The sequence below is a fragment of the Gadus chalcogrammus genome, chromosome 16, assembly GCF_026213295.1.
Source record: "Gadus chalcogrammus isolate NIFS_2021 chromosome 16, NIFS_Gcha_1.0, whole genome shotgun sequence".
Taxonomy (NCBI): Eukaryota; Metazoa; Chordata; class Actinopteri; order Gadiformes; family Gadidae; genus Gadus; species Gadus chalcogrammus.
Window position 1 is genome coordinate 30,633,626 of NC_079427.1, and position 144,179 is coordinate 30,777,804.

Sequence of the window (144,179 nt, forward strand, 5' to 3'; positions counted from 1 at the left end):
GCCACTTCAAGAGTCCACGAACGAGCCTGCCACCCATGCACCCCTGAGCCCCGAGATGCGTCCGGACGGACAGTGCGGACAGAGACGGAACATGAACCAGTCGCCATGGAGGCGAGCTGCGCATGCCTCGGCCACCTGTGCACCCCTGACCCCTGAAATGTGTCCGGACAGACGGTACGGACAGACATGGAACAACCAGTCGCCACGGAGGCGGGCTGCGCATGTGTCTGCCACCGTCCAACAAGGGCCCATCTCAGAGGAAGCAGATGAACCAGACACTCTGATTATAGGAGACTCAACCATCAAGGATATAACCGGTAAGAAGATCAAAACATGCAACTTCCCATATGGAATGGTTAGTGATATCAACCATAAACTAGCCAAAATCATATTGGAAAACCCCAAAATCTCACAGATTATTGTGCATGCAGGATTTAATGATATTCAAAGAGAACAGTCAGAACTGTTGTCTATTGTACACTGATCTATTGGATACACTGGACAAAATACACATCAACTCATTCATCAGTGGACCCATACCAGCAGTTGACAGGGGAATAAACAGATTCAGTCGTCTACTTGCACTGAATACATGGCTTTCCAGAGTCTCCAATGAAAGAGGAAGGGGCTTTATTGACAATTTCAACTTATTCTGGGGGCGCAAATATCTTTTCAGAGCAGATGGCCTACACCCAAACAGGTTAGGCTCAAAACTGTTGAGGGACAATCTTCTCTTCTCGCTTTACGCACAGGCCACAATCTTGCCATGGTCTGACGCACAGGCCACAATCAGAGCACAGGTTGAGAAGAAGCGAGACTACAGCCCCCCCCACACATCTACTCTGCCACTATCTGACACACAGATAGCAGACAGCCCACAGACCTTGAAGAGAGACAACAGCCCGCCCGACGCCATCAACACTGTGCCTTCCCCAATCGCTGATGCTGGCTTGACGAGGAACGGCCACCCCCCTCCTCTGCATTCCAGACCAAAGACCTTGAAGAGAGACAACAGCCTTCCCGACACCATGGACACCGTGCCCTCCCCCATCGCTGATGCTGGCTTGGCGAGGAACGGCCACCCCCCTCCTCATCTCTCCCATAGCCACAACAACTCCAGCTCCACTGTCTCCTCCCTTTGCGATTTTCCAGCTGAATTTAAGAAACAGGAATATGTAGGCATCAAACTTGCATCTGTGTCAATGATAGCATCGCCAGGTCATTCCCACAGGCTGATAACACCAAAGCGGAGGGCACCCCAGCCCCGGGCCCCCTGTACTTATAGTAGTCCTGAGTATTACTGAGACAAAAAAGGGTTCAGCCGTAGACAAAGTATAATGGACGTTTCGCATAATCTGCTGAACCCAAGGTTGCCTATGTCAAAACATGGCAACTTTTGCATTCCTGCTGTAACCACTAAGAGAGTAAAGAAATGGAAACTTAGACACACTGCTAACCTCACAAATCTCATACATATTTCCTCCAAACCAAAAACAACCTTAAAGCCTATCAACAACACCATCAGGATGGGTCTACTTAATGTTAGGTCTCTTAAAGGCCCACTATGCAACTTTTTTAGCCCAAATTACATTAAGTATGCAGGTTGAGAGTTATGCTGATGGTTCTGCATCCATTTCTGGGTCGATTGGTGGGTGTGTCATTTTCCCATGTGGCCTCTACATTGAAAAAGCGCATATGCAACTTGATGTGTTCGGACCGAGCGCTTCCGGATGTGACGCGGCGGAAGTATCCTCGAAAATGTAGTCAGATTGTAGTTTCGAAAATGCTTTACGGCACAGACACACACCCAAACATGGCACCGGCTAGATATAAACAGCCAGTTGCGAGGCAATTTGGCTTGATTTACCTTAATATAACAGGCTAGGAGTCATTGCGATGGTTCCATTATACATTTTTGTTCGATTGTTCGTTGTTTCAACTCCCCCTTGCGCATCTGGGCGGAGAAAATTAATATGTTTCTGCCGGCGACCCGCCGCCCACTCTCGCAGGAGTCTCGGGTCTCGCAAAGTAACGAATTGCTTTGCGGCACAGACCCCCAAACACGGAACCGGCTCGATATAAACACAAGTGGGGTTGTTACATTCATCATAGATCAGCCGACTAAAAAGAGACAGAGAAACCCAATGTCGGAGGAACAGAAGAAGAGAAAGGGGAGACTGACCGACAGAGAGGCCAGACACGAGTAAACGTTGGGCAAGCTTTTCAGGAATAGCGTGAACTGAAAGAAAAAGAAGACTTCAAATCAGACTCCGACTTGGCCGTGTTGCTTTTGAAATTGAAAGTACCCTTGGGTGAACTTTGTCCTCGTGGTATTCTTGATGTTGATAGTCTCTGTACAAATGTGTTTGCTCAACCATTTTGTTGTGAGTCCTGTAAAAATTGTTTTCGACCGTTTTGTTGTGAGCCCTGTATGTTTCTAGCTTGCTTGGTTGCAGCCATATAAACACCTTTGTTTCCATTGGTGTTTTGCTGTTCGTCTGTCTCGTCCCCCAGATACAGACTGAATCCCCGAATCCAGGTTCTTGTTTATTTAGATTATTATGTTGGCCAACACTCTCACACTGATTGTTCTGTTCAACCTAAGATAAAACAATTATAATCTAGGATATAAATTCTCCCCGTCAACTATAAAAAGAATGGCTTTATGTTTATTGCAATACAAATACACCATTTTAAAAATGTATAACCTTGCCTACACTTTATGAACATTTACTTCGGACATGGCTCCACGCATTCGCCGGCTTCTTTGAAAACAAATGCACATGGCTCGCATAGAAGTGCATGGGGAAGGGTCGTCAACGAATTGTTACGACAGTGTTGTAAAATATCTACTACGAAGCTGTAGGGGGCGCTGTGTAGAGAAATGTGCGTGCCAAAACCAAGAAAACAGCGAAGAAATTCCCGAAGTTGCATAGTGGGCCTTTAATAACAAATCATTTTTAGTTAATGATTTTATTACCACCTCTAAACTGGATTTTATGTTTTTAACTGAAACATGGCTGGAACAAAATAACAGTGCAACCGTTCTGATAGAGACAGCTCCTCCCAACTATAACTTTTTTGATGCATGTAGATCTGGAAAAAGAGGTGGAGGGGTTGCTGTTATATTTACAAATGATTTTCAGGGGAAACGGATGTTATTTGGTGATTTTCCATCATTCGAATACCTTTGTGCTGTATTGAAATGCTCCCCCAGAGTTCTCCTATTAATTATTTACAGGCCACCCACATACTCTGCAAATTTTTTCGATGAATTCACAGAATTATTGTCTAGCATCTCCACAGACTTTGACTGTCTAGTTATAACTGGTGACTTCAATTTTCATACTGATGATTTGAATGACAAGTGTGCAAAAAAACTTTTTACCATTTTGGACACATTTGAACTGTCCCAACATGTGAAAGAGACTACTCATTGTAAGGGCCACACTCTAGACCTGGTTATCACAAAGGGCCTCAATGTTTCTGATCTCTCTGTGACTGATCCTTCCTTGTCTGACCACTTTTGTGTTTTCTTTAATATATCTTTTATTCCCGACATACAGACAAAATCAAATAGTCAAAAAACGGTATATCAATGAAGAATCGTATGTACTTTTTAGAAAGGCCATCTCCTTACTACCACCTCTCAACCCATGTTCTGCTGATGATCTTGTAGAAAACTTTAATTTTAAAATTTTGAAAGTCATGGATGTCATTGCACCTTATAAGGTTAAAACGATTTCTGGAAAGCAAAAGGCACCCTGGAGAAAAGCTGCTTCTGTAACAGCACAGAAAAAAGAATGCAGGAAGGTTGAACGCATCTGGCGTAAAACAAAACTTCATATTCACCATGATATCTACAAAGAGAGCCTCCGTGCCTACAATTCAGACTTAAAAAGTGCTAGAGAAACATTTTTCTCCAATATCATTAAATCCAATAATAATAATGCAAAAACCCTATTTGCAACTGTTGACAGACTGACCAACCCCCAACACAAATTCCACCTGATCTCCATTCCACGCAGAAATGCAATGAGTTTGCAGCTTTTTATACTGATAAAATTGAAGGCAACAGACGCGCCATCAATATCTCCACTTCAAACAAAAATGTTGGACTACCACCCTGTTCAGGCAAAAGTAACGTGGCAGGGATGGCATGCTTTAATGTTATTGACTCTAAAACTCTTGTGGAAACTGTTACACAACTAAAGCCATCGACCTGTTGCCTTGATTCTTTACCTACCAACCTCTTCAAGAATGTTTTTGACTGCCTAGCAATAGACATATTGCAGATAGTTAACAACTCTCTGCAGTCAGGCAACTTCCCAAAAGCCCTGAAAACTGCAGTTATTAAACCCCTTTTAAAAAAGCGGAGCCTAGATACCTCTATTATTAACAACTACAGACCAATATCAAATCTGCCCTTCATAAGTAAAATCATTGAGAAAGTTGTCCTCCAGCAACTTAATCACTTCCTGGCATCAACTGGTTGTTATGAAACCTTCCAATCAGGATTTCGACCCCTGCACAGCACTGAGACCGCCCTCATTAAAGTTGTAAACGACATCCGTCTTAACACAGACTCTGGCAAAACCTCAATACTAATGCTACTAGACCTCAGTGCTGCATTCGACACTGTAGACCATACAATACTTTTGGACAGGTTAGAAAACTGGGTGGGGCTTTCAGGCACAGTCTTAAATTGGTTCAGATCCTACCTACAAAATAGGAACTACTTTGTTTCCATCGGCGACTTTGTATCAGAATCAACCAACGTGATGTGTGGAGTCCCACAAGGTTCGATCTTAGGACCCTCTTTATTCAACATCTACATGCTCCCACTAGGGCAAATCATGCATAATAACAATATTGACCATCATTGCTATGTTGATGACACGCAAATCTATGTATCGCTATCACCAAATGACTATCGGCCCATAGATCTGCTGTGCCAGTGCATTGAGCAAGTGAAAGACTGGATGTGCCGAAATTTCCTTCAGCTAAATGAGGATAAACAGAGATAATTGTATTTGGTGCTAAAACGGAAAGGCTTAAAGTAACCCAACACCTTCACTCTTTGTCCCTGAAAACCTCAATCAAAGCCAGAAATCTAGGGGTTATCATGGATTCTGATTTACATTTCGAAAGTCACATCAAATCAGTTACAAAATCTGCATATTATCACCTTAAAAATGTAGCAAGACTTAGAGGGCTCATGTCCACCGAAGACTTACAAAAACTTGTACATGCCTTTATCACTAGTAAGCTTGATTACTGCAATGGTCTCCTTACAGGTCTCCCAAAACAAACTCTAAGGAAGCTTCAGCTTGTTCAGAATGCTGCTGCTAGAGTTTTAACAAAGACCAAAAAATGTGAACATATTACACCAATTCTTAAATCGTTACATTGGCTTCCTGTAGGTCAGAGAATTGATTTTAAAATCATGTTGCTAACCTATAAATCCCTACATGGTTTAGGCCCAAAATATTTAACTGATATGCTTCCACTACACAAGCCTTCTAGAACACTAAGATCTTCTGAGACCAATCTGTTAATTATCCCCAGAGTAAACACGAAACATGGGAAAGCAGGATTTAGTTACTATGCAACAAATAGCTGGAATAAACTCCCTGAGGATTTAAGACTTGCCCCAACTCTGAGCACCTTCAAAACAAGATTGAAGACTTTTATGTTTGCTTTAGCTTTCTGCTAAATCTTAAATACTTTACCTTTATTTTACTAAAATGCCTTTTTAACTTTCAATTTAATTTTCTCACTTTCTTAAATACATTGCACTTTAAATTTTACTTACTAAAAAGCCTTTTTAACTTTCAATTAATTTTTCTATTTTTACCAGAAAGATACATGATCTGATACCAGAGAGAAAGGATAAGGGTTACTAGAATCCGGGTTGGAGTCCCAGAGAAAGTACCAAGTTCCTTTTAGGTCGGGTTGGAGTCCCGACGCGGATACCAGAGAAACTGTTGATCTGATCTTAAATACATTGCACTTTCTATTTGACTAATTTCTTTGCATATGTTTTCTTTTACTTATCTATTATTTTATTTTATTGCATAACAATGTTTATATGTGAAGCACTTTGAGTCTGCCTTGTGTATGAAAAGTGCTATATAAATAAAGTTGCCTTGCCTTGCCTATCACAGCACCACCTAGCCGCCTGACTTGCATACTAGGGCTTTGACTTTTGCCCAAAAATCATATTCAAAGTTCGTTTGTTAATATTATTAATAATATTTTGACCATTAAATGCCTTCAGTAAGACCTGGGCTGAATCCGAATACTTAGTGCATACTATTTCTGTTCAGTGTCTACTACTTGACCGTACTACACTGTCAAGTGTAGTACGGGCTACAGCTATGCGTAGAACGCCTCTGAACGCTTCCGAACACCGCCAAAACGATGTTTGGAGATGACGTATCTCCCCTCAGATGCCGACAAAATTACCTTGATAAGTAACCTGTTTTCCGTCTTGTCATTGTTGCTATTAAATTAAAAATGTCTCTTTTTATTTAATTACTTTACTTTTTTACTCTTTTTAATGTCTCTTTTTTCGCCGCTTTCTACGACGTCTTTCTAAGCCGCTGTTGGTAGTGTCTGGTCAGCCATCTCTTCTTCGTTCATTACCAGACTATGGCTACGTTTACACGATGACGGTCTGAACAGAAGACGCAAAAGTGGAGATGCGTCTTCACTTTTTATTCCGCGTTTAGACGAGCGTTTTCGGGAGGAAATCTGCGTGCATACGGTGACGCAAAAGTGTGTGGAATTCGATTGGGTATGCATGCCAGGCGGCTGAGCGCATGCGTAGAACCTTACTTCTTCTCTTACCTATACGCCGCGACAAACAAATCATGGCTACCGACGGTAACAAGAAAATTTTCGTCTGGTCAGACGAAGAAGTGGAATTATTGCTTCAGGTTACACAGGACTACAAAGCAACGAAGACACAACAAGGTGTGGACTGGGAGTCCTGCCAGACCAAATACACCGATATATGGACCGCATTCATAGAGCAGTATCCTACTCCCCCAGACGGCCAACCGAGAGTACCTTCATATCCACATGCAACGGATGAGATCAATAAACCCCAAATTGCATCTAAACTTAAAGCCGTTAGGATGAAATATAGAGGGGCCGTGGAACGCAACGCAAGAGTGGCCATGGGCGAGTTATCACACTATTTTTTGATTTGTGTAACGACATATGGGGTGGGTCGCCAGCAACCACCTCTTTGGCGAGTGGTATTGAGACTGCCGAGGTGAACGGCGACACTGTGGACTCTTGCAGTGAATCGAGCATATCTGAGCAAACTGAAGAAAGTGTCAGCCCCCAGACCTCGAGTATCCAGACCCCACTCCATAGACGAAGAGGCCTACTTCAGGTATGGTTTTTTTTGGCTTGTTAGACCCATAGACTGTCTATGGTTAGACCTAAGACCCGTGGAGTACACTTAATTACTGTAATCAACTTTCTGTATCTTTACTTTGTTCCTTTTGGGGGAAAAATTCCTTGTCAAAATTCAAGGTTACTTGACATCAAACATGAAAGAGCATGTATTTGTTTTAATAAGCACGGCTTTAGAGAATGGTGTTGGGATGGGCGTGAGGAATCGATTACTCGAGTAGGCCTACTGCTCGTTGCAAATGAACTCGGTTGGTGGACAGGCAAACTCGAGTTTGCATATACACACACAAACAAGGTTTTCTGAAACAAATGTATCAATTTTCTGTGCTGTGCCACTAACGCATGCCGTGGGCACAAAGCAAATGAAATGTATCATTTCTGTGTGGCGCGTGCCTTGCCGGCACGCCAGAATTCAAAAAGTTAAGAGATGGCGGTTAAAGCAAAGCGCAGCGAAGAATTGAAATACTTTAAATAAATAGGAGATCATAAGGTGAAATATAAAATCTGCCAAGCGAAATCGAGCTACCAGAGTAGCCTACTCACCGTTGTGTTTCAGGAGCATATGTTGCCGCATAGTACATAAGTACTATGCGGCAACATGCTTTTCTACATAGTACATAAGTACTATGCGGCAACATATGCTCCTGAAACACAACGGTGAGTTCGGGAAAGCAGACCCGCAGCAACCAAGTGTGTCGGCTATTTTCACCGCCGCAAGACGTGCTTGTAATCCCGGCCGTGTAGAGAAGGTCACAACGCTGAGTATTTCCATAGTCCATTTGCTGCCGTTTTATTTGCAGCTTTAAATTATTTGCAATGGTTAGGCTACTTGTTTTTTTTTTTTTAAACCGTTACAGGTGTTTTGAAACATTGCAACGTTACATTCTAAACATTGATTCGATTGATTCTCGAGGAATTCCGTCGATCACTCGAGTTTGGAATTTACTACTCGTGCCCATCCCTTATATCCACGACTACTGTACCTTGTTGAGTTTTTTGCAAAACACTACCTTACATGTGAAGGCAATTAGGCCTGCTTTTCTACTTCCATAAGTGGAAATAGAAGTAGGACTTTTTACTTTTAGGAGTATTTAACCATGTGTATTTCTACTTTCACTGTCAATACCAACACTGTCATCAGCTAATGAATGTTACTTTCTCTCTGCTTTTTACAAGGCAAGGCTAGATTGCCATAGAGGCGAAAGGCTCCAGAAAAGACTGTGTGGATCCAGTGCAGACCGACCTCGACATGAAGAGGAAGATTGTCGATATAATGGAGAAGGCTGAGAGAAGCAACAGTGAGAGGCTGGACACAATTGCAGAGGCTCATGTTAGAATGAGCAACAGTTTTGATGTCCTTGTTAGACACTTGTGTCAACCTCAACCAAACCGTGCCCCACCTATGCAGTACTACACAGCCCCAGCACATTCATACACACCACCACCCATGGCCCCAGCACATTCATACACACCACCAACCATGGGCTCTGCACATTCATACACACCACCACCCATGGGCTCCGCACATTCATACACTATGGGCTCCGCACATTCACACACTATGTGCTCCGCACATTCACACACTACACCACCCATGGGCTCTGCACATTCACACAGCTCAGCAGATGGGCCCTGCACCTCAATCCTGCTACAGACAATTACTGGAGGGACACTCCGATGAGGAAGACCATGATCCTGTGTCTTGGTAGTAAAAAACTGAGTTTGACACAATTTGTTTACACTTTGTTGCACTGTTTTTGTTCAGTACCTGCCTAGTTTTACAGTTTTAAGCACTTTAAGTTCATTCTTTCTCACCACCAGGCAGAGGCCCACTTGTGGGCTACACAGTGATATGGTATAAGTATGATACATGTTAAATAAGTTTACAAAAGCATTTAATGTTTACATTATCATTTAGATGCATAACCTTTGTTAACCATATATTAGTTTAATTTAATTTGTATATTTATCTGTTCTGTAAGTATGTTTGCCCTGAAGTAAAAAAATATTTGAGACTGTTTGGTTAAAATGGCACTTTATTATTCATTGCCTTGTTTGGTTTTTGATTTGACTATTGCAATAAAAATCAAAGTAAATGACAAGTTTGCAGTCTGAACAAGTTGATGTTGCAACACACCTGAGCTTAAACATTTTGATCATGAGGATCAACTCCAAATTAACATATAAGGGAACATAGTGCTTGTTCGTTTAACTGAAAGTCCTAATGTAAATAATGCTATGCTGTATTTTAATATAAAGTAGGTATACTGATCTATACAATGTAAGTGCAACGTACACTGTGCACAGTCTAGTTCAAATGCCATTAGGGGTCAAGATATTTGGTGAGGATTCTCTTTCCTCTCAACTCATTAAGGTCAGTCAGATAGGTGTTTGTCTGGGTGGGAGGCTGCAGATCCCTGTCATACTGTATGGCCTCCTGCTCAACATGGGGATCTACAGTGTCGTTCCAGGCCTCACAGTAATTGTGGAGGACGAAGCAAGCGTAGATGACACTTGGCAGGTCGGCGAGATTTATGTCCATGGGCCGTCTCAGGGCTGAAAACCTGCCCTTGAGCCGACCAAATGAACATTCAATGACCATACGGGCCCTACACAAACAAAGTCCAAAGTACTGCTCTGATGGGGTAGAGCCGCCACCAGAATATTCTTTCATGAGGTAGGGGAGAAGGGGGTAGGCAGGGTCTCCTAAGAGAAAGACAGGTATGGGCTCCTCTTCATCCACTATCTGCTTTCCAGTGAAGGTATCTTCCCAGTCTTCAAGTAGGTGTTCACCTTGGAATTGGCAAAGACACGTGCATCATGGACACTTCCAGGCCATTGTATGGCCACATCCATGAATCTGTGAGGCAAACCAATAGCATATTTTAAATGTGTACAAATACAGAGTGCTTTACTTGTATACAATAACAATATAGTGAAACCTATATGGGCTATAGAAAAAGCAGAAAACCTTTAGCCTACCTATATTTGTGGTCGCAGACCGCTTGGACATTCAGGGAATACCTGCTCTTCCTGTTAATGTAGTCCATGGCATTGACGGCTGGCTGTTTAATTTCGATATGAGTCCCATCTACTGCCCCCAAACATTGGGGCATTCCACGGTCCTTCTGTAATCCGGAAACAAGCTTCTCTACTTCGGGCACAGTATATGGCATCCGGAGGTACTTTGGACCTAGGTAGTCAGTTATGGCCTTGCAAGTTTGTCGGATGAGAATTGACACAGTTGATCGGGATAAACCGAAAGCGTTGGCAGTTTTCCTTAGGCGCCCCTCGTCGCTCAAATAATATAATGTGCAAGCTACCTTCTTCAAGATTCCGACAGGTGCCCTCATGTTGGTGGTTTCACCCTCTATGTAAGGTCGAAGTTCTTCACTTAAAGCGATAAGAGATTCTTTGGACATGCAGAAGTTTTCACGCCAGGCATTTTCATCAGCTACTCCTTCCACAAAGTTATCCCACCATCGAATAGATCTCCCAGGTCTCGTCCAAAGCCGTCTGTCTCGCCTCCGACGATTTGGTGCATCCAAATGTTGACAGAGGTGATTACAGATCCTTCTCTGTTCACTGATACTATCCGTACACATCCTGTACATTATGCTGAAAGCCTCCTGTACGCTTGTTAGAGCTGCCAGAGCAGCTTGAAGGTCCGACGCATGGATATAATCGGACATGTCTGTTTATTTTTCTGTACTGGCACGTGTATGTGACGTAAACGCGTACGACGCGTGAGCAGGTCTGAACAGTGTTTTGCGTCTTGGCCGTTTAGACGGATACGCTACGGCGGAGCGTATTCAACTTTTCCACCCTGGAGGGTGGTTTCAGATTTATGCGTTTTCATGCCCCGAAAACGCAGTCACCGTCTAAACGAAAGGCACATCCGATAAAATATTTTGTCGTTTTCACCCGCAAGCGTCCTCGTGTAAACGGGGCCTATAAGTATGAGTATTCGGATTCAGCCCTGGATTGGGCTTTGCGAGGTTTGTTTACCGGCGTTGCTATGGTTACCGGTCTTGCGTGTTCCAACGGTTTATTAGGTTTCTAATAAATCGCTGTCTAATCAATACTTCATTCACTGCCTCTTCCGTGGTCATTACAATATTATGAATAGACTGCGTCAGGTTCTCCGACGTCTCTCCCTCTTGGCCTGCCCATAACAGGTTCGAATATTAAGGGCTGCCTAATATTCGTTCGAAATTGATTTATTTTTTGATATTCGAATTATATTCGAATCACGAAGTTCGGAGTCAAAGCCCTATTGCATACCCAATCGAAATCTATAGTTACGTATTGTAACTCTAGATTCTATGAGTATAGGCGCAGCCTTTTAAGGCTATCGCTATTGGGTTTTCCCTAGGGGCAAGCCATAGCACTGAAAAATTTGTAATCCCCGCCCACCAACAGCGTGGGCCTCAATCACGTCCGCAGTCCGCACATATAACCGTGCGCCGGCTGACGTTCTGCTCCCAATAAACAGCTTTTCTTCAGCTATTTAAAGGTTAATGAGGCCGACCACTTAAAAGGCTGCGCCTATACTCATAATCTAGAGTTACAATACGTAACTATCGTTCTATGTCGTATAGGCTTCGCCATTTAAGGCTATCGCTATTTGGTTAAAAGGGCGAAGCACGATATAGTCTATGCCTCATTGGTCCCGATCAGTACCGGAAACACAGCTATATACGCTGGTATCATGCGTCAGACGTAGCATAACATACGTCATGCGTCTAACTGCACGTCATCAACGAGCAGATCTTATGTGTCTGATAAGACACAAGAGCTCTCAGCATGAATATTTGACTCCACCTCACATTGTTTAATATGCAAGGGGAATAGTCACACAATCACACTCACTCTGACAAAGCACCTAGAACTGAATGTGTCATAGAGAGGCGTGACATGTCTCTTTGGTAAAACCTAATAAAAGAGCATGGGGAAGCCCAGGAGGCTGCTGTGCAGATATCCTCCATAGGCATCCCTCTTTGCTGAGCGACAGAGGACGACATTCCTCTGGTCGAGTGAGCTCTGATAGTCTCAGGCGGCTCTGCCCCCGCTGACACATAAGCCTGTGTGATAGCATCACACAGCCAATGTGACAGCCGTTGTTTCGTCAGGGGGAGGCCCTGGGAATGTTCTCGGTAATGCACAAATAACTGTTGAAATTTGCGCAGAGCCTCTGTGCGCTTCACATAACAGGCAAGCGCGCGTACGGGGCACAAGCGATGGGCTATTGCCTCCTCCTCAGATTGATGAGGAGGGAGAGAGAAACCATTGAGTGTTATTACTCTCGATCTGAACGAGCTTGTAATACCCTATGGTGTAAAAGCCGGGTTCTGGCGTAATATGGCCGAACTGCCCTCTCCATGTATTCTAAGACAAGAAGGGGCTACAGAGAGTGCAGACAGGTCGCTCACTCTCTTAGCTGACGTTGGGGCCAGCAGCGAAGCTGTCTTGGCTGACACAAACTTTAGGGGCACCCGGTCAAGAGGCTCAAATGGGGCTTTAACCAGTGCGCGCAGCACCAGTGTTAAATTCCATTGTGGAGTGAGAGAGTCTCTCCTCACACCTTTTAGGAAGCGCTTCATTAAGGGGTGACTAAAAACAGTTTTATCCCCGAAGCCTTCGTGGCATGATGAAACAGCAGCCGCGTACGTTTTAACCGTGCTAAAAGTCAGCCCTCTTGCCATCAGTGTCTGGAGGAAAGAGAGCACACGCGGCAAAGGGCAGGAGATGGGTTCACAACCCCTCTCCGTGCACCATTTCTGGAAAGCCGCCCATTTAGCCGAGTAACACGCTCTGTTGTGAGAGAGCATCTCTCCGCCAAGGGAGTCCCTTCGTCGGCCCCGAGAGCAGTCGCTGGAGGCAGGGAAAACCACGGTGCACTCGTGCGTTGCGGTGCTATGAGAATCATATACAGCCGCTCCTCTTGGACTCGGTCCATGACTTGGGGAATCAGAGGGACGGGTGGGAATGCGTACAGGAGTGTGTTCGGCCATGGTCTGTGAGCGAACACGTCCACCCCGAGTGGGGCATTGTCCCTCGCGCTGAGAGAACACCACAGCTCGCACTGTGTGTTCTCCCGCGTGGCGAATAGGTCGACCTCCGCCTTCCCAAACTCGCTCCATATCTGATTGATCACATCGTGGTGCAGAGTCCAGTCTCCTGGTTGGGGACCCCCCTTGGCATTTTGTCGGCCCCTTTGTTCAGGACACCGGGGATGTACGCTGCTCTGATGGAGAGCAAGTGTGTGCGCCCAGCATAACAGCTGTCTCGCTATGCTCAGCAGCTGTGCCGAGCGCACGCCCCCTTGGCGATTTATGCATGCTGCTGTCGCCTTGTTGTCCGTGCGAATCATTACGTGTTGATTCGTCAACATTGGGGTAAAGTGTTGGATCACTTTCTACACAGTGAGGAGCTCCAATGCGTTTATATACATGGTCACGGGGGGCGGCCAAACGCCGCCCACTACGTGAAACTCGCATGTTCCTCCCTAGCCCGAAAGAGAAGCATCTGTAAACACTGAGATGTGTGACTCAGCCCAACGGCACCCCTCTCGCGAGACTTCGGGGCTCGCCCCAGTGGGTCAAATCGGGGCCCACTGATAGGGGAATGGTCATTTTGCGCCGCTGTTGGCGCACCGGGTTGATGCGCAGGCGAGAAAACCATCTCTACAGCCGCCTCATGTGAAGCAGCCCCAGCGGCACCACCGTGTGAGCGGCTGACATCATGCCCAGCAGCCTCATGACAGAGAGGGCTGTCACGACCCTGCCCGGGGAACAGCGCTGGAGGAGAGACCACAGCGTCTCCATCCTCTGCTGTGAGAGCTGTGCTCTCATTACAGCTGAATCCAGCTCTACCCCCAAATACATCACTCTGTGAGGGGAGGGGGGAGCTTTTCTTCCAATTTATGGCGAAGCCTAAATTCAACAGGTGTATTACCAGATTTTTTGTTTGAATAGCTGCTTCCTCCTTGGAGCGAGCCATCAAAAGCAGATCGTCCAAGTAGAACAGTACTCTCATTCCTGTTGCGTGCAGCGGCCAGAGAGCCGTCTCCACGCAATTGGAAAACGTTTGTGGGGCTAGAGAACAGCCGAACGGGAGACGGTTATACTGGTAGTGTGACCCTTGGAATGAGAAACGCAGGAATTTCCTGTGTTTGGGGATCACTGTGACGTGGTAGGCGTCCTTCAAATCTATTGAGGTGAATCAGTCGCCCGGTTTTACACACTGCAACACTCGTCTGATTGTTAACATGTGAAACGGCCTCTCCGCGATGCATTTGTTGAATAGGGCTAGATCGAGAAATCAGTCTGAGCCCTCCTGTTTTCTTGGGTACCAGGAAATAACGGGAATAGAATCCCTGCATTTCCTCTCCCTCCGGGACTGTGGAAATCACTTTTTCCGCTAGAAGGAGCTGGAGCTACGCCAAAAGTGACAGCTGTTGACCCTTGGATGACAGCGTTGTTTCCACAATCCCGTTGAATCGTGGCGGAACGGAGGTGAACTGCAGGGTGTGACCCTTGCTGATCAGCCTGTCCATCCATTTGGCCAGGGTGCATGTGTTCAGTCATTCTGAGTAATGCTCTGAAAGCGGCTGTGCGGCCTCTTGTTTTGATGCGGCTGTCATGGAAACGAGCCACGCTTGAGTCCCTGCCGCCGTTGCGAGGGGAGGAGTCCTCCTCGCAGCGCATGGGGAGCCCTGCCCGAAAGGGCTGGGTGTGTGTGTCATTAGCAGAGGCATGCCTTGTCTGCTCAGCTTGTGACAAGAGTGTAGCTTCCTCTCTCCTGAGCGCCGGGACGCGAGGAGGAATAACACTGTGACTGGGCAGCAGACTGTTGACACTGAACGAGCTGCGTGTCATTCGTAGACAGAGAGCTTGTTTTAGCGGCCGTCTCGCCACATGTCATGCCAGGCATGATGTGGTGAAGGGAAAGTAATGTAGATCAATAACACAAGGTTTATTGACGGCCTGCTTATATGTGGTGGGAAATGCGTGTGAAACAGTTATGGCCGGGCCGATAGTCTCCGGCGTTAACTGTGTGAGGAGAAAACAGCCATCTTTAGTAAAGAGGTGTTTCTCGCTGTCACACGCTTCTCCCTCGCCCCGTAATAGCTGGCGCTTGTGGGGCAGGACATCGCTCCATGAGCCCGCTGCCCGAGGCCGTTGCTGGCCGCGCGCCGCAGCCTGCGATGGAGGCGGGCGGGGCTGGTAAGCCGGACGAGGTTGCCTTTTAAAAAGCAATGTAGGGCTGGCTCGATCCATAATACGAGGTTTATTGACGGCCTGCCTACGTGTAGCGGGAGATGCGTGTGAAACATTTAGGCCGAGCCGATAGGCTCCGGCGTTAACTGGGGTGTGGGGAGAAAACAGGCGTCTTTAGTAAAGAGGTGTTTCTCGCTGTCACACGTTTCTCCCTCGCCCCGTAATTGCCTTCGCCGGCGCTTTTGGGGTGGGACATAGCCCCATGAGCCCGCTGCCCGGGGCCTTTGCTGGACGCTCGCCGCAGCCTGCGATGGAGGCGGGCGGGGCTGGAAAGCCTGGGGGCCAGGAGGAGGAGCTGCCGGCGGCGTCGTGACAGTGGCCTATGGCGGCGACAGGAGCCTGGAGCGGAGCGCCGCTGCCCGGGTGGAGGCGGAGGGCGGGAGACGTGTCTCCGGAATTTCTCTGCCTCCTCGGAAGCAGCCTGCATGTCATCCACCCTAGATGACAGACGGGAACCGAACAGCCCGTCCGGGCTGATGGGGCACTCCAGTAACTGTTGCCTCATCGGCTCAGGGATGCCCGGGGTCTGCTGCAGCCACAGGTTCCTCTGTATGCCAACACCGCGCCGGTGGAGCAGAGGCAGAGGATGACACCGGCGGTTTTCGCCACGTCGACTGCCTGTTCGGCCAGACGATGAGGGTCAGCCGCCATGGTGGAGATGTTAGGTTTCAGCAGGGCGATGTTATTCATAACAGCCTCTTGCTGCATCTTACACTGATGCGCTATGTCTGTAAGCTTGGCCGTCAGCTGGTCTTTGGGAGTGGGGCAGCGGTCGCTGAGCCCCGGCTTCACTCCAAAGACAGCACAGCAGCGGGATCCAGCGGCGGTACCGCCCTGTAACCCCGGTCTGTCAGACCCTCCGTTTTCGTGACCTGGATAAACTTTTTCACCGGGGCCCCGAGCTTCCCGTGCTCCGCTCTAGCCCCACTGAGGTACAGTCTGATGGCGGGAAACATCGGCCAGATCGGGTCGAGACGGGCGGGGCGTGTCGCGGCCTCGAGCCCCCAGATGCCATGCAGCTGGTCCGGGCGTTGGGGGGCCTGAGGCATGGGCACCGCAAGGCAATGGTTTGCAGCTGCCCTGGCGATAATGGCCGGTAGCTCTGCCACCAAAGCTCCAACCACTGGAAGTGAGGTGGCGGCAGAGACGGGCAATGCTGCTGCCCCGGGCCTCCCCATTCGGAGAGGGGAAGCCGGGGGAGACGCCCCCTCCTCGTCGCGGTCGGAGTCATCCGACTCCGAGCTCACAAGGAGAGAGGGGGCATCGTCGAGTGGGACAGTAAAGTCATCGGCCCATTCAGCAATGGCGGCGGCAGTGTCGGCTCTGCGCTGTCTGTCGTCCGACGGCAATGTCGCACAATGCCGACACAGACGGCATGTTCATGCCCAAGGCAGCCCTCGCACACCTCATGGCCATCATACAGCAAGATGTAATTCGTGTTACATGTCTTGCAGATGCGGGTCGTCTTCGAGTCCATAGTATCTATTTATATGCTTGCTACAAGATCGTCCTGAAGAAAAATGGGAGCAGAACGTCCGCCGGCGCACTGTTATATGTGCGGACTGCAGACGTGATTGAGGCCCACGCTGTTGGTGGGCGGGGATTACACATTTTTCTGTGCTACGGCTCGCACCTAGGGAAAACATAATAGCGATAGCCTTAAAAGGCAAAGCCTATACGACATAGAACCACACACTTTCGCGTTACCTTATGCACGCAGATTTCCTCCCGAAAACTGACCGTCATCGTGTAAACGTAGCCTAAGTGCACTAATTTTCAGATGTCAGTGTTGTTCCTAATCTAATACTCCGTGGTGCACTAACCGGAAATACGATCCCGACTGCCGCTGCGGCTCCTCGCCATCAATAAACATCCCGCTTTGAACGGTGAACTCTTTACGCCTAGCAGCTATAAAATCTATAAAAGTTATAAAAACTACAAAATGACTATTAATGCAGGCTATGTGGAAAATGCGCCGACTTAGGCTCAGCCCTCTTCTCTACATAGCTAAGATGGCTGCCGTTGAGTACGAAAAGTCGATCCACACTTCGGTTTGTTTTCGCCCAATCTAAATTGGAACGCCCTACGTACTCAAAGTAGTACGAATAGAATGGATATTCATTGGAACACAGCAATTGACTTTGCATGGCTTGCTCGCAAAATGCATTGTGGGTCCGTCCGTCCGTGGCCTGCGTCAAAAAGTTGAGGAATGTTCACTTTTTCAGGCAGCGGCGGATCCGTCGGCTGTATGCGTCTAGAGATTAGTCCCCTATACGTCAGACACGCCCTCGGTCATCCGTTGACGGACTCATGTAGTGCGCCTTGTAGTGTGAACAAGACGTTGCGCCTTGTTCACACTACATGCGTCCGTCGGCGGATGGCCGAGGGCGTGTCGGACGTATAGGGGACTAGTCTTTGTAGATGCATACTGCCGCCAATAAAATCGTTTCCCGCTACAAAGCTGATGTGTGGATATAAAGAGCGGAGGACACAAACAACAGGTGACTAAAACCAATCCTATTATTCCACATTTCTTATTAAATATAGAACGGCCGGATTTTTCCTGCTTCTTCCTGCTTGTTATTGCAAAATGGATCCAGGAAACGCGTGGAGCGTATATGCATAACCACGATCTGATTGGCCGAAGCAAGGGCGAAAATTGGGTCCCCTCCAATTTTCGAGACAGGCGCATTTGTCCCACCCAAAAATTATACCGCAAAATATCTGATTTTTAAATATTTTAGACGTTGTATGCCCCCCACGGAGCCTTTAAGGCAGCGCGCAGGGTTGGGGGCGGTTGGGGGTTAAGGCCTTCAGGCTGGAAACGCATTTGAATCGCTGCCTAGAAGGCTAAGTTGGGGGCATAAAGCCTGATTTCCACCGGGGACGTAAGCGCCGCGGAACGGCTGCGCCGCGGTCACCGCTGCTGATCACTGCCACTCTAATCGCTTGATCTCGTGATCTCGCGTGAATACGGCTATCTCCTTTACTTTACAGTAAAGTAAAGGACAAAAGCCGATTTGATCTAAGTGACTGTAAAAATAACATAATTTTTCTATTAACTTAACCCATGTCATTTGAAAACGAGTAACGTCACACATCTCCCACATCTAGAAAGGAGTTATTCTGTCTGTATGTTTTTCCCTTGTTCTTCACAATCCCAGTATTTTTCTATGCCTTATTAATCTCCACTGCTTTCATATTAGAGATCAGATGAAGTCCAGCTGGACACTAGTGAGGTTGAATCAGGGAAAGCCAGCACTGCAGAGTTGCAGGTAGGTGCTACCTGCAGTCCCTCCAGTAAAATGCGGCATAATCAAGGCCAAAATTCCTTGATTATGCAGCATATTTATGCAATTTTTTGCGATGAAATTGTGGGAACTTGCAAAAATTGCGGGAACTTCTGAATTAATGCGGGAACTTGCAAAAAATGCAGCTTTTCAATGAAGTTCACGTCGCGTAATTCCGTCACTTCATAACGTTCCCATGGCAACAGGGGGAAATGGCTGCTCTTGTGTGAAGTAAACGCAACATTTTAACATTCTGCCAAGATATGTGTGACTTTTTTGCAACGAAAATGCAGGGATTATGAAAGCCTGCAAGCCCCCCATATTTTGCACGGAAATCGGCAATATATGCGGTGAAAGTGCGGCATATTCGGAAAAAATGCGGCCCCCTCATATTTATGCGGGCTTTGGCTGGTTAGACAATAAGTCAATTTGCAAGCAATTCGCGGCTGCAAATGACAGGAGGAGAAAACATTTTGGCTCTTTTGCCTAGGCCATTGTTTTTCAACCTTTTGTGTGCCACGGCACGTTTGACACTGTTGGATAACACTACAGTGCTATTTAGCTTTTATTTGTATCAGAATCAGAATTTATATTTATCAGTTCATTACATCCACTCTAATGTCGTTTTCGTTTACCTTCACACACACCAATTAGTTAGTGGAAATGTGGAATAATATCACATACTCAAGTAAAAACAAGTTGGTGTATATGTTAAAATTCTGGATGCTGTTTTTCCCTTTAACCTTTGCCTGTGTGTTCATTGAGGCATAAGATACAACTAAGAAAAGAAAAGGTATTCAGAAAATACGAATTCAAGTTTAGATCAATATTCCTCCCATGTTATTTATCAGTCTACAAACTGTATGATAAGGCCTGCAATTAAAGAATTGATTTGATATGTATCAGTTCAATGCTGCCATTCAAAATGTGTTTTCCTTTACAAATGTATATTTTTAGAAGAATAAAATACATTTGTGAATGTTTTGCAGTGTAGCTCATTTATGACATATTTCTCTTCGAACCATTAATGGACCTGTCAGGTTTCCGATATGTGTCCCCTCGTTAAACTCGTTCCTACCCCCCTGGGCCGAAGTATCCGGCGCTGCCTGAAAAGTTTAACATTCTCAACTTTTTGACGCAGGCCACGGAGCCGAATAGACGGACGGACCCAAAATGCATTTCGCGGGCGCCCCATGCAAAGTCAATGAGATCCGCCAACGGACGGAGGTAATGTGAACAAGCCCTGAACAAACAACACCGTCCGACAGCTCCGACTCCTCCGCTCAGTGACCGCGTTTCATATGCAAGAGTGATCGATATGTAAACGACCGATCACCAGAGAATGGTTCTTACCTGGAGATGACGTGTTCAGCGTGTCTTGAGCGAAAAGTTTCCCTTGTCGTGGATGGTTGGGAACGCAAATATGTAGAGCTTTAGGCTACTCTGGGTACAGAACGCATGCACACAGGGCTTTACTCTGGCTACTGAACGAACACACACATGCAGCGCTTCTCTAGGCGGACTGAACTCCGCCCTCTGGAAGACGCGCGAGGATCACCGGCCACATGATTACATCAACACAAACTGAGTCCCCCCCGTCTCTGAAAGGCAGATGTGGTGTCAAGTGGCCAGTGATCGCTAACGCAAGAAAAAAAGACTCACCCACTACTGCGGGGTATTCCACGAACGGAGGTTTAACAAACACAGAGTTAACGCTGAACTGTAGTTTGATTGACCCTGTGCCAACTAAACCAGAGCTGTAGGTTCCACCGCACGGGTTATGTATTAGTTCAATCAACACGGGGTTGGTTAACACAGGGTTGTGCGCGTCCACGCCAAACCTATAAAGACGTGATGTATGGATAATGGAAACCCTGATCGAAATGGCGAAACGGGCCGCTTATTTCAATTAAATGGAACTCCAGGTTCTCCTGGAGAGCTATGACGAGGAGAAGGACATTACCACAAGAAAAGGGACGCCAAAGCCTCTGCAACCCAGACAAGCCAAAGCCTGGCAGCGGATCACTGACCGCGTAAATGCGTAAGATGTCAAAAGCATGATTCTTAATATTTGAGCCATGAATCTAGGCCTATTAATATCCAAGTTAAGCATTCTTAATGTTCCTACCACATAACCCCTTTCTTCTAAAAAAATATGTATTCCGATGGCTCCCAATCGGTCAGCGGATCAAGTAAAAATGAAGTATAAAAGCATCATACAAACTGTTAAGCTTTTCCTACCATCGTGTAGGTATATTTTGTCAGTCCAGCATTTAAATTGTCATACCATAGGCCTATTTGTGACTCCGACAGTCGGAAGGCTGGATCGGGCCCTCAAATTGTCCCCGGTGGAGGAGCTGGCGATATACATAAATTCTGGGCGCCCTGGCATAGGACATGTACCTGGATGTACCTCCTAAGAGAGTCAAGGGCCATGTGAGGGTACCCCACTGGTTGAATGTAGGTTTTTCTGTTTTTCTTGTATTTTAGATTTTGTTTGTCTTCGAAGTAACACATGCAAACCATGTGCGGACCACAACGCAAATGTTCCTAATGTTATTTTTTTGGTAACTGGGTAGAAAACCTATAAGTGATTATTCATCAACTTCACAGATCAAGATGGATTAGTGGTTGTAATGGAGCCGCAGGCTACGATCGAACATTCTCCAGTGGATGTAAGTCCGTTCTGACTATTTTATACTTTCTGTTGTAAGCGCCTCTCGGCATACTCAGCCAATATTGCTCTTCGTATGATAGGAGGCCGATGGAAATCTTAGTCCGGACGACGTGGATGGGTCATCTGAAAGGACTGAGATGTGCTCAGCATCTCCAACATTATAGAGAGAAACCATTTGCAAAAAACGGAGGGCTACGCAAATAGTCTGGAGTGAACTGAGGCCAGGTCCTCGATGGGTAGTGTGGCTAATATGTAGGCCATCTGGCCGTGGCCGTTGGCCGTTTTCACACCTAACCGTGCTCAAATGCACTCACACTAGGCCATCTGGCCGTGGCCGTTGGGCGTCGCGACTGTGGCCTGGCCACGGTAGGCTCTTGTACATACGTCATCACGTCGTAAGTAACACGTCATCACCAAGCGTCCGCTGCATGGACCATAATAAAGTCTGCCGCCAGTCAGAGTTCTAACAACAATGGACAACAACACACAGAACACAGTTCGCACTTTGCTGAGTCTGTTGCTTATTTGGATATATGTTTACCGTTTAATGGGAAAGAAGGCTCGTCGCTTTTATTATGTCCGTGGTCGTCGCATGGACTATACGTCATCCAGCTCAGGTTGCGTAGCCATGCGTGTGTGCGTGTCGGCTCATTAGCATCTGTACCGTAGCGGCCCGTGCCGTAGCAGCACACCTCTCCCAAGTGGCCAAATTGGCCAGACTGGCCACACTCACACTGGCAGATTTGAGCACGGTTAGGTGCTAAAACGGCCACGGCCACGGCCAGATGGCCTAGTGTGAGTGCACCCTTAAGGCTGGAGAAGGCTATTTAAATATGTTAAAAGATTTGCGCGAGAATCTATATCTCCAGCAAAAAGTCATCCGGATATGCCAAGATGTCGAGCCGTGGTCTTATTAATCGCTCCCAGTGCCTTGCACGAATAACTTGCGCTCCGATATCGCCTCTCATCAAAAGGGCATGCCATTGTGAACACATGAAATCTGCGGTGAGCGCGGGTTTAAATACCCAAAGCCGGGTTATGTTCAAAACTTAACCTGCGCAAAACCTTCTCCGACCAGGTTTGTTACAGAGCATAAGTTATGGTTGTCATAGGGCAGGTTTGTTGTGATGAATAATATTTTAGAATTTGAGCGAAAAGTACTAATAGTAATAGCTGTATTGATATAGGAACTTTTCAGACAGGCTGTACGAAGTGCGTAACATAGCCTACATTAAAGGTCCCATGGCATGAAAATCTCACTTTGAGGTTTTCTAACATTAAAATTAGTTCCCCTAGCCTGCCTATCGTACCCAAGTGGATAAAACTTGCGTTCGGTTTGAAACAAGCAATAGGTAGGTATCCTGCTCGCCTTTGAAAAAATGGAAGCTCAGGCACACTGATTTGTAATGTGGCACCATATGTTGTCATAAGGGGCCAAGATACCTCCCCTTTCTCTGCCTTGCCCGCCCAGAGAATTTGGCCCGCCAATGAGACAATGAGCTACGACATTGCGAGCGTCACGTGTGTGAGTGTGATTACACAAACTGTAACGCAAGTGTTGTACACTTCTTTGTTATTTGGATAACCGTTCTGCTGTTGGTGTTATGGCGCATAACACGTCGGTTCTTTGACGTCTCTGGTATTTCCACAATATCTCAGCCATGGTTGAGATGGAATTGGGGGGGAGGGAACTTTGGCTTTGACTCCCTGAAGTACATGAACTGTGACATGGAGGAGAAAGGGAATGTTGCCCGCGATTGTCTCCCGGCGGAGCCCCGCTGCCTGCCGCCCGTTGCCACAAGGCACCACTACCGCGAAGCACCACCGCCCGGCAGCAGGCAGGGGGCAGCCGGCAGCGGGCAGCCGGCAGCGGGTAGTGTGCGGTGTAGTCTACTTCAGATAGATGTGAAAGTGGAAGAACCAGAGACGTCAGAGAAACTAACGCAGTCGTTTGTGATACATAATATCGTCTGGAGGCGCACACAGCTTTTGGCCGTGATAATATGTATTATATGATATAGTTATCTATGTATTATATGATATTATTTAGATATAGAGCTCAAGGACTCCCGCCGGAGCACCCGGAGTGTTCTAGAATATGTACAGAACAAAGACTGTGTGCGCCTCGCCATTGCGATACATCCACTGTAAACAGAACGCATGGTACTGTGGCCGCAAGCTGCTCAGGGCCAAACCCCCAACCTCCTCCTTGACCCGCTTCTCTCCTCCTTCATTTGCATCAAAGCTACAGACACCGAAACGGCGCGTTTGGGGGAAGCTCAATGTGCGACTAGCTCGTAGAGGATGTAATTCTGCACCACGTGGGGGCCCACTAATATCTATATTAAAGCATAAAGTAGCATGCCATGGGATATTTAAAGGGGACCTATTATGCTTTTTCGACTTTTATGACCTAAAAACGTTGTTATAATGATTGATAGTCATATTTAACCATACACAAAAAACGATGTAGATTTTCGGGAACCTCTTCCTCTCATCTGGGCGCTTTCAGAATTCTCTGTCAACGCTCGGTTTTGTCCTTCTCCGCCCCCTCGCCCCCTCGCCCCCGTCCTGCCAAACCAACTCCGTTGTGATTGGTTACCTTCCTTGAAGCGCACGCGCGGGCAGATTTGACCAGGCATATGGGGGCGCGGCAGGAGTGCATCTACGTAGATGATTTCCCGGAAATGTGAACAAGTGAATGCAAACGCTGTCCCGAGTGTTTAGCGCTCTGCACAGCCACTCCAGACTGTCAGCTGGGAATACGTTGAAATGCATGTACGTCATTATTTGACACTTTAGTATGGTTAAACATGACTATCAATCATTATAACAACGTTTATAGGTCATAAAAGTCGAAAAAGCATAATAGGTCCCCTTTAAAGCATTAATACAAGACTATAAAACGGGACCAAAAATCAAACAATTAAGTCAATAATGGCAGCCAAACTGAGGAAACCTTCAGCCAAGATGTTGTGCTTTCAATCCCCAATGTCTAAGAGCTACCCCCTGTAGTGTTCAAGAGCATGTCTCAGCCTTACCTTCTTGGCCTGTTTGGGCTAACATGATGAGTCACCTTGGATAGGAGGTCTACTTCATGATGATAGTTCATAGTGATCATGTGAGTAGCTATCTCACCACTCACTCTTACAATGGAGGAAGCCTGAGGACACATACAAAGTCCAATACAAAGAGCTCCAGGCTTGTGGAAGGTGCCTCTGGCGTTATGCTCTGGTGACGTATGCCAGCAGCACACCAAACCCTTGCCACAGAGGGTCTTTTTTTAAAAAAACACAGGTCCATGCTGTGTTATCTTCACTAGTTTAGTCTAATACCTGTGCCCTAATACACAGCCATGATTAGTTTTGAAATGAGTGAAGATGAGAGATGTACCCTCTGTGAAAGGGTCTATTGTAAATGCACACGTGAAGCCCAAACCCATGACACACTGTCTGTCAGGAAGAGCGCCTCCAGGCTTCCTGTGGCGATACCATCCTGTTTCCTGCCCAGCAGACCACTCTGCATGTGTTCATTCCCCAACACGGGCAGTATGACGCTGCATAGCACACCATCATCTGGCAGGTCATCCAGGGTTTCGGTCACTTGAGCCACACTAGACTTTGGTTTAATGAGACCGCGGCTGGGGAACCATTGGATAGAGTGACAACAAGCCAACTAGTGAAACTAAAAACAGTACCTTTTTATTAATTGAGAAACTCAACTGCTACTTGACTCTATAGAGATGCTTTAAGAAAGAGTCTGCTTTTTATCATCAACCTATCATGCAGCAGTCGTCGGGGTTTACAGAAGTATGCCCATGTGGACTGGATTGGTTTATACACCAGTGCAACACACAGCATCTTGATCCGTCCCTCTCCGCCATGTTCAGTGGCATAGATTTGTCTCCTGCATTATCCAATCGAATAGAGGGATTAACACATCCTATTATATCACCGTTTACATTTAGGGTATCTAGCAGAAGCTAAACACTTCATACACACATTCACACACTGAGGTCCCATCCACACGGTGCCGAAACGGGCGAAAACGACGGAGTCATTGCGAAACTGCATCGAGCTATGGAGTTAGATTCATGCCAAAACCCCGCACACACGCAAAACGTGTTTTGCTCACGCATAACGTGTTTTGCTCACGCATAACGATTCACACGCACACAAAACGTGTTTTACTCACGCAAAATGATTCACACACACGCTCAGTGTGGTTTGCAAATACAAAACATCATTCACAAACTAAAGCATTTTGCTTCAGAAACAAATACAGTATGTTTTACACAAAGTACAAAAAAAAATCCTTCAAGTACACAAAACAATTCTACAAGTACGGAACACGAAAGCTGCGCGTGGATCGGAATGCATTTGCGCACGGATCGGATTGCATTTGCGTACGGAACAGCAAGGCGGAAAATTAGTGCCAAAAGTCACGTGACAAATAAATGTCCTGTTATTCACACTACACAACAGCAGGTGGCGGTGTTGAGTCAGTTTAAGGCCGCCAGGACGATCTTTTTTCTCCCCAAAATCTTTATTTGATGCCAAAACAGAGTGGCGACACTTCCATTGGACTCACCTGTTGGCCGCTCATTTTGTTCTATTTAATCTCCCAAACTAGCTTTTCTCCGTGTCGTACGATTCCGTGACAAAGATTTTGGGGAGAAAAAAGATCGTCCTGGCGGCCTTAAACTGACTCAACACCGCCACCTGCTGTTGTGTAGTGTGAATAACAGGACATTTATTTGTCACGTGACTTTTGGCACTAATTTTCCGCCTTGCTGTTCCGTACGCAAATGCAATCCGATCCGTGCGCAAATGCATTCCGATCCACGCGCAGCTTTCAGTGTTCCGTACATGTAGAATTGTTTTGTGTACTTGAAGGATTTTTTTTTGTACTTTGTGTAAAACATACTGTATTTGTTTCTGAAGCAAAATGCTTTAGTTTGTGAATGATGTTTTGTATTTGCAAACCACACTGAGCGTGTGTGTGAATCATTTTGCGTGAGTAAAACACGTTTTGTGTGCGTGTGAATCGTTATGTGTGAGCAAAACACGTTTTGCGTGTGTGCGGGGTTTTGGCATGAATCTAACTCCATATCGAGCTGTAGAAACGCTGTAGTAAATATTCAAGGCGCTGGTTCTCCACAGAAAGAGGTGGAGCGCATCAAGCTTGCGCACATATAGCCTGCGCGAGGTCACGAGGAGATTCAACCTTTTAAATTGAGCAGAAATACTTTTTAATGTGCAGTTATTAATTCAATTTATCAAGGGGGGGGCTTTTCACCCTCCGAGGGTGGTTTCAAATCTATCCGGACCTATGCGGCTTCGTGTTAGGATTTGTGTGGACGCCTGAAACGCAGACGATGACGTCATTAGCCCCCCACCAGCTCGGGGACGTCAAATTTGCCTTGAATTTATTATTTTATTTGTACTGTTTTTGTAGCTTTAAATAAAGCCCCTTGATAAATGTAATTACTAACTGTGCATTAAAAAGTATTTCTGCTCAATTTAAAAGGTTGAATCTCCTCGAGACTGAATGTTTGTATACATACAGGCTGTATGCGCGCAGACTTGATGCGCTCCACTTTTTTCTGTGGAGAACCAGCGCCTTGAATATTTACTTCAGCGTTTCTACAGCTCTATGCGGTTTTGCAATGACTCCATCTTTACGGAGATATTACTCAACCGCATAAAACGATAATACGTGTGGACGGGGCCTGAGACAACCGACATGATCCCTTACAGTTCCTCAATTTGAATTGTTATCGTCACTGACAAGACATTTGGCCGTTTCCTAACTCTGGACATTCTCTCCAGAGCTACTTCTCCATTTGCTTCAGTGCAATAGAGAACCTTTATGGAAAACTCACATTGAGACGCAAAAGATGGACAAAAATAGAACTCAAGGATTAAACATTGAAATAAACTGACCCATTAAATCTGACACACTTAGAGTGCTTATTTTGCCAGGTACCATCAGCTCAGCAGTTTCAGGGTGAATGAAAATGTGATTTTCTCATGGTTTTCATGGTTGGTCGGGGGACCTGTGGGTCACTGCTTCAGCCAATGTTGGAGCAGCACACCGATATGATCCCGGGCCTGAGCCAGTTGGGGGAGGTCCTGGCATCTTGCTGGGTACATGTTGGCACAGTGGGCGGTCCCTGGTATCCAGTGTTTGAAACAGATTAGGGGGATAGAGAGGGGGGACAGAGAGAGGAGGGAGGAGAGAGGTAGAGAGGCACAAAGTGTAATTAAGTAGACGTGGAGAGATAGAGGGAGGGGAGAAGAGGGGAGAGATAGAGGGAGGGGAGAAGAGAGGGGAGAGATGGAGGGGGGGAGAGATAGAATGGGGGGAGAAGAGAGGGGATAGATAGAGAGGTACACAGTGTAATGAAGTAGAGGGGGGGAGGAGAGAGGGGAGAGGGGAGAGATAGAGACGGAGAGAGCGAATTTAACTTGAATTTAACTACACTTGTAACTGTTGGTTTACAATTGTACTAATTAACTGCCTGTTTACAATTACCAAATTTTTTCTGTTCCGTAAATGTAATATTCATCCCACACTGAGTGAGTGAATAAAACTAAAAAAAAAAGACAACTTGGTCTAGTTTCAGCTTATAAAGTACATTTTGTATGAATGATAATGTGTCATTCCATTTGATAATCTCATTTAATTCAATTGAAGTGGATTTTAAATAGAATGTTAAAAGTGTGATTAATCTTGAGTTAACTTGCCAATACAATGCGATTAATCTCAATTACAAAAAATCGTTTGACAGCCCTACTATTAATATACTTTTGGATATTTTTCAGACATTGATGGTTTGTATTCGGCAGGTATGTGATGGATCCACCCTCTGTGATATGTTCGTTATTTTAAATTTTTTAGATCCTGTAAAATCACTTTAATCATATTGATGATTGATGCAGGCCCTGATTGAGTATTATCCTGTTTCCTATGCTCAGCTACCGGTGTCTCTACCTTGGATGAGGATGGCTGGGAGCTCAGGGCTGATGTCCTGGGTGACCCCCAGGGCATGCCAGGGGTCGATGGCCCCATTGGGGAACACTATTCTGCTGGTGCGGATGTTGTAGCCTCCGTAGCACTCATTGGTCTGAGCCACGGCCTGGGCCAGGGTCTCTGCGCTGACATTGTAGAACTGGGCACACTGCTCCACGTGGTATCTGAGGAGGTCAGGGGCAGCTTTCAGGGCTCTGAGCACAGACAACTTTGTAGGAGTTAGGATTTGCAGCCCAAAGCTTTGAGGTCTGACCCCTTAATGGCCTTTCTTTTAGAGTTGTAGCTACAGAACTGATATCCTGGCCTACTGCCACCGTAGTGTTGTATTTTGATTATTGAGGGCTTCTTTAAGAAGAGCCTGAGCCTACCTACTTCTTAAGAACTGCAATCCTTCACCTTATTGTAAATGTTTTTTCGATGTTCAGCCAACTGGCCACGATGTCGTCAGAGAGTAGAAACAGTTTAGAATACCACCATATGATGCCGACACACTCACGTGAGGGGGAAGCCCCCAAAGGGCTGGTTAGGGGAGTCTGTGCTCTGGTAGAATCCAAACTCAGTACAGGTCTGGTAAACCCACTGTCGCCCTGAGAGCGAACACACACACACACACACACACACACACACACACACACACACACACACACACACACACACACACACACACACACACACACACACACACACACACACACACACACACACACACACACACACACACAAAATAAGACAGAACTTGAAGCCGTACCTAGCAGAGGTATGCATTGGAGAAGCCAGTACATATACTGGTCACGTTTGTAACTTTCTCTGGGAATGTTTTACCATCTGCTCTTCCCGTCGTGGTAAGATCTTTGTTGGATTTTATGTCTGCTCATAACTCAGAGACTTACGTCATTCAGGGCCGTGTCCCAGTAAGCAGTGAAAGCGGTAATTCAATAAGTGCCCGGTTTGACTTCTTAGTAAACAGGGTAAGTCTTCCTGGATACGAGGCCTGTAGAAAAGTGCTCAGTCATGTACACACACCGCAGGCTCAGCCACGCCTCTGCTTCCAGGATGTGGTGCTCTAGATTTATCCTTGGGGGAATTGAATCAACTGCTTAGTGAGAAGCGACTACATAGCTGTGCTAAATGGATTTCCCGCACAAAGGAAAGGTTTCAACAGGGTCTCAACCTTTTACACATCTATGGATTCAACTAGGTGAGAAGATGCAGCTGACCTCAATCACATCCTTGGGTAACCCGTTTCTTTGAGAAACCACTTTCTGTCTCAGACCCCTTGCAGACCCCAGCGCATTCTCATCACTTAGTTAAAACAATGCTGGGAACCGTAACCAAAGGAAATCATAATAAAGAGAGGCTACTGCTTTTCTTGGTTACTGAGGTTCAGTGCATAGTGAGTCACCACGTCACCCACCTCCCCCTGCAGCGGGACCGTCCCAGGAAGTGTTGCGCATGTCCCTCTGGTAGCTGGAGTAGGTGGCGTCCAGGCACTTAATGGAGAAGGTGTCCATCATGAGCCGGGCCACGCTGGCATAGCGGGAGTAAGGGTCCCCCAGAGAGGGGTCCGCCATCACGCTGCACAGCACCTTGATGGTGATGTTGGTGCCCACTACGCCCTGCAGAGCACAGCAAGAGACACGGATCACCAGGGGGCTTAGGGGCCACTCACGACTGTTCATGTCCACCTCTGGTGACACATATCGATAGCAAACCACACCATTGCGCTCATACCCTAACCTCATACCCGACTGGACCGCTCTCAATACACAACTTTTTCCCACAAGGGGTTTGCTGTAAATGCATTCTTGGAATGGGAGCATTTGGCAGTATTATGTGGTCGTTTTTTCTGTCAAGCAATTCAGGTTCATTCATGTTCAATTCATGTTCATACTCTCACCGTAATTATATATTTTTTTATATTATATATATATATTCCTTTCATATTTAACAACACACAATACTTTGCACTATTTATGTCCCTGCACTGTTTACTTTTGCACTATCACCACTGCACATATTCCTCCACCATAGCACCTTATCATCATGATCAATGTAGCAAAGAATCAGTCTTTATCATGCCATGTAATCACTCCACATGCTCTGTACTCTTTACCCTTTTAATTGTATGTACCTGTGAGTGTTTCAGATTCCTTTTATGTGTGTGAGATATGTGTGTGTATGCATAACTGGATGGCTAAAATGTCCCTATGGGATGAATAAAGTATGTATCTATCGATCTATCTATATATCTATCTACCATCACACCATCAACATTTCTGGATGGTTCCCAAAGTGGCACTGTTTTGGAATTGTTCGATTTGAATTTTTTCCTGAATTTTGGATCCTAGTGAGACGCTCTTGGTTCGTAAAGCCCCTCCCCCAAGCGCTGATGGTCCTATCATGTATTCTTGTTCATCTACTGAAAGCCCCTCCTCCAAGCGCTGATTGGTCCAATCATATATTATTTCTTGTTGTTAACTGAAAGCCCCTCCCCCAAGCGCTGATTGGTCCTATCATGGATTATTTCTTGTCGTTAACTGAAAGCCCCTCCCCAAGTGCTGATTGGTCCTATCATGTATTCCTTCTGAAAGGTTTTGGAACGAATCGAGACCAGACCAGGGGCCTCATGTACTAAGACTTGCGTGGATTTCATACTGAAACTTGGCGTACGCCAAAACCCAGAAACTGTCTTACGCACAAATAAATTCAGATGTATCAAAGTGTGCGAACGCATGGATCCAAGCACGTTTCTTTTGTACATCTCAATCAACGTGGAATTGAGCGCATATGCCGAGGTGCCAAACTCCTCCCTGTCCACGCCCTCATTTAAATATGCAATTTAATTTAAATAGGCCTCTGGACCTGAGATTCACCTCTTAATCCGATCACCTGGCACCATGAACAGAGGCAAAAAACGAAACTTCACGGAGTCTGAGCTCGAGATTTTGCTCCACGAGGTAGAAATGCGCAAGCATATGCTATTGGAACCCTGTCAACAGGGATAAATGCAAAACAAAAGAGAAGTGAGTGGGAGTGTGTTTGCGAGGCCGTCAATGCAGTGGGGTCTCAGCAGCGCACACACTCTGAAATTAAAAAAAAGTGGTCAGACCTCAAGGTGGAGGTGAAGCGGAGGGTTTCTGCCCACCGCCGAAGCGTGACCGCAACAGGTGGGGGGACGGGAGTGGGGGAACTCTCCCCCTTCGATTTGAGAGTGGCCGCTTTGATCGGTGACACAGCTCTCACCGGAGTGGTGGGAGCCCATGAAGGGGAAGCCGATCATCCCCAAGGTAAATATGCTGAAGTCATAAATGCTGTAATTATACTGGTCATACAATTGGCTGCTTGCAATACACATAAGTCGTGCGTAAAGATGCCCGGATATTAAAGACTTTGACTCGTGTTTATTAACTTAAATTTTTTATTTTTGAATAGACAAGCAAGGAGAGGGCACGGATTGCTCCGTCGGCCCCGGCGTCTCCAGCGCCCTTCGGATTTGACCATTTGCGATGTCCTCTAACAACGCTAACGCAGCCATTTTTAAAAAAAAAATCTTCATCCATTGCGCATGCTTTTATAGCCACCCATATAATTGCAAGGTGTGTTAATTGTTCATTAGTGTGTCTCTGATGTGCAAATCACTCTGAGTCATTGTTTTCACCTTTTTTCCCAGTTTCCCAGCGTCACCTCTAAGTGTCGCCAAAGGAACAATAGCTGTAGAAACGTGCGTACGACAGCTCTGGAGATGGCGTGGGGACCGCACATTTTTACAGTCATTTCACGTTTTGTACATCTGAACGTGAGCGTGGAAAAGGACGTACGCCACGTTTTTGTGCGTACGCAACCTTAGTACATGAGGCCCCAGGGCCGTGTTCCAATACCCGTACTGTCCGTACTGCGTACTCAAAATTTGAGTACGCAGTACGTTCCAATTCAGATCCGGCGAAAAGAAGTATACTTCAAGGACCCGCATGCCGTACTCAAAATGGGCTAATCGTGAAGTGTGGATCGAAGGACACTCTCCGTACTCAACGGCAGCCATCTTAGCTACGTAGCGGAAGAGGCGGAGCCAGGCTGAGCCAAAGTCGGCGCATTTTCCACATAGCCTGCATTAATAGAGTCATTTTGTAGTTTTTATAGCTTTTTATAGCTGCTAGGCGTAAAGAGTTCACCGTTCAAAGCGGGATGTTTATTGCGGGGGAGGAGCCGCGGCGGCAGTCGTGATCGTCATTTCCGGTAAGTGCACCACAGAGTACTCGATTTGGAACAGCACTCACATCTGAAAAATGAGCGTACTCAAGTGAGTACGGATAGTGCAGATAGTGTACTTCCTTTAAGTGTACTCATGGAAGTACGGGTATTGGAACACAGCCCAGGATCTGTGGACGGAAACACAATGAACTTGGGAGTCCGAGGACAGTGTCATGTGCCGTGTTCCAATACCCGTACTTCCATGAGTAAACTTAAAGGAAGTACACTATCTGCACTATCCGTACTCACTTGAGTACGCTAATTTTTCAGATGTGAGTGCTGTTCCAAATCGAGTACTCCGTGGTGCACTTACCGGAAATTACGATCACGACTGCCGCGGGAAGTAGGGGTGCTGGCTGGGGGTGCTGCAGCACCCCCTGTCTGAGGCCCTGTCTTATCACCAGGGATGCAAACACATGTATGACAAAAAAAGAGAGAGCTACCCGAAGTCTGAAAAAATATGATGGCATGATATCCTATTATCATGAGAAGGCCTATGCTATATGCTATATGCCTAGAAAGATAAAAAATATATTAGTTACTCAGTTAAAGTGACTTTTTAAACTAAGTTAATTTATTTTCACAAACACACACCTCTGCATTGGATATGTGATCACAGGTACAGGTACTGGCAGTGTAGGCCTGGCACTGTCCCTGATCTTATCTGCTGCTTAGGGGGTTTCTGGAAGAGGGTTTCGGAGAAGCTGTGCAACACTTTGTGTACTTATTGTTGTTGTCACTTTCCTCCGATGAATGTCTGCCTTACAGCGTGCATACAGGGCATGTACACCCCTGCTGGCATAATTAATTTCTTTAATGCAGTGTGCATTTAGCACATCCTTTTTTCTAAATTTTTTTGAAAAAGTCAAGACAGTGGAAAGTTATGCTTCACTGTATTCACCTTAATCGTGCCTTCTAATATTAGCCATGATGACCACTTCCAACTGCACTTGCACCCTGCGTCCTGCTGTACAATAAGTGCATCCTTCTCCGATATTTCCCACCACTATCCTCGGGGCGGGTCAGGCCGGGCCTTTGATCGAGCGTTTTTATTTTTATTTGTATCATTGGTTTATTGGCCTAATCTGAGGAGAAATCTATGCCATAAACAGAAATATTATAGGCCTTTATTACACAGGTCTTCTCAATGCCGTGGAACGCTCCGTTCACTTTGGAAGCTAGTCCGGTGACTTGTTAACCCCAGTGTCTTCCGTTGCTAAGTGACGTCACCATCTTTGCGGACAATTTATTATTGCTCTGCTGATCAACACTACGAATAATAATAATACATTTAATTTAGAGGCGCCTTTCAAGGCACCTTACAGAGCATAAAGTCATCATAAATCTTTTAAAAACAAGACATTGTGAAAAAATGATGAATGAATGCTGGTAACGAATAAATTGTAAAAAGGTGCACCATGTGAAGTTATTTTTTTAGTTTTGGCAAGTAGCCGTGTAATAAGCGGGATCATGTATAGAACGTCGCCGGTCATTATCGAAAATAAGCCCCTTCAGGGCGAAGCAAGACGCCTCCGCTGCGCGTCGGTGTACTGTTCGCCCTGTCGGGTCTTATTTTCCCGATAATGACCGGCGTTCTATACATTATCCCTTACATATATATTTAGCTGAGTAAGCCTAGTAACAAATGTGTACAAAGTTACATATATGTTAAAATAATTGTCGAGTTGAATCGGGCTAGGGCTCCTAATTACAGTTAATGTGTCGGGTCGGGCCGGGCTCGGACAGAACGTGCACGGGCTCGGGGTCGGGCTTGATTTTCTGAGCCCGATCCAAGCTCTACCGTGCGCATGCGCATCCAATATTTTGACGCGACGGCAAGGGCTGTGATTGGTCCCCTAACAAAATCATTTCCGGAATCACTTTTGTTTACCTCGAAGGCACGGGGGTCAGTCAATCAGAGCACCGATCGACGCACCGATCGACCCCCCCCCCCAAAAGGAAAACTCTTCGGATCTGCACGAACCACACAGGTCCCCAAAATGTATGATAAAAAAGCGACTCGCGCCAAAAAGCACGCCGTTTGCATGTCTGTATCACAGAAAACGATAATTTCTAAAAACTCGGGCCAAAGTGGAGATTTCTGAAAACGCCGGTTATGTGTTGTCGTGTCAACGGGGAGAAACGGGATTTTAGGTTCTGAAGCGTCACATTATGCACCAGGAAATGCTTAACGTCATGTGAGCGCCCGCTGTACCGTATTGGTCCGAATATAAACAAAAACCCCATTGTAGGACGACCTATATTTGGAAAAAAGATTTGAAGACCAGATCTTCTTTTTATAAATAAATAAATTGTATTCATTGAAATAATATACGAAAATAAAAAGGCATAGAATAAAACACTGCAACAGTAGTGCAAATAGGCCGTACTGATGTATACACCAAAGACTATTCCTGACACTCCTCTGCCCCGCTGTGTTCGCTCTGCCTAGTGTTCTATATTTCTGCATCCGGTACGTCACGGACTAGGCCACGTGTCTTGGCCCCATAACGCGGAAGCAAATCGCTCCTGTATGTTACCGTACCGGATTCCAATACCCGTACAGTTGGAACAGTACGGGTATTGGAACAGGAGCGATTTGCTTCCGCGTTATGGGGCCAAGACACGTGGCCTAGTCCGTGACGTACCGGATGCAGAAATATAGAACTGATACCGTAATGCACCGCTTCTTTGTCTTTGGATCTTTTGAATAAATGGATCAATACATGATGAATCACAATGATCGCAAGCAGAGGACCGTGAGAGTTATTGAGCAGCAGATGAACCAGTCCAAAAATCGGACACGTTAACGGAGCACTGAACTAGGCCCTCTCGGATGCCATTTGTTTCACTACGACTCCTTTCAGCTGCACACCCCTCTTCCCCAGCGAGATAACGGCTAATAAAACGCTTGAGGTGGCGTTTTGGAAAGAAAAAACTTACATTTTTTTAGGACATGGCATGAAGGTAATTATGAGCCTTTGATTGATATCCAGACATTTTTTGCGGAGACACAATCCTGTTCCCCACTTGTATTGGAGTGGACGGCGATATCTACTTCTGGGCCACATGAAATGACGGACCCCCGTCCACAGCCAGCTTAAACAGCTGCAATACCAGGCTTGGCCTCTGAGCACTGGTGGATTGCGGAAGGATGCGCCTATCCTGGGGGCCTTTTCGATCCCAGGCCCCCAGGACCTTCATGTCATGTCCTAAAAAAATGTAAGTTTTTTCTTTCCAAAACGCCACCTCAAGCGTTTTATTAGCCGTTATCTCGCTGGGGAAGAGGGGTGTGCAGCTGAAAGGAGTTGTAGTGAAACAAATGGCATCCGAGAGGGCCTAGTTCAGTGCTCCGTTAACGTGTCCGATTTTTGGACTGGTTCATCTGCTGCTCAATAACTCTCACGGTCCTCTGCTTGCGATCATTGTGATTCATCATGTATTCATCCATTTATTCAAAAGATCCAAAGACAAAGAAGCGGTGCATTACGGTATCAGTTCTATATTTCTGCATCCGGTACGTCACGGACTAGGCCACGTGTCTTGGCCCCATAACGCGGAAGCAAATCGCTCCTGTATGTTACCCTCATAGACACCTTATAGATAGACGGAGCATTGGCTGCTGGGAAGCGAGAAATACGGCCGCCATCTTGGAGTGGTCAACCGGGAGCCGCAACAGCAGCAGAAACAGGATGCCGGGCTGTTGTTCAGCGTATTCCTGCTCAAATCGGCGGACAATCCATAATAGGAATCGGGGGATTACTTTTCACAAGCAAGATTTAACATTACCGTACTATTGGTATAATTAGTATTGAATAATAAAACACGCCAAACCATGTGGCCTTTATCATAGCTACACGTATGACAAAAATCCGCATGAAAATCTGTGGTATTCAGTGAGGTATGATTAATTAAATGCGCTGACAGTTCATTGCTCCAGCCAAACGGATTACACTGAGTGGAGCGGATGACCACTCCAAGATGGCGGCCCCGCGTCTCGTCAGCGCCAGTAGGCGGTAGCAGTCGATGCTCCGTCTACCTATAAGATGTCTATGGTTACCCTGCGCCACTGAGCAGTTTGTATAGGAATGAATGGGCGGCCATTTTCCAGTCCGTGGTCCATCCTTTATTATGTCCATGTTCAATCCACACTTCACGATTAGCCCATTTTGAGTACGGCATCCGGGTCCTTGAAGTATACTTCTTTTCGCCGGATCTGAATTGGAACGTACTGCGTACTCAAATTTTGAGTACGCAGTACGGACAGTACGGGTATTGGAACACGGCCCGTGTGCCTATGGCCCTCGGGACTGAGCCCGCCGGCGTCTCCGGCTAGGACCATGCGTGATGAAGATATGTGAATCGCACGCACAATAGAAAACTACTTTCAGATGTGGTCCCTTCGATGAATGGGGATAAGAACAGGAAGACAAGTAGATGGAGTAAAACTGTCCAAAACATTCTCTATCAACCTAGCCTGCTCATCAATGATCCAATATCCCTAAACATACTATTTACCTAGAAGGCTACAGACCAGCAAAACTAGCCAGCGGACCACCCCTCTCCTCGCCTCTCATCAGAGTACAATGAGGGCTCTATCTATGGGGTCAGAACAGTATCATTAATAATGAATGCACAGAGAAGGATTCACAAATGTATTTTGTGATTTATACATAATTTACGGTGACGCTGAGCATTCACCAAATAAAAAAAAGTTTCACAGCTAATGTAGCCGTTAGCACACTCAGGATCTCGTAATTACGAGATAAGATATCATATTTACGACATAAGGATCTCATTTACGGGAAAAGGATCACGCCTCTCATTCATCAATAACGTGGCTGGCTAGCTGCAGGCCGGCAAAGATGACGCTATCCGACGCTATCGTATTTAATCTCCTGCTCGGGTTGAGGCATTGGGAAATATGGATGTTCCTTAAAAGTGAGGAGGGCATTAATATAAGTATGTCAACATTGCGCAGACATCTGAAGTCATTGGCCGGCAAAGATGACGCTATCGTATTTTATTTCCTGCTCGGGTTGAGGAATTGGGAAATATGGATGTTCCTTAAAAGTGAGGAGGGCATTAATATGAGTATGTCAACATTGCGCAGACATCTGAAGTCATTGGCCGGCAAAGATGACGCTTTCCGACGCTATCGTATTTTATTTCCTTCTCGGGTTGAGGCATTGGGAAATAGGGCTATGGATGTTCCTTAAAAGTGAGGAGGGCATTAATATAAGTATGTCAACATTGCGCATACATCTGAAGTCATTGGCCGGCAAAGATGACGCTATCCGACGCTATCGTATTTTATTTCCTGCTCGGGTTGAGGCATTGGGAAATATGGATGTTCCTTAAAAGTGATGAGGGCATTAATATAAGTAGGCCTATGTCAACATTGCGCAGACATCTGAAGTCATTGGGACTGTTCAGGAGAAAAGCCCAGTTGGACCTGCTACAAGTGGCTCTCTTCCTGCAGGAGCAGTTGAACCAGTACGGGATGCTTCACGGATACAAATTGATGCATCTGAAATGCATCAAGTCGCTTGGTAGTGACTCAAACAACTATACGGCACCTGCTCTTACTCCTAGACCCTCGAGGAGTACAACTGAGGAAACGTAATCGTCTAAGACGTCTTCTTTACATAAACCCAGGTCCAAACTTTTTGTGGCACGTCGATTCATACGACAAAAGTAAACCCTATGGCATATGTATTAATGGTGCTGTCGATGGATTTTCCCGTATAGTAATATGGCTACATGCTTACACCACAAGTAGCAATCCCCCGTGTTATTTCTACTTCCTTGATGAAGTGGAACCAGTTTTCTGAGAGATGCTACATTACCGGGGGTCATCCCTATGTTCCCCAGGTCCTATGTTCCCCGTTTTTCCCCCCTTTTAAAAAAAAAAGGTCCTATGTTCCCCGTTTTTCCCAAAAAGGGAAAGCCTTTTAAGTCTATCGCTATTGGGTTATCCCTAGGCGTGAGCCGTAGCACTGAAAATGTGTAATCCCCGACCACCAACAGCGTGGGCCTCAATTACGTCCGCGTGCGGCGTGCCTCAACGACGTCCGCATTTCGCAGATATAGTCGGGCGCCGGCGGACGTTCTGCTCCCAATAAACAGCTTTTCTTCAGCTATTTAAAGGACAATGAGGCCGACACTTAAAAGGCTGCGCCTATACTCATAGAATCTGGAGTTACAATACGTAACTATCGTTTCAGCCATTTACTGTACAATTCAGAATTGAATGAGAGGAGGGCTGAGGAGGGCTGCCAATCAAATATCGCGCTTCAGAAACGGCCAATCATAGGAAAGCCCGCCCTGCCTTGGTTCCCTCCCCCACAGTGCCAAAACTAAATTTGCGCGAGAGCAGAACATCATTCGCGAGAGGCTGTTATGCGCGAGAGGCTTTTTTGTGCGCGCAGAGGTAATTTGTGCGCGCAGAGGTAATTTGCGCGCGCGAGAGGCTGTTTTGCGAGCGCAGGGTACTTTGCGCTCGCGCAGAGATTATTTGCGCGCTCGCAGTTAATATCTACGCGTGTGGAATAATATAATACGCCCGAATGAATCTTTTATCACATTAGTGAATTATGGCCCTAATGTGTCGCCATACACCACCAGTGGGGCCACGGCTGCTCACATGTCTCTGACGCTGAAGGGCCAAAGAGGGAGGACTCTTTTGCATACAGTGATATTCTATTTTGGAATAGTTATTAAGGGGCTGATTTTGGGTATGATTGAAGTCGGTAAGGTTTTTCGGTAACACTTTGTAATTTTTTCACATTTGCATATAAGTTTCACATTCAGTTTGTGTGGGAGGAAAGCGTCATCAATCCGTCTTCTCTATTTCATCAATCCGTCAATTGGAATATAATAGTCAGAATATTTTTTTTAGTTTTGTCGAAAGGATTGTGAGTGCCTGGTGCCAGCGCCGTGCCAACCTCAAACTGGCGGTTGTCCTGGTTGTACTGCACCACGTCCATGAAGCTGCCCGCCAACGTCTCCAGGAAGTAGGCAGTGTCCATCTCTGTCAGCAGGCGCAGTGCAGAGCACAGGCTGGGGAGGAGGCAGAGCGGAGCGGGATCGATGGAAGAACACAGGAGGATGCGACAGGTAGCGGGGCACAAGGTATACATTGAGATAGGAGAAAACAAAATGGAGTACAGGGTCAGAGAATAGGCGTGCAGGGAGGGAGGGAGGAGGGAAAGGGAACAGAATTAGAAAAGGAGAAGAGGAAAGTTACATAATATATGAACAGGACACAGGAAGAAGGGATGAGTGATGCCAGAATGGTGAATAAACAAACACTTTAAATACCAGGGAGGTTTTATCCATGTCTTAAAATGTTCGATCCATTCACTTCTGCATAAAACAAGTTAGCCTTTCGAGGGTATTTTCCATTCTGTGTCATCTCTTAAAGTGGAAACAAAAAATAAACATTCATAAATATGATACCAACCTATGCACAATAAACCTCAAGACGATTAGAACAGTTAGACAAGTGGCCTGGGAAAAGAAGGAGTGTGTTTGCGCCTGCGCGCCTGCCTGCCCCCTGGTTATATAAAGTCATGTATTGATTTAAGAAGATACCCAACGTGTGTGTGTGTGTGTGTGTGTGTGTGTGTGTGTGTGTGTGTGTGTGTGTGTGTGTGTGTGTGTGTGTGTGTGTGTGTGTGTGTGTGTGTGTCCTGTCTGAGGCCCTGCGGTTTGGGGACTGGACTTCCAGGACATTGCCCGTCTGTCTGCATGATGACACTTCCTTGTGTGCTGCGAAGTGCAGAGTGAGAGGGCCAAATAAGGTTTGGTCGGCCCAGACCGAGAGCCTGGCCAGTATCTGGCCATGACATCATCAGCTCCTCGCTCAACCAGACCAAAATAATGACGGAGAATTTAGCGTCCTCACTCTATAATCTCACAGTTGACCTGGACGCCCCGAATAACAGCATGAATAAGTAGAAACCAACAAGGCCGAGTGTCTTATAACTGGACATTACTGATATATAACTGGCCATATTTACCGGAAGAAATTACCTACATGTTCGTAGCTTTTTGGAGAATGAGTCACATTGTCAATATTAATGAAATTCCAAAAAAACGAATGAGACTTATGAATGGATGAAGTGTGCTGCCATGTGTGTGTTGACTGTGGATCTCAAAGAGGGTGTGTGTGAGGGGTAAGTATTCCATGACTCCAGTAAGCTCTGGAGCTGGGCCTGGAAACACCTCAGCGGCCCCAAGGTGACAGAAGGAACTATGATGCCCGTTCGTAGAATGTCTGACCGTTTAATCAGACTTCAGCATTGTATCTCAAATTCTTTCGTACTTTGATTCCTTCTCAAGTTTGCTCAGTTTGGTCTTGAACGTCCTAGATCAATAAACTGTATGTTTACTGAACCAGCACCTCTTCCACATTAAGGTCCCCTTAATGCCCTGAGCTATCCACAAAGGGACTTTAAGGTCCCCTTAATGCCCTGAGCCATCAACAAAGGGACTTTAAGGTCCCCTTAATACCCTGAGCCATCCACAAAGGGACATTAAGGTATCCTTAATGCCCCACTTAGACCTTTAGGTCTTTAGGTCTTAGACGTTTAGGTCTTTGAAACATAGGGTCACAGTACTTGAAGTCTTTGGTGATGGCGTCGTGTGTCTTGGGGTCTTTGAGGCGCTCCATCAGGGTGTCTGATGCTTTCTTCACCAGCAGGGGGCACTCTGGGTCCTCAGAGGCCAGGGAACGCCACACCACTTCCAAATACTCTGCAATAGAAAAGTAAAGGGGATTAGACAAGACATGGGTTGATGAGCTGAGGAACCAAGGAAAGGTACAAATTCTTCCACCTGCTAAGGGTGTGTGACTGCAGCCTGGTTAGCTGCTGTAGACCGGTCGACCCGGCCAGACCTGGTCAGCTGCTGTAGACCGGTCTAGAGACCAGACCTGGTTAGCTGCTGTAGACCGGTCTAGAAACCAGACCTGGTTAGCTGCTGTAGACCGGTCTAGAGACCAGACCTGGTTAGCTGCTGTAGACCGGTCTAGAGTCCAGACCTGGTTAGCTGCTGTAGACCGGTCTAGAGACCAGACCTGGTTAGCTGCTGGAGACCGGTCTAGAGTCCAGACCTGGTTAGCTGCTGTAGACCGGTCTAGAGACCAGACCTGGTTAGCTGCTGTAGACCGGTCTAAAGACCAGGTTAGCTGCTGGAGACCGGTCTAGAGACTAGACCTGGTTAGCTGCTGGAGACCGGTCTAGACTACCAAGCAGGTCCAAGGCCTTGAAGGACCATCAAGGCCTTGTCCTCTGGATTGACAACATTGAGCCATCGTTCCATCGTTAAGCCATGTCTGAACCATTCATCTGCATTTACTAGCTAATTAAATCCTCAATGGGGATAATAATGATAAATGCTTTATTTTTCAAAAGGGACAGTGCCCATTAATGAACATTGATGTTTAAACATCTTTGTAAACATGCTGGATTATAGCAGAGCTTCTAATTTGCATCCGTAAATGCCCCTAGATACAACTTTGAGTGTGAGTGAGTGAGAAAAAGAGAGAGGGATGACTTCAAAGTAGCCCTAGGGAGGCAGCATAAGATAACATCAGTCATGATGAAGGGCTGTTTTTTCTCCATTCCAGTCTGCGCACTTCCTGGGAAAAACATTTTCTGAAGCCGAACAAAACATCGACCTGAAGCCCAACAAGCGAGCAGGAGGCTCATTAGAGGTTTGCATGGTCTGGAAGACCATGCTTGGGGAAGAAGAAGGCAAGGGATGTTTTTCACAACATCCTTAAACTAAACTAATCAGACCTGGTTGGATGTGACTGCATGTCAAGGATTTTTTGAGAAACATTAAATAAAAAAATCATGACTCTTACAGAGTGTAAAATATTGATAATGTTTCAATATGCTGTCGTACAAAAATAAATAATAAGCCCTGATTGACCCTCTATTTAGGTGGTAATGTTATCTCAGAAAATTAGTATTTTTCGGTTTAAATCTATCTATATATATATACATAAATATAGCTGCTGGAGACCGGTTTAATTAGCACAGAAATCATACCCTCATCATAGCCCTTCATCATACATATATATATATATATATATATATATACATATATATATAGATCACATCAGGAGGCACAACACAAGCACATCTTACGCAGCCCAAAATATATATTGTGTGGATACCACGTCAAATTTAAGCAAGACTTGTTTTGCACTCTGGGTCTTATTTGGTCATTGTTTGCCATAATAGGCTATAACACTTTTACAAGAACATTTTCTTGCACAAAAAAACATTTTTCATGGCTTTTCCGAAATTGCAAAGTTAACTTAATGTGGAAATTCTAACCAACATACCTTTCTGTAAAAACGTTTTTATATTATAAACTATATTACACATTAAAACAGTTTTCGCACGTGCATTGCGCATGCTCAACCTCTAGTTGTAATTTTATAAATTTCTGAGCGCATAACATAATATAATAACATTTTGCCTATAATTTTACAACGGATAACATTCGTTCACCACAAATTACTCTTAAAACCAGTGCCAACATTTAAATATTTTTTAACCATTCAGCGAGCAAAAGGCGAAACGCTGATTATCATTTTCAATGACATGCAGAAGCATCATCAACACGCCCACTGAAGTGGTGTGAGAAATACAGACTTTCTACTCCACATTCACATGTAAGGTTATTTACATTTCCTACGGAGAAAATAATACCTCAGGGGTAGTATTATTCAGGAGATTTTCAGGGTACAATTGTCAGGATATGTTGGTCACACATACGGCCCATTAGGAGAATATCAGGACTTACCCGCGTGTCTAAAAGCAGCTAGTGTTTGATTACATTATATAATTAGTCAATTTATGGTAACAGGGGTAATTGTTCAATGGAAAGTGTAGTATACTATGCATGCAAATCAATATTCAATAAAATCAATATAATAGCTTTTACTGTTATTCAGGGCTGAAAAGTGCATTGACATTTTAAAATGCAAGGTAACTACTATTGGTTAGTTGAAAATAATAATCATCATTGAGATTAAACATCTCTTCCAGTTTCCTGGCCAAGACAGGCAGCAGTAACCTACAGTCACACATAGCATACACACAAAACATAAGAAAAATAAAACAACTAAAACAGTCCGCAGGGGGGAGGGGGGGATATCAATAGTGCACAACATTTGGGGAAGCTCAAGGAGGAGGGTAATATAAATTTTGAGGAACAAAGTGTAAAGAGATTTCGGGAGGCTCAAGGAGGAGGGTAATAATACATTTGAGAAACAAATTGTAGTCTTGTGGTGGACTCTGTAGACATAATTCACCATACTGGGTTATTGACATGTTTTCGTTCTGTGTTATAGGGACACTGTCTCTTTAAGATCACGTGACTTATGTGTTGATATGCCGGTCAGTTTGAATTTAACGGTTTTTATATGACAAAATGAACGACCCGCCATTGCTTGTCGAGGTGAGAAATTGTCTCGTTCCTTCTTTTATCGCAATTTCTACCGTCAATAGAAAGAACGTGTCAGAGAGAACGTGGGAGAGTTTGTCGACGGCGGAGCAGTTATGTTTTAAAACATAACGTCTTACCTGGGCGAGTGTGGCTGCGGTGTGTGCGCGTGTGTGTTCTTACCTGCGTGTGTGTCGACGGCGGAGCCGTTATGTTTAAAAACATAACGTTTTACCTGGGCGAGTGTCACTGCGGTGTGTGCGTGTATGTTCTAACCTGCGCGTGCGTCGATGGCGGAGACGTTATGTTTAAGGGCGAGTGTCGCTGCGGTGTGTGCGCGTGCGGGTGTGTTCTGTGTATTATTAACTATATATTATATTATGACACGTTTGACACGTTTTTCTAATAGTATTATTAGGTATACATTATATTATTAACAATATATTATATTATTAACTCTAATACACATTAAAACCATATTATTAATTATATTTTATATTATCAACTCTATGACACGTTAAACAGTATTATTTACTATGTTGTGGAGTGCAATAAATGAGGAGACAAGAGACGGAGATGCGTTCGAGTCGGCTTATCTCTCCACTTCAATATAGCTTCACATCAAACCAGGTTAAAACCGCAACTCTGTTACGTAACCCTTTCCCTTAAAGGTACAGTACCTTGGTGAATGTCTCTTAATCGTACTTGTGGGTCACCACAATATATTATATTATTAAGTACACGTTAAACAGTATTATTAAATATATATTGTTAACTACACTTTAAAAAGTATTATTAACTATATTATATTATTAACTGTATGACATGTTAAACTGTATTATTAACGCTATATTATTAACTCTATGAAACGTTAAACAGTATTATTAACCTATATAATACAGTATACACACAGGTAAGACTCGAAAAATGTGAATATTGTGCCAAAGTTAATTTATTTCAGTACTTCAACTTAAAAGGTAAAACTAATACATGATATACACCCATTACATGGAAAGTGAGATATTTCAAGCCTTTATTTGTTATCATTTTGATGATTATGGCCTACAGCTTATGAAAACCCCAAATTCAAGATCTCAGAAAATGAGAATATTACATGAATTAAAAAAAGAAAGGATTTTAGATACAGAAATGTCGGCCCTCTGAAAAGTATAATCATGCATATGCATATGTAGTCAGTACTTGGTTTTGGCCCTTTTTGCATGAATTACTGCCTCGGCATTCGGCATGGCATGGATGCTATCAGCCTATGGAAGACCAGGATTCTTCAATAGCGGCCTTCAGCTCTTCTGCATTGTTCGGTCTCATGTCTCTCATCTTTCTCTTTCGGCAGTGTGGGCAGGTGCCAAGTCCTGCTGGAAAATAAAGCCAGCATTTCCATAAAGCTATTCTGCTGAAGGAAGCATAAAGTGCTCTAAAATGTCCTGGTAGATGGCTGCATTGACTCTGGACTTAATAAAGCACAGTGATGACATGGCTCAGCAGATGACATGGCTCCACAAATCGACACAGACTGTAGTACTGGACTTCAAGCATCTTGGATTGTGTACCTCTCCATTCTTCTTCCAGACTCTGGGACCTTGGTTTCCAAACGAGATGCAAAATTTGCTCCCATCAGAAAATTGGACGTTGGACCACAGAGCAAGCGACCAGTTACTTTTTTCCTTCAGCCAAGGTAAGACGATTCTGACATTGTTTGCTCTACAGGATCGGCCTCACAAGAGGAATACTACATTTGAAGCCCATTTCCTGAATCCGTCTGTGTGTGGTGGCTCTTGATGCAGTATATCCAACTTCAGTCCACTCCTTGTGAAGCTCCCACACACTTTTGAATGGGCTTTTCCTGACAATCCAGTCTGCGGTCACCCCTGCTGCTTTTGCCCCTTTTTTTTCCACACTTTTCCCTTAACTTTCTATAAATGTGTTCTGATACAGCACTTTGAGAACATCCAATTTCTATGACAATTACCTTTTGAGGCTCTCCCTACTTGTGGGGGTTGTCAATGATGGTAACGGTCAGGCCAGCAGTCTTCCACATGATTGTGAATTCCACTAAACCAGACTGAGAGACCATCAGGAACCCTTTCCAGGTTTTTTGGATTCTTTAGCTGATTAGAGTTTGACCCTCTGAGCCTACAATATTAAACCTTTTCACAATATTACAATTTTCTGAGATTCGGAATTTTGGATTTTCATAAGCTGTAAGGCACAATCATCAAAATCATAACAAATAAAGGCATGAATTATCTCACTTTGCATGTAACGAGTCTATATAATATTTTTGTTTCACCTTTTAAGTTGAATTACTGAAATAAAGGAACTTTTGCACAGTAATACATTTTATTTTTTGTTATCATCTCATCAGTCCCATGGGAGCGCTGTGCTGCAAGTCCTACCTGGGAAGTTAACGGTGGCGTGGACAGGTGCACTGGTGGCCACAGAGGCATGGACCAGGTGAGGGTACTTCAGCCGGAACCAGGCGGCAAGCGAGCCCGGGTACGAGCCCCCAAACGCCACCCACAGGCTCTTTGTTAGGCCCCGGGCGGTCCCCATGGCGGTGCGGAAGTGGGCCAGGTCGGCCAGGGCCTGGCGGCTGCTGAGGAAGGCCAGGTTCTCTGTGCTGAGGTCCCTGGTGGGAGATGAGCAGGAGGACAACGGTTACAACCCATTCATGCTTTGTGTCCCTCATGTAGTGGGTCCTTTTCTATTCTCCTCATCATTCCTTTTGACAGTGCAGTGGCGCTATCTAGTGGTGAGTGCAAAGTGAACGAGGAGCATACAATTATTGGTAATTTTCAAAAATTACACACAATCTTCATTCAAAGTAACAGACTGTTAAAATGTAAACAAGTTGGATTTTATCAAATATAACAAAGGCACAGTCGACCAGGCCGACCCACTTATGGTGCTCGGGTGACCCACTCATCCCCAGCACTCATCCCAAACTCATCCGGAGAAGGCGGAGGGTCCGAGGGGGATGGCCCTACACCACCGGGCACCCCAGCCCACTCGACAGGAGGACCCCACCGAGCGGACTCTACGGGGCCTCCCCTAGACACCGCGGACACCATGACGGCCACCGAACAGACCGGCCCACCAGGAGGATCCGAGAGCTCCCCTCTCACTCCGTTCTCGGATTTCTTCCAAACAAGGGGGGGAGGAACGGTCCGACCCGGACAGTTCGCCAGCAGCCAGCTACAGGACGATGACTTGAAGAAAGCCTGGGGCCACGTCCTCGCCCATGATGGCCAAGCGAGGGAATCAGTGAGTAGCTTACCTCACCCTCAGCACCAAGGGCGGGCCTGCTGTATCGGGTAGTAGAGGTGGGGGGGGGGGGGGTGACCGTACAACTGGTGGTACCCCACCCTTATGTTAGCAAAGTCCTGTTCAGGGTACACTCTGTTAGGGGCTCATCCAGGCATGGATAAAACCAGGGACAGGATTTTGGACCGTTTTTATCGGCCTGGGGTGAAGAGAGACGTCGTTCAGTACTGTCAGGTGTGCCCGGAATGCCAGCGCACTGCCCGAGACCCTCGGTCTGAAACCCATGCCTATTATGGAGGTAACATTCGACCGGTTAGCACTAGACATTGTCGGGCCTCTCACAAAGTCGAGCCGAGGTCATAGGTATATATTGGTATTGGTGGACTACGCCACCCGGTATCCTGAAGCCCTGCCCCTCCGCGCCGGCACCGCTTAGGCTGTAGCTAAGGAGCTCATGCTTCTGTTCATTCGGGTAGGGATAGCCAGGGAATTACTAACAGACAAGGGGTCCTGCTTCATGTCACGGGTATTGAAAGAGCTTCTTAGTCTTCTCCAGGTGAAACAGCATCGAACCTCGGTGTACCACCCCCAGACAGTCAGGCTCGTTGAACAGTTCATCAAGACACTCAAGCAAATGCTCAAGAAGGCCATGGAGACCGACGGGAGGAATTGGGACCAGCTCCTGCCCCGTTTTCTCTTCGCAGTCCGCAAAATACCCCAAGCCTCCACATGTTTTTTTTTTATTGTACGATGAGAGACCAAGGGGACTCCTCGACCTCGCCAAAGAGGCGTGGGAGAGTCAGCCCTCCCCATATCGCACCATGGTGGACCATGTAGAGCAGGTGCGGAGCCACATGGCGCAGGTCTGGCCCATCGTCCGGGACCATCTCTGACAGGCCCAACAGGCCAAGGCACGGGTCTACAACCGGCGAGCCCAGCTGCGCATATTTCAGCCCGGGGACTTGGTCCTGGTCCTGATACCAACCGCGGAATGCAAATTCCTGGCCAAGTGGCAGGGGCCATACGAGGTGGTCTAAAGGGTGGGAGAGGTGAACTACCAGGTACGGCAGCCCGGGAGAAGCAAACCCACCCAACTCTACAATATCAACCTGCTGAAGCAGTGGCGGACCGGAACTTCCCAACAGGTACCGGCTCCCTTGGTTCTAGCCACCCGGCACGGCATACCGGAGGTCCCCGTGGCATACCGGAGGTCCCCGCATACCGGAGGTCCCCCCCACGACCTCAGCCCTGCCCAGAAGCAGGACCTCGAGGAAGTCGTCCTACAACACCAGGATGCCTTCTCGGAGGTACCCGGGAGGACCACGGTCACCCAACATGACATTAAAACAACGCCAGGCGTCACAGTGTGCGTCCCACCCTAACGGTTCCCAGAAGCCCGTAGGAAAACTATCCGGGAGGAGGTCGCCAGAATGCTCCAGCTCCGTGTCATCAAGGAGTCGTCTAGCGCCTGGTCTAGCCCCGTCGTCCTGATCCCCAAACCAGACGCAGGGCTCCAGAGTGTGCCTAATTTGGGCGCACAAGCGCCTAGAATTCGGGGAAGTGTGACCAAATATTTTATTTGGGCGCACCGGTGCGACTAAAAAATTATCTGGTATAATTATTATTATTTATTTTTTTACAGAGCAGTCTATTCATAATATTGTAATAACAACGGAAGAGTCAGTGAATGAAGTATTGATTAGACAGCGATTTATTAGATACCTAATAAACCGTTGGAACACGCAAGACCGGAAACAATAGCAACGCCGGTAAACAAACCCTCGAAGCCCAATCCAGGGGCCTGTACTACTAAGCTCGATTAGAGGGTTAGCAAGGTATGTTGAGCTGAAAGCCTGGGTTAGCTGTACCATGGAAGTCGATCTCTTTAAGCGTCGCTGTATGACCATTGGTGACTTACGCTCGCAACCAAACCTGGTCGGGAGCAGCTTTTCAGCGAGTCTACCCGGAGATCGGCGTGCGCAGCTTCCTAGCCCCTCCTCCGATAATTGCGTCACCATTTGTGGGTGTTCCCATGGACCTCGGCGCACTTTTCGTACAGGCGTTTCTCCGGAGACAGAGGGTTTTTCGGGACAGAACCGATCCCTTGGCATTGTCTGACGATATTCTTTATGAGAGATACAGATTTGGCATTTATTTAAGGCATTTATGTAATGGTCAAAATATTATTAATCAATGGCGTAAATATCGACGGTGCAACCGGTGCAGCTGCCCCCCCCCCCCCCCGTCAACAACTCAGCGCAAGGCAGGCACGGTCCAACGCGTCCATGGCGCACCCGCCACATTCCAGCTGATGATGGACCAACTCCTGCGGCCACACCAGGCGTACGCAGCAGCATACATCGAAGACATCATAATCCACAGGGCCAGCTGGGATATCCACCTCCGACAGCTGCGGACGGTCCTGGGGGAGTTGAGGAAGGCTGGCCTCAAGGCCAACCCCGCCAAGTGCCGCCTGGGTCTGGAGGAAACGTCCATCTGGGTTACCAAGTCGAACATGGGAACGTCCGACCCCAGGAGACCAAGGTTGCGGCCATCCAGGACTGGCCCCACCCCACCTCAAAAAAACAGGTGAAATCGTACCTGGGTCTGGTAGGACACTACCTGAGTTTTATCCCCGGTTTTTGCCACTTTGGCCAGCCCCCTACATGATCTGACCCGGAAGCCCTTGCCAGACTGTGTAACCTGGTCGGAGGCAGCAGAGATGGCATTCGGACTCCTTCGGTGAGCCCTCTGCTCGGAACCCATCTTGATAACCCCTGATTTCTCTCTGCCCCTGATAGTACACACAGATGCGTCCAAAGTAGGACTGGGAGCGGTATTATCCCAGGTCCGGGCGGGAGAGAAACACCCCGTGACCTACATCAGTAGGAAACTCCTCTCCAATGAGAAGAATTACTCCACCGTGGAGAAGGAGGCCCTGGACAAGCTGAGGTACCACCTTCTGGGGCGGGAGTTCAGTCTTCTTCACACATGCAATACGCCGCTACTGAAGCTGCTGCTCGAAAAGGAACGATATATCGAAAAACTTGAAAAACTCGAAGCTGAAGAATCAGAGAGGAAGAGGGTTCTCGAAGTTGAAGAATCAGAGAGGAAGTTCTGGAGGGCAAGCGCAGGCAAATAGAGCGAATGGATACTTTAAGGAAGCTAAAGGCTGCCAAGGCACGACAGCAAGTATATGAGCAGAATGAATGCTCAGATGAAGAAGTGGAAGCGCTGCTACATCAACATTTCCCCTTGAAATAAGAGAAGAAAGAGGTCAAACAGGAAAGTAACATGTCAAAGCATCACCCTCCACCACAAGCTATGCCACTTTTTAACAAAGAAGATACAACTGCAGCCCTCGTGAAAGTGTTCGCAGACTCATCAGCGCAATCGTCTTCCTATACCTGAACCATCAACGTTCAACGGCGATCCACTCAGATTCAACGACTGGAACGATTCATTTAATATGCTGATTGATAGTTGGGCGGCGCGGCGCGGAACGCTGCCGCGCAGCTAGTTGGCGCCGGTGTGGGCTAGTACACCCGGAATAATGGGGGCAGAGTTTTTGACGCGTCGCTGCGGCGCCGGTGTGTGGAGGCCTTAAAGGGGTAGTTCGGAATTTTGGAAATAGGGCCTGATTCCGAAGTGAGCATTGGTATTCTATATCACTGGAGACAGTTTTCAACACATTTCATTCAGTCCTTCTAGTTGCAGAGTTCGCTCGTGCTAGGCTAGCGCAAGTCAACGGGCAATGCTAGCCTGCTATTAAAAACAGTCGTACCCACTCCACAGTACACCCGAGGTAAATCAATTATAACGACAGACTATACATCTAAATGTCTGTTTATAGAATATTGTTAGAAATAAAACCAACCTTGCATTGCATTGCATTTTGAGGGAATTGCGGGGTCTCAGCAGCAGTGTTTATATTCCTGTACGTAGGCTACGGCAGCGGCGGACTGATACCTAGGTTACCTGCCGCTGTCATTGATACAAACGCAGAGTACAGTGAACGAAGGAATTCTACAAGCGTATTAAATTAACAAGATATGGCCACGTTTGGAGGAGTTAGCGATGCATCTGCTTTTGAAGACGATTATGAGGAATTTGTTGTATCCAACGAACCGTACATGTACGAGCCGGTGTTTTGATGTCAAAGCCAGCAGCAACAAGCCACAGTTGAGTCCTTTCTGGATCTCGCACTGGAAATTGGAAATTGGTGGAAACTTTGTGGTGCCCATCTGTACCGTTTATTTCTACAATTTCTAAAAGCACACTGAACCATCATGTGGCCTAGTCGTTCAATTGCGCTTCTGTCCGACGCTTCTCTGTTTACGTTCTTCTGTCGTGATTCGGTTACAAACCTAACCAGCGCATAGTAGAATTCCGCTTCTGCTGAGAAAGTAGTCCCTCGATGATTCATGCGATGCATGGTTAGTTTTATTTCTAACATTATTCTATCAACACAGACATTTAAATCTATAGTCTGGCGTTATAAATGATTTACCTCGGGTGTACTGTGGAGTGGGTAAGACTGTTTTTAATAGCAGGCTAGCATTGCCCGTTGACTTGCACTAGCCTAGCACGAGCGAACTCTGCAACTAGAAGGACTGAATGAAATGTGTTGAAAACTGTTTCCAGTGATATAGAATACCAATGCTCACTTCGGAATCAGGCCCTATGTCCAAAATTCCGAACTACCCCTTTAACACCGGGATTCCACCGAACGCGTACGTGCCCCGGAACGGCTGCGCCGCGGAACGGCTGCGTCCTCCGATTATCCTAAACCTAATGTACTCACCTTCCACTCCCAAAACTATTGTAATTAAATGCCACGCTTTGTCCTTTCTGACATTTTCCTTATAAAAACGATGATTTGGTACATAAATGACTTCATGTTGCTGAACTTCGACAATGAGTCTCTCGTCGTCCATATTGCCGACCCTTTGATTGATTGACTGCTGACCTGGTGCCACCGGTCATGACGTTATAATGTTGATGTGAAGTTATATGAGCTGAGTATTGTGTTTTATTTTGAAAATTGACCGGATGCTCTATGGCTTTTACTTTTCACTTCCTGCCCGGCTCGACCTGCTCTGTCGAAATTGACGCAGTTTAGCAGCGGCTCGCGGCAAAAATAGAATTGGACGGAAAGATAGCGCCGCGGCGCAGCACGCCGCTCCTGGGACGCTACTGAAACGTTCCGCGGCGCGCCCGGTGGAAATGGTCTCATTGATTAGAGTGGAAGCGATCAGCAGCGGTGACCGCGGCGCGTACGCCTCCGGTGGAATCAGGCCTTGAGCTGTGCGCCTGCGACCTCACTCATTCAACAGACGCAACACTCAAAGGCCCAATCTCATTCCTTTGCTACATAGAAAATCTCAGCCCTAGCCCTCGCTGTTGCGCGTTCACGCGCCTTGGAGTCATGTCCCAATACTGTTTAAATGTAGCTTAAGGGGTAAGGGGGAGGGCTAACATCCCCTCAAAATTGAGATTTTCGATGGGCCCCCCTTAAAGCGCTTCAGTTCTGACTTGCTCCCACAATACCTTGCGAGAAAACGGAAAATCAAGAAATATCCTAAACAAGATGGAGGGCGAAAAGATGCGACAGGATTGGAAAAACACAAATGTAAGTGTTTTCTCAGTAATTAACTATTAATTATTTTATTGATTATACTCTGCAGCCCGGCCGCGGTCTTCGAAGCCCGGTCGCGGACTCTCGGTAGATCGCGAAAGTCCGATCACAGGCTCTGCAGCCCGGCCGTCGGACTTTCGCGGGCCGCCCGACCCCGGTTCTCGGCCGGGCTGCAGCCCGTGATCGTGCTCTGCAGCCCGGCCGAGAATCGGGGTCGGGCGGCCCACTCTGCAGCCCGGCCGTCGGACTTTCGCGGGCAGCCCGACCCCGGTTCTCGGCCGGGCTGCAGCCCGTGATCGTGCTCTGCAGCCCGGCCGAGAAACCGGGGTCGGGCGGCCCACTCTGCAGCCCGGCCGCGGTCTTCGAAGCCCGACCGCGGACTCTCGGAAGATCGCGAAAGTCCGATCACGGGATCTGCAGCCCGGCCGTCGGACTTTCACAGGCCGCCCGACCCCGGTTCTCGGCTGGGCTGCAGCCCGTGATCGTGCTCTGCAGCCCGGCCGAGAACCGGGGTCGGGCGGCCCGCGAAAGTCCGACGGCCGGGCTGCAAGACCGGGCTGGATATCATGTCGTATGATATCCAGATCTTCCATGTTCTAGTGACTCCAGGTTAAAAATAAGCTTTATACTAATATATTATATTATATTAGTAACATTCTATAAGTAATATTATAGCCTATATACTAATATATTATATTATATTAGTAATATTAATCAATGTAATTTTTGGCAGTACTATATTGTGTACATATTATATATTGTACGTAACATATGGCCATATCACCCAGTTCTGGCATATAATTCCTAATTCCTTCTTATTCGTTTTCTTTCAGGACATCGTTGAGTCCACTGCCAGCAGCCCCCCCACCTCTCCCTCATGCTCCTCCACCCCAGGCACCTCTTCCACCACCCCAGACACCCCTTCCAAGAGGAGAGTGCCAGGGAGCAGGCGAGGCATGAGGAGAGCGAGGCAAAGTTGGCGGAATGGTGGAGAAGATGTGATTCTCCACCATTCTCTCAAAAGCTGAGAGAGAGTGTGTGTGTGTGTGTGTGTATTTTTAGGTGTGCGTGTGTGTGTATTTTTAGATGCTTGTGTGTGTATTTTTAGATGTGTTGTTCAGTGTTTCTTATTTAAATAAAGTGTTTCTTCTAAAGTGTTCTTGTTCATAACCGATTATTATCTAAGGGTGCACTCACACTAGGCCAAAATATAAATACCATTTCAGGTTAAACATCTTTACAATGGGTCTTGCTCGTTGCCCGAGACGATGGCAGCCAGTCTGTCTCTTGTAACATTACCAGGGGTCTGGTTATCTGCTAGGGGGCACGGGAGGCCATGATGACGTCACAGGGTAGGGTTGTCCCATTTGGTAGGGGATCGGTTAGGGGTAGCAATGAGGGGTAGCAATGAGCATGAGCAATGAGGGTTAGGGTTGAGATGTAGGGTTGAGACAGTGAGCAAAGAAACAGGATTGGGCCAAACTGTCAAAGTCACAACCAAGTAACCGAGCGGCCTCTCCCGAAGTGGTACAGCCCTGGTGGCCCTTGAACTGCGATTGGTCAGAAAGACGTAACAGATAATGACAACAATGAACTCTCGTGCGGGCTTGAACAGAGCTGCGTTCGAGTATTCTCTGCGAACCGACTCGGATCTCGGATCTGACGTCACGGCCACACTTCAAGCGTTTTATTATTTCGCCGTTGGAGGAAAACATGGACGCCACCCGGAAAGCTGTTGTCGCGGTAGCATTGGCAGAGGACCAGGCGCTCCAAAATAAGTAGGCTATAGGCCATAGGCAGAGATACGGACGCAGTAAGGTATTGCAGTTATACGAGTGATTGAAATTGCCATTTAAACCACCAAAGTGGTCCAAGCACAATGAAAACAGTTTATACTTCAAGTCACACTGGGCGCAGCCATCTTGAATTCTGTCTTGGAATTTTGCTCGGTCACCACTGAGTTTAACCGAGATGGCGAGTTCGCCGTCCGAGGAAAATGGGTGTGTTTGTGCGTGTCGCTGGGCAACGTCCTCGGACCTCCGAGACGGATGCTTGCCCCAACAAGTTTGTGCGGCGTGCTTGTTGTTTTGTTTCCGGTGTAGCTAGATCCAGTATGGTGGTGTCGTTTTTCTAATGTGGCAAGTTGTTGCAGCAGGTGAAAAAACTACAACGTTTGCCAAGCCAAAAGAGCGTTAATCGTGCGATAAAAAAATTAACGCAGTTAAAATTGGTTTGCGTTAACTGACAGCACTATAAAATACAAAAAATAAAATACCAGCAGCATTGATCAGCCTAGATGCCGAAAAGGCATTCGATAGGGTCAACTGGGATTTACTATATTTAACTTTAGAAATGTTTTAATCTAATGAGAAAACAATTCAATGCATCAAATCACTCTATAGCAAACCAACAGCTAGAATTAAAGTAAACGGCTCACTATCGGATAGATTTACTTTGGAAAGAGGAACCAGACCTACCTTGTTTGCTCTCTATATAGAACCATTAGCCCAAATGATTAGACAAGAGGATATTAACAGGAATAGATATCAATGACCAAAACCATGCTATAAGTCTTTTCGCGGACGACGTTTTCATCATATTAAAAGATCTTCTTTATGGAACTTATGCAAATTTTAGAACATTTTGGGGTACACTCAGGTTACAAATTAAACTTATCTAAAACTCAAATTCTTACGTTTTACTGCTCTCCAAATTAAGAACTTAAAGAATTTAAATGGAATTGGAAAGCTAAATCAATTAAATATTCAAGCATTAGCATAACCAAAAACTTGTCACAGCTTTTCCGAAACAACTATGACCATATTGATGGCAACATACAGAAAGAAATTGAAAAGTAGTGAACTTATCCACTGAGCCTCACTGAAAGGATAAAGGCAGTGAAAATGAATATTTTGCCTGTATAACACATTTTGTTTGTATACCACATATCCAGTTTCACAATTGGGATACACTGATGTCTAGATTTATTTGGGGGGGGAAAAAACAGAATTCGATATTCCACTCTACAGCTGCCAAAAGACTGGCACTTCCTAACTTCAGGGAATACTTTAATACAGTAGTCCACTTATTTACTGGTGTAATGTCGATTATGTAGCTCGTTGGAGAGATAATGAAGTGCCTACATCTGGGCCCCTGGTTCAACCACTCATGGGGAAAGAGAAATTCCCACCCATACTAAAGAAGAGGAAGAATTAGACCCAATAACAACTTCTTTCTCAAATACATTGTATTCCGTTATCAAACAACTTAAAGTGGGAAGGGAACTTGGGATGAATCCGAATACTCATACTTGACTGCTATATAGTATGCATTTTGTAGTACGCCACAAATATAGTGCGTCCGAATGCTCAGTACGCATTGTGTAGTACGGAAAACGTTTCCAAATGCGTACTACCGCCACAGTAAACAACGGAGTTCACTACACTATCCCACAATGCAACCGGAGTCTGGTAACGATCAAAGAAGAGATGGCTGACCCGACCACCCGACACCACCAGAAAGACGTTGTAGAAAGCAGCGAAAAAAAGAGACATTAAAAAGATTCAAAAGGTAAAGTAAGTAATTAAGTAAAAAGATACATTTTTAATTTAATAGCAACGATGACAAGACGGAAAACAGGTAACTTATCAAGGTAATTTTGGCATCTGAGGGGGGATACGTCATCTCCAAACATCCGGTGGAGTTTCGGCGGTGTTCGGAAGCGTTCGGAGGCGTTCTACGCATAGCTGTAGACCGTACTACACAGTCAAGTACGGTCAAGTAGTAGACACTGAACAGATATAGTATGTACTAAGTATTCGGATTCAGCCTTGGTCTATTAAAATGGATAGCTTTTGATAAAGAATTCGGACCGGGAATTTCTGATACCAGAATCAAAAAGTGGACTGAGATGGGTATGACGCCTTGTTCACACTACATGCGTACGTCGGCGGATGGCCGAGGGCGTGTCTGACGTATAGGGGATAGCCTTTGTAGACGCATACTGCAGCCAATCAAATCGCCTCCCTCTACAAAGCCGATGTGTGGATATTAATACAAAAGAGGACACAAACAACAGGTGACAAAAAATATCCTATTATTCCACATTTCTTCAAAAATACATAGCGACCGGATTTTTCCCGCTTCTTCCTGCTTGTTATTGCAAAATGGATCCAGGAAACGCGTGGAGTGTTTTTGCGTAACCGCGATCTGATTGGCCGATGGATCCGGCGCTGCCTGAAAAGTTGAACATTTCTCAACTTTTTGACGCAGGCCACGGAGCCGAAAGGACGGACGGACCCAAAATGCAATTCGCAAGCGCCCCATGCAAAGTCAATGAGATCAGTAGTGTGTGAACAAGGCTTAACCGTGATGTGCAAGGTTATCCAAAAGGGTGAAATGAGAATCGTTCAAGATAAATAAAAGAAAATACTTATGGCCTAAAAAAAATCAGGACTTATTCAGATTCTTACAAATGAGGGATTACTATATAAAAATAATTAAGAAACACGCTGATGAGATACATCCTATGGTAAAAGTGATTGTTCAATCTTACAATGATGTCATTCCCAGAGCTGTGTCAATTCTGTATTCTTGTTTGATGGAAGCTAAGAATGATTCAACATTATATGTCAAAGCTAAATGGGAAAAATAACTGAGTGAAGAGATCCCGGACACCATGTGGTAGGATATGTGGACAATACACCAGACAACTACACAGTCGCATGGATGGAGAGAATTCACTTGGAAAAAAATAATTTGTTTCTTTATAACGCCCAAGATTACTAGCAAACAAATTTACACTCAACAAACCTGCTGGAGACTGTGCAACTATATGGATCCTAACCACACACACGTGTTTTGGAGCTGAAGTCCAATTCAACCTTTCTGGGAACATATCCATGTCGTGCTGTGCGAGGTTCTAGGATACAAAATCCCCCTTACTTGTCTTGTCCTATACCTGGGACATATGGAAGGAACTGTGCACAAAGGAGACCAATATTTGATCAAGATTCTTCTTGCTGCAGCAAAAAAGGCCATCACTAATGGCGCGTTTCCACTGCAGGGTGCGGAACGGATCGGTTCGCAAAGGTGCGGTAGGGAGGGGGCGGTATAGCCCAACTCAGTTCCGAGGTCGCGTTTCCACCGCTGACAGTACCCTTTAAGGTAGGCCGGATGTCGATCGCCGCGGCAGCTATGTAAACATCGTAAACAACGTCTTCCTCCCCAAGAATGCAGACGAACGTCTCCACCACCTTGTTCGCCCAGGCAAGCGTTTTACGCGACATGTTAATTGTAAAGAATAATACCTCGAGGCTACTGTTTGTTTGTTTTTATCACCACGTCGCCCGGAAGTGATGATTCTGTCGACCAATCAACGGAGGGGGTGTCTAGCTAGAATTTCCCGGGACCCTTTCAGGCGTCTCGTCTCGTTTTCAGTACCCCAACGGAGGAGTACTGAAAACGAGGCCAAAACGGGTACAGCTAAGTCCGGGTCACGCCCACTTTTGGCGGTGGAAACGCAACCTGTACCGCACCTTTGCGAACCGATCCGTTCCGCACCCTGCAGTGGAAACGCGGCATAAGAACTGGCTCCAGTCGGTTGCACCTGACTACAGACAATGGCTCAACATTATCGGTGATGTTCAAACAATGGAGAGACTCACATCTAGATTAAAAGCTAAGGAAGACTCATTTGCTAAAGGCTAGGATAAATGGTTACTGTACATTTAAAAAAATCAAGACATGTAAAATATTTTTGATATGTAATGTGGATTGTCCCCCAACAGGCACTGTTCCCCTTTAATTTCCCCACTTTATATCTTTCTCTCTAACTTTCTTTCTCTTTGACTAAACAAATTTAAAAAAGAAAATAAAAAAAAGAGAAAAACCCGACCACTCACGTGGTCGGGTCGCCACAATGCGTGTACCTCTAATTTTAAATTAATTTAAGAAATGACTTAATTTGTATTCTTATTATGATGGTGTAAGGGTCTGTCTGTGTATGTTGTTAAAACAAAAGAAATACAATAAATATATGTATATGAAAGAGTGATTTGAGTATAATCTGTTGTGCCATGACCAACCGACAGCTATAAGGGAGAGTAATGCTGTGAGGATATCTGTCCAGAGTTGACTGCACCTGCCTCTGGATAAGCGAATGTAGATTTCATTGTGCTCCCGGCAGTCTCAATGTGGCTCTCTTCCACTCTTTAGTGCCCTGCCTAACTGGTTCTGGTGTCAAGCAGTTTGACCTTGTTAAACCATGATGTTGAACAAATGACCCACACCACGCAGGAGGGTATGGTATGTACTCTATGGTTGGGACAAAATATTGATACGGCGATATATAATCACTCTTCATGCGATAAGAGAATCGATACACTAGCGCCAAATATCGCTATAATATATGTACATATCTTTTTAAGAATTTATTTTGCATTTTTATTAGAGCTGTCAGTTAAACGCGTTATTAACGGCGTTAACGCAAACCAATTTTAACGGCGTTAAAAAATGTATCGCGCGATTAACGCAATTATTTTATTTAAAAAAAAATATATATATATATATATTTTTTTTTTCTTTGGCTCAAAACAAAGAAGCAGTAGACTGACTGCTATGTTCAAATTACATTTGTTCAAAGCATTCGTTTAATTGCACTATAGGCTTTTTTTTGTATCGTCCTGTTTTGATCAGTATATGCCAATGTTGTTATCAATAAAAAATCATTTGCACAAGGCAAGCCGATGCACTTCACCATGTTGATAAGAGAATTATAATGAGAAGAATTATGGGACAAAAAAATCAAGGGATATTTAGCATATAAAAACAATTTGCGATTAATCGTTAATCGAGTTAACTATGACATTAATGCGATTAATCACGATTAAATATCTTAATCGCTTGACAGCTCTAATTTTTATGCTTTATTCCTGAAGAGTACGACAGGAAATAATGCCCCAAATATCAATATTCTTTATTAGTGCTGTCAGTTTAACGCGTTATTAACGGCGTTAACGTAAACCAAATTTAATGGTGTTAATTTTGTTATTGTGCTATTAACACTCTTTTGGTTTGACAAACGTTGTCGTTTTTTCACCTACTGTCTAGCAACAACCAGTCAATTAGAAAAACTACAACACCATACCGCATCTAGCTACACCGGAAACAAAACAACAAGCACGCCGCACAAACTTGTTGGGGCAAGCAAGGATAAGGAGAGGGTGAAAAACACTAAAAGTGTGTGTCACTGTGTTTGAGCCTGCAGAGATTTCAATGTTGCCATCAGCTGCTACGTCTTTCTGACCAATCGCAGTTCAAGGCCCACCAGGGCTGTACCATTTCAGGATGCAAGGAACTTTTATAAACGCAATATTGTTATCCCGCAGTAATCAGCCCGACAGCCCCGAAACGTTAGCGGCCCACCGGGAATTCTCCCGACACTCCCGATTACCACTCCGCCACCGTGTGTGTGTGTGTGCGCGTGTGCGCGTGTTGTGGCAACCCGGTCCTTGTTGTTGCCGGGTTCCACGGACAATATGCTTGGCAGTGAGGGTTTAGCCGATCACGGCATTTATTACAGACAACTTAAATCAAATAAGGTACTCGCGGTCTCTAGGGCCTCCGTGGGACTCTGTGGGCCTCTAGGGTAGGGCTGGCTCGGCCCTTGCTGTCTCGTCACTCGTCGGCCCTTTCCGTCTGCTCCCGAGTGCCTTTTAAAGCCTTTCCCTGGCTGTCCAGCCAGGTGTCTCCCATCCCGCTGATTGGGGTTTGGTTGATGCTCTCCGTCGCCGGCTGGTGGGTGACGGTGGTATCGGCCATCCCGGACCAACCCTCGGGCTGGTCCGGGCCGAGGTTTAAGTGGCGGGATGCCACAGTGTGTAGGCGTTATTTCGACAGCCTGGTATTGTGTATAGGCCTACGTACGGTAGGAATATTCATACTGGTTTAAATAATAAATGTTATAGTATTTCCCATCTTTGCTGAGCAAGAGTTTTGTTCGAAAGTTCAGTGATTGAAATAAATAATAGCCTGGGCTATTATTTATTACGGTAAGCCTACCACTGTTATGTACCTACCCGATGTCAAGTGGACTGGGTTGAATTCACTGCAGGTCTCTCTTCTTATATCCATTTTACCAAATATATTTTATTACTGTCCTTCTCAACACTCTCTGATCTCACTAAAAGGCTAGCATCGCAAAATCAAGGGATATTTAGAATAGAAAAAAATTTGTGATTAATCGTGAGTTAACTATGGCATTAATGTGATTAATCGCACTTAAATATTTTAATTGCTTGACAGCACTATTTTTTATTAATGAAATAAGGCGGTCAAAAATGGATCAATATGGCGCTCAACACATGAATAAAGGAAACTTGAAAAGAAGTTAACTAACCAAAGACGAGTCACTGAAAAACTCAGTTTGGACCATAAATGAAGAACAAAATCCAGCACTTTACCCTTTCACAGTCATTTTGAATTCATCACTAGACATATACGTATATCGATGTATCGTTAGAGGATTGTCTAATGCAGAATCGCTGTATGACGATATTATCGTTGTCGCGGGCCATGTATCGTGTATCTCATTGTATCGTGAGGTACCCTGTGATTCCCACCCCTTACATACACGGTGGGGTGACTCTGTCCGTAGAAGCGGTGCTCCAGCATCAAACACAAAGCGCCCATCTGCTTGGCGTAGAGCAGCCAGGTGCCATTCTCCATCCAGGCTGGGTTGGCGGGGCCTTCTCCACCTATCATCAGGAACACAGGCCCCCCGTCCCGGTAGAACTGCTCCTTCACAAAGTACCTCTAGGTGGAAACAACAAGGGGTTTGGGGAAGAAGACTGTGAGTTGAATCCATAAACTCTCACTTTTAAAATACTCGTCCAAATTGAAACTTCTTGAAGAGTGACCGTCGAGATGCATGCCTACTGGCTTGGAGGTATCACAGAAAAGTCACCACCAAATTTGTATTGTCATTGTCTTGTTACTCGTCTCTATATCTATACATGCGAACATGCTGCAAACTGAGGGCTCGGAGCACGTCATACATAAATATTAGAGCATTATACACCACACAACATTTGATCTGTTTAGAAGGGCTGAATAATTTGGGGAAATAATCGAAATGCGATTATTTCTACCAATATTGCGATTGCGATTTAAAATGCGATTTTTTCTTTCCAAAAGTTGACATATTATTGCATATAATTAGCTGTGTAATTAGCTATAGAGTGCAATTAGCTGTTACAAGCCGTTTTGAAAATCTGCTTCTTCCACCTTTAAAGTTCCTTATGTTCTGTATTATTCACTCAACAAGCAATAAATCATTCCATAGTATGACCAACACAACATTGGAAGCATAAAACATATAAACTTCTCTTTCCTTTAGGCCAGGCCTATGTGTTGAGATGAATTTAGGCATGAATTCATGTTAGAACATCTTTATTTAACTATTGAATTATTAAATGAAAAAATAAATATGAATACTAGAAAATGTATTTCCTGCAGAAAATGCGGTGAGGGCTGTAGTGCAAAATGCGGGTCGAAAATATATTTTAGTAAAGCCACATAGTTTAGGACGTTAAGAAATGTTAAATGGCTTAAATCAAGTGAAGGGATTTGAAAAGAGTCTAAATGGAGTAAACAATGTAAACATGCACACAATTTAAAACAGTTAAAATGTTTGGAAACAAATAAAGTGAAGAGTTAAACAAATAGCTAATGTGATCAAGTTTAAATACATTTGAGATCAAATATAGAATAGCTGAGCTGTTCTGTTGGCAATTTCCAGCTCAACTATAGACTAAAAACCGACAAATCAACCAAATACCTGTAATGTATTGTGTGTGTTTCCGTAGTTCAGGTTGTATGACGTCAGGACGTAATTGCATGTACTTGTATAATGGCGGACAACAAGTAAAGACGTGTTTTTGATTCTAAGCAGCGCATGTGTCCGAGTCACATCAATATACAACATGGTGTCAGAAGAAATCACGGAATGATAAAAGAGAAAAGAAAAAATGGCACAGTTACAGCCACCGTCAAGTTTGAGCCTACAAGGTAATCTTGCGGAAAACTGGAAATTATGGATCCAGAAGTTGGAGCTGTTTTGTACTGCTAGCGGAATAGCTGAAAAGTCTGAGGCGGTGCAGTGTGCTACTTTTCTGCACGTGGCGGGTGAAGAGGCGATAAAGGTTTACAACACGTTTGTCTTCAGTGAAGCTGAGAAAGACAAAATTCAAGTGTTGAAAGAAAAGTTCAAAGATTACTGTGAGCCTAGAAAGAACCTTCCATACACCCGACATATGTTCTTCACAAAGGCTCAAGGACCGACAGAGACCATAGACGCCTACGTGACGGAGTTGAAGAGCAAAGCCAAAGATTGTGAGTTTGGACTTTTACATGACTCTTTGATACGTTTTGAAGACTATTAAGAGAGGCGGATCTTACGTTAGAAAAAGCCATTGATGTCTGCCGAGCCAATGAGATCACGTCAAGTCAAGTTAAAATGCTCAATGAAGAAGTTGAAGTGCATAAAATAAGACCTGTGAATACAGCTAAGACAGAAAGAGCTGAAAAGGGCAGAACAAAGCCAGCGTCACAGGATGAGCAAAAGGGATTTGATTGCAATAGATGTGGATATAAACATGAATACAAGAAATGTCCAGCTTTTGGTCAGACATGTAAGTCATGCCAGAAAAAGAATCACTTTGCAAAGATGTGCAAGGCACAAGGCCACACAAGAAAAATGCATGCTGTGGAACAGAGTGACAGTGACCATAACATGTTCATTGGCACAATCAATGTGGAACAAGAAGTATGCATCAAAAAGATTGACAATGCAGAGATGGAGGATGGCGATGAGTGGACTGAAGAACAAAAGATAAACAGGAGAAAGGTGAAATTTAAGCTTGATACTGGTGCAGGTTGCAATGTGATGTCAGCAGACACGTTCAACTCACTCGACATCGGAGGAAAGCTGAAAAAATCCACCTGCAGGCTTGTTGCATATTTCGGCCACCAGTCGGCGCCATTGGGCAAGAGAGAACTCACTTGTGTGCACAAAGGACAGAAACACAAGATTGAGTTTGAGATCACGCAGCAAAATGTTCCAGCAATATTGGGGAAGAAAACATGCACTAAGTTAGGCTTGGTGAAGAGAGTGTATGATATAAAAAAGGACAATGACATTCCGAATGACTTTGATGACTTGTGTTCTGGTTTAGGATGTTTACCAGGGATACACCATATTCAGATTGATCCAACGATTTCACCAGTTGTGCATGCTCCAAGAAAGGTTCCAGTGGCTCTCAGGGACAAAGTAGTGGAAGAACTACACAGGATGGAACAGAATGGAGTGATAACAAGACAAATAGAACCGACAGACTGGGTGAGTAGCATGGTGACGGTGGGCACACCGAAAAAGATGAGGATATGCATGGATCCACAGGATCTTAATCAGGCAATAAAACGAGAGCACTATCCACTGCTAACCGTTGAAGAGGTTGTCTCCCGTATACCAAAAGCAAGTACTAGCAAGAAAAAGCAAGAAAGTACTTTTCTGTGCTAGACGCAAATCAAGGGTTTTGGCAAATTAAACTGGACGAAGAAAGTTCCAAGTTGTGCACATTCAACACTCCTATAGGGAGATATCGGTTCCTCCGTCTACCCTTTGGAATCTCTTCTGCATCTGAGGTGTTCCAGAGATCCGTGGCACAAATGATTGAAGGCCTGGAAGGAGTAGTCAACATTATCGATGATTTGCTTGTATGGGGTGACACAATCGAGGAACATGATCAGAGATTGATAAAGGTCTTGGAGAGAGCAAGGGAGTACAACTTGAAATTGAACAGAAACAAATGTAAAATCAGAACTACAGAGATCAAGTACATAGGTCATGTACTCAGCACTGATGGGCTGAAAGCAGATGATGAAAAAGTGAGAGCTGTGGTACAGCTACCACCACCACAAGACAAACAGGAGCTGATGAGATTCATGGGCATGATACAATATCTTGCAAAGTTCATTCCCAACCTGTCTGAGGTCAGCGCTCCACTGAGAAAGCTGCTAGAGAATGACACGGAATGGCATTGGGAAGAGGAGCAAAAGCAAAGCTATGAACAATTGAAGAAGTTGGTTACCAATGCACCAACACTCAAGTTCTATGATGTGAAAGCGCCTGTGACATTGTCTGTGGATGCCAGTTCAGAAGGCATAGGAGCTGTAATACTGCAAGATGGAAGGCCTGTAGCGTATGGATCACGAGTGCTTACTGACTGTCAGCGCAGATATGCGCAAATTGAAAAGGAATTACTTGCCATAGTTTATGGGTGTGAGAAATTCCACCAGTATTTATATGGCAGAGACATTAAAGTTGAGAGTGATCACAAACCGCTTGAGAGCATCCTCAAAAAGCCACTCCACCAAGCTCCCATGAGATTGCAAAGGATGCTTCTCAGACTACAGAGGTACACGCTCAAAGTTACCTATAAGCCAGGGAAAGAGCTGTACATCGCTGACACTCTGAGCCGTGCTTTCCTAAAAGAGCAAAAAGAAGATTTGCTCGGAGAGGAGTTGGAAGTCAACTGGGTTACACCACAACTACCCATCTCAGAAAAGAAATTAATCATGTTCAGAAAGGCAACAACGGATGATCCGGAAATGCAAATGCTACGAGACATCCCAATGACAGGATGGCCAAAAGAAAGAGATGATGTTCCAAAATAAATTAAAACATACTGGACATTCAAAGAGGAAATCAGCTATGCATCAGGACTGTTGTTCAAAGCTGCAAAACTCATTGTGCCAAACCAGATGAGACAGGAAATGCTGAACAAAATCCATGAGTCACATCTTGGCATAGTGAAATGTAAAGAGAGAGCTAGGGATATTCTCTACTGGCCAGGCATGTCAACTGAGATAGAGGGCGTTGTGTCTCAATGTGCTGTATGCAATGAAAACAAAAACAGCAATCCCAAAGAACCTCTACTTCCCCACACACTGCCAGGAAGACCATGGGAGAAGATTGGCACAGATCTCTTTCACTACAATGGTGCAGAGTATTTGCTCTGCGTAGATTACTATTCAAAATATCCAGAGATCACCAAGTTGTGTGACACAACCAGCCGAGGTGTCATCACTGCCATGAAGTCGACATTCGCTAGGCACGGAATCCCAGTTTCCGTAGTCTCTGACAATGGTCCACAATATGCCAGTGGTGAATTCAGAGGGTTTTCTGAGAGTTGGGAATTTGAACATGTTACTTCCAGTCCAGGACATGCTCAGTCTAATGGTCAGGCAGAAAGAACTGTACAAACAGTAAAAAACATGCTCAAAAAGGCACAGAGCGGCAATGGCGATCCATACATTGCTTTGCTCGAATACCGCAACACACCGCTGGAGGGTATAGGATTATCTCCTGCACAGCTGTTAATGGGACGTCGTCTAAAGTCCAAACTTCCAGCATCAACAACTATATAGCTTGTTTTCAATCACGTGACTTTTATGACGCGGGAATTTCAAGTGGAGGGCAGGAAGTGGAAATTCTAGGCCAGACTGATGGAGATGGAGGACACTGAGTACTTGAAGCACCTCGACGAACCTGCCCGCAGCAGGTATCGCGAAAAAATCGCTGCACACATTGGATATGACCCATACGAACTGAAGAAGAGTGATTTTTCTCGGGATTTAGCCGATTTGCCCCCCGTCGAAGCGATGGACATTACCAACTTCCTCGTCCTTCAGACCTCCTATTATACGGCAAACCAAATGAAGGCATACAAGAGTCTGGAGGCTTTTAATTACTTTGTATGTGGATGGGTCAATGACCTCGGCACCAAAGAGGCATTTAATAAATGTCGACTTGTTTTTGCCCGGGTGAGTAAATGTGTTTTCTTTATATATATAACGTTAGGCTACTGTTTGGCGAATCCACCGTGTTGCTATAGCAACATCGACTCATGTCAGGCAGCTACTAGGCTTGCTAACAGCTGAGTAAAAATAATGTATGAAGATGAACAGAAAGAAGCCCACAGTTAAATAATGTTGCAACCTGTGATTTTATAAAACGCTTCATTAAGAGCGTTAGAGAGTTTGCATGCCTGATGTATGCCTCAATGTTGTTAAGTGTATTTTGCTAGCTAGTTAACTGTAGTTAAAATGTTGTAGGTCAACCACTCCCAGAGGTCCGGAGAAACACCCTTGAAAACTTGGGTTGTAGCTAGAGAAGATGGAGAGGTTGTTACAGCACACTGTAACTGTATGGCTGGGTAAGTAATTTAATAAATATCACAACCCAAGGCATGTTTAACACAACACTTTAGCTCAAACAAAATAATGCTTGGTATAATATTCATGTTGTATAAATGTTTAGCTAATCCAATCAACCTGTATGTCTCTGTCTATACAGATTGTCAGAATCCTGCTCACATGTTGGAGCGGTTCTGTTCGCTATAGATGCAGGTGTGAAGATGAGAGAGACTGCATCCTGCACCACTGAAAAGTGCAAATGGCTCATGCCATCGCATGTCAAAAAGGTATTCAGATGCATGTTTTTCTGAGCTGAATCAGGGGTGGAAAATATGACAGTTGAGGACCTATACATTCACTTATCACGCAAACAACACATTTTGGATTGTTTTGGGATGCAGTTTAGTTTTGATTTTGGCAGTTTTATACTACATGTATGTAGGTGCACCTACATGTATGTTGTTCACACACACATGTTCTCTGTCTCTCACACAGATTCCTGCTGCTCGAGTTGCAATGATTGACTTTTCATCTGCAAAATCCAAAAAGAAAAAACTTGATAATGCCATTGCTGGGAGGACAGGTGAGCAACTCACACTACCTCGTCCCACAGTCCAGTGTCCAAGAGTGAAGCAAGGATCAGAGGCACATGTTCAGTTTTTTGAGTCTTTAAGCAGAAATGCCCCAAGGAGTGCTGCACTGATGTCCATTGCACCATATTACAAAGAATTTGTACCGAAGTCTGTGAGCAAGCTACCCAAAAGACTTATTCAGTATAGGAAACCAGAGATGGTACAGCTATCCCCAACAGAGTTGCAAAAAGCATGCCAGGACTTCAGACAGGAAGAGCTGACACAGTTACAGGTCCAGGCAGTAGAGGAGGAGACCAGAAACCAGAGCTCATCAACTCTATGGTTTAGCCAAAGAGCAGGAAGGATAACAGCCTCGAAATTGAAGCAGGTTCTACAAACTAGTCTTCTACAGCCGTCAAGGTCATTGATCAAGTCGATATGCTACCCAGAGGCACACAAGTTTTCTACAGCAGCAACAAGGTATTTATTAGGCAAAGATAAGGGTTAGGTTAGGACAGCACAGGTGTGAACATCTAAAATGTACTAATTATTATTGTACAATAATAAGTTATTTTCCTATTCCTATTTTTATACATTACAGGTATGGATGCAAATATGAGGCAACTGCCAGAAAGCAGTATGAAGGACTGCAAAGTCTGCACCACCAGAGCTTCTCCTGTAAGGATATCGGGCTGTCGCTGAATCCTAAATGGCCATACATGGGAGCATCACTGGATGGATGTGTCACGTGCACCTGTTATGGAACTGGCATCTGTGAGATAAAGGTAAATTGTGGTTTTATATTGCGTCTACAAATATGATCCTTACGGTGGCGCTGAGCATTCACCAAATAAAAAAAAAATTCACAGCTAATGTAGCCGTTAGCACACTCAGGATCTCTCACTGTCAAAACCTTTATATCCACCGTTTCACGGTAGCGTTTTGAACACATGCTTCGCATTGTGCCGGCGAAATGCACATTTCTTGGACCCCTGCATAACTGCTTGCAGTTCTAGTTTTTATTGTGAACTTTTAGTGCCCGCACAGCAAAGAAGAGGAGGCCAATCTACGCCTGTGTGCTGGGGACCAGGGCTTCTGTCTCATCAACGATGGGGGAACTGTGAAGCTGGACAGGAGCCATGCTTACTTCTATCAAGTACAGGCTCAGCTCCACATCGTTGACGTTGATTACTGCGACTTCGTTGTCTGGAGTAAAAAGGACCTCTTTGTAGAGAGAATTGTGCGTGATGTTGACCTGTGGGACAACATCATTCCCAGAGTTGAGACTTTCTTCCGTCTATTTGTTCTTCCTGAAGTGTTGGGACAGCAACTTACAAAGTGAAAGGTGCTAGTCAAAAAGATTTTGTGTTTAGTTTTTCCACAAGAACATTTTTGTTGAATGTATCATGTGACTAAATGCCTCCTCTCCCTGTCTTATGTTCCATTTTTGTGTTTCAGTTGCAAGTTGATCAGGTGGAGGGGAAGGTGTGATTACCAGAGGACACCTGTGGTCTGTCCTGGAAGTTTTGGATCTTTACTCGTTGCACGTTTGTTTGCATAGTGGCAGCTCTTGTCACATTTTGTGTTTATGTATTAATTCTATCAGTGATCATAATCGCATGTATTCCAGCACTTGCTGATGATTTATTTCAAGTTTGAAGCTACTTTTATTCAATCTTTATGGACTTGTACTTCTGTGTGTTATACCCATTAATTGTAAACGTAGAGTCATAAGTGTATGTGCCTTTGAAATGTTGACTATGGCACAGCAAATGCCAAAGTGTTAAAATCCTTTTTAACACTCATGACCAGAGTAGATTTTATACACTTTGGTGTTGAATAGGCGCAAGTACATTTTTTGGGGTGTACCAGAAACACTCTTGGGTGTTGTCTCTAAGTATAATGCTGGTGTAGAGTAATTTAAGTGTTTATTTTAGGATGATGGACTCCCTGAGTGTCCAACGGTTGATTCAACCAATGACTTCTCATTGGTTGAATCTAGAGACATGTGACCGTTTGTTCTCTTCCACACTACGCGGCAAACTGTTTCGGCAGAGACGGTTGACTATAGAGGATCGAATCAATATCGCCAAGGAATGTGGTATGAAAGTCTTAAATTTAACTTGTTCAAACCTGCAGAAACCCTGAATGCAGAATATTCAGCATTTCTTCGTCTTTTTGATCTGATAACCAACTTATAAATGCTAACGATTTTAGCTAATGTCAAACTTAATGGCCAATGCTAATAAGGCACATGTCTTCAATTTAGCTAACGCCTCTTTACCATTTTTTAGCTAATGCTAACAAGGCACGTGGCTTCAATTTAGTGGGAGCGTGTCTATGTTCCCCGGGTCCTATGTTCCCCGGGTCCTATGTTCCCCTCTTTGTATGAGACTGGGGAACATAGGACCCTTTTTTTTAAAAAAGGGTCCTATGATAATAACCTGTTTGTATTTGGCCACCTTTTTAGATGCTGACTATTTATTGACAAGAACTTTTTGAACCTTTGCTCTGGCATGCCGACACACAAGCTCTGGCGGCATGCTCTGGCATGCCGCCAGAGCTTGTGTGTTGCTGATGGATGTCACAATCTCTGTGATTGTCAATCTACTTATCGAGTCTTGAAAACAAAATGGCGTCGACGGGTGATCTACTGATGGTATTGTGTGTATAAAATGTACTTTTTAATAAACAATCTGTGCACTTACAAAGTTCTCAATGCCTCGTTTTATATGTTTATACCCTTATTGTACGTTTTTTGTGCTCCAAAACTAACGTTTCAACTCGTTATCATACAAAACATACACCGGAATTCCACTTTAATTGGTTGACAGGGACACATTTATTTTCAAGTTGTTGGTTCCATCATATAAATGTAAAACTAAATATGGTTCTTGATGTAAAATAATTTAAGTTTAATTATAATGTTAACTATATTATAAATGTATGCACTGTAACAACAGCAGCATCAATAAAAATATAATGTTTTCAAGAATCTAATGTGTAGACTATTCATTCATGAAGTGTTGATAATTCACCTCAAAGGTGTTGGTTGTACACCAGTCAGAGTACATTCTCACTCTAGAAGTATTAAATAATCAGCTCTGCGAAGTGCTACAAAACACTGACTTGGAGTACATCTTTTTTCTCTCTGGGGTTCTAGGTTTACACTGCAGGTGTAAGGAAGCACTGAATGAGTGCCCAAAAGTACCACTAATAGAGTACATTTGCACTCTCAAAGTGTTCAAATGTAACTCTAAATTTGGAGTACATATTTTGCTCTTCTAACAGTGTTCAGTCAACACTGAACTCTTGGACCTATATATACCCCGAAATGGGTGTTAAATGTACACCCATAGAGTACAATACAAACTGTTTTTTGCTGTATGCATTTCCGTATACTCATGGCTTGTTTCCCCGTCACTTCCAAAAAAACACACCATTACTGTATCTATGGGGGAGAAAAGTATATTTACAAAGATATATTGCATTAAATATTTATGGATTCTTGTTAGAGAAATATTCTGATTCGATAGTTCAGGAAAACTGATAACGTTTCAAATAATGAACCAGAGTCAGGAGTCCGATTTCAAAGCATGGTCTATTTTTACTTGCCAGCAGGGCAAAAACTTGTGAAGATGAACAAAATATTGGGTTTTAAGTTTACGGACACAAAAAAAGCAAACAGCATGGATGTTTAAGCAATGCATTTTATACAACCAATGAGGAAATATATTTCCTTGACAATTCTTTACACAATAGAATGAACAAGTATATATAAAAATGTATATTACATTTAGATATGGCATATTTACATTTCAGAATACAATAGAAGATATTTACTCCAGTGGGACAACAGAGTCACAAAGATTTGTTAATGCACAGCAAATTACACCAATCTTATCAATCAACGCTAGCTAAATACCTCTTTTTACTGACATGTTTTCAATGGGCATTGCCCTGCTCTGCAGAATTTGATATTTTCTTCGCACTAATCCTATGACCCTTTCTACATGAATACGAACATTAGCAAATGTTCTTGTTTCCTCTACCTCAAATGCAGATAGCTGGCTCTTCCCTTTTGTGAAAGCTGGCATCTTCAATGAAGCACAGTAAAATCCTACACTATCCCCTATATTAAAGCCACGGTCAGCAAGAACAATGTCTCCAGGCAACAGATTCTTTAGAATGCTGCTCTCTACAGTAATATGCTTGTCACTAACTCTTCCTCCCCACGCATGACTGATGTAGGTGATATATCCTTGAGGAGCAACACCAATGAGAAATTTAACTGTGTTGTGGTGTTTGTAGCTAGACCAGGTCTGTGCTCTCGCAAGTAAATTGGAAGGCCTTTCAATGAACACTTCAAAACAGTCAACTATCACGGCAACCTTGCATCCAAATGCTTGCCTAAATGACATTGGCATAGTCGCTTGCAGTACCTCTCGCTCTGGCAATTCTATTAGGAACTCCAGCCTTTCATGAAGGACGCAGATTAACTTGTGCCAAATTCTAGAAGCGGTGGAACAGGAAACCTTGAACCTGAAGGCCAAATCCTGGAGTGAAAGATTTAATCTCAATCTAAGTAAAGCCAAAATGAGCTGTTCAAATGTGGAGAGTGCAGACAAAGGGCTACAGGGGATGTATGGCTCACATAGTTGAAACACTTGCATCAAAACTAAGAAATTTGGCAGTCCTGTGTAAAACTTAGTCTTGTCTTGGTTGTTCTGAAAGGCCTCTTGGGTAAATTGTGTGTCCAGTGCCTTAATTCTGAGGTCGCTCAGCTCTGCTGATGCTTGGTTCATAGGGTCTTCCATCTTGTCAAGATCGTCCATGCTCAGGTCTGTCTGACATTCTGCATCTACATCAAATATTTGGCAAAGGGGATAAGATTAAAAGAGATAGTTTACTTTATTTCGGTCAGTTTAACATTTACAATTCATTACAGATATATGATGTAAGAATGCAATGTAAAAATAAAATTTGTATATATATGCTCTATATACACATACAATATGTAAAGACGAGTTATCAACCACACAACTAAATATATATATAGTTTTAGAGTTTGCAGTTCTACATTTACGTTCTACATCCCTGTGATATCCATATGGTAATATCACCCCCATGTTCTGCATTATTTACGGTTTAAGCTAAGGTTTGCAAGCTATGTCACTTACCTGTCACAAAGTGATCACCGCAAACACGAGCATTGCCAGACTCCACTCCACTAGACTTCAGCGAAGGTTTTTAATCCATGCCTGGCGGCGCTTCTTCGTGATATTTCTTAAATTATCACCCTTATGGTGCACAACTTTGGGGGTGCGAAAATAGCTTTTTTCTCTCTCTCTGTTGGATCGGTTAGAACAACGATACACCGAGCAAAACATAGGCATTGTTGCCGCTCTTTACACTGGCTCAGCACTTCCTGCCCTCCACTTGAAAGCGCGGGAAAGGTGTGACGTCATCTGAAAAAAACCTATTGACTCCTGAAAATAGAGCTCAAGTTCAAGACAATCTGAAGTGCAGACAAATGAAGCTAAAGAGCTACTTTGAAAGACAAACACAAAAGTTGCCAGATCTACGAACAGGTGAAAATGTCAGGGTACAGAAAGGAGATACATGGCAGCCAGCTGTGGTTGTGGAAATACATCAGCTACCAAGATCCTTCATAGTTCGCACACAAGATGGACGAGTCTACAGGAGGAACAGAAAGCATACTGAAGACAGGCGAGAGGGAATTTCCACCTACAGAGATGCAGGACATTCCCACATACACACACACTGAAACGGCACACACTGGATCTGACACAGAAGGCAACGACACAGAGGTCAATCAGGACACTGACTCACATGATGGACCAGCACAGTTACAATTACATCACACAAGGTCTGGGAGACAAGTCAAGATTCCAGCAAGATACAGAGACTAGACATACCTTCGAACTCAAGCAGATTGAGTATGTCACATAGGTTGTGTTACTGAGTGTTAATGGAAAAAAAAAAAAAAATAGAAGAAAAAAAAAAGAATGTTGTAGATTTATTAATGCATGAGTGTAACATAATGCATTTTGTTGTTGGTTTTGTTAGATATGCTGTAGAATACAATACAAGTTTATTTGAATGGTGTTAAACCGTGAAGAAAAAGTTTTACCTTAAGGCATTGTTTTATGTTACGTGTCATAACTACAACAAAGAAGTGAGGCATTATTTTGTGTCAGTTTAATTTAAAACGAAAGCAAAACAAAGCATCTTAAGAAAGGGGATGTAATGTATTATGTGTGTTTCCGTAGTTCAGGTTGTATGACGTCAGGACGTAATTGCATGTACTTGTATAATGGCGGACAACAAGTAAAGACGTGTTTTTGATTCTAAGCAGCGCATGTGTCCGAGTCACATCAATATACAACAATACCCACCCAAAACTTATATTGCCAGAAATCTGATAAATCATATACTTCTGCAATGGCAAATACACACCTAAACGCAACCTTATTATTACGTTATGTGGGGTTGGGTATACAAGGAACCTCTGTCTACCACACACACAAACCTCACAAGATCTGTGTAAAGAACACACTGACAGTCAATAAGTTGACATTAATAATACACAACACACAAAATAGGCATGTAAAAGACCAATAAACACCTGAATTGACTGTCACAACGGTTGTATGTCCATGTCCTGCTCCTGTTGTGTCTGCCACTCGGCCGCGTCAACCATCTGCATTCTGCGGCAGACTGGTCCGGCCCCCTCGTGCATGGGGCATTGACTTAATAACTTTTACGTCACACGCACACACACACGCACGCACGCACGCGCACACGCACACACACACACACACACACACCAACCTGGTATCACGCCAAATAGATACGTTGGTCCACCTCACAAGATGTGTTCAGTGTCACGCTTTGCCTGACCAAAGCGTGAGGAGCTTTCTTCCGCTATTCCTCCATTCATTTAGATTAGCGGCAGAAAGCGTACTCCTCACGCTTTGGGGAACACGCCTTGCGAGGAAAATTATCCTTCTCAACCCACTGTCACAACGGTTGTATGTCCATCTCCTGCTCCTGTTGTGTCTGCCACTCGGCCGCGTCAACCATCTGCATTCTGCGGCAGACTGGTCCGGCCCCCTCGTGCATGGGGCATGTCTCATCCTCGATACGGAGCTCTCTCTCACGCGCTTCTCTCCGCTCACAGTACTGGCACCCTCCCAGTGCGCAGGGGTGTCGGGACAAGGCATCGGCGTTGGCGTGGCTGGCTCCGGCCCTGTCTACCACCGTGAAGACGTAGGACTGCAGCGTTTTAATTAGGGGAGCGAATCTCTTGGCACCTCACGATTCGATTCCGATTATGAGGTCAACGATTAGATTCTGAAGCGATTATCGGTTCAACAATTTTTTTTATGTACATTTCCATGCGTGATTTTCAAAAATATATGTATACATCTGGGTTTGCTACTCAGAGTTTGCTAATCACTTCCTTCTTTTGTGATGATCATTAAAGACATCAACAGATAAATTAACTTATCTAATATTTCATAAGAGAGAATGCTTTTATCACAAAAATGAGTTTCTATGAACAATGCAATAATCAATGCAGCTTGCATTATAACACAATATGGAATCATGCAGAAAATAGGTTTCAGTTTTATTTTCTAATCTTTATTTTCTATGTCATTAAAGAGCCCATGCCATTAAAATCACATTTTTCCTATTGTTTGTTAAATAACATAGGTCTGAATAAGTTTGTGAGCTGTGGTAAGTTTGAAATCTATGCAGTTTGTCTGCTGAATGCAATAGGCAATGAAAGGAAAAAGGCAGAAGAAATGAGCCGATCTGGATAAGGTGACACTGTGACGTAGCGTTGTCAAACTATTATTCATGGCCCTGCCCACTTGGTTGGTTCGTAACCACCCACAAGAATTCTGAAAGAGTCGTGATTGAGCTAGTGCTAAATGCTAATACGTGTAGGTTAGTTGCTTAGTTCGTAGTAACAGGCTAGTAACAGAATTTTGAATGCAATGGCAGAACGACATCGAAGTACATGAACTGTGACATGCTGCCTGCCGCCGGTTGCCGCGAGGCACCACCGCCGCGAAGCACCACCGCCCGGCAGCGGGCAGCCGGGCGGTGGTGCCTCGCGCCGGCAGCAGGCAGCAGGCAGCAGGCAGCGCGCGGTTCTGTCTACTACAGATTGATGTGGAAGTGGAAGAACCAGAGACGTTGGAGAACCCGACGAAGTCCTTTGTGATTCATTATATCGTCTGGACGTGCACACAGCTTTTGGCCGTGATAATATGTATTATTTGATATAGATATCTATGTATTATATGATATTATTTAGATATAGAGCTCCAGGACTGTAACGCAATTGTTGTACACTTCCTTGTTATTTGGATAACCGTTCTGCTGTTGGTGTGATGGCGCATAACGCGTCGGACTCTCGTCTCTGGTATTTCTACAACGAGACTCGTAGTGGGGGTTATCTCAGCCATGGCCAAGGGATAGTTGACCGCGGTCGTCTCCCGCCGGAGTCTCGCTGCCGATGGACCACCGCCTCGGCTTCAGGAGGCGGTGATTAGCGCTGACCGCTGCCGAGGCGGTGGGAAGCAGGGCTCAAGCGGGATACATTCGCGGCCAACAATCCCCTTCTCCTCCATGTCGTGGTTCATGTACTTCAGGGAGTCAAAGCCAAAGTTCCTTTCCCCCAATTCATTATCAACCATGGCTGCGATAACCCCCACTACGAGTCTCGTTGTAGAAATACCGAGACGAGAGTCCGACGTCTTATGCGCCATCACACCAACAGCAGAACGGTTATCCAAATAACAAGGAAGTGTACAACACTTGCGTTAGAGTCCTGGGGCTCTACATCTAAATAATATCATATAATACATAGATATCTATATCAAATAATACATATTATCACGGCCAAAATCTGTGTGCACCTCCAGACGATATAATGAATCACAAAGGACTTCGTCGGGTTCTCCGACGTCTCTGGTTCTTCCACTTCCACATCAATCTGAAGAAGACGCGGTCGTTTGAGATTCATAATAGCCTATCGTCTGGAGGCTCACACAGCTTTTGGCCGTGATAATATATATTATATATTATATGATAAAGATATCTATGTATAATATGGGTTTCTAAGAGCCATTGCGATACATCCACCGTAAACAGAGCGCATGGTACCGTGGCTACAAGCTGCTCAGGGCCAGGTGATAATATATATTATATTATATAGATAGTGTTTGTGGCCCACTAATACCTATATTAAAGCATCCATAAAATAGCATGGCATGGGATCTTTAAAGGAAAAGCTGCTCTTGAATTAGAAGGAGTTCTTGTGTCTGGCTGTGAGTTTGCACGCATCCTATGCGTAGGCTGAATCGCAATCGTGTCAAGACAAATCAGATTGGCCGATACACACTGAAGATAAATTCAATAATTTTAAAATTACAAAAATTTCAAATTTCAAATTACAAAAAAAATATTTTTTTTTAATTCCGATTATTCATTTCTCTGCATCGAGACAGAATCGTTCTAGCGAGAATCGCGAAGCATCGAAGAATCGATTATTTTTCCCACCCCTAGTATCAATCCAGCACGCAACTTGGCCCTCTGGGTCTCTGAAGGACATCAGCCACTGCAGTGCCGAATGATCTGTCCTGACAGTGAAGGGCCGGCCACACAGGTAGTACTTGAAGTGCTTAATCGCCGCCACCATGGCGAGGAGCTCTCGGCGCGTGACGCAGTAGCGGCGCTCAGCCTTGTTGAAGGTTTTGCTGAAATACGCCACCACTCTCTCCCCCTCTGGCCCCGCCTGAGCCAGCACTGCACCCATGCCCAAGTCGCTGGCATCCGTGTCCAGAGTAAACTGCAACCCGGGGTCCGGGGGGGTGAGGACGGGGGCCTCAGTCAGTGCCTTCTGGAGGGAGCTGAAGGCTTGTTGGCACTGTGGCGTCCAGGTGAAGTCCCAGTCCTTCTGCAGCAGGTGGTGCAGGGGGGCAGCTATGCAGGAGAAACCTCGCACAAACTTCCTGTAATATGAGGCCAGGCCGAGGAAGCTCTTCATCTGTCGTTGGTCAGTTGGTGTCGGCCAGTCTCTCACTGCATGCACTTTCTCCTCCAGTGTGCTGATGCCTTCTCCCCCCGTCTGTGACCCAAAATCTCCACCTCCTTCCTCATGAAGCGGCACTTATTCGGGTGCAATTTCAGGCCCGCCGCCGCCACCGTCTGCAGCACCAGCCTCAGCGATTCCAGGGCCGTTTGGAAGGAGCTCCCATGGGCCAGGATGTCGTCCAAATACACCAGACATCTCTGACAGGGGATGCCAGCCAGCACCCTGTCCATGAGTCTCTCGAAGGTGGCTGGGGCGTTGCACAGGCCAAAACTGAGGACCCGGAACGGCCACAACCCCCTGTCCTTACAGAAGGCAGTCTTTGGTCTTGCTTCAGGGCTGAGGGGGCACCTGCCAGTATCCACTTCGCAGGTCGAGTAAAGAGAACCAGGAAGAGCCAGACACCAAGTCCAGTGACTCATCGATCCTGGGTAATGGATACGAGTCCTTTCTTGTCACACTGTTCAGCGGCCTGTAGTCTACACAGAATCTCATCTTGGTGCTCCTCTTCTTCGACACCATCACCACTCCCGAGGCCCAGGGGCTGTCCGACAGTTCAATAATGCCATCTCTTTGCATCTCTTCAACCGCTCTGTCTGCAGCCTCACGGTGAGCCATGGGGAGGCGCCGGGGACGCGTCTTGATCGGCCGTGCATCCTCAGTGTCTATTTCGTGTTGGACTAGGTGTGTCAGGCCCACTTCATTGTCTGTTAGTGCAAAAATGTCCATAAAGTCAGATAACACCTTCCACAGCTACTCCTGCTGCCATTGCTCCAATTGGCCACAATTCTGTCTCCATATCCCTCTCACCGCCGACAACCTGTCCGTTTCCCCCACCGTAGTTGACTGGGCTGGGGAAGATGAATCGGCATGTGCAGAAGGGGGCTGACCCTTGCTGGGGGCATGGGGCACTAGTGGCAGGAAGCTGCTAACAGGGGGTATTTCTCTCTACTGGGGTATTTGTGTCATGGCAGTGTGTTTCCATGGCTGTCCTGACCAGGGGGTGTGGCTTTGGGGGCTGGGTGAGCGGTATCAGTTTAACAGTGGGGCCCCCGGGAAATGTGTTTTTCCCCAGGTCCAGCAGACAGCGCGCAGCCCTCAAAAAGTCCTGCACCTGCGCCACCCATACAGTGAAATCCACCGACAGACCTCCCACATTCAACGTCACCCTCCCCTTACTAAGCATAGGGGCCAACTCACCAGTCACTGTCCTCAGCTGCACTGTAGTCTGCTCTAACTGTGTCCCCGCCGGAACTACATCTGGCCTCATCAGTGTTACTGTGGAGCCCGTGTCCACAAAGGCTGTACGTGGGGCCCTGTGTATGGTGATGGGAACATGGCAGAAATTCCCAGAATGAGTCCAACCCACCACCATCGTGGATTCTGTGTTATCGTCTGCTTCAGGGGGGAGTGGAGCCCCTCTCCCCCGTCTGTGCTGTTGGGCCCCTCCATCCTTTGCGTCAACAACACGGGACACCGTGCCCGGGGTCCGCACCGTCCCATCTATACGGGCCCCGGGCTGTTTCCCTGGTCTTTGGAATGCTTGGAGCACTGTCTGAGGAGATGGCCAGGTTGTCCGCATCCCCAGCAGACCAGGGGGCGATGGCGAGGCCGTGTGGCACTTTGCTGCGAATGCATGGAGACAGCCCGTATTAGTTCGGTAATTTCAGCCACCCATGCAGGCTTTACTTCGGCTGCATCAGTGCATGCAGCGGTTCTCAATGTAGGACCACTCCCCTCAGGGCTGCCTCCCAAGGTCCCGCCCCCCACAATCTCCCTCTCTAGAGCCAGTTCCAGAGCCTCTTGTATGGAGCGGGGATGGGCGAGCTGGGTCTGAATGCGCAGCTCCCTCTGGGTTATGACTTGGACAAACTGGTCCCTGGCGAGCTCCATCTGTATCGCCGGGGGCATGTGGGCATAAGCCCTCCTGGCTAGAGTTTCAATATCATTAGCTAACACACGGAGGGGCTCCCCAGGCCGCCTGCGTCTGATGGAAAGTTCAGAGCGTAGGAGACCGGGCTGTTCGCAAAGTCCAAAACGTCTCTGCAGAACCCAAACAAGAGCCTCATAATTATTTCGTTCTTCTGGGCTGAGCAGTAAGGCATGCCAGTGCGTCGTCCGTAAGGCATAACACTAGCTGTAGCGCTTTATCATCCTCCAACCAACCTGCAGCTTCGAACTGCGAACTGCAACAGTTCGAATTTGGCATGAAACGCCTGCCAGTCTGCCTTACCGGAGTACTTTGGTGTTTTACACGGGGCCCGGGAAGTATAGGCCCCGCCCCTTTGCCACGCAGGCTGTGCATTCAGTCTGTCATGCTTTTTTTTCCCACGTCGTATGCCAGGCGCCTCGCCGTCTCCCTCAAGCGGGCCTTGGTCTCCGCAGCGCGCTCAAACTCCGCCGCCAGACCCTCCGCAAGGGCATAACCGTAGCTCCCCTCCGCCTCCTTAACTTTCGGCCGCGCTCCGCTCCCGTGCGCCATGTCCGTTGGCAGTACAAACAGCAGCACCCCATGGTAGGTCCGCCAGACGGCTAGGATAACGGCGAACACCGGAGAAGCACCAGTCCGTCGTTTTCACTTCTGACACCAGTGTAACGTTCACCCCACGGTGGTGCAGCGTTGAATAAACAGGGGATGTCTGGCTTGCAATCCTGCTCTTTATTTAATAAATCCAAAGTTTATCTCCGATCACTGTTGGCCTTGAACACCCGTACATTAAAGGCCCACTATGCAACTTTTTTAGCCAAAATTACATTAATTATGCTGGTTGAGAGTTTTTCTGATGGTTCTGCAACCATTTCTGGGTCGTTTGGTGGGTGTGTCATTGCCCCATGTCACCTCTCCAAGGAAAAAGTGCATATGCAACTTGCTCTGTTCGGACCGACACAATCCGGATGTGACGCAGCAGAAGTATCCAATCGCGCCTCGAAAATGTAGTCAGATTGTAGTTTCGAAAATGCTTTACGGCACAGACACACACCCAAACATGGCACCGGCTAGATATAAACAGCCAGTTGCGAGGCAATTGTTGCATTCATCATGGATCAATCGACTGATAAGGGACCCAAGAGGCGACTGTCGGTGGAACAAAAGAAGAATGGACCAGAAAAGAGATCAGACACGAGTGTAAGGGGAACTATGCAACTTTTTTGGCTTGATTTACCTTAATATAACAGGCTAAGAGTCATTGCGATGGTTCTATTATACATTTTTCTTCGATTGTTCGTTGTTTCGACTCCCCCTTGCGCATCTTGGCGGAGAAAAGGAATATGTTTCTGCCGGCGACCCGCCGCCCACTCTCGCGGTCTCGGGTCTCGCGAAGTAACGAATTGCCTTGCGGCACAGACCCCCAAACACGGAACCAGCTCGATATAAACATAAGTAACTAAGGGATTGTTACATTCATCATAGATCAGCCGACTAAAAAGAGACAGAGAAACCCAATGTCGGAGGAACAGAAGAAGAGAAAAGGGAGACTGACCGACAGAGAGGCCAGACACGAGTAAACGTTGGGCAAGCTTTTCAGGAATAGCGTGAACTGAAAGAAAAAGAAGACTGCAAATCAGACGCCGACTTGGCCGTGTTGCTTTTGAAATTGAAAGTACCCTTGGGTGAACTTTGTCTTCGTGGTATTCTTGATGTTGATAGTCTCTGTACAAATGTGTTTGCTCAACCATTTTGTTGTGAGCCCTGTAAAAATTGTTTTCTCGACCGTTTTGTTGTGAGCCCTGTGTTCTATATATATCTATGTCCTCAACATTGGAACAGTGCTTGTCGGTGTTCTATGACGTAGCGTCCTTAAAAGGGCGGCCGTTGAGCATGCTTCCTTGACATTGGGAAACAGCCCCGGCTCGCGTAGAAGTGCATGGGGAAGGGTCGTCAACGAGTTGTTACGACAGTGTTGTAAAATATCTACTACGAAGCTGTAGGGGGCGCTGTGTAGAGAAATGTGCGTGCCAAAACCAATAAAACAGCGAAGAAATGCCCGAAGTTGCATAGTGGGCATTTAGCTTTAAGCCGTAACACAGTTCTAAATCAAAACAACCCGTTGCTTCCGGACCCTCCCTCACGTTGTCCCCCCATTAACCTCCACTAATAACATTAATGCATAACCCAACATATGAGAACATTTGTATTGCTGCTGAACGCATAATAACAGAACCACATTAACTCAGCTCGTTACAATAATATGCCCCAGCCAGGCCTTCTAATCTGTTTGTTTATAATTTGTCCATATCAATCTCTTAAAAATAATTATTTAAATATTTCTGATGTGGTTCCGTAGTTTGTATGTGGCTTTATTTTGTTTGAATCTTTGTAATATATGTTATAGTTTAGCCTAACCCAGCCACTGGCAAGCCAGCTCAACTAGATGCTTGTTGAGTTTTATCAGCAGAGTGGTGCTGCTGACGATGCGTAGGAAGGAGGCTTACGACTTCTCTCATTATAGGACATTTATTTCCGAACAATGAAATGTGGCCATCTGCCGGTTGGGTTGAGAGCGGACTGACTTTTGAATATAGAAAACGTTACGCATAAAAATGTCCATGTACGGGAAGTCCATTAGGTCACAATACAATACATGAACATTCATCACATTAATTATTGTGTGCTCTTGCGCCCTCTTGTGTCGCCAAGAGTAAATAATATTTACAGTCATGTAACCTGAGAACATAAAAAATAGGCTTACATTTTAACAATGCTGGTCCCAAATGCGGATCATATTAATGGGGAGGGTTGGCATCAGGAAAGTAAGCTATAGTAATGAGTATAGCCTATGTGTACCTGAAAGTGAGAAAGCATGCTTATGATGAGTTTAATGTAGGCCTACAGTGTTGCACTCCACTCTTCTCACTGGCATAGGCCGCAGACAGGCAGTGTGTGTGTGTGTGTGTGTGTGTGTGTGTGTGTGTGTGTGTGTGTGTGTGTGTGTGTGTGTGTGTGTGTGTGTGTGTGTGTGTGTGTGTGTGTGTGTGTGTGTGTGTGTGTGTGCAGACAGACATGGCACTCACCTGCTTCCACGTCCGGCTGTCAGCACCGTTGAAGTGATCTAGTTTCTGAATGAACCACTGATCCTCCACCACCGTCTCGTTGCGTGTATCTTGCCATCGAGTAGTAAACGATCCAAACCCTCTCAGGCGGTGCCCTTCACACACAGCAAAGATTAAGAGGATGGCTATGACTTTACTCATCGTCCCTATGTGCAACGCCATGTTGAACCTGTATGGGGAACTCAGAATAACCCGAAGCATGTGATTTCCCATAGTATCATGTGACTTTTGCCGAAATAATAATAACAAATACAAAATGCTGGCCGCTAGGTGGCGGTAGAAAGGAACTGAACACTCACGTCCTGGACCTGAAGAAGTCCCCCCTCGGTCCTCCATAGTCCCTCACCAGCCCACAGTTAACACAACAGCAGCCATGGAGGAGGCCAAAAACAAAGAGAAGAAACAGACCGAGAAGACTGAGGAGAAGGAGAAGGAGAAGGAGAAGGGGGAGAAGCCCACCGGGAAGGACAAGGAAAAAAAGGAGGAGAAGGAGCTGGTGAGTCGCGGAGGTCTCATCATGCTAGCGGTGTTTCTCCTGAGTCACTGCCGCCTGCCGACACGTTAGGCCGGGGTCCTCTCACCACGGTGTCACCTCATGGACTGTCTACCCCCCGTGGAGTGGTGGTATCTGTGAGGTCTTGGCGCAGTCCAATCTGACCTCTTAAATACTGCGTTTAGTGTCTTTAATGCCATCTCACTGGCTTAGTCCTCCCGTTAGCTCAGAGCTAGTTAGCCGTTAGCCGGCTAGCGGGGTGCTATCTGAAATGACACACACATACACATACACAGACAGACAGACTTTTGCATTCAATGATACTTATAATAATAATGATTATTAATCCATTGCCCCGTTTACAAGATTACAGCGTGTATGAGGCACGTATGAGCTACTATCTCAAATGTGTTGTTTAACCAGCTGATGAACCTCATTAAATTGGCGTGTTTTGTGTTGATCCTTTTCCTTAAATGCTCTTTTTACAGTCTGAGGAAGACAAGCAGCTGCAAGAGGATTTGGAGCTGCTGGTCGAAAGGTTGGGTGTACGTATACTCTGATCAGGATACACTCATCACATTAAATAATCAAATGCACCAACAGTGTCTCGCTCAAAAGTAAATGATGCACTCACCACATTCACCTGGTCTATGCCATGGAGCATGTGGTTGGTCATGTTGCATTTTAGTGTGTGGAAAATAAGTGCTTGTACTGTTCCTGTGACCTGAACAGGATGAGGACGCGACCCTACACCACGCAGCGCTGGAGGAGCTCCGCAGACAGATACGCTCCTCTACCACCTCCATGACCTCTGTGCCCAAGCCCCTGAAGTTCCTGCGCCCGCACTATGCCAAGCTCAAGGATATCTACGAGGCGATGGCCGATGGGGAAAACAAGGTAGGATCAGTAGAACACACCGTTCTAGTCAGAGTATTTATAATAGGGCAGAACGATTTGGGGAAATAATCGAATTGCGATTTTTTTATTTTTTCTACAAAGAGTGAGGTTGTATAGGAAAACAACATAGCATTATACTATGTCTGGAAGCCTAACCTTCACTCAAACATTAAATAAATCGCTGGGCTCCACACGTCCAAACCTAGCCACCGGTTTTCCTTGGTCGTGACGGAAAAGGCGTTCAGACGTATTGAAAACAACGCCGCCTGTGGAACCTTTGCAAATATTTAGGCAGAATGGCAAAGACGTAGGATTTGACTCCCCTTTCTTTAAATTAGGAGAAAAAAAAAGGTTGATGATCATATAAGAGAACAATTTCGACATTAAAAAAAAATAGAAAATGTTATCTCTAGCAGAATTGAACATGTGATTTTCTTAAGCCTTTTGCTGCTTCTGTGTTTCCAGCATTTTTGTGCTGATGTGTTGTCGGTGCTGGCCATGACCATGAGTGGCGAGAGGGAGTGTCTGAAGTACCGCCTGCTGGGCTCCCAAGAGGAGCTGGCCTCGTGGGGGCATGAATACGTCAGGTGGGTGGTTTAACCTGGCCCTGCAGGGCATGAAGCTACGGGTCAAAGCTCTGCTCGCAAGGAAAAGTAGAGTTTAACCAAATAACAGATTGTGGAATTGCAGATTTTGGAAATTTGAGGCTGTTCTATTTATTTTTGGTGCTTTAATCAGGTTCACATCGATTGTGCAAGCAAGGTATAAACTAAAAGTTTTTGATATCTATTTAAATAAATAAATGTAGTGATATAAGTCATTGTAGCATGAATGACATGTAGTATGTATAACAAAAAATGCCTACTTATTCTTTGATTTGTCTTGCTGGGTTTAAATACTTATGGCCTGTAGAATAATGAATTAAAAGGAAATAATTGCACCACTTCCACAGAGTCGGTCCAAATTAACAAAAAAAGTACTCGTTTGGCATACTCTTTTTTTTAAAGCCTGTAATGTACACGGAAACTCTCGTTTGACCTGCTTTTTACAGTCATGGACCTATAGGGAGTTAATGTTGTATCCATTGGCAACATTTGGAAACGTGGGTTGTATCTGGGTTAATTGTGTCTTAGTTTGGCTAATGTTCATGACAGGGTACTTTCTAAGTCACTTATTGTTTAGAAATATGGACCAAACAGTGGCTCTATAGATAGGAGTGCTGCTGCAATGGCTTCTTCTGGTTAGCTGTGTCTCCTGGCAGGTGTCTGCTAAACCCACCAGCTCAAACTGCTCATCGCCTCTTTAGTTCTCCGTGTCATATCAACATGTTGATCATGCAATATCTTTATAACTGAAATGTATACTTCCAAATTCAAACTCGGGACCTTGGTTTCCCAGGCACTTGGCCGGCGAGGTGGCCAAGGAGTGGCAGGAGGTGGAGGAGAGCGACAAGACCAAGCAGGAGACGCTGCTGAAGCTGGTGAAGGAGATCGTTCCCTACAACATGGCGCACAACGCTGAGCACGAGGCCTGCGACCTGCTCATGGAGGTTGAGAGGCTGGACATGCTGGAGAACTACATAGACGATAACGCCTACGCCAAGGTCTGCCTCTACCTCACCAGGTATGTCTAACTCAAGGGTTTCACTCTTTATACAGGGTTTATCAAAAATCTACCAATAATAAGGTCATATACTTATTTACAATGTTTGTGTTTAACTTTTCTGCTGATAAACAGAACAGTGCGTGTGTTCTTTCTTGGACTGTTCTTGAATAGTGCTGGTGTTGCGGTGCATTTTAAGTGACACATTTTCAGTGACACACTCAAAAAGATAAATATGATCGCCATTAGGCCGACCCTGGGCCATGGCAATGTGGTGGTACAATCCCCATGCGCACAGCTTTCCTGTAGGCATCCCTGAGCAAGACCCTTAACCCCAACCTTCCCCTTAATGACAATGAAATGTCTGAATTCATTGGGATAAACCTCATCTACTCAATAGCTACATGGTAATGCAAGTAGGTCCCCATAGTGGACTCTGATTGGTTTAATTATTGCATATAGCACCTCAGAGTACAGGGAAGAAATTCCAGTGCAATTATGTGTCGAGAAACAAGTTGTATTTGTCAAAGTCAGAGTTGAAATGATGAAAAGAAAGGACATCTACAACAAAGTACTACAAACCCGGGCTCTGGCTGAATTGGTGTCACTAACTCTCAATCTTGTGGTCCCCCATCAGCTGCGTGAGCTACGTCCCCGAGCCAGAGAACTCTGCGCTGCTCAAGTGCTCTCTCAACATTTTCCGCAAGTTCAACCGTTACCCCGAGGCCCTGCGCCTTGCCCTGATGCTCAACGATGTGGAGCTGGTGGAGAACATCTTCACCTCCTGCAAGGACATGTGCGTTTGCTCATCCAGGGCTTTCTGACAATCCTTTCCCCATAATAAAGGGAAGCCATATTGGCGCCATTAGCAGTCATGAATATCGCTCGGTGTATTATTTTACCCTGTACCTTGGTCAGAATGTAGTACATTTCCAATTGTTTAGGTGAGCACCTCTTCAGCCATATATTCCTCATTGAAAGGGTTGACCCTGTGCCTGTCTGCACCCCCTCCTACCACAGCGTCACGCAGAAGGAGATGGCCTTCATGCTCGGTCGCCACGGCATGTTCCTGGAGCTCAACGAGGACGTGGAGGACTACGAGGACCTGACTGAGATCATGTCCAACGTCCAGCTCAACAGCAACTTCCTGGCCCTGGCCCGAGAGGTGAGGGAGGCTGCGAGGAAGAAGAGGTCAGAGTTGGGTTTAAGGCCGTGTTGGAGGAGTGTAGGGGACGGCTGTGGTTTCTGTGCTGGGATTTACTGCAGGCCAATGGATAAGGGTGGAGGTGGATTGGAGACTGCTCTCCAACTGCTGGAAAGTAGTGACTCATTTCCGAGAACAGCTTGTCCTCAGACTGCGGATGGGTTTGGGGACGACAAAGAAAGAGACAGACGACACTTGAAGAATGAGGTCTATGAGTCAGGGCAGATGAGAGAGGGGATAGCGGCTTATCCTCGCAATGTGTTTCTAACACATTAATGAATGTTTTCTCTGGCCGTTTCCTCCTCCTCAGTTGGACATCATGGAGCCCAAAGTCCCAGACGACATCTACAAAACCCACCTTGAAAATAACCGTGAGTAGAGATGTTAGGTGTGAATGGTGTTGGTACGGCACACTTTGTCTATTGATGGGTATGGAGTAGACTCCCGGGAGAAATGGGAATCCACTAAAGGTGCTTTCACACTAAACGCAAAGGGGCGACAAGATCCCATACAAAGTGAATGTAGAGACGCGTATCGGGCGAATTATTCGCTAGAGTTTTGATTTGTCGCGCCACACTTTCGCCCTGCAAAGGCGAGCGCGTTCACGAGGATTTGTAGCGCCAAATTTGCTCAAGTTGAAATATTTCAACTTTGCCGCTTCATTTGTGAGATGACAGCCGATCAGCGTTTAACAGCGTGGCCACTGAGTGACATGTGAAACGAACAGCCAATCAGCGTTCAACCGGCCAACCGTTCCCTGCAGTGCAGTCCGGGGTGAACCGTAGCATGGAGGAGAAGTTGATTGTTGCCGTTTGCGACCACCAGCTCTATATATAATTTGTATATATATTTTCACTGCCAAAAGCTCTGTTCGCCTCCAGATGGCCGTAGCACGGGGAGCTCTCATAGGGATTGGGCATCTTGGGGTTTGTTTACCGGCGTTGCTATGGTTTCCGGTCTTGTGTGTTCAAACAGTTTATTAGGTAGGCCTATCTATTAAATCTGGCTAATCTATACTTCATTCACTGCCTCTTCCGTGGTCATTACGATATTATGAATTGACTGCGTCGGGTTCTCCGACGTCTCTTCCTCTTCCACCAAGGGTAAAGGCATGCAATGATGGTTATCTCGGCCATGGTTGAGAATGAATTGGCATGAAGCACCGTTTGCGGCCAAAAATTGTGGCGCGACAAATTCGCCTGACAAAACTTGCTCAAAACTTGCACAGCGACAGAATATGATTTGTGGTGCGACAAAACTTCGGCAACAACGCGAACGGGCGACAAATGTTGCGTTTGATGAACTTTAACTTAGAAACATGTGCAGGTGAACGTGTCTGATTTAGTTACGGTTATTACATTTTCCTCTACCTTGCAATGTAACGGGGGACCATCTGTAGTTTTACCGCAAGGCACCGCAGAGCCCAGAAGCCACGGCATAATTTCCTTCGCTTTCTGAAAGACCCACAAGGAATATGCCAAGGTTTTTTTTTTTTTGAGAACGATTCAAAGGGATTATATTTTGGAGCTAACCGGAGAACTGAACCCCTGTTCTGAGAGGAGTGTTTGTGTGTCCCCAGGGTTCGGCTGAACCCCTATTCGAGGTGTGTGTGTGTTTGTGTGTCCAGTAGGGCTTTAACGATACGCGTATCGAAACCGAAAGTGCGACACTCAAAGCCACGAACCTGTCTCGCGGTGTGAGAAGGCAGAAGCGTGATACGCCCTTTCTAACTCTCCGGTCAAATTGTCAGATTGAAATTTGCTAATAAATTGTCTAAATAATAGTCTGCTGACACCGCCCCATCTTATCGATGCAGTAAGTATGCGATGAGATGCCCTCTCTGTGATGACAGCTCTCCGTGGCTTCGGAGGATTGCATTTCTCCACAGCCGTCGAAGTCCTCATACGAGATATGAACGACATTTATCCAGAGTGGGCCAAGCGTGAAAAAAAATTGCCTGTGTGATCCCTGTCTCTATTGTATTGTTATTGACAGGATGGGTACTTTATTCTACCGGACTCGTTCGCTTCTTCACTAGACACACACGCTACCGCTTGCTCTCCTCGCTCGTCCACTCACTCGCTGACGTCACAATGTCTAATCAATACTTCATTCACTGCCTCTTCCGTGGTCATTACAATATTATGAATAGACAGCGGCGGGGTCTCCGACGTCTCTCCTTCTTGGCCTGCCCATAACAGGTTCGAATATTAAGGGCTGCCTTATATTTGTTCGAATTTTGATTTATTTTTTGATATTTGAATAACGAAGTTCGGAGTCAAATCCCTAGTGTGTGTGTCCCCAGGATTCGGCGGCAGCGGCTCCCAGGTGGACTCGGCCCGTATGAATCTGGCCTCCTCCTTCGTCAACGGCTTTGTCAACGCCGCCTTCGGCCAGGACAAGCTGCTCACGGACGATGGCAACAAGTGGCTGTATAAGAACAAGGACCACGGTGAGGCCCGCGGGGGGATGGGGAGGTCATGGTCTGTCTCGCTACAGAAGGGAACGCTGTGATGCTTCAGAGTAGGCCAACATGGCAGAGAACACTACTAACTGGATCAGATCCCCATGGTTATTGGAGGGCATCACAGAAAGAGAATGAAGAGTATTAAGAAGAGGTCACTTCTTCTTAATACTGGTCATCACCTGGTTTAACTTTCTGACCTGGTGACGACATTAACATTTGAATAGTAGATATTTGTTTTATTTTCTCCACAGCTGTATCATATGTTGTGCTGCCCATTGACAGTAGCAAGTTAATAATATATAACTGTTTTCTCAGGCATGTTGAGCGCTGCAGCCTCCCTGGGGATGATCCTGCTGTGGGACGTGGATGGCGGTCTCACCCAGATAGACAAGTACCTCTACTCCTCTGAGGACTACATCAAGGTGGGGACCCACAATATCAATATGGATATATTAATAAAACTAGGATTTATTAATTGCACAAAATGTTTTATATATTTACATAATGTTTGCGCATGCTTATAACCGTGTTGTACTAGGTCAAGCATTATTCCAAACGTTTTTCAAGTGTTTTTGGTGGATTATTTTCACAGAGAACTAAATTATTGCGTGGTTATGGCCAAATTATATTCCCATCTCTACAGGCTACTGGGACACGGTCGGCTTGTGCTCATTAGCGAGTGATGAGCTTTCCTCCTCACAGTCACCGCCTCTCACTCCCTGTTGTGTCCATTTACAGTCAGGGGCCCTGCTGGCCTGTGGCATTGTCAACTCTGGCGTGAGGAACGAGTGCGACCCGGCCCTGGCGCTGCTCTCAGATTATGTCCTCCACAACAGCAACGTCATGCGGATAGGAGCCATCTTCGGGTAAGCATTGATGCAGATCCATCATGAGGAGGAAACCCTCCAGACCTATAATGTGCAGTTTGACCGATCGGGGTGGGAATTGGCAAAAATGTGATGATTCGTTATTTAGGCCATGGTTCAATAATATTGAAATATTTGATTCTGCGCTATATATTACGATTCATGTTCCCCATATTATTCAAAGGCATTACAAAAAATTATGAAAATAAGACTAGTCAACTCGCTTCAAATGTCACATTTAATTCTGTGAACAATATTATCTTCTACACATTAACTGAAGTGCGAAAATGTAGGGTAGTGCAAAAACGTTGTCATTGAACATTCAGCACACAGGACCTTAGTATTTATTCTCTGAATAGACCTCTCACATGAATGCTGAGCTCCCAGCTCATAACTTAAAATGATTCGAGTAACATAAAGCAGACATAATAGAGTTACATAAACCTAAGAATAATCATATTAAGAGTTATTTAGAGCCTCAATAAAATTGAGAGAAACAAACAAATGTTCACTGCTACAGTCCTGTTCATTTGGGAATATTGGCATTTTTGTTCAACAAAAAAAGTTATTCAACATGCTCAGATTAAACTAAATAAAATAAATGTTGAAATACTTTGCACTACTGTATCGATACCGTACTGTATCAATACTGAATAGAATCAAGCAAGTTATTTTTCCCGTGTCAATAAAATAATGAAACATTCAGCTGAATGGGACTGCACACATGTCATTAAACATATTGCGAAATATTGATTGATTTGAATCGCAAAGGTCTATTTTTTAAGGTTATCCAATGACAATGAGGTAACATTTGTCGAGGCAACATGGTCACTGAAAACGTTGTAGGAAAATGGAGGAGTACGGTCAGATAATGGTCTAATTCTGTTTTTCAACACACTCCTCTTACTGCATCCATAGTTAACTAGGTTCTAACATTTGTCGAATCTGATTTGTCAGGCTGGGCTGATCATCAGATGATATAGTATATATTGTGTAATATTTGCGGTTCATGGTGCATTATAGACTTTTGTATGGTTTGATCTCAGAAATGAATGAGCTCATCAGGGTCCCCATGGCTGTGTACAGGCAAGGCATAGTGGCTATGCTCAATGACCGCCTCTACCAGCAAGTCATGTCATCTGCTTTCAGTTTGACTGAAAATGTAGGCTACCATTAGCCTTAATGAATCATGATATGGGCTGAAATATAGTGCAGTGTTAAAATTGGATCAAACGGTGGCCGGTCTCTATCCAGACCCTCAGTTCTGTCTGATTATTCACAGTACCAGATGAATCATTCAATATACCGAGAACGAACATAGAGAAATTTTCACCAGCACAAGTTCATTACACCTACTATTGTCAGGATGAATTTTACTTTTATTTTTATCATCTTTAATGGTTTCGTTATGCAAACTTTCTACGTTTTTTGCCTGATATTGTCTTGACTTCCAGACGGTCTAGAACAGGGGTGCCCACACTTTTTCGGCTTGCGAGCTACTTTCAAATGACCAGGTACAAAACATCTACCTACATTAAGAAATGCGCAGCGTATATTTATTTATATATACTGAGTACATAATCTGATGACTTGCAATGAATAGAGTTAGCCAGGGATGCATAGTCCGGGCCGTAGCTGCTGGTAGCTAGTCTCAAACCTAGTCTAGCTTCCAAATGACCATCAGTCATGGTGGAATGGTATTAGCACTTAATAATCTTCATTTGGGAAAAAGCTGATAAATGGCATAAATAAGTAAAGCCAAATAATTCAGTCAAGGAGGTAAGCACTTTTCCTCATGGTTGTATACTTTTTCTTTGAGATAATTTCCAAAATTGTCAATTACGACTTAAGCTCAATATCAGCTTGTACTATCAAAATCTCATCCTCCACTGTAGACTTGTTCATGTAGAACAGTGGTGCAATTTTGGATGCAAGTAAATCAACCTCAACATATTCCTGAAATGGATAGAAAATAAATTAGGCGATTGCCTCAAATAAAGAAGTCTTGAGGCAATCTTTTAAGTATTGAAACCGTTTTTTTCAAGTCTTGACAGACAATTTTCTTCAATTCAGTGGTAAATGTCATGCCTTGTTTTTTTTTTAATTATTTTTTTTCAATGTCACGCGATCTACCTGCACTACTTTTGCGATCGGCCGGTCGATCGTGATCGATGTATTGGGCCCCCCTGGTCTAGAATGTACTAAAGTTTGGATATTGCCATTACACAAAGGGGTAATCAAACATGCAGTAAGGACCATAAGCCATACATAGCATGGCAAATAGAAGACTTGGAACAAATCACCAGTTCAATGCTGTGGTATCACCCGTTTAGCACCCCCATCCTCCCAATGCTGTGGTATCACCTGTTTACCACCCCCATCCTCCCAATGCTGTGGTATAGGGATGGGCGATATGGCCTAAAATCCATATTGCGATATACATTGCAACCTATTGCGATAACGATATATATCACGATATATAAATCATAATATAACCATTTCAGAACAGGTTACAGACTCTAAGGAAAGCCAAACTGCTAAATGTATAAAACAAAAGAAAGAAACTTAGTATGTCGTTTTGAGAACATTTATTGTGCAAAAGTGTAATCATCCAACATAATGTTGTAGCTGCAGAGACTTTAACAAAGAAAAAAATCTTCTGTGTAATGACGTCTACTTCTCTTAATTAAATTAAAACTGGTGGTGTCTTGTTAATAAAGAAACGGATACTGTGAATTAGGGAAATACGTCCAGTATTAGGCATGGCTATTTTAAATAAAGAAAAATCTTCCAAGTGTGTGCACAGATACTTGATATTAAAACATAAAAGTGCAAAGTGAACGCATACAATTTTAAAATGAACATGAAATGAGCGCAATCACCAGCTCCTCCGTGTCGCTTTCAGCCATATTTGCTTAGATGACGATGATGCGTTGAAGCCGGTTGCAGCTCATGGCTCTTTAAATTTCGCGGGTCGCGGATGATGCGTTGCAGCCGGTTGCAGCTCGTGGCTCTTTAAATTTCGCGGGTCGCGGATGATGCGTTGCAGCCGGTTGCAGCTCGTGGCTCTTTAAATTTTGCGGGTCGCGAATGATGCAATGCAGCTGGTTGCAGGTCGTGGTTCTTTTTAAATTTCGCGGGTCGCGGACGATGCGTGGCAGACTGTTGCAGCTCGTAGCTCTATCCATGACCCGCTCTTTATATTTCGCGGGTCTTGGATAGATCGCGTCAAACATGCATTATCGCGATAGAGCAATCTAACTAAAATCTCTATCGTAGGCCATTTTTTATCGTATATCGTTTATATTGCGCATTCCTACTGTGGTATCACCCCGTTTACCACCCTCATCCTCCCAATGCTGTGGTATCACCCTGTTTAGCACCCCCATTTTCCCAATAGAATGTTCCACTGTTATAGCGCACAATTTTACAGACACAGCGATTTGACTTGACTATGGCCTGTCCACACGGGCGAAAACAAACTTTTCTCCTTCGTTTTCCTTTGATGCGTTTCAGGAATATCTCCGCCGTGGCTCTCTGTAACCAGAGCGTGTAACCAATCAGATGGTGCTGTGGGTTGGACAATGCTGGAGTCAGCGTAGTGACAGCAGATAGAGGCGCGGCTGCATCAGAGCCATAATAACCCTGTTTTAAATTGATATCTTATCGGCCGTCGGATCAAAAAAAAAGGACGATGCCGATATGCATCAAAATGCCGAATATCGGCGCCGATAATTGGCCCGGCCAATAATCGGTCGATCCCTATATCGGACCCAAATATCCAATAAACTTTCCGTCTACTCTTTGCTCCATGTTGAGCCACGACTCATTTTCACCTGACGGTCCGACAATGTGCTGCTGATCTTGGAGTTACCGTTACTCAAACAATAATTCCCATAATGTTCGCGGATGCCTGTTCAATCCAAAGAGTTGCATGATTTTTAGAACTGGATCGGACCGGACTGCGTTCGCTTTCACATCTCAAGAGAACCACACCAGGGTTCGTTTGGAAGCGAACCGAGACCAGCTCTCCGGTTGAGACCTGCTCTCCGGCTGGGTCTAGGTCCGACTGTTTAGTTTGATGGTTTGTATTCACACCAGCCCAAATGGTCCGCACCAGCGTTTTCTTTTGGTTTGGTTCGAACCAAACATGGCAGGTGTGAAAACGGCCTAAGTAACCTAAATATCTTTCTATTGAAGATTAAAGGTGGGGTATGGTGTTTGCGAAACCCCAGCAGATTTTGAAAACACACAACTCAAATGGTCCTACCCCTTCTCCTTCAACGCTGATTCTGACTCCACCCATTCCAAGTACATGGCGAACACAGCGAACACAGATACGTGAGAGTGAGCCATTAGCTAGTTAGCTAGCTCCAGTAGCTACCGCAGGATAACAACAGAAGCTTGCTCTGGGTCACGAGCTTTGAGTACGTGCACAAAGGGGTCGCGCGGGGAGCGGGGGAGGGGGATTGCAGTACGACCGTTTGATTGACGTACTTACTGTCCAATGCCACTCGGTGGGTCTGGAAATCATTGGCTGGAGTTTTTCGAGGCCTGCCCGTTCCACAGATGATTGACTTGTTTAATTTTCATGTCAGTACTTCTAACTCAGTGGCTGTAAGTGGGTTATGATAAGGATTTCAAGTAATTTTGCAAAAATGGCCAAAAAAGAGAATTCAATACCCAACCTTTAAATTAATCAAATATTCAATGTCTCCCCTAATTCGTAGACCTGCAATTATCATTATCAATGATTTAGATTGCAGTTTGCACTAAAAATCCAACATCTACTTGGGGACTACTTGCTGTGGTACTTGAGTACAGGTAGGTATTGATAACATAAAGGTGACAAGTTGTTTTTCAACAGTTAAGTTTTGGTACACACTTCAGTTTGTTTTAGGTTGTTTACCTGTTTCACTCTGAACTGCCTTGGACCGGCTTACTTTATACCTGTATTCAAAGTGTGTACATTGTGATTAAATCCTACCCTAGGCATAGGATATGTGGTGGAAGGACAGCGTATGCTCACCTGTACTAGGTGGAACGTCCAACCAATCGAACCCCACTATCAAAGGAGAGGGAATCTGTGCGAGTACTGGTGATTGGAGAGTTGGAAAGCCTCATTCTAAAGCTCATACACAAAAAACGTAATAACAAAGTAGCCCTAGTTCATCATAACAGGCCCCCGCCTTCCCAGAACTGTCCAGACAAAACACATCTTTTAAACAGTTTTCGAATCCCACCTGAAACAGCCGGTTCAATTTATGAATTGTGATTTTTCGAATCAGCAATTTCACAAAACGTAGGAATTAAAAGAATGCTAATTTATCAATTGATAGATACATATTATATTGGTGTATCTATCAATATTATATTATATTATATTAGCCTAAAACATGTTTTTTTCCAAGGCAACGGTGCTGCAGTGTGTGTGAGAGGTGCTCTTGGCTGGTGCTCTGTGGTGTTGTGGCAAATCTGCAATTTGTAGCCATACATCTTCTGTGATTCATAATATTGTTTTTTCAGACTACACAATCAAATATAACGGCCACTTTATATTATTACAGTACTTGCTCTGACTTTACTCTACTTACCTACATTTAATCCAGAGCTAATGCCACGCACAGTATCAAGCACTTTCTATTCTTCTACAGCAAAACGCTTACGTTAGTAATTTTCCACATTATTTCATTATGGTAATAGTCACGTAACAATTGAGGGGGTGCAGTAGGGGGCCCCTGTCATTTAGAACACACATCCCTCGGGGGACCCCAACAGCATGTCTGGTTAAACATGTGGAACAGTAATAAGTACAAATGTTTCTTTATTGTTAATTAATAATAATTCTAATAATTCATTATATTTATATAGCGCTTTTCAATGACCCAAAGACGCTTACAGAAGGGGGGGACCTAACTCACCACCACCAGTGTGTAGCACCCACTTGGGTGATGCACGGCAGCCAATCTGCGCCAGAACGCTCACCACACACCAGCTTGAGGTGGAGAGTGAGGGAATTGATGAGTTGTATTTTGGTTAATATAATCCCTGGCATTGGACATCAATTACATGGTAGAGTTGCACTTTTTTGAAAAATTAGGGGGGATTTGGGGCACCCAAAAGTATTTATAGTTTTTAAGTTGGTCTGGAGGGTTGGGATGCTATGGATGGTGTTGGTCTTGTGTGGGTCACATCGTCCTGTGTCTTCTTCCTGCTGTGCAGACTTGGCTTGGCCTACGCCGGATCCAACAGAGAGGACGTTCTGTCTCTGCTCCTTCCCGTCATGGGGGACTCCAAGTCCAGCATGGAGGTGAGTGACTGAAGCCACATGCTGGAGGACTGCCATCACACGCTCTCTTTGTCCCTGGTTCCATCTGTCCCCTCTGACTCTTGGTCTGTAGTTGTTGCCAGTGGTTGTAACGGGTTATGTGGTTAACGTAAACAGGTGGCGGGTGTGACGGCCCTAGCGTGTGGCATGATCGCGGTGGGCTCCTGTAACGGCGATGTGACCTCCACCATCGTCCAGACCATCATGGAGAAGAGTGAGCTGGAGCTCAAGGATACCTACGCTCGCTGGCTGCCACTGGGGCTGGGACTCAACCATCTCGGTACACAGCAAACAGACGCAGGCAGAACATATCCTATTATAGCATATAGGGACATTCACAAACCAAGGCAATACAAAGACTGATGAATGGGAACAAGGTAGTTGGTCTCAAACACAATTTCTTCTGAATGAATGGCATAATCCCAGGAAATGTTAGTAAATGTAATTTCCCCCATTGCGTCGCAGGTAAAGGAGAGGCCATCGAGACCACCCTCGCTGCTCTGCAGGTTGTCCCTGAACCCTTCAGGAGCTTTGCCAACACGCTGGTGGACATCTGTGCCTACGCAGGTCAGTCAGGGTCACTTGAGGTGCATTTTATCGATGCCGTTCTATAGCCGTTGGTCGCTAGTTTGTAGGGATGCTGATGGGTTGCACTGGTCACCTGTGTTTTTGTTGCGGCCCCCCTAGCTGTCTCCTTCGCTCCCTATTGCTCTAGTCATACCCTGATCCACCTCAGGGCTTGGCCAAAGATACACAATGATTTCGCTCGTTGATGTCCCAAGTCGGCAGCGGTTTACCCCTCGGTTAAATCTAATGCCTCCTAACATTTAATAATGACAATACTTTTGTGTTATTTCACACCTTTCATCTTGATCGGGGATTCACATATTGATGCCCTAACGTTTTTTTTCTGTGCTTGAAAAATAGTTTGAGGTGACTTTATCCAACATCCCTTTTGGTTTGTTGAGCACAACGAGGCCTCTGGTCGCCCTGGTAACGCCTTCTCTCCTCCTCAGGCTCTGGCAACGTGCTGAAGGTCCAGCAGCTCCTCCACATCTGCAGCGAGCACTACGAGGCCAAGGAGAAGGAGGAGGATAAGGACAAGAAGGATAAGAAGGACAAAGATAAGAAGGAGGCGCCCGGCGACATGGGCTCCCACCAGGTGAGCACCCTGCCGGCGGCCATCACCCACGCTGTTGTTGTTGTGGGGGAACGTTCTTATTCTGTCGGTAGCCTTAAAAGAACAGAGTTTAGAAACAAACCCTAACGGTAATGCAGTGGTCTTTGGTGAAATAAACCAAGGACACACATTTTCAGCGTGTGAACTGTGCCTTTTCCTAGGGTGGGACCTGTGTCTTGTCCTAGGGTGTGAACTGTGCCTTTTCCTAGGGTGTGACCTGTGTCTTGTCTTAGGGTGTGACCTGTGTCTTGTCCTAGGGTGTGACCTGTGGGTTGTCCTAGGGTGTGACCTGTGGGTTGTCCTAGGGCGTGACCTGTGTCTTGTCCTAGGGCGTGACCTGTGTCTTGTCCTAGGGCGTGACCTATGTCTTGTCCTAGGGTGTGACCTGTGGGTTGTCCCAGGGTGTGAACTGTTTTTTTGTCCTAGGGTGTGGCTGTTCTGGGAATCGCGCTCATTGCCATGGGAGAGGAGATAGGCTCGGAAATGGCCCTGCGGACCTTTGGCCACCTGGTAAGTACCAACGCATGACTGCTCTAGTGTTTGTGTTATTAAGTATCAGGCTGTTCAACCACATCTCTCCTAGTCTCTGTGGTCATGGCAAAATGTGACAATTTTTATTTCTTCATTGTGTGACTATCTCTTGGACATTACAGTCCCATGGAATGCAAGCTCAAAGATATGAATTGCTTGACTGTCATTTGGCCTCATAAACAATGCATCTTTTGGAAGTAAAACAATCAGTAGGAATGAGAAATCTGCTTGCGTTCGACATATATCCATAAATTCAGCAATGAGCCTGGGCTAGTTGTAACCTCCATCTCCCCTTTGAAGCTGCGATACGGAGAGCCCACCCTGAGGCGGGCGGTGCCTCTGGCACTGGCCCTGATCTCTGTGTCCAACCCACGCCTCAATATCCTGGACACGCTCAGCAAGTTCTCCCACGACGCTGACCCAGAGGTCTCCCACAACTCCATCTTCGCCATGGGCATGGTGGGCAGCGGTACGTGGCTCATAATAAATACACCCATACACACTTTCACAGGCACGTTGATTTTATGAATTGAAAGCTGTAAATCTTTGGGAGATTTACAGCTTTACCGTAGCAACGAGATGTCCTATTTGGTTGCCCTTTGAAAACAATTACAACCCTGGCAGTGACATGGAAATAAGTTAAGAAAATGGAAGTGCTATAAACCATGTTCAAAGATGTCGATTATGACAACAATTCACTTCTGTTGTTAAAAGTTTTCCTTTTTTAAGTTCTGTAGAAAAGGTCTGAAATGGCAGAAATTCGTAATTTATTGTAGGATCACAATGGTCAGCAGGGGTCGACAGTGATGCTTGTCACCATAACAACACTTTCTTCCTCTCCCCAGGCACAAATAATGCTCGTCTGGCAGCCATGCTTCGACAACTAGCCCAGTACCACGCCAAGGACCCCAACAATCTGTTCATGGTCCGCCTGGCGCAGGTGGGTGCACGCAAGCATGATAGTCCTGTTGTGTTTACCTTTTTGCACCATCCTGTTCATCTCTTCACTGCTGCCTTTGACTGTGTTGACCTTTTTGCACCTTTTTTTATGTTCAAGGGCCTGACTCACCTGGGTAAAGGCACGCTGACGCTGTGTCCCTACCACAGCGACCGGCAGCTCATGAGCCAGGTGGCTGTGGCGGGCCTGCTCACAGTCCTGGTCTCCTTTCTGGACGTCAAGAACAGTAGGTCCATTTCCTCTTCCCCTCCCTCTCTCTCATTGCAGGTTTAAATCTAAAGGTTGTAAGGGTGATTGAATAAGATCCCTGTCATGCACTGTTTGTTCATGCTTCCCCCCGGTGTTGTCTTGCAGTCATACTGGGGAAGTCCCACTACGTCCTCTATGGCCTGGTCGCGGCCATGCAGCCTCGGATGCTGGTGACGTTCGACGAGGAGCTGCGGCCCCTCCCCGTGTCGGTCAGGGTGGGACAGGTACGGATACCGGATGGGTTTGACAGGGCTCAATGGTTGGGTTGTAGGTAATTTCTGTATTATTGTACTTGTATTTACGGGGTTCTGCTGGGTGCATGTGCAGTAGGGATGAGTCGGTCGCGACCGATTCGTTCACAACGAACGAATCCCGAACGTGAACGACAAGAACTGGTTCCCGAAACAAGAATAACTGGTTCTTTGATTCTTTTTTTTTTTACATAAACCAAAAATATGGTCACGTAAATAAAATATACAAACGAACAGCGCTTCGTATCCCCGCGACTTATATTGATTGAGTCTACAACGTTCTCACAGATTCAGCCAATGAGAGGTAGCAATGGTGTTGCAATGGCACCTGGGTAAACAAATGACAAGGCGGTACCGTCGAATATGTGCGCTTTCTCTGTCTGACGTATCTTGGGTCATACCATTCGACGTGGGGCCACTCATATCCCCCTTAATTTTTTCAAAAATTGACTTGTCCTCCATCTGCTATTGGATAAACGCATTTCCCAATCCCAGGAGTCTTTTCTCCATTCTACGTCAATTTAAGAACAAACAAAGAAATTAAACTGCAGTTCGTATTTTTTATTTATGACCATGAAAGTTCGGTAATGCCTGAATAATGAAGAATTAAATGTAAAATAAAATTATAAATGTAAAACCATGAATGAAATATAGAGAGTAAGCAAGTGGTATAAATATTGGTGGGACGTTGGGTTATATTATAGTATATCTTCTCGATTTTCACGGGGGTTAGAGCCTAGAAGTCGATTAAATTATGCTCACGGCCGTCTCGCGCGGGGGGGGGGCAGCAGACACCAAATTACGTAATCTGACGTAGCGAACGAATCAAACAAACAAATCGTTATAGTGAACTGAACTGAAAGAACTAGTTCCCGGAAAAGAATCATTTTGCCCATCCCTAATGTGCAGGCGGTGGACGTGGTGGGCCAAGCGGGGAAGCCCAAGGCCATCACAGGCTTCCAGACCCACACAACGCCGGTGCTGCTGGCCCACGGAGAGCGGGCAGAGCTGGCTACGGAGGAGTACCTCCCCGTCACGCCCATCCTCGAGGGCTTCGTCATCCTCCGCAAGAATCCCAACTACGAGACCTAGATGTTGAGACCCCACCCCCACACTCCCATCCCCATTACAGGCCATCCCCGGCACCTAGAAGGGTAGTCCCCTTGGCTTTTTTTTATAAGTCCTCATATTTTATGTTGCTTATTCCATGGCTTAAAGAAAAGCCATGCTTGGCCTACCCATTCTGGCTGCCTGTTGTTTTTCCTCCATTGCCCCGAAGTTTTCCAATGGTTTCATGGTCTAGATGGCAGGACCGCTGTGGCACTCAGAGGGGTGTCCGGTACCTGATGGACCCTGCAGCACCAGGTGTCCCTCATGTACTGACGCAGTGCTTCTGGTATTGGTGTACGGTCAGGGTCAAATGCAGGCGATGTTCAGTCACCTTGGCTCTGACAAAGCTTTGTGCTACGACTGGTCAACCCACTTTATCACTTGTGGTCATTGTTGCTTCTGTACCTGCACCACCTGTTTGTTTTTTTGTAATTAAAGCTTGGGAAAAAAAGTGCCATGTTCATTCTGTTTTTTTCCCTTTTGTACACAACTACATGTTATCATACAAAATACTATACAGATCCACTTGGTATTATTGTGAGAATGGACAGGCCTTTTTTTTTTTTTTTTTCGTTTTTGCATTAGCAAACCTGACATTAATTGACAATGAAATATTTTTCTTGCATAAACTAACTTTAGGAAGGACTTTTGTTTAATCCCAGCGATAATCTGGGGTCGGCAACTGAAAGGTTGCTAGTTTGATCCCCAGCTCCTCCTAGCTGAATGTTGATGTGTCCCTGAGCAAGGCACTTAACCCTTACTGCTCCTGACAAGCAGAGTCAACCTTGCATGGTTGACTGCCGTCAATGTGTGTATTAACCGATGTAAGTCGCTTTGGATAAAAGCGTCTGCTAAATGTCCTAATTGTAATAAGCAAACGTTTTCCTGATGAGACCAATGGCAAATGGTTTAGGTTCAATGTCAATCAGTTATAATTAATGGTATTCTATGAGTGTGTTAGCTGACAAAGTCCCAGTGGTATCCGATGGTCTGTATGGAGTAGGGGAGATCATCTGCTGTACATTGTATATTAACCAGTGGAACTGGTGTGTGTGGGGGGGGAGAATTTGAGATGGGTTTAAATGTGTTATCGAAATAAATTAAAAGAAAACGCTACACCATCAAATAAAAACTTAAAAGTAAAAACACATACATTCTAACAAAATGAGAGATTAATGAACAGTGGGACCGTTATCACATGACGGGACCCGGACCGGAATCACCCCTCCGCTCCCGGCTTCCGGGACATCTTCCGTCCGTCCCGCTCTGCGGACCCAAGGAGAGAAAGGTAGCGCAAGGATTTCATGTTTTCAAATATAAATTGCTCTCTTTCGGGGGGGATGTGTGACATTGAACATATTACGATACTCAAGATGAACTTCCACTCTAACGTTCGAGTTTGGTTGTGTGAACCATGTAGCCGTGTGGACTTTGTAGTGTGGTTGTATCTGCTGATTGCTGTTCCTGCTGTGTTCTGGGCTAGCTCAGTAGCTAGCCCGTAAGACGACGTGGGTGTTCTTTCTTCACGTTAGCTGTCCGACTAGCCGCTAGTATGCTAACTGTGCTGTGTGAAGTAGACGCTAGCTGTCCGGCTAGTCGCTAGCACGCTAACGTGTGAAGTAGACGTCGTTGCTCCACCTTCATTACCGTTCCACCTTCCCTTTGGTGTCTAAACGCCTGTCCCGGTTTAACCACAACCCACTTCACAGACGGGTTTAATCCAGCGGATCCACATCATCGTTTGGTGCGTTTGATTCATTTCCCATCGGCTAGCCTAGCCGCTACCTCCACATCATTGCCCGGTTAGCTCCCGTAACACGGACCATAGCTCCCTGACCAGGGGGGCGGTGAGGACGGGTCCCCGGGAGAGAGGGGGTCATCCTGACTCACTGTTTCCAGAATTGGGTCCAGCTTTAGCTTTGGTCCCGGTTGCACACAGAGATGTGGGGATAATCTAAAAGGAAACCTCCACATGGAGGAGATAATGAGCTGCACAAAGTAGAGACAGCCGATCGAAGTTCAATGATTAGCGGTCAACAGTCACACAAAGAAGGGCTCCCCTCTCACCATAGTGATCTGAGAGGTGAAATGAACACTATGTGGACCACAAATGGCAATCTGCGCTAAGGTCGATCAGTGACAAGGCGGTCGCTTTGTTGGCTGACACCTTCACTCAGGCCAGTGTGTGTGTCCGCGTCTGTGGGGGTCTAGGAGACACTTTCTTTTTTAGTCTGATGGCAGTTAGGGTTGGATGCCAAACTGTAAAGTGGATCGAGGACCGAGCCGTCCACTGCATCACTGTATCCCAGTGCAGGTGAGCCGGCACGTGGACCACGCTCTGGCTACCATGCTAACGGGAGGAGGACACCCGGTTGACTCACTGGAGCTACCTGTCATCAATAGTTAATACGGCACACGGAGATCCGTCTGTTTGTGATTCATCGTGCTGTTTCGTGGTCGATCTTAACCAGCTAGTTAGTATAACGTGATACTCGCTCGTGTCGGTGTGACAGCCATTCATCCATAGTAGTCTGAATCCCCTCATCTACATGTACGTTTGCGCAGGAAACGCCGTGAATGTGGACTGGGCGTTTTTTTTTTTTGGAAGTTATCAGACGAGGGTTTGGGTATTTCACAGTTAAGTGGTTGGTATTGAACAGTGACCCCTGTGCGCCCACATTTCCCGCACCAAAGCAGGTGAGACCACGTGGTGGTCAAGATTGGGCCTAGGAGGGTCAGCATCATGGCGCAGCACAGTATGTCTAATGTGGGTTGAATCACTTTCGTAGGATTTAGACAGGCCGACACGCCCCGTAGGTCACCACGGCCAATGGTCTGGTCGCAGTACACACACCGGTGACGTATAGATACTAAGTCAGAATGTGGCTGGTTCATCATCAACGTGATGGCGTTCAGACATCGGCAGGGGTTGTTTCTGCGGCATCTTGGTGAATAATGGCAAGTGGTTGGCCTTACAGCAGTGTGGACTACATGTTTAATGTGCAGGCTGCAGCGGGCATGATGCTGTCAGATGATGGGAAGAGGAGCAACGTGTTGCGTGGTCCGATTTCAAAATGGGTGCAGCTTTCTACAAATGGTTCAAAGGTTGAGTTAATGTGATGCCTCTATATTTATCCAAACCATGACATTTTGTTGTCATCATCAGAATGAGTGAAAGGACAGAATAAGATGGCAGCCATAGGCTGTTGCATTGGATTATTTTGGGTTAGCTGAGCACAACCCTTAGTGCTTACCTATGGACCCATGGAGATGCTGCACTGTCCATGTGTGGGGTTCTGAATGCCTGTAGTGGAAGAAGGGAACGCGAGAGGATCTGGTAATGAGCTGTGGGTTCGAGAACCTATAAGGCTGCAGACCCACCTATAAGGCAATACTTGACGCGGTTTATCGTTGATGTAGCTGTTGTCTTGTTCCAAGTTAGTTCTATGTTTGAGCGCCGTGCGATGAGGCCGATCTATACAGTCCGTCGGTATGTTCCCACTGTTTCCATCCGGCTTCCTCTGCCACTCCATCTTCCTCCTTACTCCAAAAACGTGCACGTTGAGTTACTTGAATGGGCATATTTTGTCTGTTATTCAATAGTCATATAGTGGGCAATATGGCAAAGTTGCATTGCACACAGTAGTTTTGACTGAAATGTGTCCAGGTCTGCGTCTAGTCAGTCATGTCGAGGGTCCTCAGGAGTGATGGTCGGTAATGCCATCATTGATGGCATGATTCCTTTCTATAGCTTATACAGACAGGGGACGCCACACCTCTGGCAGCTACCAATACTTTTTTTTATGGGGGTCCGCTCCCCCTAGATCTGACGTGTTCAGTGATGGTAAAAGAAGTCACCTGGTGAAGGATGTGGTACTCGGCCACACATGGACGGTCTTCATCATGTGAGAGGCTAGATGCTGAAGCCACTTGCTGTTATTTTTGCCTTATATTGCGCTTCACATTATGCTGGATATGGGGAGACCAGTCTAGGACGCCAAGTTATACATAGGCCAACCAGAAAAGGCACTACTCCGTCAGTGATCCTTGCCTCCCAACCTGCGCCTAACCTTCATTTTTAACTAATCGTCCCTGCCGTTTTTTATTACGATGGTATTAGGGATGGGCGATATGGCCTAAAATCCATATTGCGATATACATTGCAACCTATTGCGATAACGATATATATCACGATATATAAATTAGGGATGGGCCGATAGTCGATTCTATCGGATATCGACGATAGATGGATTCCATCGTCGATCGTCTGAAGTTGCCGATAAAAAGGCGATAATTCATTTTTAATTTAATTAATTTGATTTTTTTTTTTTTTTTTGAAAAACAGCGCTGTGGTAGCTATTTTTACAACTTAAAAAGCCCCGCAAATTGTAATTGAAATTAACTGGCACAGATGGAAAACATACTATGTAGCGCTGACCGGCCGTATTCACTCACTGCTGCGAGAGGAGAGGGGAGGGGCTCGAAACCTACCGGTCTGCTCGCACGGCGAAATGACATCAAACCCCGCTGCACCATTTCCGGGTCACAGCTGTGGTACATGAGCAGTGTTCGAAATCGTTCCCTATTCACTCACTCACTATTCCCTATACTGTCCATGATATAGTGCACTACATAGGGAACGAACAAACGAGAATTCGGACGCTACGCTGAACATTTCTAAACGTAATTTACGTCAGTAAATGCGCCGGGTAGTTGTGTGACGCAGACAGATGCGCCCACGTCATGTAAACAAACCGGGCACTCTCGAGGAAAGCTGGAGGTTGTATTGATGTTCAATGTTACATTTCCTTGAACAAGGTTTTTCTTATTAAATTTGAATGTTACATTTTCTATGTTAAATCCCAAATAAATCGTGACATTTCTCAACGAAAGCCGGAGAATCCATAATTAAATGTATTTGTTTTCGCGGTTATTCAGCTTCTTCTTCTCCTCCGGAAAAACACGACCGCATTGCATTGTGGTATACGGGAGTAACACGTAGGGAACATCATATGAACACTCAAATTTTGGGTATTTTAAGTGCACTATATAGTGCATGAAATTAACCAGTGAGAATTCGAACAACTCTGCAAAATGGCGAGCCCCCTATATAGTGCACTATATCCGTGATAGGGAACGATTTCGAACACAGCTACGAGCTGTGTGTCATCCGCGTGTGTCATCATGACAGCTCCTCCGGCACCGACGTATCGAAACTTAAATCAGTGGAGGCTCACGCTGATCCAAGGGGAAGACCATCGTTATCGAAAAATAAAACCGTGATTTTTTTCAATGTGATAAATTATTATAAATAATAATTATTATAAAGTTGCCCCCCCCCCGATAGTATCGACTATCGGCGATCGCTAGGGGGCGCTATCGGACGATGGAAGCTTGTAGACGATTGCCCAACCCTAATATAAATCATAATAGAACCATTTCAGAACAGGTTACATAGACTAAGGAAAGCCATACTGCTAAATGTATAAAACAAAAGAAAGAAACATCGTTTTGAGAACATTTATTGTGCAAAACTGTAATAATACAACATAATGTTGTAGCTGCAGAGACTTTAACAAAGAAAAAAATCTTCTGTGTAATGACGTATACTCTCTAATTAAATTAAAACTGGTGGTGTCTTGTTAATAAAGAAACGGATGCTGTAAATTAGGGAAATACGTCCAGTATTAGGCATGGCTATTTTAAATAAAGAAAAATCTTCCAAGTGTGTGCACAGATACTTGATATTAAAACATAAAAGTGCAAAGTGAACGCATACAATTTTAAAATGAACATGAAATGAGCGCAATCACCACCTCCTCCGTTTCGCTTTCAGCCATATTTGCTTCGATGACAATGATGCGTTGCAGCCGGTTGCAGCTCGTGGCTCTTTAAATTTTGCGGGTCGCGGATGATGCGTTGCAGCCGGTTGCAGCTCGTGGCTCTTTAAATTTTGCGGGTCTCGGACGATGCGTTGCAGCCGGTTGCAGCTCGTGGCTCTTTAAATTTCGCGGGTTGCGGATGATGCAATGCAGCTGGTTGCAGCTCGTGGCTTTTTAAATTTCGCGGACGATGCGTTGCAGACGGTTGCAGCTCGTAGCTCTATCCATGACCCGCTCTTTATATTTCGCGGGTCATGGATAGTTCGCGTCAAACATGCATTATCGCGATAGAGCAATATAACTAAAATCTCTATTGTAGGCCATTTTTTATCGTTTATATCGTATATCGTTTTTATCGCGCATTCCTAGATGGTATTACCAAAGCCTTCATTTTATGAAGGTACGGTTACACTGCTGGGGCGAGCAGGGGGCCAACATGGCAGATTTAGGCTAATGCAAAGCTCAGGATGTAGAGTGGACCAGGGGCTTACACAACAACATTTCCAGCAGTATGTTAAACTGGCAATGGTGGAACTATTCGCTTGCCCGGCTCGGATGTCATGGACGAGGCGGGGGGGCGTTGGTGGTCACCAAGTCTTGGTTCTTGCATAACGGCCCCTCCAACACTATCCTGAGAGAATGTTGTCATCTTGTGTAACATGCAAGTGGTTGACTACGGCTTACAGTTTGCGTATTTCTATAATTTTTAAATTGCACAGGGAAACGTTGTTGGTAGGATTCAGTGCCCCTTATTAACCACCACTATACTTCCTTTCCCAGCGTTTGATCCAGTTTTGCAGAAGCCCCAACGTTGCTGTGTGTTCATTAAGGCTGCAACTAACGATTATTTTAATAATCGATGATTATTTTTCGATTAATCGATGCATCGGATAAAAAAAAACATTTGTAATTGCCGCATCTTTATTCAAAAACTGAACATTACTTCAAATTCACAGCGCAGACTGTGTAAAACACAGTGTAAAAACACCAGGTTATTGCTCCAACGTCCCGGAACTATTAAAAGTAATATTAAATGATAAAAGAATAAAAAAACATTACTGGGATAACACAAAAAAAACATACAATGTATGATATACATTTATATATACACAGTATGTAAGGGATGTACTTGGTTAACCAGTTAACCGATAAGATCTTTAACCTGTAAATACTAACCGTTAAAAATACATTTAATCATCTTAATTTCTCTCAGATGACAGGAGATTGTTCATTTCTATTGATATTGATACCATTTTCGAGACTCCTTAACGATCCAAGTCTTTATTGATACCACTATTGATACTTTTTTATTATTTTGTTGAAATAGAACTTGTATTATTGCTTTAATTGCTGATAAGATGATCATAGTTTTCGACCAAGTTTTCGCCAAAATCTCAAATTTCTTTTTTTGTGTGTTGCATTAGAACACATCAATCATATCACTGAGCCGACCTGAACACATCATATTTGACACTGTTGGCGACTTTTTTTTTAAGCTAACTAGCTCTATATCCTGTCGATTTTAACATGGATTTAAAAACATGATTACTATTTTTAACTGACGGAACTTTCTACACCTTCTGGTTGTGTGATTACTACCGCTGCTTTGAATGACTGTTGATGCACGCGGTGCCAACTCCGAGCCCGTCTGCAGCGGCAGCAGCTGACAGTTTTTGGTTGGACTAGACGGATACTGAGTTGAAGGAGTTTTTTAACCCAAAGACAGTGATGGTACAACACTTTTATATAGGCCTATTGTCCAGTGTTAAGATAGGACCAAAATACAAGCTGTGGTCCCTCACACTAAAGCTCGCTGTGGGCGTGCATGAGCCATGAACCAACCTGTCGGCGGCTGGCTGTAAACAGTGCCGCGCCTACGAGTGAAGTATTAATCGTACGACTCAACGAATCGATGACCAAATTCTTTGCCAACGCTTTTAGTAATCGATTTGTATCGATTCGTTTTTGCAGCCCTAGTGTTCATAGGGTGTGGCATATTGTCAAGGTGCTACCGTGCCTTCTGTTGCATTACCACCCCCTTTCCAGTCAGTGTTTATTAAAAAAAACAAGCCAGTCATCCCTCTGATTCAAAGTCTTTGCAGTCTTAAAGATCCTATATCATGCTTCTTTAGGTTTACATGCCTGTGTTAAAAATCCCCCTTATTATTTTCACTGTTAATTTCTGCAAATCCACTTTCAGCGTCTTTCAAAAACTGTCTGATTTGTATCATGTCGCACTTAGGCCCACCTCCCGACTAGCCCCCGTCTGCTGTGATTGGTCTGCACGCCCACTTTGTTGCGATTGGTCGAACGCTGTGTGCATGTGTCTGCAAATTCACACCCCCGAGAAGTTATAAACATTCTTAACTTTTGCACTGTTTCACGCACTTATTGAGGGGCGTTCTCAGTGGGCGCAAATATTCCCACTGGCTCGTACTTAGATTTCTCTAGCTTAGCAGACGTAAAACATGTATACGTATACGTACGACATATTACAGTCCAAAGCAAAGGGAAAAGTAGAAAAAGCACGATGTCACCCCTTTTATAGGAGACATATTATGGTGTTTTCCCAACAAGTAAACATAGTATTTGAGTTCCAGAAAACATGTTTTTTAAGCTGTTTGCTGGAAATATCTTTTAGGAAAAGAAATCTCGCCTACCGCTATTCCCCTCTTTTTCAGCCCCTTCAGAATGCGCTGTTTCTGGTGTCTGTAGCTTTAATGCAAATGAGCTGCTGCCCATTGACCAATGAGCTGCCAGACTGAACCACAGCGTGGAGGAGAAGAGTTTGTTGCCGTTTGCGGACTCCGGGAGCTCTATATCTATATAATATAATATAATAATAATATTATATATTGGTATTTATATAATATTATATCTAATATCACGGCCAAAAGCTATTTGCGCCTCGGATGATATTATGAATCATAAAGACAGCGTCTGACGTCTCTGGCACTTCCACAACAAGTAAAGACTCGTAGTGGGGGATATCTCGGCCATGGTTGAGAAGAATTGGGGTAAAGAAACTTTGGCCTTGACTCTCTGAAGTCCATGAAAAGTGACATGGAGGAGAAAGGGATTGCACTCCGGGAGCTGAGCTGCCGGACTGCCACCGAGCTCCCCGGTGGCTAAACAGTCGAGATCGGATCCAGACAAGGCTGCCTTTATCACAGGTCAACCCCCGACCCCCAAATAACGATGCCAAAGACTCCATACACAACTATCCCCGGAGAGATTGAAGCATTCACAAAATAACACAATAATAACCATTAGTAATTATTATAGCAATTTAATTTTGTAATGGGAACAGCCAGAGACATCTGCAGCACAATACAGAAAAAGAAGCAATCAACAGTTGAACAGCGCTTTCACGCTTTACATTCCGATCTTTCAGGTGAATCAACTGCGAAAGAGGTTACAATATTGGAGCCTTTAAACTCATAATTAGACAGTCCCTCCAGGATTTCGCAGGCCTCTTTTGAGATGTTTGCGTCCTAAAATGCCTGATGTTGCGTAAGCTTTTCCAAAGTTGAGAGGAAATGGAAGTTGTGATAAAAGTTGATAAAAATACTGAGAAATGGTCCTATGAATAATTGATTCTTGATTCTTTCGCTGCAGGCAATTGACTTGGATGCAACAGCCTGTGTACTAGTGATCTGCCTCGTCGTCTGCCGTCCTGCCTTGCCGTTCTGTTAGTAATGTTTCTGTGGTGGCAACTGCTCAATGGAAGATTTACTGTCTATTTTCCACACTACAATGTTGCATGCAGGTCAAAATAATTTCCCCCCTGCTTTCATGTAGAATACTATGGAGGACCACAAATGTCACGGAAATAGTTATAAACAAATACAAAATACTTCATTATTTGATATTTTAATGGGCAATAAAAAGAGGAATAATAAAAATTATTTACAAATGAAATATTAATCCATCAATAAGTAGCTCAAATTAAAATGGGATTTACAAAAACAATTTAAAACAGTCAATAAGTACATTATTTAAAAATTCATTAATGAATTCATAAATAAATGATGCAATTTAAAAATATATTTGAAAATGCAGTTTAAAAATAAAAATAAATAACTGGATTCACAAATTGGATTAAGAATACAGATTTTAATCAGAAATTTAAAAGGGCGATTTCCTTGACATCTGCATTTCCATTTCCCCGCTGCTTTTCCTTTTCCTATTAGCTATTCGATTTGCTTAGTCATTTAGCTTCTCCTTTTAGCCTCTCCATTTAGCCTTTCCATGACACTTTGGGCCTTGCACTGGTAAAACAATGCAAATCAGCCATGGGATGTAAGCTGCTCTCTGATTGGCTAGAGAGCCGCACCCGCCTCAACACTGTTTAAATGCGGCTGGCATATAACTTATCTTCTTAAAAGGGTCTTATTGGCGCCTAAACAGTGTTTAGGCGGGTGCGGCTCTCTAGCCAATCAGAGAGCAGCTTACATCCGATGGCTAATTTGCATTGTTTTTTTTGCAAGACCCAAAGTGTCACGGAAAGGCTAAATGGAGAGGCTAAAAGGAGAAGCTAAAAGACTAAGCAAATCGAATAGCTAATAGGAAAAGGAAATGCAAATGTCAAGGAAATCGCCCTTTTAAGTGTCTGATTAAAATCTGTATTCTTAATCCAATTTGTGAATCCAGTTATTTATTTCTCTTTTTAAACTGCATTTCCAATATATTTTTTAAATTGCATCATTTATTTATGAATTAATGAATGAATTTTTAAATAATATACTTATTGACGGTTTTAAGTTGTTTTTGTAGATCCCATTTTAATTTGAGCTACTTATTGATGGATTAATATTTCATTTGTAAATAATTTTTATAATTCCTTTTTTTATTGCCCATTAAAAAATCAAATAATAAATTACTTTGTATTTCTTTATTATTATTACCGTGACACTTGTGGTCCTCCATAGAATACCACGATGCTGCTTTTCGCGATCTTTCGCAGTTATTTTGGTCGGCAAGTGTGAAACGTTGGACGCGCGCATGTAGCATGAATGCTTGAATCGCTTGAACGTAGTAAACACGGAAGTAAGGCGGAAGGTAGTTTGTCTACGTCCGTTCAAGACGACGCCACTGATTGGTCAAATTTTCGGGAAAGGTGCGGTGGTTGGTTAAAATTGCGACACCGCACTGAATTCGGGGTGATTGGTTGATGTTGCGTTGAAGTTGAAAATCGCAACATCGCGATATCCTGGAGGGTCTGATTAGAGCACGCTCATGTGTCTAATGAGATTCTCGGGCACTTTGCTGGGAGCACAGGTTCAGTCTGGGTTTCATTTTGGAGGTCACCCTCCACGCTCAGTCGGGGTCTGTACTTATTTTTGTTGTATTGTTGTCAGTATAGAGAAAGTCTTTTCACATGGGTAGGTAGAACCTAGATGTATATATGATCAGATCACCAGGGGGTTGGGGGACTTGCATCAACCTTGAGCCATATAGTTAAAGGGGTAGTTCGGAATTTTGGACATGGGGCCTGATTCCGAAGTGAGCATTGGTATTTTATATCACTGGAGACAGTTTTCAACACATTTCATTCAGTCCTTCTAGTTGCAGAGTTCGATCGTGCTAGGCTAGCGCAAAGTCAACGGGCAATGCTAGCCTGCTATTAAAAACAGTCTTACCCACTCCACAGTACACCCGAGGTAAATCAATTATAACGACAGACTATAAATCTAAATGTCTTTTTATAGAATAATGTTAGAAATAAAACCAACCTTGCATTGCATTGCATTTTGAGGGAATTGCGGCGGTCCTCAGCAGCAGTGTTATATTCCTGTACGTAGGCTACCGGCAGCGGCGGACTGATACCTAGGTTACCTGCCGCTGTCATTGCTACAAACGCAGAGTACAGTGAACGAAGGAATTCTACAAGCGTATTAAATTAACAAGATATGGCCACGTTTGGAGGAGTTAGCGATGCATCTGCTTTTGAAGACGATCGTGAGGAATTTGTTGTATCCAACGAACCGTACATGTACGAGCCGGTGTTTTTGATGTCAAAGCCAGCAGCAACAAGCCACAGTTGAGTCCTTTCAGGTATCTCACACTGGAAATTGTGGAAACTTTGTGGTGGCCATCTGTACCGTTTATTTCTACAATTTCTAAAAGCACACTGAACCAGCATGTTGCCTAGTCGTTCAGTTGCGCTTCTGTCCCACGCTTCTCTGTTACGTTCTTCTGTCGTGATTCGGTTACAAACCTAACCAGCGCATAGTAGAATTCCGCTTCTGCTGAGAAAGTAGTCCCCGATGATTCATGCGATGCAAGGTTAGTTTTATTTCCAACATTATTCTATCAACACAGAACTTTAAATCTATAGTCTGGCGTTATAATTGATTTACCTCGGGTGTACTGTGGAGTGGGTAAGACGTTTTTACTAGCGGGCTAGCATTGCCCGTTGACTTGCGCTAGCCTAGCAAGAGCGAACTCTGCAACTAGAAGGACTGAATGAAATGTGTTTTTACAACTGTCTCCAGTGATATAGAATACCAATGCTCACTTCGGAATCAGGCCCTATGTCCAAAATTCCGAACTACCCCTTTAACGTTACATGGATTAAAAAATGTAATGCCAATGTCTCTGATCAAACAACAGCTCACTTTTATAAGTGTTTCTGATTGGTAAAGCAAAATCACAGAAGCATGCCCTGTTTGAAATTGTTATTTTATCTTCAGTATCACAATCCAAATCTATCCATAACATTAACTACTGTTTTTGAGCGCAGAGCAAGGTTTTTGTGAACAGCAGGCATGTGGAGAAGCAGGGTCAGATCGATGGGAAAGAGACGGCAAACTGGTTTTGAAATTCAACGGTGCTGATTAACAGGCTGATAGGGAGGACATTCTGCTCACCAGAAAAATCTCTTAATGTACCGTAGGGAACAGGTTCTACAGATATGATGCTCCTCTACAAACAGCGCATAGACTCCATCTGAACGGAGACTCCGCCTCCTGCCTATCATTTCAATGTTCATACAACAGCTCTACCACTGTGTTTGTTGCTTGCTGTAGTCCAAGTGGGTAAACAGATTATCTGCAAATTAATTTAAAGACATTTTTGTCTGCTAGATAGTTTCATTGTCCTTATTAGCAAAACACGTCTCAAACATAATATTTTGCAGGAGAGGCAGAGTGCCATTCATATATAATAGCCCTTTTATATTGGCGTAGGAAAAACACATTTTCAATAATCCCTTCAATGGCCAATATCTGATCCGATGGCATACAGGGACAAGCCTGAGGCGCCACGCCGTAAGTGTTATTTTCTTTTGATAGACTGGTCCTTACGCAGGCCTCTTCTTTATGTTCTCGTCAACACGCTCCATCCAGCACAGTGAAAATAAGCATGTCCTCAAGTTTTCTGTCCGAGCTGTATCCGAGGAACACAAACTGCTGGGCATGGTTTGATATAGATCTGTTTATTCATCTAACTGAAAAGCATCTTTCGCCTTCTTCACTCGGTCAGCAGACCTTTCATGCCCTGGGCTGTGGCGGAGATGTGCCGGCCAGCGGGGCCTTCGGTCAGCGGCACGGACTCAGCTCACTGTAGCTAAAGCAGCGGGGTTGAAAGAGTTTCCTGGATTGTGTTGGCTTTTTTGCCTGTGTGATTTAAGAATGCCACCTATGATGCCCTCTGAGCTTTGCCAGGGACAATTGTTATGTTCTAGCAGGCAACCCTTCTTTGGCCGAGAAAGCCGACCTGTTTGGCAGCGAGGGAGGGGTGCTTGGTTTTAAAGTGTTGTAGCATATTTACAGGCTTTAGGCTTTGGTGTGCAAGCCCCTCGGAGCATACAACCTATTGGAGGTGCTGTGTTCGTTGACAATCAACGACAATTCCTGTCGATACTTTCCACACTCAGAGCAAGGCTCAGCATCCACAGGGCCGCCTCCTCGGTACAAGATGTCCACGATGGAAGGGCCTCTCCGGTCTCCGCTGCTGGTGTCTGCTAGGTCTTTGGTCTCAAACAACGGTTCAGTTTGCTGACAGAGCTAGGCTTCTGGTTTGAGCTCCGCTTGAGTTTGCTACGTGGACGTTATCAGCGCCGTAAATAACCTCATTAATCTGTCATATGCTAGTTACCTCAAGTCGGTAAACTGAGGACATATTCTCTAATAGCTAAATTGTATTATTTTTATTTATCTTTCATGACAATTATGGTTAAAATCGGCTATTTCTAATTGTTAATAATTGTATTAACAAAATGATTTGAATAAACAGCTGTGTGCACACATGCACACACACACACACACAGTGTGTCTGGTAGCTACTAGCGGTGGGGAGGTATGTGGTTATCTGGTAGTTGATTCGGGGGCGGCAGTAGCTCAGGAGGTAGAGCGGGTTGGCTGGTAACCTGAAGGTTGTTGGTTCGATCCCTGGCTCCTCTAGCTGAGTGTCGAGGTGTCCTTGAGCAAGGCACCTAACCCTGACTGTTAGCCCCCGACGAGCTGGCTGTCGCCTTGCATGGTTGACTCCGCCGTCGGCTGTGTGAATGTCGTGCGTGAATGGTGAATGTGAGGCAATATTGTAAAGCGCTTTGGGTGGCCAATGGTTAGAAAAGCGCTATATAAATGCAGTCCATTTACATTTACATCAGGCTCTTTTGGGGTTGTGTTGATATTCACTTACTCTATTTGTTTTTAAGTGCTGCTGCTGGTACAGGGCAGTGGTCCATCGACATAAGGTTTCATTTCACTGGACCTCACCTTTCAATAAGTGTTCTCCAGCCACTATACTGAACCGCGCAATAGATCCGTTGTCTTGTTCAAAGTGCTGTTTTTCCTACTATGCTTGTATCTTGATATTCATTGTTACTTGTCACTGTCTCTCTCTGTCTTTGCTGTTTTAGGAAAACCGTTCCTCAGAGAGTATCCCAGCAAGTGGGACCTAAATACATGTAGGTACAGGTGAGCGTGTGGGATAACATCCTTTAGTGGGCCAGATTGGATTAGGAATAATCTTCTGTGTAGGCCACCCTACAGTCAAATATCTTCTGCATTAATGATCACTTTTATTAATAAATGTATCTCCATTGTATTTTTTTGTTATTTATCAATGGTTAAGGGCCTTTTAACATAATTAGAATTAGGGCATTTAGCAGATGCTTTTATCCAAAGCGACTTACATCAGTTAATGCACACATTGACACACCAACGGCAGAGTCAACCATGCAAGGCGACAGCCAGCTCATCAAGAGCAGTTCGGGTTAAGTGTCTAACATGTAGTTTAATGTGTAGGGATGCACCGATTCCCCTCTTTCTCAGACCACATACTTACATTTGGGTACTTGCCGATAGCGAGTACCGTTACGAGTACTTATTAATACAAATACAGTTTAAAAAACTGTGTTATCACCATGGTTACGACCCACGGCAACTTTGTAATACTTTTTTATTGACACCGCTTGTTGGTCAGCCGCACGCGTTAATAATTAGCACCATGCTGTGTATGACAATGATGCCCCAAGAATCTCTACATAGGTGTCCGGGAATCAATAATTACTGGTCAGACGGAGCTTCACCATCCACACACACCATAGTAGTGTGTGTGTGGTACGTTTAAGAAAAACAAAAACTTTCTTTCGGACGACGCAGTCAACCGCTGCCCCTCCATCAACCAGCTCCACACATCCACAGACACCGCCCAGACAGAGATCCACCTGTCCAGACACACACCGCCCGGATAGAGCTCCACACGTCCCCGCACACTGCCCAGACAAAGCTCCACACACGCGTCGCCCAGACAGAGCTCCACACATCCTTCTAACCTGTTATAATTTGGGAGCTATTCCATAACCGGAATACCGGGCGTTTTTCAGCTGGGGTATTAATTCTGCACATGCACCCAACGTTGGATATTTAATTTATTTAATTGAAATGCCTGAAAGTTGTATTCCATGCTTGATCTAAACATGTTCATTTTATTTTCATTTATCTAAACCTCTACCAGAATCATCAATGCACTTTAAAAAGAGGGTATTTTAAAGAGCTGTGCTTTTTTACTAGCTCCTGTCTTTTCCAATTACAAATCATCAAGGTGAACTTAAGCTGGGAACAAATCGGACAATCAGAGGTCCAACTGTGTTACCCTGGTCTGGTCCTAGTGGGAGTAGGGTTGGGTATCGTTTGGGTTTTATCCGATACCAGTGCCTACTCTTTACTTTTCAAACGGCTTTTCCGGTGCTTAAAACTGGTTCTCGAACTTGCGTACTCAAACAAAACTAATACCATACCACACATGCACGACTTTGTTATGAGTTTCACATTAAGCAGAAAGTCAGCAGACAATGAGGTGAATGGCAACAGTGTTCGCTAGCTTACTTGATATGCAAGATTTACGGTTGGCATTCAATTACTCGACTTACCAGAAGAGGAAGGCTGCTGTGAGTGCTGTGACTGATAAATATTTTTTAAAATAATTACAAATAATATTAATTACTCGCTGAAAGCATGCAGGCACGCAGCTATGCTGCTCGCGTTTACACTTGCTTGCATGGCGCAACATTACTGCCAAAGTCATATTAAGCAATATAACGCAGGTGTGCAAGGCAGCCACAGGACACGCCAACATTGTTTCAACCGCTCGGTACCGCGCCACATTAATTCCCAAGTTTTGAAAATAAATTAAAGGGTAATTCCGGTGTAAAATGGATTTGGAATATGTTTTGGATGATAACGAGTTGAAACGTTCGTTTTGGAGCACAAAAGCCGCTTATAGACGCTTTCTTCAGTTGGCTGTTTTTAGCCGATTCTATCAAAACGCTATGAGCTTGGAACTGGTTATGGTAAAAACTAAATCGCTATTTTAAACCACTTAAAAGGCTAAAAGTAGGCCGAAACTTCTTTGGTAGTATAATAAGGGTCTTAAGTAGGGATGGGAATCGTGAACCGGTTCTTGTTCAGAACCGGTGCCGAGTCAACCGATTCCTTGGAATCAATAGCAAGCCTGCTAACGGATTCCGCTTATCGGTTACCGGTCGCGGCTAAATGCGTAATGACGTCACACACGCTGCTTTGTTTTTTGGTTCAAAACGCACCAAACATGGCGCCGCCGAGGAAGAAGCGCCCAAATTCAGTTTTTGCTCTTTTTATCATCAGGGATACTTTTGTGGATAAATAAAGCACCAAAAGATATAACAGTACATTTTTAAAGATGCAAACAACATTGCACTATTTGGAACCATGGAACGATAGTGAGCTAGATTTAGGGACGGCTGCTGAAAGCATTGCAATATCTCACCATGATAGTGATCTAGATGGAGAGGCAGACAGCTGCTGAAAGCATCGCAATATTTCACCATGATAGTGATCTAGATGGAGAGGCAGACAGCTGCTGACAGCGACGCAATATTTCACCGTAATAGTGATCCAGACGGAGGCAGACAGCTACTGCCAGCGTCGCGATTTTTGACTGCGATAGCTTGTCATTTTTGAATAATAATACATATGCCGCCAGCTCAGCAATGACGATATTTAGATCTTGATCTTCTGAAGAACAGTTATCTGTTGGTCGAACACACACGGCAGGAGAGATTTTCGGAGGCTGCTCTGATTTTCGTTCAACACGCCTCACTGTTCGCAATGCCTCACTAGAAACAAGCTTTCCTATTTTTTCTAAGGGGATGTCAGACTCGGCGCCACAAAGTCATTAATAGATTCCCGTCTGTAATCTGCGGATCGCTTGCACTAGTTCTGGTGGTTAGAGGAGGTAGGCTCTGGTAACATGGAGCTGTTCCTTGTTCACATGGGCTTTAGACATTTAAGTGGTAATCACAAGTTTTTTTTACGTGTCCAATCAATAGTATGTTGACAGAATTTGCTAGAATTGGCTCAAGCTAGGGTCTAATTTTATAGTTTTAAGAGGGCTTGGCCGTCTCAGAAGCATTGTCAAGCTGTGAGGTGACCATCCTCTGCCCCCCTCCCGAAACATCGATCAAAAACGGAATTATGTTTTTATACCTACTTGTCTGTAATGTTACGATTATTAAATAATTTAGGATACTACAATAATCAGGCCAACTTTTGAATTTATTTCTTTATTAATTTCAGGCAAAATATAGCCTGGAAGAAATCCAGACCCACATCTAGAAAGATAATGGGTCTGGCAAGTTACGCGAGGGGCGGCACCAAGCATGCATTTTAAAATATCACTGGACGCAATTGGATAACACTAAGACCAATCAGAAGAATACAAGGGTTGACTATCTCTAGACCAAGCCCCCAGGAGCAGTGCAATACTTGCACTGCTGTTGTTTCGGCCACATCAGCTCCGCTCCCCCACCATCACCAATATCACCTTCTCTGGCAAAAACATGCCCCTTTCCACATCCGTCACCAACCTCGATGTTAAAATGGACCACAACTAATTTTTGACACCCACATCAAAACACCTCTGTAAGACAGCTTTATACCACCTCAGAACATCGCCAAACTCCGCCCATCACTCACCCTGGCTGATGCATGAGAAGCCTCGTCTCATGCCTTCGTCTCCTCCAGGTTGGACTACTGCAATGCACTCCTCATATGAATCCATGGCAAGACTGCATCCAGAGGCTACAATACATTCAAAAAGTGCTGCCAGGGTCCCTGATGAGGGTGCGCAAGCATGACCACATCACCCCACCTCCTGAAATCACTGCACTGGCTCCCTGACCCACTCAGAATTGAGTACAAGGTCCTCCCCTCTCAACCACAGTGCCTTCACGGACTTGCCCCCCCTCTACCTCAGGAACTCCTCACCCCCCCGCACCAACTCACGTACACTCGTTCAGGATCCACTCATCACCCTCCAAACCCGCATACGAAGCTGTGCACCATGGGTGATCGGGCCCTTTCTGCTGCTGCCCCTAGACTTATGGAACGCCATCCCTGACACTGACGGGCTCCACAGACTACACGACTCTTTTAAACGGAACCTCAAAACCCCATCTCTTAAAAGAGCATTTAGCTAAACTTTCTTTGAGGTTCCCCTTTTAATAGTTTTTAGTTGTTTTTTTTTCTCTGAAGCACTTTGAGATTCTTGAATATAAAGTGCATTATAAATAAAATGTGTTATATATTATTATTATATTATTATTATTATTAATACTTCCACAATCCCACAGTGCCTCAGTGGCCAACGCCTGGTATTGCAGCTGTTTTTTTTTGCCGGGCTGTGACGGGTTCTCAATTCATTGGGGTCCGGTAAATAGATATCGCCGTCCACTCCATACAAGTAGGGAACAGGAAAGTGGTCTCCCGAAAAATGTCTGGATAACAATCAAAGGCTCATATTATCTTTATACCATGTCCTAATAAATGCCAGTTTTCTCTTTTCAAAACGCCTCCCTCCAGCGTTTTATTAGCCGTTTTGTTTGCAGGAGAAGGACGAGGGGGCAGTGAAAGGAGTCGTAGTGAAAAATTTTTGTTTCGGCCGGCATCCGAGAGGGCTCAGTGCACGGCTCCGTTAACTTCTCGTGCTTAGTCTTGAGTGGTTATTATGAATTTTGTTCTAAATACAAAAAACAATATTTATGTACAAGGTGATTTTCTTTATTAGGTCAAAAAGGGACAAACTAATCTACAACTAATAATATGAATAATGTTAAATAATAAATGTTGCCCAAATCGCTGGAGGAGTGTAATTTAAAGATCACATATAGAGAATCATCGGGGGTTGCAGTCATTATTCTTCCCTGGTCAGTAACTAATGCGCCTGTGCTCGCTCAGACCTCTCGCTTATGACTGCTACAATTCTAACAATGCTAGAAAACAACGAGTTTTTCGGCATCTAGGCATGTCATGCACTAGGGCGTGGCTCTGAGACCTCCTTTAGCGGAAGAAATCTCTCCTTGATGTTGCCCCTGCACCCATTGAGCAGTTTTCATAGGAATGAAGGGGCGGCCATGATTTAGTCCGCCTGTCCTTTCTTTAATAGGACCATGATCTAGCACAGCAGAGCTAACCATAGATAGACTCTTGCCGTATCACGTGTCAGTAAAACAGCTAGTGCTTCGGCCCGCCTATATCAGATACACCGATGTGATTGGTTAATGCTTCTGGGCCAGGGGAAATCGGGAAGTGAGTATATTGCTCGTTCCCAGATGGACCGCTGAGCAAATTCAAATTGCTGTCTTGCAAGAACTCTGGATTTCCCAGGGTATCCAAAATATGGAAAATTGAGCAAATTCTGCAATATTCCACGTTTTTAGATTTTTAATACCAGATTCCGTGATTCCGTCCGCAATTTCCGCATCGCAGATGTCATAGGGCCCAATTCTGGCAATTTCATTAGGAATGAATTGCCAGATAGTTGCATCAGCGATTCTAGCCAGAAACATTTTCACATCACTATTGATCTTTTTCCTCACGATCCCGCTAGCTTTCTAGCCCATAAGCAGGCCCGTCAAAAAAACGCATTTCTGAGGCAACCTATGCTCCGAGATGTACACAACAACACATGGTACTACCATCCACTCAAAACCAAAATAAATAGTATTCAACCAATCACTGACATGGGGTGGGTGTCTGCTGGGGTTTTTGCGCTGCGTTCATGATAGTTTTCTACTGGATGAACGAAACACGGAAGGGAGGGCGAGCTGGCTCTGTTTGTTTGGGATCTTCGCTTCACATACAAACAGAAGTGACGTTCCCCCACCATTGCTGATACAATCTTTAATATATGTACTTGTCTGTGAACATGATTTCAACCGTCATCAAATACGTTTATTTGTTATTGTTTTGATTGAGTTACCCCAAGCTGCAGAAATGACATGCAATGACTTTAACAAGGGTAATGGTATCTGCATCACAGTTGAGTGACAGCCACAATCCTGAGGCTGAAGTCAGACGTGTTAAGTCATGAATAACCACACTGCCATATTGCCCATAAACACACCTAAGCTATCATTACACCTTCTGGCAGTTAAAATAATGGAACTTCAGAGACCATTCGGGTTAATGGCTTCTGCTCGAGTTGTTCCCTATACCAGTATCGGAATATGCCCATTTGCTGCCCCAAATGCCGTATCAGACTATCAGTGGGAACGCAAGTCTATGCGCCGATCGATACATTTCGTAGGCTCATTACTAGCAGAGAACATCACCAACACGTGTTATGCTGCGCTTAGCTTAATGGTCGGAGGTTGGAAGCAGTGATGCCAGTAACGCGATAATTAGTAGCACGTTACTGTAATCTGACTGCTTTTTCTCAGTAACGACTCGCGACTGTGTGGTTCTGGAGGTCCATCCGTCGCAGGTCAACTGCAACTCGTTGCACAGCGCCAAGGGATGTTTAACCGCTTTCTTCACCTCTTCATACATCGCGGTTACAGCTGTGTCCCACCATGTACCCTCGTGTGGTTTCTTGTAACGTGGCTCTAAAGTGTGCAGCATCCACCTGAATCAGCATTATCAACGACGCTCTAGGGCGTAATCCTTACAGATAAAGTGCACCCCCCATCGCCCTCTGTTATGCGCTTGTGCGCGATGTGAGGTGGCAGGGCAAAAAGTTGTGCAGCGTCATCTCGGCTCGGTTGAGGTTGAGTCTTACCCACTCCACAGTACACCCGAGGTAAATCAATTATAACGCCAGACTATAGATTTAAATGTCTGTGTTGATAGAATAATGTTAGAAATAAAACTAACCTTGCATCGCATGAATCATCGAGGGACTACTTTCTCAGCAGAAGCGGAATTCTACTATGCGCTGGTAGGTTTGTAACCGAATCACGACAGAAGAACGGTTAAACAGAGAAGCGTGGGACAGAAGCGCATTGAACGACTAGGCAACATGATGGTTCAGTGTGCTTTTAGAAATTGTAGAAATAAACGGTACAGATGGGCACCACAAAGTCCACCAATTTCCAGTGCGAGATCCAGAAAGGACTCAACTGTGGCTGTTGCTGCTGGCTTTGACATCAAACCCCGGCTCGTAATGTAAGGTTCGTTGGATACCAACAAATTCCTCATAATCGTCTTCAAAGCAGATGCATCGCTAACTCCTCAAACGTTGGCCATATCTTGTTAATTTAATACGCCTGTAGAATTCCTTGTTCCACTGTACTCTGCGTTTGTAGCAATGACAGCGGCATGGTAACCTAGGTATCAGTCCGCCGCTGCCGTATGCCTACGTAAGGAATTAAACACTGCTGCCTGAGACCCCGCAATTCCCTCAACATGCAATGCAATGCACGGTGGTTTTATTTTCAAACATTATTCTATAAACAGACATTTAGATTATAGTCTGTCGTATAATGATTTACAGCGGGTTTTACTGTGGACGTGGGTAAGACCTGTTTTAATAGCAGGCTAGCATTGCCCGTTGACGTGCGCTAGCCTCAGCACGAGCGAACTCTGCAACTAGAAGGACTGAAGAACTGTGTTTGAAAACTGTCTCAGGTGATATAGAATACCAATCGCTCACTTCGGAAGCTAGGCCCTATGTCCACAACTTCCGAACTACCCCTTTTAACAACAAAGTATCGATTATTGGAGCTTGCTGAACAACATCGATATTTATCGGCCAGCAAAGTATCGCGCTATATTGCGTATGATTTTTTTACCACCACCTAGTAACGAGTCATCTAACTCGTATCTATTTCCAAACCAGTAATCAGATTAAAGTACTTATCCAACGTTACTCTGCCTTCAACTATTTGGTAATTTTCATAAGGAAATAATATTTATTTGCTTTCTTCTTGCCTCCCGGTTGCAGTGACAAGTACCACATATGCGACAAGTGACACGCAGAGGCAGGAAGAATTTGAGGGTGTGCGGGCGGTACACTTAAGTATTCCTAAAGATACTTTTACAAACGGCTCTATTCGCAGAGCACTCTACAACCTCGTTTTAGTTGTTGTGTCTGGCTGTGAGTCGTGCCGTGCATGTCTAGTAGGCTGAATACGCAATCGAGTCCACAACAACTCTGATCTGGCCAATACATATTGAACGTAGGGCCCCCTCTCGGGCGATTTTTTCGGTTTAATCGATTAATTTGTAGTTTTTCTTTCTCTCACCGGTTTTGTGAATGGCTGAACCGAAAATCGCGATTTAACAACTAGTTCTAGGACTCTCCGATTTGTTTTGCATGAAAGACTCCGTGTAGCTCCCTCTCTCACTTTCCAGAACGCCGCGCAAACTCCGCCTACGCAATCACATTCCCCTCGCCCCCAGACAGACTTGGGGGAGAGCAGGGTCGATCTGAAACACCTTTTCAGTTTAAACGTCTTTTGCAAAGATGACATTATGTATACAAATAATTTGTGATCAACATACTCACATGTGTGTTCTCTTAGTTACACGCAGTGTTGTAGTCTACGTGACTACGCACGGTCGACGCCCGTATACCCACTAGGAACGCACCAGGCATTGCGGTATACCCACGCTTAAAACTGTGCACGGATACGTATCAATCGTTCTTGTGGACAGATCTTTCACTTTCTGTGTTTATTTTCGGAAATATCGGTTGGGTTATAACTGCAATAAATACTTAAGCAGGGGAAGTATCTCCTAACATTCACCCATTCATAAAATTCCCGCTGCGCGCTCGCGCTCTGCCCTGTCTCTGTTACGAAGCGCGAAGCTGCATCTCTGCACGTTAGTTGGCGGGCCGAGCCCCTCCTTCTCGCGTGTGTGTGCGTGCGTGCATGCGTGTGTGGGTGTGTGTGTGTCCAGTCCTCCCATATTAATGTGTAAACCACATAATAAGTAGTCAACAGAAGACAATGTTTTAATCCCACTTTATATCTCCTTGTTACTTTTAGATGAGAACCCCTGGCCAGCCTTTCAGACTGGGTGTCAGGCTAGGGAATTTAAAAACAGGCATCCTTGGTTAGAGTGGAGGGAAAAAAGTTATAGGTAAATGTCAGCCAACATACAGTTGGTATACACAATTGAAATTCATAATGTTAATCACTATGCAAATGAGAGTATAGCTAATTCATGGTCATTTTTAAGGTGCAGTAATTTCACACTTTTACACAATTAAATTACTGGTATGTTAGATAACAACAGTAAGAGCTCAAATTAGAGCAATTAAAAGAGTGAAACATTAGTCTCCTGTCATCTCCTTCTCATGCACTGGTTAGCCATGGATGTAAACAGTTCATTCAATTATTCTGAGTCGATTTTGTCCTTGTTTAGCATTTGCTATTGCTACTATAGATATACAAAGGACAACTTGTCATTTTTGTGTTCTATTTGTTCATACTGTTAAAACTGATAAACCTACTCAGCTTTCCATGATTGTTGATAATCGTTATACTCTTAAATCAGCGGGTTGTAGACCCCTGCGTTGGTGAGTGAAGTGCGACACCCCATAAGCACACGTACATGGGTTTCAATGGAATTTGTTTAGAGAAAAACAGAAAAAAAAAATCGAGGTTTAAATCGAAAATTGTCCATTAGTTAGAAAAAATCGAGATTTTATTTTTAGGCCAAATCGCCCAGCCCTACATTGAAGATACTTTTTTTTTTTTAATTATTGTATTTTTTCAGGAAATTATTTTTAAGTTAAACTTAATTTGTCAAGAGATACATTCTTGACGTTGCACTTCAAATAAAGTGGGTATTGGCATAACTGGTTGTAATTTTTATTTTAACGCAGCAGGGGGTTTTACTTACCTTGTAATCTAAATTACTTTTTAAAGGAGTAATCAGATTAATTTTTCAAGGTTACTGTGGCAGCACTGGTTGGAAGTCTGGGGTTGGAAAAGTGTCAACTCCGACCAACTCTGTGTGTTTGAGCTACCATGTCGTAAAAAATGGATGCTCACGCTGAACTGCAAGAATACAAATGTATTATAATTCTAAATGTTAATGATCTAGTTTGACAGAAAAATAACTTATTTTTCAGTCAAACTAGAGTACATTTTGTCTACAATAAGTGAACCACTTAGTAGAGGAAACTGGGTCCATTCCGTCTGTCTTTTAAAAAAATGTGTTTACCCTTTCAAATATGCCGTCTTTTACCCGGCATGGTCCGCACGTTTACACTGACCGAGGTAATATACCGGCCTGATTTTGCACGCCAATTTATTCTCTCGGACGCTACACACATTGGCGGTATAATTTTAATGTGAATGTGATTAGATGGCTTCGCTGTTCCAGGGGCGGGACTTGGGTAGAGGTTTTGGTTCTGTGTTTCGACTACAACAGAGACAACTTAGAATATCAACATGAATAGCTCTGTGAGTGGAGAGACGGTAAAATCCACGAGCTGCTGACCATCATGGGAGAGAAGGTGATGCAGTCGCATTTTATGAAGACAGGGAAAGATGGTGCGATCTACGAGAAAGCAGCATAGGAACTTTCCTAAGGAGGCATTTGTCGGGACTAAAAACAACATAAGTGGTCAGCAAAATAAAGAATATGTTGACATTTTTGCACTTGTAAATAGTTAATCGCATTTGTAGCCTACACAGATGTATACTCATTTTTGCATGCGAGTGTCTTGAATCATGAAAAAATAAAAATATTCAGCTGGCTCCGTGACAAAGGGGGATTTTATCCCCTCGGTTTTACACAGGCAAGACAATGAAATTGCAGGGTGTGCCAAGCCGCGACCGTACCGGCTTGGCAGTGTGAAAATGCCTTTAGTTTATGGTATGTTGCAGGCATGAAACTAATGAAATGGTCACATACTAAATAATTTGGATTTAACAGACAAGTTTCTTCTTTCTCTTCAGATTCCTACACAGGTCTGTGTTCCCCCTCCTCATGCAGAACTCCATGAAATGAATAAAGCACCACAGCCTATAGCAGGACCCCCGCACCCCGCCCCCTCCCCCGGCCTCCCACAGGTAACCTGCAAACACCTTCGCAGCCGCTTCAGCTCAGCTTTGACAGTTGGAAAGAGTGCAAGAACAGGATTTAGAACCTACCAAAAAAAAAGTCTCTACGTTCCTCCCACATGGGGGAGGGCTGTACTTCATCTCTTATTGATGGGCATGACAGATTTCCTGAGCGAATAGGGATGAGATGCCGTGTGTGGTCCAAGATCTACAGGGGAAGCCAAATAGAAACAGAACTCACTAACTAACCCGTATCACTAAGTGACCGAAATGCTTACTTTAATCAATTATCACTGACAAGGCTTTTATATCCTAGTACGCTCAAATGAAGGCTCAATAATCCTACCGACAATACCATTTTCCGCACTAACTTTGCTCTTACCGGTCATTCCCTCACTTCATATCTCTGTGTTTGTCCCTCTCTATTTTGCTCTCTTTCTCTTGTTGAATCTCCAGGCCAACTTTCCCCCTGGGCAACCTCCCTCCATGGTCTTTGCCAGCCCACCGCCTCCACAAATGAACCCCACACCTCAGCCCCGACAGGTATGCCCTGGTCACACGCCCCGTGTTCTAATCATTCAAGAGGCTTTTCACTCATCACTCAGAAGAATTTTCATCCTCTTATTTGGGGGTGTGCAGAATGAAGGGATATTGTGCAGGGTTTCCGCGGATCCTTAAAAAGTCTTAAATTCATAAATCGAAAAATAAGGCCTTAAATAGCATTAAAAAGTCTTAAATCCATCTTTCAAGTCTTAAAAATGTTTACACATGGTAAGTAGGATTTTATGATTGTAGTTAGTCTCAAATCTAAAAAAGAATAGTTAACATTTTTTATATATATAAATTAGGGCTGTAACGATACGCGTAACGAAACCGAATTCGCGACACTCAAAGCCACAAACCTGTCTCGCGTGTGAGAAGGCAGAATTGCCTGGGTGATCCCTGTCTCTATTGTTTTGTGTGATTTGACCGGCAGTTGGTCTGCTTATAGGTCGGAATGAAGCGGCCACCGATTATTGACAGGATGGGTACTTTATTTTACCGGACTCGTTTGCTTCTTCACTAGACACACACGCTACCGCTCGCTCTCCTCGCTCGTCCGCTCACTCGCTGACGTCACTCACACACACACATATGCACACTACCATTCTCGCGCACACACATACGCTACTCGTAACACTATGCCTCGTTATTGCGACGTTCATGTTAGATGTTCATGTTTTTTCCCATCTATTGAAAGTTAGGCTATTAAACATTTTGCATTCTATACGGCCTGATTATGTCATTATTTAAGCTGCATAGCCTAATAAGAAGCGCCCGAACGAGCAAGTGGATTTTGGGTGGACGTTAATATAAAAGCTATTTATTCAAATGTTTTTAGAAACTGCAGAACAACCTTTTGTTCCTTAAAACCACACAAAATAGAAGTATTTGCAATTGATCAGCGCGCTGTCTTCTCTTCTCTCGGGAAAGCGAGTTAACAGACACGCATCGCTTCAGTGCGAATATAGCCCCGCCTTCTGTCACTCACTCGCAGTGCGGTCTCTGGCAGTGATTCGCTAAAGGTTAGCCAACACAGCTAGCATCTCAAGTGCAGCACCTCCGCGAACGGTTTAGGTAGAAGTTAAATGGAGTAGTGATGGAGGTGTGCAGTTTGGAAGTACTTTGGATTGAGGCAAATTATCAAGGAAAGTCAAGAACACGGTTTTGGGTTTCATAACTGTGCACATGCACACAGCAATAGCGATCTTTTTCACGAAATTGGACCCTCACAAGTCACAAACTACTGTATATATTACATGAAAGCTGAGCCTCCACTTATTCCAACAGTCCAAACCATATTATTCTGTGACTAAAACTCGCAAATAACAACTTAAGAAGAAACGTCCCCTTTTCTTTTAACAACCAAATATGAAGTATTACCTTTGTGATTTTTGTCCACAAAGTTGATTCTGATCGAATAAAACCACCATAAACAGATTATCCAGTATCTGGGCAACTTAACATGGTGTTTTCAATCAATGAATAAGAGAAGGTTTCTTAGGAAATAGGTAAATTGCCTTCAATCAGAAAACATATTCTTCAGCGCAATCTAGTGGCCATATATTTATTTGCGAGTGTTTGGCTTGGTGCATTCGATTGCCCTGAACTTTAAATAGAGGTGTCAAGTGTCAAAATTGTAAGATATACCTTTATTTGTGTCTCATAGTAAGACAGCGCTCCCAACTGATAACGACCAACTGATACTGATAATTATTTCAGGTGGAAATGTTATCTTCCACTTATGCTGTGTTCCATGGCTTTATTCACTTTAACCAAGTATTATCCCCATTGAATATTTCACTTGCACAACAATCTTTCTTTTGGCCCAAAGATGACATTATCGCCCTTGCATTTGTGGAGATATAATCTATTTACTTTGGGTATGTTCTTTCCTGGAAAAAAATTTCCCCCTGATATCAAAAATGGTATAGAATATCGATCTTTTTCCAGGAATAGTGTTGAAGTTAGAAAATCCAGTATTGTGACTGACAACCCTACTAGAAACGAGATTGTGATTATTCAGTTAGAGCTACAAGAAACTTGAAAGTTAAAAATACATATCTTTGCTACTACCTCTGACATTTAGTTATGTACATTTGCATAAAATCATGCAGGTCTACATATAACTTGGCGATAGCTTTAATAGGTTGGAACGGTGGACTTAAATCACTTCATGGCACGATGTGACCGCTCGATAAATAAGTAAACAAACAGATGTTTGTTATTTTTTAAACACAACATGTCTGGAAGCCAACATTCAGCTTCAGTCTGAGCTAGGATGATTTTTCTGAGCCCCCCCAAAACCAGGCCGGGTGCCTGGCAAAAAGAGGCCCGTTCACGATTCTGATTATAATTTGGGCAAGTGAACATTACATTCGGGCAAGTTGAACCTGACCTGTACTTGCCCGATGGGCAAGTGCTTTTGAAACCTTAGTGTCAACCCCTGATATTTGACTAAACCTCCAAACTAGTTGAGGGTTTTTGCTCCAACTACAATCTTTGGTTATTTATTTATTAATTTAGCTATACTTTAATAGTATTCTTTCTGTTCAAATCTGTTCAGTGTTCCAAATTATTTGTTATTAAATGTGACATTAAGTTAATTGTTATATAAGTGTTGTTAAAATAAAATGCTTTTAAATTTAAAAAAATCGTGGGATGTATCGAACCGTGGGTCAAAATCGTGATACAAACCGAATCGTGAGTTGGTGTATCGTTACAGCCCTAATATAAATTAATAGCAGTAATGTTGCGCATCATGAGAGCGGAACCAACAAAACATTTGTTTTGCGGCCGTGACTCAGATGCACGTCGTTCAGGTGCGCAAGAGGTCATTTTTGTTTCTGTCCAAAAAGCCTACTGATAGTGGAAATATGTTCAAATACATTTTTCCACTAGTGTTTATTGTGTCGTCGGTCTTAAATTTCCTTTCAAGTGGCATTAAAAAAGTCTTAGTCTTAAATTTAACTTTCATTAAGCTGTAGGAACCATGTTGTGATATTTTGTCTTTTTCTTGCAGGAGCTGTGCAGAATTGTTTGATCAGCCTATTTAATTTCAAGCACTGTACCTACAAATTCCTATCGTCTTGCGTTTCAAATTTGATGTCTGACTATATTGGCCAACCTAGTGAGACAGTTAAATATTTTTTTTTTTTTTGTGAATGGGGAAAAGCCTAAAAAATAATTTGCCGGCCCATCCAATGCTTGCATGCCGGCATACAAAATAAGTCCCCATAAGCCCAGTGTCCCAATAAATGCTGTCCCCATAAGCCCAGTGTCCCAATAAGTGCTGTCCCCATAAACACAGTGTCCCAATAAGTGCTGTCCTCATAGGCCAGTTCTCCCTGTCCACAGACCCACACCCTGGCGGGCAAAGATCCCACACTCAGCCCCAAAAGGCACCAGTCTGTCAGCATGCCCTGCTTGTGGTCATACTGTTAACCTAGTGGTCAGGCTTATGTCTGGAGTGTGTGTGTGTGTGTTGTGCCATGGTCCTTAACCTCTGTCTGCCTCTCCTCTTCCTCTAGTTCGCCCCCGGGCCCCGGCCTATACACCAACAGGTACTAACACACACTCAACCTGCCCCTATTCTTCTTTCCTTCTTCACTGCATGTCGTAGGTGGCTGTGGCGGGGCCCCACACACATTTTGGGAGGGGTGTGCTCACGGTCATTCAGTTTTGCATTCCTGTCGATATCTAGGATGTTTTTAATAGATCTGTGAGGGCAGTGATGGTAAATATTGATCAGTTTCATCATTGGCTTGGCATTGCCAGGTCAAATTAAGTATCATTTAATTTTTTATATACCTCATGGGCAGACACCTGAAAGTATGCCTCTGCTTCTATATTTTCCCTTTATAGACGGTGTCTTAAACTACACACTAAAACCTTTCCTTTTAACGTGTTTTATTCCCCTTCATTACTTTTTGCTTGCCAAACAATATGTAATGCCCTCATTCAACTTTAATGGCATGTTGTATGGCACCAGCAGTGCTATATTCTAAAAGGAACCTCACAGCATGGAGTGGTTGGTGGTTTTGTGTAGACACTGGGTGCCCCAATACTATTGGTGCCAAGCCACTTCATTTGGTTACACACAAAGAAAATGTGACAATCTTGGTTCAAATATAGAACGGCGAGGCGTGGATCATAGCTCTCAGCCAGTGGGTAGCCCTGAACTTGTTGATAATCATTTGTCTAGACCAGGGGTTTTCAAAGTGTGAGAGAGTGAGCCCCCCCTCAGAGAAAAAAATTCAGCTGAGCCCCCCCCCCAAATTTTTTTTTTCTAAAGACCTGTGTTTTGAAAGCTATCTTAATTATTTTACACATTTTAAACATCTCTGATCATAATTTTAAAACATTTGAAACATATTTTTTTAACATTTGAAACATATTTTTTAAACATATTTTTTAAACATTTTAAACATATTTCTGAAACAGTCGAATCAGATCTGCTTTTACAGTCCAGAGATTCGACTATTCGGCGGGGTTTGTTTACCGGCGTTGCTATGGTGACCTAAATCATTATAAGCAACTGAAAACGATGCCGGTTTGAAACTAAAACTGTGATTCTGAAAAAAGTATAAATGCTATCAAAATTCCGTTTAGATAGTATTGAAGATACAAGTGTGTAGATTTGTTCAATGGTTTGAACGATGGTAAACGGTTGAAAAATGAATGAGTTACGATGTCTAGAAGTAGGTGTATCAGAATGGTCAGACGTCTTCAATGAAAACAGCTGGAAACGAAACTAAAACGTGGTTCTGCAGACATTTTAAATGATATCGAAATTCTGTTTGGATATTATTGAAGATACAAGTGTGTAGATTTGTTAAATGGCTTGCACGAAGATAAACGGTTGAAAATTGATTTAGTTAGGTTACTTCTACAGTTGAAGTACGATTGATGATTTGAATCATCGACTTTCAGGTTTTTCTTCGGGTTTATTTTTTTCTCACGTCGCGCCCCCCCTGAAGAACTCTGGCGCCCCCCAGGGGGGGCGCGCCCCACAGTTTGAAAACCACTGGTCTAGACTGTGCACGACACGGTAGACACATGCTCTGGAAAGTGGGGTTTCCTCATTTTGCTAAGTATGGCTGTTGACACAAGGCCAACATTGTGTGTGATAGTCCTGGTGCCAGCTCTCTTGGGCATTCAGCAATAGGATTCTCAGATTAGAGCGGGAGAAGTGCAGGACGCAACAGTGTGCTTTGTAGCCTGACCTGTGGACTGACCTCTGGTCTGACCTGGGGTCGGACCTCGGGTCTGATCTGGGGTCTGAACTGTGGTCTGACCTGTGTCTGAGCTCTGGTCTGACCTGTGTCTGAGCTCTGGTCTGAAATGGTGTCTGACCTGGGGTCTGACCTTGATGTGTCCTCTGGTCTGTCCTTGGTTTTACCTGTGGTCTGACCTCTGATGTAACCTGTGGTCTGACCTCTGGTGTGACCTGTGGTCTGACCTGTGGGGTGACCTGTGGTCTGACCTCTGGTGTGACTGGTCTGACCTCTGGTGTGACCTGTGGTCTGACCTCAGGTGTGATCTGTGGTCTGACCTCTGGTGTGACCTGTGGTGTAACCTGTGGTCTGACCTCTGGTCTGACCTCTGGTGTCACCTGTGGGTCTGACCTGTGGGGTGACCTGTGGTCTGACCTCTGGTGTGACCTGTGGGGTGACCTGTGGTCTGACCTCTGGTATGACCTGTGGTCTGACCTGCTGTGTGCCCTGTGGTCTGACCTCTGGTCTGACCTGTACTCCTCCATCTCTCATTGGAAGTTTGATCCCTGATCTGGAAAGTATTCCAAATATTTTTGCTACCGGTTCTTCATTCCTCTCTGGCACAAGCAAACCAGGTTTCTTGTGGATTGGCCGAGGCAGTTGTCGGCCCACAGCAATCATGGCAAATGATCTCTGTCAACACCCAACAGTGGGTGTGAGAGCCGATCCCGGCGCCTTCAACTCCGTTCTCCCCTCCCCCACAATGCATCTTTTGGTTCCTTTTTTTAACGTTCTTGTTTAGAGAACACTTATACTGGCAAACTATTATGTTTTGCTGCCAGAATCAGACAGCGGTCCTGTCTGGCGAAACCACACTGCAAAACACACACATTTCCCCCCCCAAATGTCTACCAAAACCCTTGCCCTGTCATTTTGAGCCAAGTTATTCATCTGAAAACATGGCGACCAAAGTCTACTGCGGGGGGAGGGTGGGTCCGTAGGTAATCTAAGCATGCTGCATGTCAATTCACCCAAGGCCCCGATATACTTGAAATCAATAGAAATTGGTTACTCCACTGTCACTGACTAAGGGGTTGTTTGTTCAAAGTGCAAGTAAAGCCCCTGTTGGAATTAGAACAGAGTTCTAGGAAGGAGAGCAGCGTTTTACTACAAGTGTCCGAAAAGCTTTACCCTAACTCAGACGCCGTCGTCAAAATAAACCGCTGCTCAGCGTCACCGTCCACACGTCCTAGCGGTCTGCCTGACCAGTGATTCCAAACCCCCGGTCCCCGGACAGTCACAGCGGGTATCCCGTTTCAACAGCTGTGGCTGTTGAAAAACAGCCACATCATTTGTTTAAAAATTATGCGTCTTAGAATTAAGGCATTCAAATTGACGACCTGTCCTCCAATGCTGATCCTTGGAAAACAAAAAAGGTTGGGAACCCCTGATCTAGAGCATAACCCTCTGTGACACGCAAACAGCCCTCTTAACGGCTGAACCAGCTCGACAAATCCACAACGGCCGTGTAGCTTCTCTCTGACCCAAAGTCAACCCCAGCTCGGACAGAGCTCTTCGTGTCCACACGCGTCTCGCCGCCCATGTCCCTCAGCACTTCAACGTCACGAAAAGAACGCTAGCTGTTTCTGAAGCAGAGTGCACCTGTTCTCCCCATATTAGGGACTTATTTCAGTAACGGTGATAACAAGGCATAGACCACTATGTTGAGGATCATCAAAGACATATTATCAAGTTTTAGACCCTTGAAAAAGCGGTTTTTGGTACCCTGATTAAACCAGAGTCAGGGTCCCCTCTAGTGCGCTGATCCACGCCCGAGTTGTGCCTTAGCTCTGTGCGTATGCGCTGGTTTAGTTTGAAGTATATCGAGGCCTTCACTCACTCACTGTGTTGGGATGCTTCCTCACTGATTGTGGTGCATTCTATCTTCTCCTTTCCCCTCCTGCTCTTGCTTCCATGTGACCTGTCTGTGTGTTGCCCTGTGTTTGTGCTGCTCAAGGGAGGGTTCAGGTCGCTACAGGTAATACCGCTCATTATTTTGTGTGTGTGTGTGTGTGTGTGTGTGTGTGTGTGTGTGTGTGTGTGTGTGTGTGTGTGTGTGTGTGTGTGTGTGTGTGTGTGTGTGTGTGTGTGTGTGTGTGTGTGTGTGTGTGTGTGTGGCCCTCTGCTGGTTGGCAGTGAGGCAGCAGCATGTCAATGAGATGCAGTGAATAGACCGTAGTGCTGGGCCGCTTTAACCTCAGGGGCCAGTGTGCTCCGACGGGCCCTCTCTGCACCTTCACAGGGCCAGGCGGAGGACGTGTGTGACCGGTGGTTCCCCGTGTGGTTTCTCACTACTCCTCTTCCCCACCCCTCCCCCATGTCATTCCTCTCTCCCCTCCTGCTCCGTGTGGATCATGTCGCCCCTGTCCAGCCATACTACACCAACAGGTCAGGCCTGCCCTCGGGGCCGGGCCCCGGGGCCTGCCCCCCAGCAGCGCCCCGCGGCCCGTGGCCCCCACCCACGTGTACCAGGCGGGACCCGGCTCCCAGATGATGATGATCCCCCAGCAGCCACTAGCCTTCCCCAGCTCCCCGCAGGGCACCGCCTACTTCATTCCTGGACAGGTAAAACGTGTAGGGGCTGGAGCGGGTGGAGGAACACGGTGTGGTCAGGACGGTCTCTCATTGGGCCTCCATTAGGAGGCTGTCATTCATATCTGATTTGAGTTAAAGACCGGAGTCTCTACAGAACCCCTTCCTTTTTGCATGTGGATGCCCTTATTGCAATTCAGCCAATCACATCAGCAGCTGAATAAATCATAATCTGCCCTAGGGGTGAAGCTCCTCTTTGTGTTCTTCTGTTGATCCAAATCTGTGTAGAGATTTGTCACGGGTATAATGTTCCCATCAACACATAGTACATAGTACTTGTTGATGGTGGTGCAGTATTGTTTTCAAAATGGCCACATACATTTTCAGGATGACGACAATATCTGCTCAAATTGTGTCTTGTGATGTCAAGAACTCCTCAATCACTCACAGGCCCCTGCAGCGACAGACCACTTTCCATCTGTAACGCGTGTGTTTGTCCCCCTCCCTCCAGTACCGGCCCACCTACGTGACCACGCCCCAGCAGTACTCCCTCCCGGCGGGCACGCCCGGCTTCTACCCCAGCAGCACGGCGGATTACGGTCCTTATGGTAAGAGATATGCCGTCGAGACACGGACATCCTGTGTGTTTACATATGAAGGAAACTCACAAGAGGGCTCTACACGCTAGGGCTGAACAATTTGGGGAAAATAATCGAATAGCTATTATTTTGACCAATATTGCGATTTAATATGATATTTTTTTTTATTTATTAAGTTCCTTATGATCTGTATTATTTAAAAAAAAAAAACATCAACATATAGACTTCTATTTCCTTTAGGCCAGGCAGATGTGTTGAGATGAATTGATATTATAACATCTTTATTTAACTATTGAATTGTAAAATAAATATAAATCTTAATGGTCTCCAGTCTACGGAACGTGTAAAGGAACATGAAAAAAAAAAAAAAGTAAACGTTTCTTGTGAGCACGAGAAAGTATGTCGCGCGCACGAGAAAGTATGTCGCGCGCACGAGAAAGTATGTCGCGCGCACGAGAAAGTATGTCGCGCGCACGAGAAAGTATGTCGCGCGCACGAGAAAGTATGTCGCACGCACGAGAAAGTATGTCGCACGCACGAGAAAGTATCTTGTGCGCACGAGAAAGTATCTCGTGAGCACGGGGAAATATCGTGCGCATATGAAGGGTGTTGCCCCCGAGAGAGCATCGGCCCTGGAGGGAACGTATATCACCTGTGCTCCTCGGTCTGGGAGCCGACAGCAGGAAAGATGTAACTAACCATCTCGTAGTTGGAGGCGGAGCGCAAGAGAGTATACGTGATCCAGTAATTTGAGATAAAAATAAAGCACATTAATTTGAAGGATTTTAGCTTGTGTGTGATTTATCGCGGGCACGGGCACACACTAGCTAAAATCATTAAAATGAATGTGCTATATTTTTATCTCGCACTATTGGAGCGCGTATACACTTTTGCCTCCAACTACGAGATTGGTTAGTGTGCCTTATAGGTAGGGTTGAGCACCGAAACTCGGTTCCAGTAGGGAACCGGTTCCGATGTAAACGGTTGTAACGAGATCTAATAAGAACGCACATTTCGGTTCCTCATAACGGTGCCTGGCGTTTTTTAACGCCCCCTGCCCCGCCCCCATGGTGTTGCGGCGTCAACTTGCGTTAGTGCTGGGCGCTATACCGGTTCACACTGAATAACGGTGTGTATTTCCGTTAGGATATGATTTTTTTACATACCGCCATACCGGTGTATTTGATTACACGACGTTCGGAACGCAGCGCTGCGCGACACTGTTTCAGACGGTACCCTTTTCAATGTTGCGCTAAACACGCATGGTACGACTACGACTTTCTTTATAGGTCCATGACTGCGAGGCGTGGTATTTCAGGCCAACTGGTAAAAGAGTGTGTCACGGCTTTCAAACATATAAACCATAAAGCCTATGGGCGCCTCGAGACTCGGAACGGACTTGTCAACGCGCTGCGGCATCGCTTACTTGATGTTGTTTTTATTGAAGATCGGCAGGTTGTAGTGAATGAACGTGTGTGTGTGTGTGTGTGTGTGTGTGTGTGTGTTGCGAGCAAATGTAATTTTAAAGTAACAAACAAACAAACTCAAAGCCGATGCATGCATCCAAAACTTTCTGTTCAAAACCAAATATACAAATCAAAAACAGAGTCGTTATTCGCTTCAAATACCTTTTCTTTTCAAAACTTGGGAATTAATACAGCGCGGTACCGAGCGGTTGAAAACAATGTTGGCGTCTCCTGTGGATGCCTTGCGCACCTGAGTTATATTACCGTATTTTCCGGACTATAAGTCGCGGTTTTTTTGTAGTTTGGCTTGCCCTGCGACTTATATTTCGAAGCGACTTATATGCCAAAATTGTGCGTACATAATCTTCGGCCGCAAGATGGCACCGTCATTCATTAGGCCTACAACTGAACGCTGCAAGCCTACTGCACCACCGAACAAATTATATTCTCGTCGTCATCGTCCTCAATGTCCTCCGGTTCAACCAAAGCTACCCCAGCCTTAGCTGCAATGTTGTGCAACATAGCTGTCACACATATCACAGCGCATGACTTGGCCGGCGAAAACTGGAGCCCTCCGCTGGACTTGTGAGCGCAACTTCCACCTCCCGATCGTGCGCTCAGGTTTAGGACCGCGGCGCATACCCGTCCGGTGGAATCCCGGTGTCACTGAATTCGGTATACTCTCAGAACTACGAGTGGGACCGACACACCTATATTGCTATTGCAATTTTATTCAGTCTCTCCTGACTAAACGTTCTTGTTTAAATGTTTAAAAATAAATGCGACTTATACACCGATGCGACGTATATATGTTTTTTTCCTCGTCATGGAGCATTTTTTGACTGATGCGACTAATACTCGGGAGCGACGTATAGTCCGGAAAATACGGTACTTAATATGACGTTGGCAGTAATGTTGCGCCATGATGCGTGCTTGCCTGCTTTCAGCGAGTAATCAATATTATTTGTAATTATTTTTTTAAAAGATATTTATCAGTAATAATAATTGTTATTATAAATTAAATTACTTATATTAATTATTATAAATAATTAATATAAGTAATTTAATGCCAACCGTAAATCTTGCATATCCAGTAGGCTAGCGAACACCGTTGCCATTCAACTCAGTGTCCGCTGACTTTCTGCTTAATGTGAAACCCATAACAAGTCGTGCATGTATGCAAGTGTGTGCGGTTTCGTTTTCGTACCGGTTCGAGAACCGTTTTAGCTGCGGAACCGTTAACCGGAATCGGATAAAACCCAAACGATACCCAACCCTACTTATAGGTCGGAATAAAGCGGCCACCGATTCTTGACAGGCTGGGTACTTTATTCCATGGGCGTAAGTTTGGTCTCAGCTTTGGTAGGGACATTTCACAGAACAATCAATACTTTATTAAAATAAAATCGAGATTTACATGTGCACTTATTCACATTTAAAGTACACACACACACACACACACACACACACACACACACACACACACACACACACACACACACACACTGCCAGTGATATGCGTACGTTACTTTCTCGTGCTCACGAGAAACGTTTACTTTTTTTTCTTTTTTTTCATGCCCCTTTACGGGTTCCGTACCAGTCAGTAACGGTGACCTTTATTTTTATTTATAACTCAGCCTTTGCGATTTGCATATCGCGTTCTATTTCATCGCAATTTCGATTTGAATTTGATTAATCGTTCAGCCCTTCTACACACAGCAGTATGTAAACACAATGGCCTCACGCACCCACACGTGGATCTGGAAACACAGTACAACTCTGTTGGTTAGCGGTGATCGGCTGAACGTTGGATATTAAAAAAGGATGAATCCTAAAACATTTGATAGAAAGGGAGGAGAGTCTTCATACTGACATCATGTCCACTAGTCACAGCGGGTATCCGTGCAGCAACACCTGTCAGCTCTCCAGCCTGGGCACCCACCCCTCTAGTGGCGGCTGCATGTCGGTAGAAGTTGTGCCCGGGACAATAAACAAACTGGCTGACCCCTAGCAGCAGGCATGTGTGCTATGCGCTGGTTTTCTTTAGGTGTAGGCTTATCGCTCACAGATTGCCTTAGGACAGCCAATGTACCGCAGAGACCCCCGTCCGGCCGCGGGACCCGCTCTCTCGGTTGCTGGAATACATCTCATCCCGAGACGGGTTGATCCTATTTGTGTGTGGCTGGTTTCTTTCCACCAAAGGTATATTAATAAAATGCCATTATTGTAGCAGAACTATTGGACCACGATGGTCTAATGATCTGACATATGGGTTTGGTTTCCCTGCTTATCGTTGTGGTCCTAGTTAGACTGACCCTCATGGCGGTTTAGGAGCATGGCCCTGCGGTCTTCGGTGAGGGTTTCACTTCGCAATAATACAACCACCTGATGCCGCCGATTAAATTCCATTCAAAACCTACTATCGTTGTGAGCATATTGCCGATGCATTATTTATGTTTATTTTTAGTACCTTATGGAAGTATGTTGTCTTTCCCTACGAGAGTATTGTACTTTGTTAATACATAATAATGAACTTTTATTTTTTTATACATTGGTAGTCAAGGCGGGGCCCTATTGTTGTTAAGGCGGACGCCTTAACCATACAGTGCTGTGGGAAACACTGATGTCATCTGATCACGGAAAGCTTATTTAGCTTCCTACCTCTGTCTAATAAACAGACAATTATGATGCCTCAATCATATCAAATGTGCTAGGCTAAAGGGAATGTAAAAAAACTCCTTTCTTGCTAGTTCAAGCATGTGGACAATGTTGAATAAATTTCATCATTTCCAACTCGTCATAGCTGGGATGCACCGTTGGGGGTGGCCAGTACATCCTTGATGAATAGAGGGCGCAAATGTTGCTTAGTGGTGCGTTAATAGTCTGCTTTTTGTGTGGAGTTAGGGTTGTGGGTCTAGGGGTGTGGGGCTAGGAGCTTGTGTTGGGCTAGGAGCTTGTGTTGGGCTAGGAACTTGTGTTGGGCTAGGGGTGTGGGGCTAGGAGCTTGTGTTGGGCTAGGAGCTTGTGTTGGGCTAGGGGTGTGGGGCTAGGAACTTGTGTTGGGCTAGGGGTGTGGGGCTAGGAGCTTGTGAGTGGCTAGGAGTGTGTGGTTAGGAGCTTGCGTTGGGCTAGGGGTGCGGGTATAGGAGCTTGTGTTGGGATAAGGGTGATGGGAGGTAGGAGCTTGTGTTGGGCTAGGGGTGTCGGGCTAGGATATGTGTGCTTTTGTATGCTGCAAGTTATTAATAATAAACCAAAAATTTGCCCCGTTATTCAAGTGGGTATATTCATGCTATTGAAAAGATATTTACCGATAGTGGTTGTCATTTATTGGACAGTTGTCTATATATTCTATATAATAAACCATGAAACAAGTTAAAAGTACACGGTATAGCCAGTGAAGCCTAAGCAGAATATAATGAATGGGCACCAGTAGGGGTGTAATTGATCACAAAACTCACGGTTCGGATCGTGTCACAGTTTTTGAGTCACGGGTCGGATAATTTTCGGATCAACAACAACCAACCAACAAATGTGACTTTAAAATCTTCAAATGTGTAAAGACAAAATAAAGTGTACAATTAGGTTATAATCCTGCTTCCTTTAAGCATAGTAAATATTTAAAAAAATGCTTGCGTCCACATAAAATAAAACTTATTAAAAATCATTTAAAATTAATAAAGTGCAATCTGAGGCATTATTCCTTCGTCTTTTTAACATGGATAGTAAATAAAATTAAAAAAAAATTGTTCAGAGGAAGCACAGAGAACCAGGCGAAAAGATTACAACCAAACACAAACGGCCCATTTCCGGTTCCGGGTCCGGTTTCCGTTTGAATGGGATTTACGAAGCGCCAAATAAAACATGACAAACTATTTCGCGAAGATACTTAATTAGGAACATCAACGAACACCACTAACCACTCGGTGAGTTGCACATTTCTGAAAACGAACGTTTCGGGTTGTTTTAAGTGCCGGTTTGTGAATGCCCAAAGCCAACCATTCTGAAGCAGGCAGGGGCGAATCGAAACCTGAGACGGGACCAATAGTCAACATATCAGTGTTTCCTCCTAGACAACCAGAAAGGGGGCTCAATGTGCTAAATACGGAATTGTCCTTTAAACATGCACTGATCACGTGAACGCACACTTTTTTTCTTCTTTTTTTTTTATCAGCCGATCCACGGATCACTTGCGTCCCGAACCGTGAGGGTTGATCCGTACGGATCACGGGTTACCCGTGAACTGTTGCACCACTAGGCACCAGACAGGTTTCAGAGCCCCATGGTCTGCTAGGTGCCGAGGTCACTTCGTCACACTTCTCTCCCCGTCTCAACCGACAAGAGAAGTCGGCTCATCAGTAGAGATCTTCCATTTATCATCTAGTTTGTCTGAAAAAGAAGATTTTTTTTCAGACAAATTAGGTAATTTGCATTTATCATTATAATAATTTATTTGTGCTCTTGCAATTTAGCGTTTTCCGACTTGGTTGTTCGAACGCACGCAGGTCAGCGTTTCCCACTCCCGACTTACCACTAAGACGAACGCAGCATGTGTTGATGTTCTCTGCCTGTATAGTGAATGAGCTCGCGTCAGGTGATGGTATCGGATCGGCGCATAGACGATAAAGGATAAGAGTCTTGTAAGAGTTGTGGGCATGCCCGCTGATACCCGATATCTTTAGGCAGTATAGGGGGCATTTCCAATACTGGTATCGGTGTCGGATCAACTTTTCTCATCAGATGGTCGGCTTCATAATAGGGGTGTACGGTATAAACTGTATAGAAAGTACACCGGTGTGAATTTGCACTTCGGTATGGATTTTGACGTTACCGTGAGTCTGGTAGACAGTGTTCTGTGTAACGGGAAACAATGTAAGTAACGCGTTAAAACAGAAACGTAACTACTTTTTCATGTAATTAGTAAAGTTACGTGCAACTACTGAAAATATGGTAACTAAACGTAGTTCGTTTTTCAATTCGGCGCTATACGTTACTCTTCACAGGGAAAGATTTGACAGCGATACTGCCTTCTCAGTCAGTATGCTATTGCACGCAGGCGCGCAGCAAGTGTGCCTTCGTGCTTACGCAATAGCATACTAATGCTATTGGGAAGTAATAGTAGTGAAATCACTTCACAATAGCAATAGCTATTGTGAAGTGACTTCGCAATAGCTATTGTGAAGTGACTTCACAATAGTAGTGCTCGTGAAGTCCCTTCACAAGCCCTCATTCCACACCGTACGAGACAGACGCAGGTAGCATGACGTGCTGTCTCTGCAGCTCTTCCACAGTTATCGCTTCCCCAGGCATTTTCCAAAGCCAGTCGTAAACGCTGTCACTTAGTATAACGCCACGATGTGATGCTAATTTCATATACAACTTGGCAACAATTATAAAACTCATACCCAACAACGGTACTAAAAAGATAGCACAAAGTTGCCGTGGGTCGTAACATCATAATATATATCGCGGTTTCAGTCATTTCACAAACCGTAGGAAAGTAAAAAGGAAAATGGGTGAGTTCAATGGAAAAGCCCTGGGTTTAGACATGGTTCTAATGCAGGCCTCCACACCATGCTGACAGCTTCTTCTGGGGTCCATTCTGCTGTTCTCTATCCTCTGTATAAGATCACCAGGCCGCCCATAGCATGTAAACCTCAGCCTAGCGTGGAAACATTCCCCGTTTGAACAGCAGATTGCTCAGAGCACAGGGAATCAATCCCACTCACAAACACTGAGCCCTCCCTGTGCAAAACTGCACATCGGGTCATCTTTGACCCCTGAGATTCCAACATGCGTGTCGCCGGTCTTCTGCCGCCTGGAGGGGCCTCGGTGGGGAGGAGGGGGGCCCCGTCATCTCATGCAGTTGGATGATTTACCTAACGCCCCCTTCACCACCTCCTTCTCTTCCTCCTGCCCCTCTTGAATTAGGTTGTCTGTAACTCCATCAGCAGGGTAGGTTCACAGCCGTTCATACGGCTCAGAGCCTCGCCGGGCCCCACCGAATCCCTGCTACACAGGAGGGAGGGGGAGGGAACAGGGGCGGTCTGAAGGGCAGAGCAGGGGGGGTGCTTGGAAGAGGAGGACCTATGTGGAGACACGCTGGCCAAGGGGAACAGTGACAGGGCCAGTCTTTCTCAGGGGCACCTGTGGGGGAAAACAGGAAAAGGGCGGAAAAATAGCAACAAAAAAATAAGCGAAGGAGGGGCTCTGGAGAGGATCCTATACCGCTCTGTTCGTCTGGCCTGGTTTGCCTTCTCCACACACTCCCCACATACAACGTTCTGCATGGGGAACCGCACGTCCCGCGAGCAGGAGGACTCCCAGGGTACGTGGTTCGCCTGCAATTTCTGACCCTCACAATCTTAGCCACATCCCCTCCCTGTGACTGCTATCTTGACTCCTTTCTCACCATGGCCTTTCTCTTGTAAATATCGAATCTATTCATACACCCAGAGCGTTATCCATGGAAGGTATTTTCATTGCTGTTTCCAGTCTGCTTTCCTCCTTTCTCTCAATCTCCCCGTTTCTCTCGGTCCATTCCCCTGCTGTCTCCCAGTGGCTGTGGGTTTTGACTATATTTAGGTGTGTGTGGCTCCCAGTCAAC

General features: G+C 44.9%; 5 protein-coding genes across 6 annotated transcripts in view; 2 read left to right on the plus strand and 3 right to left on the minus strand.

Annotated features, from left to right (window-relative positions):
* The window catches only part of serpine2 (serpin peptidase inhibitor, clade E (nexin, plasminogen activator inhibitor type 1), member 2), a 39,367-nt gene extending 17,887 nt beyond the window's left edge, over positions 1-21,480 (minus strand). The window contains exon 1 of one of the 2 annotated variants that reach the window (XM_056610338.1): positions 20,663-21,480. The gene's annotated coding sequence lies outside the window, so the exon portion shown is untranslated. Of the gene's footprint in view, positions 1-20,353 lie in introns of both variants that reach the window. The other variant, XM_056610337.1, reaches the window with a different exon arrangement.
* A 5,474-nt stretch (positions 21,481-26,954) lies between these two features.
* On the minus strand, positions 26,955-83,582 carry prss16 (serine protease 16). Its single transcript, XM_056610336.1, has 9 exons — positions 83,317-83,582; positions 61,979-62,160; positions 46,841-47,073; positions 41,585-41,720; positions 39,908-40,022; positions 30,127-30,328; positions 29,209-29,299; positions 28,674-28,876; positions 26,955-27,852 (listed from the first exon to the last, which is right to left on the minus strand). The coding sequence occupies exons 1-9, from the start codon at positions 83,566-83,568 to the stop codon at positions 27,743-27,745; spliced, it is 1,524 nt and encodes a 507-aa protein (XP_056466311.1). The 5' UTR covers positions 83,569-83,582; the 3' UTR covers positions 26,955-27,742.
* LOC130405294 (uncharacterized) lies at positions 62,170-76,278 on the minus strand. Its single transcript, XM_056610339.1, has 2 exons — positions 73,355-76,278; positions 62,170-73,035 (listed from the first exon to the last, which is right to left on the minus strand). The coding sequence occupies exon 2, from the start codon at positions 73,007-73,009 to the stop codon at positions 72,092-72,094; it is 918 nt and encodes a 305-aa protein (XP_056466314.1). The 5' UTR covers positions 73,010-73,035; positions 73,355-76,278; the 3' UTR covers positions 62,170-72,091.
* Positions 83,583-83,628: 46 nt separating the features above from the next.
* psmd2 (proteasome 26S subunit ubiquitin receptor, non-ATPase 2) lies at positions 83,629-101,959 on the plus strand. Its single transcript, XM_056610335.1, has 21 exons — positions 83,629-83,851; positions 84,337-84,393; positions 84,581-84,745; positions 85,211-85,332; positions 86,144-86,368; positions 86,985-87,143; positions 87,368-87,512; positions 87,862-87,922; positions 89,857-90,003; positions 90,334-90,440; positions 90,757-90,884; positions 97,107-97,194; positions 97,330-97,492; positions 97,678-97,779; positions 98,229-98,374; positions 98,819-98,902; positions 99,224-99,392; positions 99,769-99,863; positions 99,981-100,107; positions 100,236-100,354; positions 101,291-101,959. The coding sequence occupies exons 1-21, from the start codon at positions 83,729-83,731 to the stop codon at positions 101,471-101,473; spliced, it is 2,715 nt and encodes a 904-aa protein (XP_056466310.1). The 5' UTR covers positions 83,629-83,728; the 3' UTR covers positions 101,474-101,959.
* A 24,499-nt stretch (positions 101,960-126,458) lies between these two features.
* LOC130405704 (probable basic-leucine zipper transcription factor Q) overlaps positions 126,459-144,179 on the plus strand; it is a 20,031-nt gene continuing 2,310 nt past the window's right edge. Inside the window, exons 1-8 of the mRNA XM_056610873.1 lie at positions 126,459-126,489; positions 127,092-127,168; positions 127,616-127,702; positions 131,057-131,130; positions 131,230-131,262; positions 133,235-133,272; positions 135,347-135,540; positions 136,019-136,115. Coding sequence (XP_056466848.1) covers positions 126,459-126,489; positions 127,092-127,168; positions 127,616-127,702; positions 131,057-131,130; positions 131,230-131,262; positions 133,235-133,272; positions 135,347-135,540; positions 136,019-136,115 — 631 coding nt within the window. The remainder of the gene's footprint in view (positions 126,490-127,091; positions 127,169-127,615; positions 127,703-131,056; positions 131,131-131,229; positions 131,263-133,234; positions 133,273-135,346; positions 135,541-136,018; positions 136,116-144,179) is intronic.

Excerpts from the sequence above, each read along its gene's own strand:
- psmd2 (XM_056610335.1), top strand. The coding sequence starts at position 83,729 with ATGGAGGAGGCCAAAAACAAAGAGAAGAAACAGACCGAGAAGACTGAG. Across the intron at positions 86,369-86,984 it reads GTCTGCCTCTACCTCACCAG|CTGCGTGAGCTACGTCCCCG; the intron begins GTATGTCTAACT and ends GTCCCCCATCAG. Across the intron at positions 99,393-99,768 it reads CATGGGCATGGTGGGCAGCG|GCACAAATAATGCTCGTCTG; the intron begins GTACGTGGCTCA and ends TCCTCTCCCCAG.
- prss16 (XM_056610336.1), bottom strand. The coding sequence starts at position 83,568 with ATGGGAAATCACATGCTTCGGGTTATTCTGAGTTCCCCATACAGGTTC. Across the intron at positions 47,074-61,978 it reads GGACAGAGTCACCCCACCGT|GGACCTCAGCACAGAGAACC; the intron begins GTATGTAAGGGG and ends ATCTCCCACCAG. Across the intron at positions 28,877-29,208 it reads TTTGGGGGCTTCCCCCTCAC|ATACCACGTGGAGCAGTGTG; the intron begins GTGAGTGTGTCG and ends TGACCTCCTCAG.
- LOC130405294 (XM_056610339.1), bottom strand. The coding sequence starts at position 73,009 with ATGGACGATCTTGACAAGATGGAAGACCCTATGAACCAAGCATCAGCA.